At 41.7% G+C, this 144,179-nt stretch overlaps 3 protein-coding genes and 1 pseudogene across 6 annotated transcripts in view; 1 reads left to right on the plus strand and 3 right to left on the minus strand.

Annotated features, from left to right (window-relative positions):
* Window positions 1-34,081: 34,081 nt before the first annotated feature.
* On the minus strand, window positions 34,082-37,574 carry edn1 (endothelin 1). The gene is made up of 5 exons (XM_068333429.1): window positions 36,870-37,574; window positions 36,424-36,574; window positions 35,947-36,096; window positions 35,599-35,703; window positions 34,082-35,043 (listed from the first exon to the last, which is right to left on the minus strand). The coding sequence occupies exons 1-5, from the start codon at window positions 36,928-36,930 to the stop codon at window positions 34,905-34,907; spliced, it is 606 nt and encodes a 201-aa protein (XP_068189530.1). The 5' UTR covers window positions 36,931-37,574; the 3' UTR covers window positions 34,082-34,904.
* Window positions 37,575-41,343: 3,769 nt separating this feature from the next.
* On the minus strand, window positions 41,344-92,717 carry hivep1 (HIVEP zinc finger 1). 4 transcript variants are annotated; one of them, XM_068333426.1, is made up of 9 exons: window positions 92,564-92,717; window positions 90,139-90,267; window positions 53,741-53,794; window positions 45,900-51,664; window positions 45,684-45,817; window positions 45,258-45,433; window positions 44,500-44,601; window positions 43,309-43,841; window positions 41,344-43,061 (listed from the first exon to the last, which is right to left on the minus strand). In XM_068333426.1, the coding sequence occupies exons 2-9, from the start codon at window positions 90,176-90,178 to the stop codon at window positions 41,937-41,939; spliced, it is 7,929 nt and encodes a 2,642-aa protein (XP_068189527.1). In that variant the 5' UTR covers window positions 90,179-90,267; window positions 92,564-92,717; the 3' UTR covers window positions 41,344-41,936. The 4 variants fall into 4 exon arrangements, with proteins under 4 accessions (XP_068189527.1, XP_068189528.1, XP_068189529.1 ...); XM_068333427.1 differs by lacking the exon at window positions 92,564-92,717 and adding an exon at window positions 92,347-92,474; XM_068333428.1 differs by lacking the exons at window positions 90,139-90,267; window positions 92,564-92,717 and adding an exon at window positions 64,164-64,188.
* A 16,774-nt stretch (window positions 92,718-109,491) lies between these two features.
* On the plus strand, window positions 109,492-110,329 carry LOC137607774 (craniofacial development protein 2-like; annotated as a pseudogene).
* A 23,029-nt stretch (window positions 110,330-133,358) lies between these two features.
* tmem170b (transmembrane protein 170B) overlaps window positions 133,359-144,179 on the minus strand; it is a 16,007-nt gene continuing 5,186 nt past the window's right edge. Inside the window, exons 2-3 of the mRNA XM_068332928.1 lie at window positions 140,038-140,208; window positions 133,359-138,649 (exon numbers count right to left, since the gene is read on the minus strand). Coding sequence (XP_068189029.1) covers window positions 138,519-138,649; window positions 140,038-140,208 — 302 coding nt within the window. The 3' untranslated portion in view covers window positions 133,359-138,518. The remainder of the gene's footprint in view (window positions 138,650-140,037; window positions 140,209-144,179) is intronic.

The raw sequence follows: 144,179 nt of genomic DNA on the forward strand, positions 1-144,179 counted from the left end.
CATCAGAATGCCATATTATTCACCACAGCTCAGGACTGTAAAGTGAGATTGAGGTCATAGTTCATATCAGATCAAACAAAACACAAAATAAATAAATTGTGGGTTCCCACTTTTTAAAACTGCGTGTTCTGTGCTGCTGAATCAGAATCAGCTTTACCCACCAAAGGTAGGAGTGATCATTATCGTTATGGGGTGGGAAAACTTTTCCTGTAACCATAATCCAAGGTAATTACATCCTCTTTAAAATATATTTAGCAAACAGTTTGGTAGCATTTAATTGTAATTTATAGGCAAAAAGATTAGTCCACACTTTTACAGTTTTCATTTTTAAGCCAGAACTCTCAAATTCAGCTGAAATGATGCTATAATCAATGTTTACATTCCAATTTCAGCAATTTCCAGATATACCTGCTCTGTGCCGTTATCTTTTGTGCTGTGGAGGCTTTAGAGAAAGAGCCGCTATCTGTATTTAAAATGATTAATCTGACTTTGTGCTGATTACAAGGCCTTGAAAAGCAAGTTGGTGGAAACCACAAGTTTGTTTATGACAAATATATCCCATGAGGGGACAGATTCATTTTGCATCTGCTAATCGTAGAGTGTCAAGTTTACTTTCAAGCTGTAGTTCCTCGGTGTTTGCACACTCGTCACGTACCAAACTGTATTACGTGGTGAACTAAATGTAAAAAAATAAATACAAGCCTGACCTCATGTCCCCACAAAAATTACAATGACATAACACAATGTCAGTTTTTTTCCCAGACTTCTTTTGCTCGCTGATGATAAAACTCAATTAACTTTTAAGTTTTTGGAATACTGGTTAGTATTTTCAGTGGTGACATTTGGCATGACTACAAAGTCATCGTTGATTCCCCCATCAAAAACCCGACTGCCAACACTCTTTCACTTTAGCATTTAAGATGACTTCCTGTTATGTAATGTTTACAGGGCGTAGAAACAAGAAAACGATTCAAAGGGAGCAGCATTCCAAAAGTAGTCATTTAATTTTTTCCATTGCCTCAGAGCTGACTGGAGGACACAAAGAGGGAAAATAGCTGCTGGTTTGTGGGACAAATGATTCTCATTCAGCAGCCCTGACAGTGTCGTAGAAATGATTCCATGATGTGGGATGGTGGTGAAGGTCGGCGTTTTGATGTATCATGCATTGGGTTTGTCTTGAATTGTAGCATATCATTACCATTAATCATTGGTGGAACTCCTTGATGAGGCAGCTAGAACAGCCTCAGGTCCTCATTGAGCGCTGCTCTTATCTGCAGCGCTGCAGGAGCCACTCTGTGGTTCCTGTTATTGCGATCCGGTGTTGTGCACGCACTCGCTTTGGCTGCAGCCATGCTTTCGACTTTTCCACTGCCTGACAATGCAGATTGTACAAACCTCAATTGCAGAAAAAGTAAGGATTGTTTGTTATTACAATGCCAGTCTACAGTTGCTTGAGCGTGCGTTGTTTTGACTCCGAGAACAATCAACTGTTGCAATAAAAGAGTCTCCCTCCCTCCGTGCACAGCTCACCTCCTCCCCTCTAACCACCCTTCCCCTCAATATTTGTTTACTGCAAAGATTCCTCTAAAAATGTCAGCATTGGCTCCTTGTTCTTTGCTTTTACTGGAACATGGGAAACACCTCTACCTTCACAATTATTTGGAATAAAACCAAGGTTTTAGGAATTTCCTGTTGTGTTGACAGCCATTCACCAGAAGGATAAAATTCATTGGATCATGATTTGAAGGAATGTTGTGTAAGACCCGATTGAAAGCATCCCGAAGACTTTCGGCACTATTCTGTATCCCTTTGTTTTTGTAATTGATTCCACAACATTCACATTTTGTTTTCAGTCTATAAACCTCCCTTAAGAGTAATTTGATAAAACCCCACCTCCATTACCATTGTAGTTTCTCTTGTCGACCCTTGTCTTTGTGATCTGCCACAGCAAAGTCATTGGTTTCATTACCAATGACTTTGTTATTTTGTGAATTTTAACATTTTTGCTTTTTTTGATTTTCAATGTGAAAGTATTAGTTTATAACTATTTAATATATTGTAAACAAATTATTCCAAAATATCCTCCATACGCTGGAGTGGTTTACATTTTCATGTTTTGTGTTTCCGTAGTGATATCTCCACCCACCCATAAGAAAAGACGCAGGTTCTTTGTTGAAGTGTATGTCGTAAACTGTTTATTCTCTGTTAGAGGAATACTGCAGGTATATCAGTAACGATGTGTCATCTATCCTGAAAGTTTTGCTCAGCACCATTTATTTGTGAGAGCATGTATCCAGAGTGCTGATGTAGAATTGTTTTATAGCTAAAAAGAACTTTTGCATTAGAGGCAACTGAATCTTAAAAAATCTAAATATTATATTGCTATAAATAAATGTCTATGAAACTGTGTTGGGTTATTTCAGAGTAGGTTGACAGAACTTAAATATGACCAAACTGGGTTCTGGCTGTGATTTACATCGAAAAAACCTCCCAGTTTGCTGCACCTTTGAAATTGAGGTGTGCCTTTGTGGTTTCTGCCACTTGTTCTGTGGAAAGTCCAGAGTAAACAACAGGAAGCTGCGTGTTTATGGAGCAGGCAGTTTACAAATGCTTAAAGCTTCGTCAGACACAAAAGATGTAAATGAAATTACTCTGGAGAGATAAACCTCTGAAATGGAAAACTACTTCGAAGTTGAGACCGTACAAGTTCTTCAGCAGTCCTCAGTTGACTTTACATCCGTTTCTCATGAAGCTGAAAAGAGAGACTGTGTGTGTGTGTGTGTGTGTGTGTGTGTGTGAGAGTGATGGAGGGGAGGGGATGTAGGTGGATGGCAGGCACTGGAGAGGTGGGAGTCTCGCCTTTCAAAAGAGAACAAAACAGGAAGCCATCCCCTTGTTTTGGCTCATGGTCGCCACAAGTGTTTGGAATTTTGAGGAGGTGAATTCACAAGTTACGCTCATGTCTGTGCTCAGGTCAGAGCATGCATACACAAATACAAATGCATTCACACGTAGTGGAGGGAATGTGTGGCATGTCTCAATAAGCAGGGGCATGAAGACCGCCAACCCCCCGTGGATGTTATGAGGAGCAAACACCGAATAGACTAAATATTCACCCGGATGGTTCTGTGACCTTGGTGGACTGCGGATTCATGTTCTATATGGGTCAAAGTGCTGTTGACGAGTCTTGATGATTTTGGCTAACCGTTTAAAAAGCACACTGACCTTTTTCATTCACAGAAATCCTGACTTGGATCTTGAAGTTTTATTTGTCAGGGTTTCAAGGAATGAGACTTTTATTGGGAGGACGCTTCTCTGCATTCTCACAGGCATCATATTGGTTTGGCACAGTTGGCATCCTTGTGCAGATTATGTGTTAATTAGAGTTTCTATTACTGATGGTGCCTTCGATCATCCACACCCTGACAACAGAACAACGGAACACGGTGACATTTATTCTTCTCATGCCAGGGAACCTCCCCAGCGGATGCCTTCCTGTGGATGTCAGTTTCTTGACTCCTAGCCTCACGACAAACAATGTCTGAAGAGATGCTTCTCCAGATATTAAAGCTTTTTAATACTTCCCCTTATTGTGTCAAACAATTCAGCTACATCGAGGTCAAAGCTACAAAGAGAAAAAAAAAAAGAACTGGGCCTCAGCAAAACGCTGATTGTTTGAAGTCAAGTAAAAACATCAGTCATCACCTTTTTTTTTCTGTTTTGTCATGATATTTAAACTCCCAACTTTTCAACTGAAGATTGCTTGATTATTTTAAAGAGAAGTGACCATTTAATTTGTATTTTGATGTGATATCCTGACACCACATTGCATTTTGACCTTTATACTGGAGGGAACCTCACGTGATTTTGGTCTGAGGTAGAGTTTAGAAACACATTCATCCATACAAATATAAATCTCAATGTAAATAATGTGCCATCCATTAAATATTGACACTAAAAGTAGAATTACACTTTAAGTTGTCAGTAATTATGGACCTTTGTGACGTCTCCATCCACTGATGATGTCATCATGAGTGATCAGCTTGTCTGTAGGAGTTCATGCTGTAATAAATAATACATTTTTAGGTTTTTGACAAATGTGTTGTGATATTATATAAAGTTATGCTACCACTGAAAGGTACATCTTCTGTTTTTGTTCTTCATATTATATCCTCACATCTCATCATCTTCCTGTATCCTCAAGTCATCTTCTTATTTTAATGTCGTCTCACTTCCACACCTTGTTTTAATTCTGTTCTGCTATAAATATCAAGTCAATTATAGATTGACTTCATTAAAAGTTATATTTAAAATGTGATTTCCAAAAATTTTTCATAGTGAAATAAAATTTGCTATAGCAAATATGTCTAGATGACCTGAAACTTGTTTTTTCAATGTCAATAATTTATTGTAAAAACATGGAATTAATCTATTTTATAATAATTTTCCAACTTTGTATTTTATATTGTATTAGAGAAACATCAGTGTAAAGAAGTCACGAGCCAATCGCAGACAACATTTTCTTTTGTTCCTTTGAAGCCACATTTCTCTCATTACACTCTGTGTTTTTTGTTGACGTATGGATGTTGTCACTCAGGTTCAATAGCATTGACCTTTCACCCTTCAGAAGTACTTCCAGGTGGGGTTTCTCTGGTCTTGCCTCGTAACTGAGCAGAGACCTCCTGCAGCTACACACAGATATTCCAACCCTAAACAAACAGTGATCTGACCGTTCAAAAATGTTGCGTGATGTCTGTGAAGATGCCAGTAATGACATACAACAATGGACACGCCTGACGAATTATAGACCAACCAGTCAGCCAAGTTGTTGAGCAAAGGCTCCTATAAAACATGTGAACAGATCTAATTAGATTCTGGAGCAGATTTAGCAGAAATTTACTACCTAATGAGAAAAAATCGTATCGCTATTGTTCTACTAATGTTCTAAAGTTTGTCTATCTCAGAATGTCTACTGCTGATTTTACCTCATTTTCTATTTTAATAAAAGTTACAGAGAGTTTAACATACATGATACATGAGGTCATCACTACACTACTTAACCCCATAATTACTGACTTATGTATTTTAGAACTCATGAGTTTCATTGCATAAAATTTGAGCTTGATACAAGAAATCTCTAGAAGTTTTTAGTTATTAGTGGTGGCGACTCTTCATTTGATTTACTTAAAATTTGGTACTGAAGTTGCTTGGAGACCAAAATAGTGCAGTTTTCCAATTTGCTGAAATTTGTGATAGGCTCATTATGAGCACATTTAGAGCTAACGGTGCTGTGTGCAGAGGCAGGATGCAGGATGTAGTAACATCAGTAAAGTAATGACTACGTTTACTCACCAAGTTCACTGCAGCTATTCCCAAACCCCACCTTGCTGAGCTAAGGTTGAGCTAACATGAAAGCTTGACTCCAAGTCTCTTTTGACATTCTGTGTCCATTGAACAGCAGAAGCTTGGTGTTGTATAGGGAAAATGAAAAATAAACATTATCTTAATATTACAATTATCATAACTTTATTGATTAGAATATAGCTACACTACATATAAATGGCTGCAACATTCTAAGTGTGGAACTACAAACATTTTCTTGTACTCACGGTTTTTGTCTGAACCATCAGTCATCAACTAAGATTAGAAGACACCTGAATTGTTGGAAGATTCTCTTGCATCTTAACATTTGTTAAATAGAAAAGCCGCAGAGATATTTTTGTTATGAAGCAACAACACAATGCAAGACCTGCACAACTGGGCAGCTCATTTGTCCTTTCTGATACAAAGGAGCTGATCAAAGTAAGTTCTGCATTATCGAATGATTGATGTCAACAGTTTCCATCACAAACTGCTCTGGTCGTGGCTGCTAATGTTGACATTGAGTATCACCCAGCTTTTTTGTATGTAACACTTTCCTGCGAGTGCAATGTCTCACTGGCTTAAGATCAGCAGTCAGGTAATCAGTACCTAAATGTGCTCCATGTGTCAGAGGAATGTGTTCAATCCAGAGGCTGTGGTTTGTTGCACTAGAGAAACCGGAAAGAAATTATCACGTCTTCCTGCAGTGCTTTAGGACAGCTGGCGTGAGAACTGAGGGTCCTCCGTGGTGCACACATGAATGTAAAGAATTCTTCTTGAAAAATCCTTAGCAGGTGCCTGAAAGTATACTTAATAGTACATGTAATCTTCCCTGAGGGGACTGCAGCGCCTGTGATATCAGGCAAGACTCCGTGCAGCTTTGCAGTCATGTAATACATTCCCTGTTTTAAGAGCTGTCTCCTAGCATGCCTGCATGCTAACCATTAAACTCCATTTTGTTATCAAGATGAATCAAAAAATGTCTTTTGGTACCACGTGAGAAGCAGATTCCTAAAATATTGAAAAACAACTCAACTATGACATCCACCTGCTAAGGGGAAAATGTTCCAAAGCACAAATTGTTTCCAGCGCTTGACACTTAAAAGAGTTATACAAGTGATTCCATCCAGTTTTCCAGCTGATTTCACTCAACCTGAACGCAGCAGTTCATGGAAAGTTTGCCGAGCTGCAGGGAGGTCTGTCTGCTGGAACAGGGAGCAGACAAAGAAGCTCCTACAAGAGGCTGCAGCCCGAGGAAGAGGAAGCTGTTCACAGCGTGTTGGTGGGTGAATGATGCCGAGGGGCACCTGCACATGACGGACCCACGACCTGAGCTACAAAATGTTTCTGTCCTCATTTCCAGCGTTTTTGTGTTAGTTTTAACCAATTGCTGTTTTCTGACTTTTCTCCCTCTCCTTGCTGCTCTTGTGTACATTCCTCTTTTTCCAATATCTTCATTTCGGAGAAAGGAGAATATAATGATGGGAGACTTATTAAATCACATTCAAATCTTTGACTGAATGATTACAACATAGACGTTGAAATTTGTGCAGCTGTTATATTTTCTTATGCTTGAGGTTCCCCCCCCAAAAATGAGTGTGAGGCTACAGAGTCTTTGGAAAGTTAATTACGTAACTAGATAATAATAGTAATTTCTAATTAAATTAAATGATCAGGACAGATTGTCAAAAGCATGATATAAATGTGAGCTTCAGGACATCAAGCATGTCACATGTAGGACATCAAGCATGTGAGTGAAAGTATTTACATAAAAAGAGCAAAAAAGGAACAAGAGCAACATGTAAACTCTAAGAAAGATTGATGTTAATTGTTATTTAGCATCGCTATCATGCTCATGTCTGCCTTTTCTATTTAGACAAGTTCTCTGTATGTCAGGTCAATTTTATTTATGTAGCGCCAAATCAAAACAAACTTTATCTCAAGGAATTTTCTTAGAAGAGCAGGTCTAGACCAACACTTTATTCTACAGAGACCCAACAATCTTTCATGTGTAAATAGTTTGCAAAAGTGGTGGGAAAAAAGCAGTTTTTTAAAAGTAGGAAACCTCGAACAGATCCCAGACGCAAGGTGAGCTTTGACAGGTTAAGGTGACAAAAGCAAAGAGAGGGAGAGATAGCAATGGAAATGATAGATGGGAAGACAGTGACGACCAGAATGCCCAGCGCAAACTCAGACATGTTCTCAGTGGGTCTTAGGATGAAGAAAGGGATACAAAAAAAAAGGGTACAACCAAACTCCTTTTCATGGATGATTTACCCCCACTGACTGTCACTAAGGTGATTTACCCCCTGCACCATGTTTTCCAACAATGAGAATATGGTTCTCTACTGGAAAACGGGTTTGGGGTAACTCCCTGAGAGACAGTGAGTTCATACTTTTTATTTCTTGGCCCAGTTCTTGAATGGGTTCAAGAAAGTTCCAACCGAACAACTGCTTTGTCGTTTTGCAGTAGATTTGATTTGCCATTTTTTCAAGCACAGTTCATGTCTTTTGCCAGTTGACTATGCAACATTTGCAACAACAATTTGCAAGTGGCTTACAGGTCAAAACTGTTGGGTTGATTTTCAGTGCCACTGATGTATTTAACAAACTTCCATGTTTGGAAATATCTCATGCAAATTGATCCAGTTGTCAAAATCAGACATTTACATACGTTCTACAAATATACAGATATAACATACATGTGGAAAAAAATAGCAAATTACCCATGGGAGACAGTGACAATGAATCTGGAATCACAAGTAAATGAATGAATACAAGGTAAAGTAGATTTTCTTAAAGATTATCATATTAAAGATGGCTCCGCGGTACACTGGCGTTGTGCCCGGAGTGTCCCTTGCCTCACGCCCTGAGACTGCCAGGATAGGCACTGGCTACCCCGCGACCTGCGTTAGCGGATTAAGCGGGTTGGAAGATGAATGAATGAATGAATGAATGAATGAATGAATGAATGAATGAATATTAAAGATGAACATATTGACACCACTAGCGATGCTTAGTGGCATCAGTCATAAATTCATGTTCATGTTCATGCATCACAGTTTCATACATTATAAAATTTCCCCAGGAAACCTTTAAACAAAATTATCTGCAACTTGACTAAAAGTTAGTATCAGCACAGAAGAAACAACATCAGATATTTGTATTTAATAAACATTTTCAGGATAGTTGAGAAACATCTAATCCAGTGGTTCTTAACCTGGGTTCGATCGAACCCTAGGGTTTCTGTGAGTGGGTCTCAGGAGTTCGGCGGAGACAGAGGTCAAGACAAAACACCTATCACATCATGTCGGGTGTTTTTGCCGAACATACACGAATCACTGTGTACGTTTGACACATCGTGATGACACGCCCCCTTAGCCATCACTAGCTGCAGGCGATCACGCTACATCAATTAGCCTACCTGTGCTACATGGGATTTTGCGCAGTCAGTAATTGATTTATGCCTGTCATGATGGTACGTCATCTGATTGCTTTCTTAGCATTTTAATTCATAGTAACTATGTTGAGCAATAAAAGAAAGTGGTCGGACGAATATGTGCAACGTGAATTTACATGTACTGTATAACGGAGCGTGATGGGAGTCAGCGTTCTGCGTGATTTGCAATGTCAAGTTGAGCAACTGTAGTCTCGCACTGGCAAAAATAAAGGAACACTTCCTTAAGCTGCATGGAAAACAAAAGAAAAAGACTTTGCTGTGGAAATGACGTAAGAGTAGCACTTGCCAAGGTAAAGCCACGCATATCTGAACTGGTCTCTCAAACACAACAGCACACTGATTTGCAGGTAGGTCATTTCATGTGAGTTAATGCACTGTCTTGGTTTTTTTCTTTGAAAAAGGTGACATTAATGCACAATTCATTAAATACACCAGTAAAACATTTAATTATGTATTAAATTTGAAAAAGAAAAAAAAAAACATTTTTTTTTTTACTAAAGAAGGCTTTGGTGAGTGAGCATATGAAACCGGCAGGGTTCGTTACCTCCAACAAGGTTAAGAACCACTGATCTAATCATTTTGAATGGTGCTCACGCAATGAGAAAACAACTAGTCATTTGGTGCCATTGGCTAATTCCCTGACACAATAATTAGATTCTGAAGCGTGAATGAAATGTTCTAGGCGCGTCAACACCTTTTACATGCAACAGAGAAGTGATGTCTTTTGAAAAGAGCTGTGACAGCTCAAACAATTGCATATATAATGTTAAGTCTGTTTCGTCAAATTAACCTAAATACTGTAAATGAGAAAAGCATCTTGGGAACTTTGGAGGTTTTCTGGGTATGTCCAGTATGGGAGAAAGCCCAGGGTTAGACACAGCCTTTTAGAGGAATTGCAAATATCTATTGTAGCCTTGAAGTCCTTGGGATATGCCCTGTCTTTTATGATGCACTGATGCATTCTCAAAACTGCAATGAAGAACCAACATTTTCTGCAGCAAAAAGAGAAAGGTTTTGAGGAGACCATGATAATAAAAAGCATGAAAAGTTGAGACAACAGTGTACACAATGGGAGACTGAGAGGTCATGTAGCACATCAAGAGTGGTGGATGGATGGATGGATGGATGGATGGATGGATGGATGGATGGATGGATGGAAGGAGTAATGCTAGTGTATTCTGTCAGTCAACACATCACGAGGCTAATGCCCTAAATGCCTGACTGTAAAAACAATAATTAAAGCACCTGTTTGCCAGAGCTTTTAGCTCAGCTGCTGTGAATGGGATTCACCGAGAGCTCAAGGAACATTTTCATTCACAATAAAACATTTTTTATTATGTTGTCTGTTAATTTTTTTCTGTGAAGTGTCCTCATTTGTCTTATTTCAGACTGACTTGAGTCCGTCTCATTTTGATTCATATTTAACAAATATTGAAATATCAAGGTTTGTTTTCTTTGTTTTTCTCATGTGAGGAAATGGTTTATTTATGTAATCTCAGCATTTTAAATGATTATAAGTACAGTATTTTCCGCACTATAAGGCGCACTGGACTATAAGGCGCACTGTCAATAGTTTGTTTGTCTTATAATTTATTTCATATATAATGCTCACCGGATTATAAGGCGCACACAATAAAAATGAATAAAATTTATTTGATAAACTGCAGCGGCTGTAGTTGCGCAATCCGTCCACTAGATAGAGCCGCGCTGCTCAGGCAGTCATGATTGCATTCATGACTTCCTGACTACCGTTGAATGACCCCTATTGTTATGTCAATAAGCCATTCTGAGCCTCATCAAGGAAACCTGAGGCCTGTACCATAAAACTGGATTACGGTTTAGCAAGATAACTTCAGGCTTAACCCTGGCTTTTCAGTACCATAAAGGTGGCTGACTTTCTATCAGGCTACGTTGTCTCGGTAACCTATGCTGAACACCTAACCTGCTCCGGATTACGGAAAAGTTCGAAATAAGAGCTCAGCAGGTATAATAGCCCCACCTGCTGACCAATCAGAGCTCAGCGGGTATAAGAGCCCCACCTACTGACCAATCAGTTCTCTTGGAAAATGGGCTGTCCGTTTTATGAGAACCCGGTGGATCTTGGTGCACAGCTTGTGCAAAGAGCGCTCAGGCGCAAGAGAATATTTAGAGATCACTGTAATCCGTTGGAATTGCCTGAACATCACTGTACGAAAGGTAGAGGTTTTGGGGAGAGGGCTTACATTACATCTGTCAGCTGCTGGAGCCTTACATCAGTAATGTAACGCACCGCAACCACAGTCCCGCAGACAGTGTGCATTGCACTGAGGTTCTTTGCCACAGTTAATATATTTCTTAGTGATGTTCGTAATTATTGTGATGTCCTTAAATCCCTCGTTGGATGGTGCTACCAAGAAAAAAAGTTAATTTCGAGCCCTGATTGCAGCACACCCGTTGGCACCTTTGTCTAGCAGTGACTGCTCTTGAAATTTCAGAAAAGGCTGGAAGTTCAGCTTTGAGGGTCTTTCATTCACCTTTATGCCAGTTTCTCTGTGTGTTTCCACAGACTAATAGAATGGGCTGTCACTAGATTCTAGATGACAGCACAATGGCATTTTTAAGACCAATTGGGTTTAAAGTGGGTTATTTCCGACGCCTAATAGTTAGGAAATACTGAGATCAGTCAGTCAGTCAAACTTGATTAATAGAATTAATAGAAAGGTACAGGTTTTGGGGAGAGGGGTTACATTACATCTGTCAGCTGCTGGAGCCTTACATCAGTAATGTAACGCACCGCAACCACGCGCTGACACTCCCGCAGACAGTGTGCATTGCACTGAGGTTTTTTGCCACAGTTAATATATTTCTTAATGATGTTCGTAATTATTATGATGTCCTTAAATCCCTCGTTGGATGGGTTACAAGCAAGCCACAGATAAGATGCCATTAATCAATAATTTGTTTAAGTAAATCATGGATTGATTGATTGATTGATTGATTGATTCATAGGTACTTTTATGTATTCTGTTGGCTATGCCAAAAACCTCGGGAAGAACACAGTATGTAGAGCTGTTCATAAAGTCACGGGGACTACAATCACATGCCATACAAAAAATGTCGTACACACATACATTTATGGAACACACAAATGTTACTGTAGTCAGATATACTAGTGCAGTCATAGTGGGGAAGTAGAGGTAAGCTCTTATGCCCGATCCCGAGTTCGGGCCTGACCCGACACGAAATTCGGGTCGGGCTCAAAAAGTCGACAAATACTTTCGGGCCGGGCCGGGTTGGCCTTCAGTACCGACGGGCTCGGTTCAGGTCGGGCTTTAATACCATCGGGTTCGGTTCGGGTCGGGCTGGAGTTTTTAAGCCCGATCTTACCTCTATGGGGAAGTAATATTATAATGGCACTAACTTCCGCATTGACACAGTCGGCGATTTTGTGCCAGTGATCCATGTGCCGTTTGGCAGCTGCAACTGTGTTGCTTTTTGCCTGGATTATTGATTTGTATTGCTCGTATTTATTAATTATTATTGTTTGCTCCTCCATTGTGAAATACGTGGCTCATGCCGATTTGTTGCATGTTTGCGATTGGTCGCATGCAGCAAACTCCGCCCTTTTTATGTGACCACGCACAGATCTAGAGTGGACATGCCTGGATTGAATTAGTAAATTGATAGCCGGCTTTATGGTACCGAAAATCCGGAGGGCGGATGTCTCAGTAAGTGAAGCCAGATAAGTAAGAGGAAGCTAGGTTAATCCAGCTTTATGGTACCGGCCTCTGATCACGTGATCACTTTGCCATCTTAGAAAGAAGTCAACACGCATAATAAAAAACCTGACATTAAAAACTGGTTAATTCATTACTAGTGCAGTCAGTGTGAACAGAGCGGATTATTTCCTGATCTGAAATTCGAAGCAGATATTTAAGCACGACTTTCGTCTTCGTTTATTAATTAAATATTATTTCGATTGATTGGTAGTCCAGTCAGAGGTGAGGTGCAGCTATTTGCTGCTGTGTGTCCTAAACAATTTTTTAACTTTTTTAATGTCAGGCTGCTAATTTACTGGCAAATAAGACGCTGTTTTACTCCTAGAACTGACTTTAACGTCGGTGTCTCACCGCCGTGAATCTCACAGCACGTCGCTGCAGACAGAATACACAAGCCTGAATGCGCCCCTCCGCCGCCCGCCCAGAGCTATCAACTACATTTGTAAATCAATTGCAGCACACCCGTTGGCACCTTTCTCTAGCAGTGACTCTGCTCTTGAAATTTCAGAAAAGGCTGGAAGTTTAGCTTTGAGGGTCTTTCATTCACCTTTATGCCAGTTTCTCCGTGTGTTTCCACAGACTAATAGAATGGACCGTCACTAGATTCCAGGTGACAGCACAATGGCATTTTCAAGACCAATTAAGTTTAAAGTGGGTTATTTCCGACACCAAATAGTTAGAAAATACTGAGATCAGTCAGTCAGTCAAACTTTATTAATAGATTGTTGAAAGTTCCTTATGTTTTGCTACGTAATCACCGGTGCTCCTACAGTCTGCTCTACTGTCTGAGATCAGCTCAGTCAGAGCCAGGTGATGCCCCTTGACTACCGTTGTTAGGGGGCGTGGGCACGAGTGCCTTATGAGGGGGCTTCCCTGGTGGCGGAGTGCGGCATGACTGGCGGCCAGACTGCCGGCTTTTTTTCAGCGATCATGTTTTTAACCAATATTAATGTGAATATTAATCCATATACAAGAAGCACCGGATTATAAGGCGCACTACGGGTTTATGAGAGAATTTTAGGCTTTTAGGTGCGCCTTGTAGTGCGGGAAATACGGTGATATTAAAGGCATATCGTGCAAGAGTTAAACATGTTATAGGCTTAGTGGCATCAGTCACCGTGGTGCCTTGAGCTCCTCTCACTTCTGTACACACCTCTGGAATAATCTCAGAGCCCCTGAGCTGCAGGATTAGTCCTGTAAGAAGCTGTCTGTCGATGCCTCCGGCCTCTGGCAGGGAAGTAATGAGGCAGTTAAGAGCGCTTCATGGCGTGTATCTGTCAGACAGCGCTGCAGGCTCATGGCTCTGGGATTAGCTTGACATAGGACAAGAGGCCTGCTTCATTATGTTTGAACTGAGTGGGTGACATCAGTGTCAGAGTATGAACATAACATTAACTCTTCCAATAGCAACACAAGAAAAGATTTCATGGTGTTGCCGAAGACCAACAAACTCTAAAGTGTGTTGCGTGTGTTTGTTGGGGCGTTGTTTCTGTATTTCACGGCTGTAAACACCAACAGCGTGAACTCTGTGACCTCTGGGTTCATGTTTGATCCATGGCGTTGTTGCTCAGTACTACTAAGGGGTAGATCAAGAATTACTGTGACACTCAGGCGGTATCACCAGTGCTCTTACAGGATGATTTGTGCTTAGCTATCCTTGATGGTGATTATTTTAGTAAAGTGAAGAACTAGGAAGACGATGCCAGCATCTTCCCAAGGAATGTGGACGGTAACATGTGATATGATCTGCCTGCATGGAAACTAAAAACAACAAATAACTGCCAAGTTAAAATTCCTAAAAAAAAATTTTATGCACCTGCATATATTACTGTTTACTGTTGTTATATCAGAAAATATGCGTTAACACATGCATCATGCTTGCTTTGAGACAGTAAACAAATGATCGCCTTCATTCAGACAGTGTCCATCACACTGTTTTCACCTACGGATAAAGTTGATCAGATTTTCTGATTACTTCTAATATGTCGTTATACTCATGTGTTTTCCAGTATCTCTAAGACTGTTTTTAACATCTTAGAAATATATCAAAAGTTAGATCTTGGTTGTGACAGTCTGAGTCTGAAAAACTGGTTCACACATTCATTTCTAGTCAACTGTAATGGTTGCTGCACTGGCAAAGTAAACTCTTAATAAACTCCAGTTAAATCGGAATGCTACAGCGAGAATTTTAACCAGAATCAGAAGGCGTGAATATTCCCGTTTTCATTTTTCTTCATTGGCTACGAGTAAAGCAAAAAAAAAAAAATCAACTTTGCTTATTATTGTTTTTAAAGCTATGAATGACCTAGGTCTCCTCCTCATACTGAGATTAAACACTACATGAGCTCATGGTGCCTTCATCAAGTCTGTCTTCCTTTAAAAGCAGACTAAAAACATCTTTTTTGCAAGCCTTTAGTTAAGTTAATGAGTAAAACCTCCCTTTTATAAACAATATTAATGTTATTACTTTTAACAATTTTTCTTACTTGTTTCATGTATGAAATGTTAATCTAATATATTTGTTATGCATGACCTTTACTTGTCATTGAACACATTTTGTTTATGCTTGTAATATGAAATGTGTTATATAAATAATTTTGATTTGAGTTATTGTATACACTCGAAAAAACACACACACACACACACACACACACATTGATTTTTGCTTTGATAATTTTGATTTGAGTTATTGTATACAGTACACTCGAAAGAACACACACACTTAATTCCAGCAAGGATGGGTTAAGCAGAAATCTAGTAACTGTACCATGGCCTCAGTCGCTCCCTGTACTTGTTAATGATGTTATTGACTATCAGGTCCAGCAGTGGTGGTTGAAACTATCAGGTTCCTCTAGTGATAACTAAATGATCTATGTTCGTTGCTGCTGCACCAGCAGTGGAAAGTTATCTATTGTTTCCAATGCACATAAAATGTTCAGGCGCTTTAAGGTTAGACATCGTTCAGCTGTTTGATTGTTCCCTGTTCCACAAAGGAGCACCAGAATAAGAGCTTGGATGTGAATCATAGTTTTGACAGAGGAGATGGGAAGTTTTCCTCTTTGCATTTCATTTGAGCATTCAGTGAAGTGTTTTTGTTTGGACGAAGGCAAAATTCTGCATTGCTTCATTGGATTCTGTCTTGATTTTTTCTTTTGGTCTTAGCTGGGAGGTCAAATTGGTTCAATATAAGAAAATGATAACATCAACATGTTGAAATGTGCTGAACCAATAATGTAATACAGATCTCATCACAGCAGGGGAGAAAATAATGTAGTCAAAGAGAAATGTCAGCTGTTACATCACACAAAAGTTACTCGTTACTGGAAGTATGTAATACCACATGGAGAGGAAATGTGCTGAGACAGCCTCACTGCAGCCAATGTTTGAGAGCACTTTACTCCAAGCTGGCGTTGTGCACTCTAACCTTCTTGGACACCTTTTCCTCTTCATCATTCATCTCTTTTCTTTTTCAGGCATATGTCCCAGGCTCTTGTCTTCGCTGTCCTTTCAGGAGACTGTTCTTGTTTCAGGTTCAGTGGCTAACAAGGATTTCACACAATAGCTAGTGTCTGACAAATTGGGTTCAACCTTGTACCTGTGACGAACAATCCAGTTCTGTCCAGTTTGTAAATAACAGGAAAGGGAAATACTTCAATCATTGGCCGAACGCTATTAAAACACATCAATGAAACACATCTTTGTACTGACTAACAGCCCTACTATGGAATAGTGATTCAACCCTTCATATATTATCCTGTAGAGTTAGGGGATACTATCGTATATTTCCAATAGTAATAGAAATGTGACTGCAGATTTCTAAGGAGTGACCTCTACAGTTTCAGATCTAGCCTCCTCATAAATTAGCAAGCCTTTGGCAGCAAGACGACTGTTGTTGAGTGACAGGGTGATGTGATCAGGACAGATGGGAATGGAGGACACACCTTTCAACCAACTGCATTAGAAGAAAGTAGCAAGAAATCATGGAGGAGAGCAAGTTGTAAAGAAAGAGCAGGAATTGTCCCCTATTGATTTTTAACAAATGCGTCCATGTGGACAAAATAACCATTTATTATAGGATGGAGACCCAAATCTTTGATTGGTCAAGTACAGACAGTAAACTTAAGTAAGCATATTACATCGAGAAAAAATAAATATGCTAAACCGAAATCAACACAGCGACAGAAACTTTGTCGACTGGATACCAATTGTTTGGCACAAAACACTGCATAGAGAGTAAAAACAAATCCTCTCCTGCATCAAGAAGTATGAAGAAATAAATCTCTCGAAAGGCAATCACACCGGTGCCAAAAGCAATAGTCATAACTCCATTGGGGCAGCAAATTAAGTGTTTTCCCTCAGGGTCTTGTTAAAGAAAGTGAAAATGTAATCATAGATCCTCTCCAGCATTTAATGCTTCCTTAAGTGGCGCACGACCCACTGCATCAGTTTTGAGTCAACATGTCTGGCGATGTTCAAACACAGAAAAATCTTGAATCCACCCCAAACGTCTGTGGGTCCTTTCCTTCAACACACAGTGTGTGTTGGACTAAAACGCTGTTTGGTTCCGTATAAAGTGGGACATCTGGTCGTCTCACTGGGCAGCAGCACCAGACAGACAGATAAAAGAAGCTACAATGACATTTAGCTCTTCCACTTAACCACTGGTTCTGCTCTATGCCTCAGCCGTCACCCCATCAGTCTTTCACTTCCTGGCTCTCCAAAAACAACACAAAGATAAAGCAAACATTGGCATGCAGTATCGTTTTCCCCAGAATGCCTTTTTGAAAAAGCATTTGATTATGGTGTTGAAATTGGTCCTATCTACAAAAGACATTTGATGTTTTTTAAACTCTTAGTTCCTTAATGCCTCATTTAGAATAACAAACGCACTGCCAAGCTAAATCACACCCTGTTTTTCAATCCCAATTCTAAAGCCGAGCATTTCATCATCATCATAGTGCCGTTCCTGAAGCAGATAAAGGGTGAAGAACTAATATGGTGTAGAAAGTGGTCTGTCTGTCAACCTTATTCACACAGCGTCCGACTGCCTGTGACTTTTGGAAAGTGAGTGTGAAAGGGAAAGAAAAATCAAGATTTGTCTGGATGTCTGCATTGCAGCAGCCAGAGCATTGATATGAGGGCTTTTACCGAGGAGATAAACGAGCTGGACGAGGCAACAGGGTATATTCACAAACAGAGGTCTGTGACGAAAACCAAGAAATTTATGAGTGAGGCTTACGTTCATGTAGGTGTATACTACAAGATCAACACCTCCATACTTTTACCTCAAACAAGTACAAACTTTTGTATTAATTTGTGGTATTTTCAACTGGGTGTGGACTCATCTTCAGTAATTTGCACCAGCAAAAGCAAACCACAAATGAGTCATCTCACATCAAAAATGGGTTTTCCAGTGATTCTAGATGAGTTACAGCTAATCCCACTTTGCATGTTGTTTAGTAACATAGAGCAACAGTATGTCTCTGTTGCAATATGCTAGAAAATCAAATCATCTGAGCCATACTTATGTATTGAAACATCGGGTTGCTATGTACTAGTATTAATCATAACATGGAGGTGCTCTAAGAATTGAAAGGTTTGTCTTTTGGCTGCCTAGATGATAAACTGCTTTCAGAGACGTGTGCAGTTGCTTTGTCTTCTTTCCATCCAGATGAAGGTTAGATTTTCAGTATTTCTTCTTTTAGTTATAAGTTAATTGCTCATGGGTGCCCAGGCAGTGCTCCGGAGGTGAGCTGACACCTCCCACTGTCAGCTCACACTCTGGGTGTTTTTGGGCGGGAGCGGGAATTGAACTGCCAATCTTGAATCATAGGACAACCTGCTCTACCACTGAGCCAATGCCACCCCTATTATTTGACGAGTGGTATCAAAACTGGAGTGAGTTTTCCCAGATAAAGACCATCAACTGGTCAACACTGTGACCTCTGGTGTAGTTTCTAGACCAAGACACCAATAATCAATTTTGCTGTGCTTTTTATCATAAATATCTGCTTCTGTTCAGCCTTCGCTTGGTTCTCCCTGCCTCACTAATGGTCTGATCCTACTGCTGTTGTCCCTTGTGGTCTGAAACGGGAATGTCATGTCAAGAATCATGAAATATGAAAAGTCTGTGAAGCTCAGAAACCCAAAAGAGCCCCGACTGAAGCCTGCTGAAGCTGTGATACATGGCAGTTTTTAATCATTACACTTTATGAGAATATTTATCAGGCCTGTTAAATGACTTTTATTGGCACACAGATAGATGATGTATGTCAGCGAAAAGCGGTTAAGCAAGTCTGTTTGCTTCTATTTATGAGAAGCATGTGAGCATTGGGTCTGAATTATTTGAGACAGAGTGATGCAACAGCATCTTCCTCCTACGCTAATTAAATTAATTGTCTCTTATACTTTGTGTTTACATGCATTTTCATATACAAGTTAATGGTAAACAATGTAGTGTCTACTTTGATTGTGGCACTTGTTTCCAGCCAGCAAATCTATTTTTATGTTTGTGTGTGAAGAGGTTGGTATTTTTGCCTCAGCAGTCAGTTCAATACAACGCTTTGATTCAGAGCCTGATATTGACATAGATAGAAATCAGCCTGCCTCAAAACTCCTTGTACTCTTACAAACCAATGGCCATAGACCAGAGGTCACCAAATGGCGGACCTGATGGTTCTGTCCGGACCCGTGACCACTCCATGATAAATTCACGAGGGTGGGTTTTCTTGGAGAATTTTTACTGATGGTCGTGGCTACAGAGGGCGGGCGCTGCTACTACAGTTAATACGGTAATAGCGCCACTCAGTTCAGCCAATCAGATCGTTTGTTTACCTGTCCTGTCAGCGCATCTGGAAGTGAGACAGCTCGCTACCGCTGTGAGTTTACCGCTATAGGAGCACAGAGGAAGGGAGACTGTGAGGACAGCATAGCTCCAAACGAAGGGAGGTTAATGAGGAAAACCGCTGGTTAACAATGAGTGGATGGAGAAATTTATGTTTATTGCTCCGTCAGGCAGTCCAAAACCATTTTACCTCATATAGTCTGAACACGTAGTACTAATTAATTAATTAATTAATTAATAACGTGAAGCATCACTACGAAACAAAGCACAGAGCTTTTGAGCAAAATTCCCTGAAGTCCGAGCTGAGGGGGAAAAAAATCCAGCAAAATGTAAACGAATGTTCACTAAAGGCATGGTGGATTTTGGGGCAACATAAAAAATCTTTTAGTGATGGGATAGTTATGAAAAGGTGCTTAAAAACTCTTGTTGAGAATTATTTGAGGGAAAACAAAGATGATATGTGTGGAAAAACTCCCGATGTCAGCTTCAACAGCAACCAAAAAATCATACAGACTGTATCTGTGGCCATTGATGAGTCTACAGATGTTACTGGTAATATCCAGCTTTTGTATGTGTCAGGTTCCTGCACAAAGACAAGGAGCTCTTTACTGCATGTAACACCACTATCACACACTAGAGGAGGGGACATATATGCAGCAATAAGATGCTGACAAAGAGGGGCATAGATCTGAAGCGGGTGTCCTCTGTCACCACAGATGACAGAGACCACCACCCTCTCTGTTTCCACCACCTTGTCATGGTGAGAGAAGAGAGGGGGGCTGTGCCAAACAGTGGGAGCTTTCCAAAACAGTCAAGGTGTGCTCAGTACACACCTTTCTGAACATGTTAATGTTTTTTTACTTGAAGTGTAGGCCTTCAGGTCTTTAGGCTGGGATGTCTTTAATTGATGAGAAAAAAGGATTATTCAGCTCTTTTTGCACTTTATTTTTAATTCTGAGGTTTGTGTGTTCTTCAATCTTACAAGAGGTTTGAAATTTATTTGCCTGGGTCTACTTTTATTTATGGTGAGGTAAAAGAGCTAGCTGTGCACTAAGTTAAACATATCCTGCATTGAAAATTGATAATAAATGATAATGTGTGCATAGGGACCGGCTATAAGATACAAACTCGACTTGGGTTTGGACCTTTTACTAAGACTAAATTTTTAGAACTGGTCCTCCGTGACTTTTAATTGAATACCCCTGCCCTAGACCATGATTATGCTGGAGCCCATCCCAGCTGGCTACGTGTGAGAGGTGAGGTAGACCCTGGACGAGTCGAACAGCTCATCCCAGGAGGAGTCAGCTCAAATATCAGAAATGTATCAAATGTAGAGTATTGAAAGCTTGATAGTAGTCTGTATGAGGCAAGAGATTCCTAAGTTGAACTATGAATTTATCTTTTGAATGATTTCTTGTGTTCTGTAAATTCAACAATCTGCTAAAAGTGCACATAAATAAAAATGGATTGTTATTAAACGCCCTGGTCTTCACTACGAATCACAGCTAACACATCCGCCTCAACTTTCCTCCTTTAGACTCTGATTTGCATGATTTTGACACATTCATAAGGAAGCAGAAGATGTTCCATAATATGGAACGAGCTGCTCAGTGTTTACAAGCTGATAAAGTGGTGAGTTTTAATTCAAAAAGAGCACTGTTTTGGTACAATGTGTGATGTCAGGTGATCACTAAATAGAAGTGTACCTCTTCAGTATTTAAGTTTACAGCAGCACCCAAACAAGGGTGACGTACGTCTTCCTTTTGCTCCAGACCAAAACATAAACCTCCAGTGATTAGCTTATCTACAGTCAGCTTTGTGTCACATATAATATGGCGTTTGGGGTCACACCTGCAAAGCATTACTGTAACACCTGCATCTGCAGCTGGTACAGTAAAACTTTCTAATAGTAGTTGTTTCAGCTGTCAGAACAGATTTTAAGCAAGATTCTATGCAAAGATAAACCATGTTTGGCAATGTTGGAAGTTTTCTAATTCATACAAATACTTGATATGTGGTGTCACACTCTATTCAGTTGTTTTAAAGAGCTAAAGCGGAACAGTTGTGTCCAATTGGGTCATTTCAGAACAGAACAGAAGGATAGATCTTTCTGGCCATGCTTCCCACTCCCTCTCCCTCTTCCCTCTCTGCACGATGGTCAAAACAACCTGAATGGTTTCCCTAATAACCCTCAAAGAGGTATGGTAGGTGCAACACCACTGTTGATATCGGACAACGCATCGGGGTCCAACACATCAGAATCCAGCACAGCCTGGACTGGATGGAAAGAAAATCTAAAGTTTGATTGGACCGTCTGAAATTGTGGGGAACATGAAGCTATGCCAAAGCCGTTTTTGAATGCAAGACAACATTCACTTTCATAAATGTTTAGACAGATTGAAAGCTATTTTTAGTTTTGATTTATCTTTTTATTTTCCTTACGTTCATGCATCTAGAAAATACCATATTTTATCTATAACAATTTACCATAGACAATATTGATGACTTTAAAAAAGGAAGTATTCAAATGTAATACTTTAGCTTGACAAATAATTTTGTCAAAATTATATTTGACTACTTTTTCTAACAAAGCTTTTCCTTCATTTCCATACCTTAGAAGGTGTTCTTTTAGTAAACCGAAAGCAAAAAGTCTGCAGTGTTATATTCCCTAAATAATGATTAGGTGTCAAATAAAACAGCAACACAACCTTTAACACAACACACAATGCAACAAACCAGTTATTCCATCGGAAAAGATGATGTTTTGACTCGGGAACAGAACCAATACATCAATATTTAAGTATTCTTCTGAAAGCCTGTTGCAGACACAATTTCTTCTACTACTGTGTTTCACTCTTATGCAATATTCCTCCCTACTATTATTGTAAATGTTGATTTTTCTGTTATGTACATCAGTTTTGGTGGAGGGTCGTTCCGGGTAGAGATAATCTTCTTTGTTATTTGGGTTAGCGATGTCTGTGGATGTGTTTGGCTGACAACTGGCTCACTCGATGTTGATAGAGATTGGATCTTGTTTGGGAACTGCTGCCTCAACATGCTGCAGGTGCACACAATGTTATTTAGTTTGAGGGAGATAGCGCCACAGGAGTATATTGGTCAAATAAGGGGCAAAGTGACATTTTCAGAGCTGCTGGTAGACTGTAGTTGCTGAGAGTCAGGGATAATGACGTGACAGCCGAAAGTGTAAACATCGTCCTTTTGTGTTTGTTGCTCAGTTTGTGTGTGTGTTTTTCTGGAAGCCTATGGCTGCTGGTTTTGAAGACAGGGAGGAGTGTAAGCCCTTGTGTTTTGAACTTTTACAGTGAAAATAACAGGCGATGTGTTGAACTGTCAGCTGAAGGCAGAGCGTCACATAATCACATTAGCTGACCATAAGTGGGCTGTTTATATAAAGTTGGGCTTTCTATGGTGTGTAACAGAAGACCTGCAGCGCCTACAACCACAAACCTGCAAAAGGTGTACAGTTTTGCACAATAGCAAAACTGTAGTATTTATGTTTTGTCCCATGGCAGCGTCGTCTAGCATCTGGCATTGGTGGAATCAGCAGTATAAAGGCTGAGCAATATCACGAACGAAAAAACTTTAGCATCTAAATTGCTTCTAACCTGAAAATGTAAATAATTGCAAACTAAAATAAAGTTGGTGAAAAAAATGATCAAGACATTCTAGCCTGTATGTGTATTAATAATTGAGAAGCATATCTGCTTTAAGCTATCTTGTACAGTGAAAGGAAACCTTTTTATATTTTTTGTTAGATTGATAACTAAATGCAGCGAACACATGCAAACAAAAAAATTATTACTATAAAGGAGTGCAAACACAGTTAGCATGAGTGCTACGTAGCAGTGGTGGGAGTGCCACAGTTGTGCAGAGCAAGTCTTAACCAGACGATGAGGGGGGTATCTGTGAGGACTCAGAGGTTATAAAAGTGAGAGTAAAACAGAAGAAGCGGTCAGAAGTGTCATGGAGAATTTCAGAAGTCTAATTTATAGTTCAGGACCAAGATGCAATGGACAATGGATGCTGGATTTTGATTTTGACAGCAGAGATCATCACCAGAGCTAAATAAATTGAGTACGACAGGAGTCTCAGGTGAAATGATCAGCTCACAGGCCCTTGGGCCCCTCCATCTCCTCCTTCCCAAACACAAACAGACTGAGAGTTGAAAGTGAAACCCAGTGACACCAAAAACATACTGACCATGTGAAAAAGCTTGATTGAAATAAATACAGGCAGGAAGTTAATATCATGCGGTTGTCATTGGAAAACCAATTTGAATACAAAACACTTTCAAGGAAAACAAAATTGATTTTAGTGTCTGAGTTCTGTTTTTCTGTGGAGACTATTTGGCTTCCAAATATTTGTTTCAGTGTTAACAAAAATATTTTAAAAACAAATCTTTCAGTAACAATGCTTCTAATTTCACTTCAACTTTTGGACCCACAAGAGTCCGGCCCTGCAAAAGTATTACAAAGCCATGATGTTTCTGTGGGTTGATTTGAAAAGCAGGTTTGAACTTTCTTTGTTGTATTTTGTATTTTGCAAATTGCAGTTCTGCCTACAGGGTGGCCAAACAAGTAAATAGCTGTTGTTTTCCTGTCACTATGAAGTGAACATGTTGGAAGGGGGTTTTCTACTCAACATAGAGCTGCTGCCAGTTACTTCATTGGGATGTTGGTGCCCAACTTACTGCCTGTGACTCACCTGCCAGCTGACTGCGGCTCTCCTTGCACAATGATTCTCAGAATTTAAAGCTGATTGATGCACATAAATAACTGTCTTTTGAATGACTGCCACCACACACCTGTTTATTTCGATCGCAATAAAAACTGCCTCTTGTTGTGCTAGTCTAACACAATGAAGTATCGACGAGTATCAGCAGCAACAGTAGAGTAGAGAGTAGAGTAGAACTTTTTTGATCCCTTAAGGAGGTTCCGTCAGGGAAATTAACTTCTCCGTCGCTCTACACACAGCGCAGTGAGCACACAAAAACACACAGAAAAAGCTGCATGAGAGCTCTGATACAGCCGTTCAGAGCACCAGGAGTAGACACTGATAAATGCCAGTGATGCTATCTTACACTACATCACATGCCTGATCCCAAAGGAATTTATTTATGTTCTATAAATTCTATAAATTCTTTAAATTCTGTGCAGCCCAAAGCAGCCCAGTAGATTTTTCCACTTTGTGCACACATCCCTGTGTGATCAGTGCAGCTGCTGTCTCTGCTGATGCTGTGAGTGTGGTATTCAGTGATGAGTGGGAACATGTGGGCCTTGGTGCAGACTGACAGGCACTTTGAGAAACCAGACAAAGTCCTGCAGAAAATATGTTGGGAATGTGTTACGAAAAGAAGGAAAACTTTCGTAACTAAATCTAATGCAGGTCAACAAGGTAATCATCCACCTTCTCAATGATGTTTCACCTTTTGGCCTTCTAGATAAATGTCAAGAGTAGCCTGTGGATATCATTCACACACCGTATGTGCAGTCATTTAGTTTAGTAACTTACAGTAGCTCACCGGGTTCAAGGTTAAGGACTGAGAAGGAAATTAATGAATTTGATCAACCTGTTAGTAAGAGTGACTTGATGAATCAGATTAAGGTTCCGGAATTTTGATTGGATGTGAAATTCAAAGCTAATGAGTGTTTCCTTATCAGTCAATAGTTCATTCATTTACAAACTGGAGTAGCTCATTTCAGTAATGTGGTTTTACATTACAGGGGTAGAGCTAGTGTTACATAAAGAGGGGCTATTCAAATGAAGAGGATTAGGTCATGTCTGTTGGTGTTTATGCCAAGTCGCCACCACCCCGGGATTCATGTAGTAAATAAACACACGCTATTTTTTCAAACTATAGCTTGGTAGCTTAACATAGCTTTTAAACATGACTTATTCTGCAACATGATTCATTATGAAACAGAGAAATGTGGCTGGTTAATAGAGGATGGCTAAACAAAGTCCTTATGGTTGAGATGATTTTGTTCAGTATCATTTCGTTGTAATGTAATTTGTACATGGATGGATGAAGGAAATTGGTGGCATATAGTCTTGTCTGCACATGTAACTACATCCATCTATGTTGTCATATTGACTGTATAAGATTCAAATAACAATATGCATATGGTAGGATCTGGAAATGTGACAACAAAACATCTGTGGTTGAGCAGCTGAAGCTGCTACATCGTCGGGTTCACCCATCTGTCGGATCACTACCGATGCTGGTGTGTGTGCTGTTTTTCTTGCTATTGTCGACTCCTCAGGCCTGAGGAGACTTTCAAAAATAATTTCTCCATGGGGATAAATAAATAATACTTTCTCTTCTTCTTTTTTGTCTTCTTCGTCTTGGGACTGCCGTCACTGGGTCCCACAGATCGTCATCTTCATGCCCAAGGAGGAAGGAGGGCAGGGACTCGTCCATCTCATCAGCAGAGGGGCTGCATTCCGTATAAACTGATGGTAAAGATTTTAAACAATGATAAACTTAAAGATCGACAGACCATGGAGGGGTCACCTTAGTTTGTCGGTGGATGTGAGCCCTTCATGGGAGTCCTTCTACAAGCCGCCGTTAACAAAAAAGGATGGGAATCTCTGATGGAGGATTTTACACGGCGCTGTGGCCGTCAACAGTTTTATTGCAAATTTGAATCCAAATATGTCAGAAAACTGTCCATTCTGCTCTCACAAAGAAACTGTTTTTCACTGCTGCTAGACTGTCAGAGATTGTTTTTAGGGAGAATATTTCTATCATTCGGTTTTGGTTTTGACAAACAGGTATACATTACTGGTTTGAAATGTAGGAAGAATTAAAAAAAAGGATTGGCAGATTCTAAATTTTCTTCTGGGCCAAGCAAAGATGGTAATTTATCTAAGCAGGAAGAAAACGGTTGAGGGCTCGTCTGACTGCAGTGCAGAAGCCATTTTAAGAAGAATGTGTCAAGCAAGAATCAGAATCGATTTTAACTATTTTAGAGCTATGATTGATTTAGACCAGTGGTTCTTAACCTTGTTGGAGGTACCGAACCCTGCCGGTTTCATATGCTCACTCACCGAACACTTCTTTAGTAAAAAAAAAGAAAAGAAAAGAAAAATCCTTTTTCAAAGAACAAAACCAAGACAGTGCATGAACTCACATGAAATGACCTACCTGCAAATCAGTGTGACTTCTGCTGTTGTTATTGAGAGACCAGTTCAGATATGCGTGCCTTCACCTTGACAAGTGTTACTCTGATGTCATTTTCAAAGCAAAGTCTGTTTCTGTTGTTTTCCATGCAGTTTAAGGAAGTACAGTAGATGTAAAATCACGTTGCACATATTCGTCTGACCACTTTCTTTTTTTGCTCAACATAGTTACTATGAATTAAATTATTAAGAAAGCAATCAGATGACGCACCATCATGAGAGGTATTAATCGACTACTGAGTGCGCAAAATCCCATGTAGCACAGGTAGGCTAATCGATGTACCGTGATCACCTGCAGCCAGTGGTGGCTAAGGGGGGTCGTGTCATCACAAATTGACACGATGTGTCAAACGTACACAGTGACTCGTGTATGTTCGGGAAAAACACCCGACACATATTGTCAGTGTCTTATGTTCTGTGGGAGGACCTTGTGTTTAGTCAGCGGTTGGTTTACTTCATGTATACGTATTTTGCTTATTTTGCCTGTTTTTGAAGTGTGAGTTCCTGTTTCCGTGAATCTCTTTTGGATTTTGTGTCAACTATCTTGTATTTCAACTTTTATGAATAAATGTGATCTTAAAAATCTTCTTGTTGTTATTATTATTATTATTATTATTATTATTATTATTATTATTATTATTATTATTATTATTATTATTATTATTATTATTATTATTATTATCATTGTGTGTTGTGACGGCAGATAGCAGGACCATTGTTGGTTGACAATGATAACATATGACCTTCTTTTAGGAACACTCTCCAAACAGGTTGAGTCAGCAGCGGCCCACTGTCACACAATCTCAGCCTACCCACTGTGGTTCTGCCACTGTCAAATCCATGTTTGCTGAATCAACATTGACTTATTATTCAGTTTTGATGTAGACTAATCTCCAACCTGATATGAGACGAGCCTTAAGTCTGACATTTACATCAAAATGTAAGAGTAAAGGTCACTTCAGCTTTTAAACTGCTCTACCTTGAATTGTTTTTAAAATATTTTAATATAAATTCAATTTTAGAGTATTGCCTGTGTCCCCTTTAATTTATTATCATCTTTTAAACTTTATCTTGTGTCTCTCATGCTGTTTGCTTATATTTTTAAATCGTGAAATGTTCACCGTGACTTCACTTATGGTACGTAAAGCACACTGTTTTGCCTTTACGTGCGGAATGTCCGTTATCAATAAAGTTGTCTTGCCTTGATAAGATGCAGTGAGCACACAGTAGCATCAAGAGGCTGCATTGTGTTTTTCGTCTAATGTTGACACCAATGTGTTTTTCTATAGGTATGACTGCATTGCATCACATGAATCAGGGGGTCTTCAGTTTAACCGTATGAATGTATTTTGCACTGACCCTTTGACCTCTCCTCCTCTTCCCACGTTCAGTGCACACGTCTCAACAGTCTTCTGGTCCCTGTGAGCTCCCGTATTTGTGGAACATTTTTAGCAGCTCCTCCCGTATTGTTGTTTCTCGACTCGGGGTGGGATCAGATCTCTGAACTTCCACTGAACTACATCAGTTCATCTCACCTAAGAAATGATATGTGTTGGAGGCTGCAACAAACAGCTAATTTGTTTTTCTAATTCTACGTAAATATCAGTGTGATGATATAGTACAGGATCGTAATGATGTCGTACTCTGTTTGAACAGAAGCTTGGAGGAAATCAAAACTCCATAAATCAGTATGTCAGCAGGTTATTTCATGTAATTGGCCCATGATTATTGGTGTTACAGGATGGTGACTAATTTTAAAGTGTCTTCATGAGACTGTGAGACTGCAGCTCAGTTTACGAGGTTATAAATTGTCTCCAGAGATGTGCAGAGCTAAATGTTAGTTGGCAGCTTAATCTCTTATTGTTTGGTTCTGATACTGCTGTCTGATCCAGCCACATATTTTTGACAATGGACGGCCAAATTCCAGAACCCACAATGAACAATCATCCTGGCATGATTGTACACAATGAACAAAAGAGGATGATGATGTATAAGAAAAGCTTGACACAATGACGTTTATCAGTTGGCAGCTGTCTTTTTGGACTACTGGTGTTGGATGCTGGATGCTGGTCTGCTATGAACAGACCGGGTCTGAGTGTCGGACAGGGTCAGTGTAAACCGGGGCAGGTTAAAAAATGTAGTTCAATACTGAAGGGGAGCTTTAACTACATCTGAAGGCTTGTATTCTTGTACTGTTACACATCAGTATTGAGATGCTTCCATTGATGGTTGTAAAAACTGCAGTTTGAACATGAAGTGTTCCACAACCATCATCACCACATCTTTTTACAGCATTTGACCGGTTCTGCCACGAACAGAGATTAATTTAACACTTTTGACATCACCGACTGTTTATCACAGTGCCTAACATTTCAAGGTGCATCAAAATTAACAAATAATTACTCTCAATTATATGTGTTATAACTATCAGATAGGATTTCATGATCGTGACAGTCATAAGAATATACAAATTAACGTTGTGTGATCAAACGTTTTGTTTTGCGTCTCATCCAAGAGGCTTCTTCAGCTCTGAACTGACGAAGCCTTCATACATGCCAGGCCGGTCTGTCAACATTCAGCTTCAGCATCCGTCAGAGGGGATTGTCATCATGTGTTGAGAGAAAGATAGAGGATGGAAAAAGATTCACTCCACCCGCTGGAGAAAGGAAAACAAACAGGAACACGAACGCTTTAAGGACATGTTGGTTCTTCATGTTTTATCTCAACAAACACAAAGCAGATTGACATTCTATTTCCAATGCTAAGTCAGCACTTTTCTCAGGCTGACATATTTATTCAAGGTCCGATATATCAGCCGCACTTAATTGTTGACAATTAAAACAATAAGAAAAAATATGGGTCAATATCATCTGTCTGCCAACGAGACATTCATATCTCTAGCATGTTATTATTGGAACCTGATAACATGCTAACAGCACCAGGGCTGTGAGATGAATGCAGATGTTAGCATATTCACAGTTATAATGCGAATGTGAAGACGTGTGATACGAGTAGCATCTTAGTATCAAAGTGCAGCTGAGATGAGCCAGTAAAAGGCAGGGGATCGTAGTTATTCATGTGAGGGGCCCGTGAGCACATCCATCAAATGTCATGACAACCCACCTGATAGCAGCTGTCAAGGGTGTTTTGAATAATGACATGGGGTTGAAGTGAGCTGCTTTGCTTTTACAGCACATTGTTTATTGAGCATTGACAATATAATACAAAACATCATGTGAATTAAACACCCGGTGTAATAATTAGGGCAGACTTTTTGCAGAAAATCCAGCTTCAGTACTAAAAATAGCATATTTTTTCCCTGCAGAATTATATAATTATTTAAGGATTTTTTTTTTGTTTCTACTAGGGTTTGGTTTTACCAGCGTGGTTTCATTCATTAAATCAGATGCTCCCCCTAAACCCAGTTTTTTAGAATTTAAGATACCAAATTACAACCCAAAAATGTTTACCTGCTTGCTTTTGTGGGAATAATCATTAGGGTACATCCTCTGGGAATAATGAATGATAGCTCAGACTTTTGTGCAAATTCATTAAGTTATTATTGACACGTTTTACTAAATCTGGTGGACAGATAACAACATTAATCCATTAAAGCCCATCCATTAGATGTTGATGTGTTCCACTTAAAATGTATTAAAATTCATTGAACCCCTCCTCTTGGGACCATGAGCGTCCACACGAACACAAGTTTTAATCCATCTAGTGGCTGTTGATATCTAAGGTAGTAGACCGTCTGTCTGACTGGAGCGGTTAACTTCTGTGGTTTTCACACCTCCAGTGAGGATGAAGAGAACTTCCACAAACATTCCCTCAGGGTTTGACAATTATTAATGATCAACAGTGGAAATTATCTGGAATGCTCTTAAGACTAACACCTGTTTCTCACTTTGGCAAAAAAATGTAAATAATTACTTTAAGTGATGAATGAACGTTTGTTTTACCATGCATTTATTATCTGTTTACATGAAGCAAACATCTGTTATGTAACGTGTATATAGTAAAAATGTAGGGGAAATGTGCTTCTCATCATCCCTGACTCACTGAGCTAATTTTGGTTGCCATAAGTCTGACTGTTGCTGAAATTTAGTGCTTAGATCTTTGTGTTCTGAACATTCTTTACATTCTGTACATTTGTGTATATGAGCAGTAAGTGACAACCCCCCCCCCCCCAACACACACACACACACACACACACACACTTTTTGATTTCCAAACTGCTGTGAGTTTGAAGGAGGAGTGGAGCAAACACAACTCATGTCTGTCAGCTCAGTATTTTGTACTCTTACAACTCTTTTCAGGGTCTTTTCTCCTGGCTAGGAGGCGTTCACTGGCCCCGGGACAGACTGAGAGTGGGATTACAGGCTGACTACTTGTTGAGAGGTCCCTGAACAGATCATTACAATATGCTTTCTGAGAAGTGTGTTCATCCTATTCGCTCTGATGTGATGGCAAATCAAATTCAGTGACAGAATCTGATATCAGTCACTCTCTGTAATCTCACTGACAGGTTTCCTGTGGTACTCAGTCTCCCCAGTATTTGATTCTTGGTGAATCTCAGCTAAACCCAAGGTTTGACCACGGTAATTAAGAGTAAGAGTTGCCTTGGCACAGCACATGCTGGGTGGACAACAGGGCGTTGGGAGGCAGAGTCGGGCGTTGGTTGGACGTCAGAAGTCTAGGCCAGTCCGCCCGGCCCAGACGGTCCTCGCTCAGAGACCTATTGTTTGGCTCCTGCGCTCGAGAATTCCTGTCGAGTCGAGGAGATTCCTCGCTGTGTAATGGGTTATTATGTTTGTCGCTCTATTCAATAGGCTAATGAGTTATGCCAAAAGCCAATGTCTCAGGGGAATGTGTTGCATAGAGCTGCAGGGTTTAGAGGGTAAGAGCCATTGTGTTGAGTCCCGAGCTTGTCCGTGTGATGTTAACCTCTTCAGAGAACAGGTACATGAATGCATCTACTTTTAGCAACGCGACCGCAGAACTCACCGTTTAGGATGTACAGAGAAATGTAGATTTAGAAGAGAAAAGGAGCCACGTCATAGAAACAAGCATGCAGCGCTCATTTAGATAAAGACAGATAACAACGGAGGAATTGGTGTGTTAACGAGGCGGCATCGTGTTTTCATCTAATGCCACTTCATGTTTCTGATTTATTTATGATTTTAATCCACTAGATCTACATAACACTTTTAGTTATTTTTTAGGATCCAAGGTAATATACAAAAAGCATTTCATCACTACTGATTTAACTACCAAACAGTTTGTGAAAGAGTTTACATTTGCCCAACTTTTAACCCTACAGAACCCACACCCATTTATCCTGACAGGAAAATTATGTGGGTTATACCACAGACCAAGTGGACCAAGAACACATTTCTGAAGTTTTTTTTTCCAGTTTTATTGTTATAGGTTTTATTATTATTTTATTACTATTTTGGAGAGCTCACTTTCTTTCACAAACACATGACTGTCACATGGTCATGGTACCAGGATGTTGAGTATACAAGTTAAAATCAGACATAAAGCTTTATAACAAAGCTACAAGGAAATTCAAAGCATGTGACACCGGTGTCACCGTAAATCCTATGGGATTAAGTTAAAGGTTTGGTGAAAGCAAAAAAATAGTTTTTCTCCTCTACTCCAGATAGCTGCATGAATTCAAATTGTTTTAAAAGCATACATACATACATACATACATACAAATACAGCATGTATCCGTGTTTGGATGTAATGCTTGCATGGAAAGTAAGAAGATGTAGCGCTCCTTGCCTCCGGTTTAGAATGAGGTATCTCACACTGTGTGACCTCTGCCAAGATTTCCTTAGTTATTCTCATTTTCAGGATTTTATTCTACATTACTTTGGGGACGTTTGTATGTTTCAGCAGCTCTGGGTTGGATCTCATTGCCATGTTGCCTGCAACTTTGAATGATGGTTAACAAACAACAACTGACAGATCATGCACAGCACGCCTTTAACATTTGTGGAATGTATGTTGTTGTGTATCCAGCTGTCCATTAGAAAGCATCAGTGCTGGACAAACAGCCGCTGTGTTGAGCATTATGCTGCTTTATTGTTCACTTGATAACACTTCCTTTACAGTCCCAAGAGAGCACGTTATCAGATGAACTCTCATTAACCGCCGTTGGCCTGGCTGCAAGGATTAGCCTGCGCTGAACCTGTGTGGTGGGATTGAACGTATTATTTGTTGGTCTTCTAAATGTTTGTTTCCATTGTCTTCAGACTGAATTTGCTTTTTCCTCCAGTTGACAAGTCTTAGAAATGTTTTTGCAAAAAAAAAAAAAAAAGGGTCTGCCTTTTGGAAAATGTAGCTACAGAAGAGACTTTTCAAACCATTTTGTCTCGAGCAGCGATGTGATCAGTGACTTTCAGAACCAGCTTTTTTGATCGCACATGTATCACTCAGGTATAAAGGTGACAAATCTGACTCATTGTTGGGGCTTATTTTCATTATTATTTCTGAAACCAAAACCAGGAATGGTGATATTTTAAAGGACTTCACCCTTCATTCTTTATCCCAACGGTAGTTTAGAGCTCTGCTTTTAAAAGACACATTTTAACATGAGGCTTTTGCTCTCCAGTGAACACAGTGATGTACATTTTTTAATTCAACCGTTTCTAAAATGATGTTGAGAAAGTTCTCCATCATGGGCTCTAATTTATTTTCATCTTCTGGGAAGTTTGCAATTTTTGTGATTCAGAGTGTAGCAGCAATGAAACTATCAGTAATTTAGTGATTGAAGTGAATTGGAGTTGAATGAGTCAATATCATGTTAAACTCTCTGCCAGTAGAATAAAACTACAGTAGTTTCAGTGTGGGTAGAACAGATGCTGGCAGGGACAGCTGTACATAATAGTCCTCATCCGCAGTAGTCATTAGAGGTGAGCGGAGAGGCCTCGACAGGCACTTCAGACACGAACATACGGGTGAGTCAGGCTTTGTTGGATTTTAGCTGAGTCACTTGTCAGTAAAACTTGTCAGTAAAAGACTGGTTATAACAGGAGATCATTACAGAGCTGAAAGGAAACAGTGCGATGGTTTCTTTGAAACACAAGACGCTGACAGAAACCTCACATCTCCTTTCAGACAATTGAAAGGGCGCTCTAGTTCGGCAGAGATGAAGGGCAGCGTTGGTTTTTGTTCTTTCACTTGTTTTCTTCCATATCAACTTGTTCTTATCATCTCACCTGACTCATATTTTTAGTCACTCATCAACAATCTTCTGAACTCAGACGTCATCTGATAAGTCTCTAATTCATAAAACCCAGTGCTCAGAAAAGGTTTAAAGTGTTTAACTCAAGGTGATTTTCTCAGGACTATGAGTCGTTACAGCTTCATACATCAAACTGATCAAACATTCAATACAACACAGGACACAAAACAATGAGGATGGAGGATCTGTGTTTAAATAAATGTAAAAATTTATTTACATTTGGCCAAAATCTGGTGTTAGGTAACAAAACATTTCACAGAAATGACAATTCAAATGAGTGACGGACCAATATGGCCATCAAATGACATCATGTATAAAGAATAAATAGAATACAAACATGTTGAATGAAAAGTTAACTTATAATAAATGCTACCTACTCTGTGATAGCATCCAAGTAAAAAGCAGCTACTGTACTGCATAGCTACAGTGACCTGTGTCCTGACATAGAGGAGATGACCTGTTATGTAAAATGCAGTAAATAGTAAGAGGTGTCTTGTGTAAAGCTCACAAGGCACCTGATAATCCCATTAATGTTTTGTAACTGTGTGAGGAAAATATCGGCATTTTGAAATATTTTAAGCAGGACTGCCTTCATCCGTATGCGGCAGTGGTTTGTCTGAGATGTAAGTTAAATCCTTCCAGTAAGATTTGAAATGCTAAGTGGTCTCCTGTCATCCAGTGGAGTATCAGGGACCAGGTCTACAGTGTCCTTGGTTTTGCAGACTGGGGGGGCCAAGTCCTCTGTTCAGCTTATCTACTTTCACCTGACCTCCTGTATCGTCTTTGACCTCCTTCATGTGTCTGATGAAGTGCGACCAGGTCGGGTTGTAAATGCTCTCTGCTCTGCTGCAGACATGTCATGACGCTGCCGCAATGAAGCCAACATGGAGTACATCTTCTGGCCTTGTTCGTCCTCTCTGTGGCCTTCTCCAGGACCCCTCCCCCCCAGTAGAAGGCTTTAGAAAGGGCTTATGAGATGCCTTCCCCTTCTGTACGACAAGGTGCGGGGGTTATGGTTCTTCTTTAGGAGGCTGCGTTCTTGCTCTCCCATGCCCTCGCCCTGTGGCGTTGTCTTATCCTCCACTTCTCCAGCAGCAGGCGGGTTTTCAAGGCAGACCTGATGGCTACAGGCGACACCCGTTTCTTGTCCCCATTAGTCATCCTGTAGACAAAGACAGAAGACAGAAAGGAATCAGACATCCGAACTGCTGATCTCAAATTATGTAAGAGGTAAACTTATAGCAGGGTGGATTTGAGCTGTCAGTCACTCACGTCAGAAACGCAAAGTGGGCCAAGAGGCTTTTGCAGATCGCTCTTTGAAGGGATTTGAACAAATGGAAGTGTACGGTTCGAAATATAATGTGTGTGAAACATGATGATAGATGGATCCGATTGGGGGACGCAAGAGTACTCTCATTGCTACACGACAGAAGGGAGCGTGTCTTCCACACGAATTTTTATGAAATTCACGAGGGAACTATGTCATCATATCATGCAGGAAATTCCAGTTCTGAGGGTTAATCTTGAAAATCCTGCCTTATTTAACTGTTTTTTCCTCCTCTCAGGCTCTGATTTTGAGCATGTAAACATTTTGCACTCTGAGATACACTGCTTTATAAAAGGCCTTGTGTTTTTTGTGAGGTTCTAATTACCATGTCCGCATATTTTGCAAATACAGTGAGTGGTTTTCAGTTTCTTTCTGTGTGGGTTATCTTACCTCTTAATCCTGCCCGTGTCGGCTGCCAGTTTGTGTTTGCACTGCGCCTCAATACAACCATCGCCCTCGGCAGAGTGGATCACCTTGTCTGGCAGCGTCTCATATCTGTGGGCGAAAGTGTACACAAAAACACTCGATTAGCTGAGGCTCACGTTACAATCATTCATCCAACAGTTTCGAGACATTTAGGGACATTAAAGAGACCAAACTTGTTCTCACATGTGATGGAAACAAGCCCAAAAGCGGTAGAGTACAGTAACTGACTGACAATTCATTTTTTGATGATTGATGGTTTATTGCTTGTTCACGAGATGTTTTCATGATCTTATAAAAATGTAAATTACACACCTGAGGGATTTTTCCAACCAACAGAAGTTTCTGCATGTGCTGTCATTTTCCCGAAAACACTGGCACCGGGGTCCTCCGCCGGTTGCCATGGTATCTGCGGCGGCGCGCTTCGCCCTGGGAGCGTTCCCCAGTCCGTAGGAGACAACGCGCCTGAACGGAAGAGGCGCAGCTGGATGAGTGGACGCGTTAAAACACAGTGAAGTTCAACCGCAGTGTGGCTGGAGATGCGCGCAAGTTATGAAAACACAAGTAACACGTAAGACTCATGAGGTCGGTGAGCTCCATGGTACCTCACACACAACACAAAGCGACTAATTTCTCCAAATTGTTCGCTTCATGTTGCGCACTTTTCTTTTTCAGGCTCATTCGTCACGGGCTGTGATTTAATTTAATTTTTCCAAAAATAAATGAATGGCCTTCTGCACTGCAGATACAGAAGCGAGGCTGCTGGTGGTTAAGGGGACGGCGGCTACTTACTCAGGAGTGTTGACCCAGATGATGTCCAGGTGGCAGAAGTAGACGCACTCCTTGTCCAGGAAAGTGGCGCAGGAGCAGCGTTTGGTCCGCACATGGCGCCCCTGGGTGGCAGTGGAGGCAGTGGGTGTCTCTTTAACAGGTACAGCACGGACTGCAATTTAAAGTGTAATTATTATTATTATTATTATTATTATTATTATTATTATTATTATTACATATTCAACTATGTTACACATATAACATTATTCTACTTGTAAAATGCATAAAGCGAGCTTGTTGTAAGAAGAACTGCAGCGAGATCCCGCTTTGCAAAGATTGAATTCAGTCTTTAAATCATTTTAGTACCTTAAACGTGATATACTGTATCTGACACGACTTTTGTCTTTTAAAACACAGTCAAGCGGTAAAATTGCTCGTTTTGACTGTTGAAAGTGGGTCAAAGTTACCTGTGGACAAAATCCCGCAGTACATCACTGATAACACGGAAAACAAAAAGTATATATCCATTTTAGACGCTCTTCTAGGGCAAAATATCACTCAAGAAAAGTAATAATCCTCCAAAAGTGATGTAAAACCAGTCATCCAGTTTATCACTCCTCTGCAAAAGTGTGTCGGTGATCGTCCTGAGGGTTCGACGCAGTCTGTGTCAATCTGGCTCCACATGTGCAGCGCGTTACTTTATAGGAGCCACCCGCTTTCCCGCCTCCTGCCGCAGCGCCGCGCAGTTGTATCCTTTGGTTTGTCCCCAGACAATGATGTTTGTTAGTGTTGGCCACTGGTAAGAGTGCAGAGGCGAAGAGGAGGACTTTGAGATGCTTTGGTTCCAAAATAGTGGATGAGGGGAGACGGTGGGTGATTGATCGCGTCCCTCTGTCAGAGTCGTGATCTGTGGATGAGCTGCCGGTTCATCTCTCGTCCAGCAGGTGGCAGTAAAGCAGCGAGATTGAGCGGCGCACACAGGAACACAGCGCACAAGGGTGGAAAGGTTAAACGTCAAGGTGACGGTAAAACGAGGTTTAATTTGAAAAAAATAAGCTATAAGTAAACAATAAATAAGAGACTGATTGAGAGATGCAAAAACCAGTGTGTTTGTGACTCATTTCTGATAACAAATTATACCCTGTGTGCCCTGAAGTAGAGTGAATGCAAATAAAGAATAAAGAACAATTACACGGTAGGGAAGTGGCAAACATACAAAGAAAAGAGCCATCTATACAGGACTACTGACACGTGCATAATGCACATAATCGGCTATTATCACATGTGTGTCATTGACATATATTGATATACAGTTGGTAAACATACCACAGTAACGACAAACAGACATAGTTAAAGAAAATAAAGGTGTAGATGTTGAATACTGAGCTATGAGAGTACCCACTAATAAACTGTTTAGTATTTATGCCTATAAAAGTTATAAAAAGGTCAGTCTGACAGTGATTATTATTGTTATAATACAAAATACCCTGGCCAGACGTTTCTCCCAGTCAGATTCTTCTGCGATAAAACAGTGTTCAAAGCAAACAAAGATGGCTTTATCTGCTATTCTTATACCCTTCTTGCAATTCTCGTGAAGAAATGCAAAAATGTGTACATGAAAGGATAAGGACTTTAAATCTCAGCTAAAACAAGGGCTCTGTGATGAGCTGTGTCAGCTCCTTTTGAAACATTAGTTGGTGTCCTTGAAGTTTGAGCCTGGAGAGCCAGCGGTCTGTGCTGCAGACAAAGAGTTTTCCTGGCAGAAAGGGATTTTGTCCTTATTATCTAGACTAGAGAAGGGAGTAGGAATAAAGAAACACTAACACTTTGAGCCTATCGTTTCCCTCACTGTGCAGTTGTCCAAACCAGAGAGTGTTTGTATGTCATTCCATCACATATTCTGACATTTTACTGTGAACAATGGTGGAAAATTAACCTTTCCTGTGTGTGTGTGTGTGTGTGTGTGTGTGTGTGTGTGTGTGTGTGTGTGTGTGTGTGTATGTGTGTGTGTGTGTGTGTGTGTGTGTGTGTGTGTGTGTGTGTGTGTGTTGCACAAGCGCCATCATGCATGCTTTAAATGGAAAAGTCTTAGCATCGTGACATAGTGTAGCACTAAGGCCCCTAATCTCATGCTCTTGTTAAAAATTTCCACTGGCAGGGGAACAGTGGAACAAAGTTAATGGAGGGAGGTCAGGACAGACACAACCCAGCAGAGTAGCATAAGAGGCAGCTTTGTAATGTTTTGGTTCAGATGTGGACATTCTGGTTTAGCTGTTTGAAGCCTGCAGCTGCTGGGATGTCATGAGAAATGTGATGTGACCGTGCTCTGAGTGATAGGTTCAGTTCCTTGCCTCCTCAGACAGCTTTGTGTTTTCTCAGCACTAACAGACAACGTCCTCTAGGGGTCTGTGTTTGCTTGACTATAGCTTTCCTTCCAGGTTCCTCTCATTCAGAGGGAGGAGGGGGTATAGTGCTGGGGTCTGCACTGTGGATGGATGAGTCATCCTCTGAATGGTTTGGAATAAGGAGGTTATCAGTGTAAAGCCTCTGGAGAGGTGAGAGATTCCCTCATTGAGGCCAAGTGGTTGTTTGGTCCCGGTCCTCTCAGGACTCTGTCCAATGACTGTTCTTGTACAATAAGTGCAAAATAAGACTAATTGAATCACTCAGTAATCAAGTGCTTCTACTTTGATAGAATTTGAATTAAGTGAAATGACTGTGATAATTAGAGACTCATGTGGTGTTCTCCAAAGCTAAATGTCTGAGCAAAAATATTGAGGTTGGTTTTTCTTCATAATCAGTTCTTTCCCTTTTTTTAGTTTCATTAACGGTTATAAAGCAGAGCAGCACTGCTGAAGCAAAAGAGACAAAATAAAAAATAAAAGAACAACAACCAAAGACCATTATTTTCATTATTACTAATCATTTTATATGTAAACTGACAGAAAACAGTAAAAATGTTATCATAGTAGTAAAGTTAGTGACAGAGCCAAGGTCTTCCCACTTGAGACAGAAACATAACCGTCTGTTTATTTTACGAGTCAGAACTACTTTGGCTCTACAGAGCTGTGTGCTGGCGATATTGTAATACAGAGTATAATTATATCTGATTAGCTGGAGTCAAAAAATTATACAAATGTCAATTATGCCAAATTTCTCTGCATTGAGCTCTGCTTGGAAATTTTAGCCATTAATAGCTTCACACATTTTATTTTACTTTTTTACTGACAGCTAGTTGAAATACAGTTTGGAGTGGAACCCTTTGTCAACTTTTAATATATTATGTTGCGTCCCCAAAGGAGGTTAGATATTCAGCAGGATAATACATAAGCTGCTAGACACATTTCCATGAAATTTATTAGAAGGATGGGGCATGGGCCAGGAAAGAACCGGCTAACGTTTGTATGGATACAAACAAAGGAATGAATGTAGGTATTATTTTCCAGCTTCTTTAGCGTTGCTTGATTGAAGGTTTTCCACTTTTTATATTATTAATCTGTGGAGCAGTGGGATGAAGTCCAGGACAGCCTAAAACATGTGTTGGATTGCTTGGCCTAAGCGGTTATGTAGCCTGTGATGAGAGTCCTTCCTCGACTTTAATTCCATTTAGAACTACAACTAACAAGTATATTAATATATTTGCTGATCTGCAGTTTCTATTTGATTATTAACAGAATTACTCAGACGGGTACAGATGGATCCAGAAGAAAAAATCAGAAAAGGTTGGGTGTGGTCTGAGAAACAGTCAATTTGATTTTGGATGGATCCAGAAACTTTTAACATATTCGTGACATTTTTGGGATTCATTTAATACTTTTGGATGATCATTTTAGGATTAATTATCTATTTTTTTTCCAGATCTGGTATTGCATAATGTTAACTGTATGTAATGTTAAAAAAGCAAAAGAGGGTTTCAAATACAGCTAGTCCTCAAAATGTAAGACTCACTGGAAACAACTACAGGGCGTAAAACACTCAATAAAATAAAATACAGGTATAGGTCGTTTCGAGTTAAGTCGTTATACATCAGTTAAAAAAAACATGGAAAATAATGTTTGTGTCATTTCACTTGACTTAACGTTAGCCCGCCACAAATACTGGACTCTTATAATAACTGTAAACCATTAAAACCATTAAAACAGAATAAAAAATGATATCTATTATCAAGCGTCACTCGTGATTCACGCACCTTTTTTGAATTCGGATTAGTTTGTGGTTAGACATGGCTCCTTATAATTTTATCCTTGAGAAATAGCAAAGTCTTCAAGAAACTCCACAGTTTTTTAAACGCATTCAACAACAAAAACCAGTCACCTGTTGATGTTGACAATCCACTGCATGGTACTGTACCAGTAGCATGTAGGGAGGAGCAAGAGGGAATTATTGTGTGAGACAGAGTTGTTATCAGACAGATGGTCACCATTATCACGATCTTCACTAGCCTTTGCTTTATCATTCATGATAGATAGTAAAGTGGTCAAGGTATGAAGCCTTATGTTCTGAGATGCTCAGAGACAATAAATGAGAACAAGAGAAAGGCAAATGCGGTGGTGCTGCACAGCATGGATTGTGGTAGAAAGGGGAACTGTAGTTGGATATGTAGAATAGTCGGATATGGCAGGATGCATTTGTTGGTATCTCAGTGTTTGTAGGTCGAATGTTTGTAAGTTGGGGACTACTGGTATCTTGTTTTGTCCTGCTGACACCAAACACATTCCATTCATTAATTCTGGACATTTCTGAATGAATAAAATTGGTGAACTGAATTTTCAACATTTGTTTTCTGCTGTTGGATTAATTGTTGAGGATCAAATCAAGTCAATTTGGATTGATCTGAATTGTTTCAGCTTAATAATGTTAATGAATGAATGAATCTGTGATAAGAGTCCATATTTGCAGTGTGGATATGTGTGTTTAGCTCACAAAATAAAGTGACATCACTTTAATGTTTGTTAACAAATTTTTACTCATACAGTTCAGAATATTGATACAGCCATGTAAAGCTACCATAACGCACATACCTATGGATGTGTGAATCATAATGGCCACTAGATGGATCATAATAAATAGTTGAACACAACATCTGTACACAGAAACATTGCCCCATATTCCATAGAAATGTACATATACCAGTACAACATATATAGTTCCATAAACGTACGAATGACAAATCCTCCAAAATAAAATTGATATCCTCCATTGTTGTTTCTTTACTTCTCATTTTTTGAAATAAACACAAACAATTACTGACGTTATAAGGAATTATGTACAGGTTCCTAAGCAAGAAACTCCATAAAGGCACAATTGTCTATACAACATTTACAAAAAAAAAATTGTCTGGAGCTGACAAAAAAGATAAAAATAAAATGATTGGTCATCATTATAATTATATGATTGCACATACAATGTGAATGTCAGCATCTGTGCTTTGAGAGGTGATTTGCAAAGAAACAAACCCCCAAAAAGTGTTTTCAGTATTACAAAGTGACACAAATTCCAAAATGTGAACAACAATAGTGTTCCACTTGGGTTATTTAGGTGGCAATGACTAGTCTGTCTTCATCATCACTGGATACATCATTATAGTCATCAGTTCCCTTCTGCCAGCTGGTCACTGGCGGTGCTCTTGGAGGAACAGGATCACAAACTCTCTCAACTGGTGAGTCCTTAGCAGTCTCTGTTCGTCTGTCGGGAGCTGGTGAACGATGCTGCTGTGGAGATTTATCTCTTCCTTCTCGCTCCACAGTCTGCGCAACATCTACTCCACTGCTGTCTGTAGGGTTAGCCCTACTGTCTGTGGGCACGTCCAAAGAGCTGCCGAGCGTCAAAGGGGTGGACGGTGAAGCGGACATGCAGGTCTGTGAACAACCAAACCTATATTCACTTTGAGATGGTTGTGCTCCTGAAGCCTCGGGGCTGCCTTGCCTTTCTGAGGACCCAGGGAGAGGACTGAGCGAGGATAGAGGGCTGAGAGAAGGAATGATGGCAGGCAGGGCGATGTTGACGATCTGTAGGCCTGGGACATTTGTTTGAGGGCCGGTGCTGGTTTGTGAGGTGGGGCTGGCAGCCAACACCTGCAGCCCCAGGGTGGCATTGAGAGTGAGTCCTTGCTGGTTCAATAACTGGGTGGGTGCCAGGCCGGTGTTAGTTAACCCCATGAGGTTAAGTGTTTCCAGACCTACTGGCTGAATTGTTTGAGTCTGCAGGCCAGTGACCTGCCCTAAAGGAAAGCAGGGCACAACACTACTAATTGGTTCCTGGACCACAAGTGACTGTGCTTGCCGGCCCTCTGGTTGGGATGGAGTGTAGGGAGCTGGTAACGGACTTGTATTTCTGTGAATGACACTCACTGCTGGTATGGTGAGCTGGACAGGGCCAGCCTGGATTGGTACAAAAGTGGAGTAAGCTGCCAGGCCAGCAGGCACTAGCTGGATCCCACCAACTGGAATCATGCTGTAAGAGGAGCGAGAAGGCTGCTGGGAGTGCAGGGGCAGGTGACTGAACAGATGGGTGTGGGTCTCTGTTCCAAATGTTTGGGATAGCCCCTGTGGGGGAAAGTGCATAGGACCTTGAGACGCATAGGACGATGTCTGAGTGCTCTGGTCCACTGGTACGCCCATTTCACTGGCTGGATTAACAGGAAATGAAGAGGAAGGGTCCTGTGAAAACAGAAATTAATATTCAGCTGTAATTCCTACACGATCACCCAAGCTTAGTTTGAAAAGTGGTTCAATCATTTAGGCCTAACCAGAGAAAATAAACATCATTCATCTTTTTCAGAGCATTCACAGGACGATTTGTGGATGTGCCCTGCATGCAGGATTTGAAGTATGGGTATGGAGAGGAAAGAAAGGAGGCAGGGAGGGTGTGATAGATTGACACAATATGAGAATACATGGGTCTCACCTGGCCTAGCTTGGAACCTTTGCCTGGCACTGGGGGACTAGGGGGCACGTCAAAGTCAGGGTAGTCGATGGACATCTGTCTGCAAGGTGAAACTGGGCTCATCATGTGTACTGACTCTGAGTCTGAGTTGTAGAGGTCTGTTGTGGTGACAACATTTGGAGGGCAGTAAGGTAGGGGCATCGGGCTGCAGCCAGAACCAGACAGGGACATCTGCTTGCTCAGGGACACAGGGCTCATCATGGGGACGGATTCAAAATTAGATGTGTGGGGTTCTGGAGCTGAAGGCTGGGAAGGTGGTAGGGAGACAGAGCTGATGGACATCTGGGCAAGGAGGGCACTAGGAGGGACATCAGCCTCTTTGGAAGGGATGTGCTGTGGGCTGGCAGATACAGACGGGTTGGTTGAGAGGCCAGACTCTGCCTGGCTGTCTTCCTCTTCCTCCTCATTGTCATCATTCTCCTCATCATCAGGACCATCAGAGTCATCACCATCTGAATCTTGTCGGTCAGCACTGCTCACATGACTGCGGTCTCCTGCAGGTAAGAGAATATATGGAAGTCTATTCTTGGTGTTCTGCAGAAAATATGATTAGTCGGAGCTTGTGGTAAAATAAAGGCCTTTTGGCAGCAGCAACAACTTTCATTCATTAAAGATAAAATCCACAGCTAAGGCTGCGGTTCAGTGATGTTATGTGTTTCTACATTGTTTCACACGCGAGACCACCGTACACCCCTAAGGTTCATCAGAAGCAGGGGAGGAAAAACAAATAGACTGTTACCATAGAAAATGCTCTGAGGCAGCTCCTCTCTCTCTTTCTAAAATTAGGTTCAGCAATTTCCTCTTTCTAAACACTGTGCATGCCGCCCACATGCACTTTGAGTTAACAGAGGAAAAAGCTGCATTTAGAATTTCTAATTAGACCATAGCAAAGCTATCGATCGACATAGCAACAGAGCTCAAGCAGAGGCAATCTGTGTTTTCCATCTCTAGTGATTATCAGACTAGTATTTAAAGTAGGGCAGGCCTGTTTTTTGAAACAAAACAAAAATGAGGGAAACAAGATGCATTTATATTAAGTTGTGTGTGTACATAGAGCATGATGCAATATTAATACTAATAAACCCCCAAATGTTTTTGGAGCACTAATAAACCTTCTGTATTTCACTTCAAGCCATTGCTGTGTAAAACTACCTGAGTCCTCTGTATCCTGATCTTCAATGAGGATCTCTGGAACCCCCATCTCCATGCATTTCTTACTGTGGGCCTTGGATTTCATGTGCTTGGTCAGATTTCCTGCAAGATAAGAAGCATCAAAGTCATGGGTGGGTAGAGTTTGAACAAAAGCACAGATGAAGTTTATATAAGAGAATGTGGTCTTTAGGCAAGCACTATGTAAAGAGTGACTAACTGATGAAGACATTTTTAAATGAACGTGGGTTGCTCTGACACCAAGTACTGTTCTACAGTGTAGCGTGGGTAGGCAAGTTCGATAGAGGATGGTGAATCATATTGTCCTGCCTTATGAGATGGTGAAACATCCTTAATTCCAGAGCTCCTACAGACTAATTGAACTGAACTCAATCATGGCTGTATTAAAAATATAACGTCTCAAATGCAAGTTGTGGTAAAGAGGTATTATTAATTTGTACTATTACAATTTTTGGTGCTTTCTTCATCATAGTGTAAAACGTCATTTTCACACTTCCCATTTGGTTGACTTCATGTGCTGTCTTTATTTGTCTTTAATTTATGTATAATTTTTATGAGACACAGACAACTCTTAATTACATTAAGGGAAGTTAATAAGTAAATTAATCCTGCCCTGTCTTTTGGGGAAAACATATAGATAGCATATGGTAAGACAACTTGATCATATCTTGGCCTCTTGTTTACGAAAGTACTTCAGTCATGGATGTGGTTTAGACAGTGATCATTTGCTGACATCTAACCTTTTGTCTTAAAGGAGAAGTTGCAGTGAACACAGTGGTATGGCCGGACATCAGAGTGGGTGCGGATGTGTTTGCGTAGCATGCTGGGCTTCTTGCAACGGATCCCACATTCCTCACAGATGTATTTACCCCGTCCACGACCACGTACGTAAACATACTCTTCATTAGATTTGTATCTGTGGGGTTACAATGGAATCATGAGAGACACACACTTATTTGGAAAGACAAAAATGTAAAATGTTGTGCATGTACATATCCCAAAATTTTTAGAGAGGAGGGGAAAGAGTCAGGTCATTGATACACAAAAATGTTATGCTTTCAGTTTTATTTGATGGTATTTATAATAACTGATAATGACTGGCTATTGTTTTGGTTTAAAATATATACTGTATATATCAGGGATCTTAATCAATTTTTTAATCTTACCCTCCATCAAATATTTTGATCCGTCTTGGTTCTGTTTTAGATGCCATATCCTTGTCTGACTCATTGCTGGCCTGAGATTCTGGTTGCATTTTACTTCTTATTTCAACAGACGTAGCCTTCTGTGTTATTGGTCCCTGGTGAGAGAGGATGTAATCGTTTCAAAAAAGCAATGTATTAATATAAGACATTGACATTTTTCAAATTTCAAGTTCTTACCATTGGCATTACTTCTTTCAGCTTTCCCGTGTAAGACAAGATATCTACATTCTTGCCAGTTCTAATGGCTGATGTGTAGTGAATTTTCTTGGAACATTGCTTTGAGTTGAACAGAGACATGACGACCTTGGTAGGCAACCCAAGTGGATTATGGTTTTTGGGACTGACTGCCCAGGCAGCATATGCTGAAGTCTTCAAATCAGTCTGTGGAACATGGAGAGGCTTCCTCTTCATCAGGAAACACCATGTGAAAGTGGTGGCCGTCTTCAGGCTGGGGAAAGACAAGCGATGACTATCCTTTGTGTTGACGACAGACACAGATGTGGTCAGTTTGATCTGACCACCATGGAAACTTGAGGGCCGAATAGGAGATTTCGCAGGAATCCATCTGTGTTCTTCAGCTTTCTCTTGAACCTTCAGAGTAGTATTAGCTTGTATAGAAGTGATTTTGCTTTCAGGTGTAATGTGCAAGACCGACTCCGCCTCCTCATGAATAACAATGCTTGTGTCCTTTTCCAGCCCTGCACTGTCAGGTGACATGGGCTTAACATCATCATTTACTTCCAAATCTTTCTCCCCCTCTGGTTTGTCCTGTAGCAGAGGTGGGGCCTCAGTTTCAATGGGACTGTCCACTGGTTCAGTTGTGCAAACCTGTCTAACAAGTGTTAGCTTCCGCTGTCGGGTAACCTCTGAGATCTTGGAATTTAAGTAATTGACTGACCTGCCATCTGTTAAACAGGCCACACCATGCTCATCTTTAGCACGTTTTTGATGCTTTTCCATATAGATGTCTAAACTGTTGGCAGGTGACAGCATTCGTTTACTTGAGGCAGTGGGCTCCTGTTGTGGACACAGAGTTACTGATGCAAGTTTCTGTGTATAAGGTAAAGACCCAAGATGAGTTGCTTGTTCTCCAGCATTGGTGTGAATGCTAACTGTTTGAGTCCTTTCTTTCTTTGTTGTTACCACATCCTTGTCCACACTGTGAGTGGATGAAAGGCCATTTTTATTGGACACAGAGGGAACAGGGTGGATCTGCTCATGAGTTATGAGGATCTGTGGCAATGGTATAGCACCTGCTTGAATCTGATCAAAATGATCTTTTTGGTGTTCACCTGGCAGAACAATAGTCTGTGTTTTGATATCCGAGGCCTGTTGATTTGTTTGAGCAATGTAAGCATTTTGGAGTACATCCGACGATTTTGAGAGGCTCAAAACTGGACTGGCAATCGGTATGGTTAAAACTGGCAAGGCTATCTGAGTCCTCTGTGCACTGGAGAAGGAAAATGTTTGGCTTGCTCTGAGAGCAGGACACTGCAGTTGGTACTTGGGCACAAAACATTTCTTTTCTTCAGAGTCAAGTGAATGGTTTTGGGAATTTTCACGACAAACTAAGATCTGACTTAGTGGTTGTTGCATCTTTTGGCATATTTGAACCCTTGACGTTTGATGCCAAGGGTGTGGAAGGCCATGAACCTGAGGCTGCAAAGTTGGGCTACCCAAATTAATGCTTTGCACAATTTGTTCATTTTTTTGCAAAGGTAATTCCCCAGTTTGCAAGACAAAAGGCTGAGCCATTGAGCGCCTATTGGCAATGTGAATCTGCTGAGATCTGTTCTGAGTTAAAGCGCTCACATTTTTAATTGGAGGTTTTTCAAGGGGTACAATTTTCCGAACGGGCTGCTGACTCTCAGGGCCTATCTTTAAAGACATTTGGCGAACTAGTGGCCCCCGCCTCCTTTCGATAAGTGGCACCTGTGAGGTTTGTCCACTTTTTGGCTGTCCAATGGGTGACAGAGATCTGCTTGGAGATACATTGCCACAGTCAAATGACTTGCTACGGTAGTCACATGAAATCTCAACAGAGGGTTGAGTACAAGTGATCTGTTCAGATGCAGCACGCCTCATAATTGCAGGCACACCAAGGGTGTTGAACGCTGTGGGCACACCTTTAGGCCCAGGAATTTTGCTGACACACTCCACTCTAGAGGGACTTTCTGATCGCAATTGCTCTTCTTTGTCAAAAGAAGCAGAGACACTGGAACAACGAGAAAGACTGCTGTCCCTACTGAGGCTTCGTGACAGGTTGGAATCAAAACTGGATTCACCTGACGAGTGGTCCATTTGAGCAAGACGAATTCGTTTCTTTTTTGGTGGAAGTTTTTCTGTTGGCAACTTTGACAAACTTTCACTTCTTTGAGGCCAGTTGAACTGATCTGTAGGTTTATCTGCTAGCTCAGCAGTCAGTGTTTCATGTTCTCTGTCAGGCTCCTCTGTAACGAGAATCTCAGGAACTTGAATGTTGTTTTGTCGAACCAGACGTGACTGATGGACAGGAGTAGAGTTTTCACCAACTGCTGCTACTATGCTATCAGAGCATTGTTCCTTCCTTTGTTTTCCATAGTCATCGCTTTTAGATTTGGATATTTTTTCTTGGAAGCTGTCAGCTGAGACTATTGGTATTGGATCTGCTTTATGCCTGTTCAGATGATCCTTCTCCGTACTATCGATTGGAGAGGCCCTGTCAATAGGTTCTGTGTCAAATGAATTGGGTCTGCTGAGAGAGTTTGTGTGTCTAATGACTGATGTACCACTACCCTGCCTTGGCAGATCTATTTTAGTTGAAGTGCTGACTTGCGTCTCACGTATTGGTGACAGCCTGGAATCTGTACTATTAATACATCTTGATACAAGCTGAATCTGAGGTAGCTTTGGCTGGTTGTTTTTGGGTTGTACGTCTACCATTGTATTATGCTGACAAAAAGACTGATTTGCAAGAGCTGTTGGTAGCTCAAAACTAACTGAAATAGGTGGAATGGTGTCAGTAGGCGATTGATCATCCTCATCACCGACACTTTTCATTTTCCTACGTTTCCTAATTGAAGTCTGCTGATCAATTATGCCTGAGCCAACAGTTGATCTGGAGGCTATGGGCTGCATTATGTTAACTGGAAAAACCTCTTGATCAGTTTCTTTAACAATGGTTGGCTTGTTTTTTGGACCATGAAGTTCAGAACAATAGAATTTCTTGTGAGTTTCAAAATTTTCCAACTTTCTGTACCGGTTACGACAGGTTTCACACTCGTACATTGTGCCTTTGGTCTGCTGAGGTTTTCGGGTTCTATCCTGATGGTGCTCAAAAGATCTGCTTCTTTGCATCAATTCTGATGAACTGCTCTGAACATGATACCCATCATCCATGGAACGAACCGTGGGGAGGCCGTGCCCCTCACTGGTGGAAAAGTCCTCCACTGCTGCTTGTCTGACTAATGTTCGAGAATGTATTGCTGGATTTGGGGTTGATGGGGCAGATGAAAATACATCATCATTCAGTGAACTAATCTTCTCATCAAATGACTGACAAATGCGCAAAGGATGGGGAAAAGGGGCTACATTAAGGGGAAGAGCAGAGTGCCCTGGTGTTGATGGCATAGAGTTACTCCTTGTTATTGGCAAACATTCCATTGGCGGGTATTGAGAAGGTACAGAGAGTAGAAATACTGGCTTTGACTTATCCGTGGGTGTAAATGGGGATTTTGGGATGTCTGAACTGGAACTTGACCTTCTTCCCATTGGTTTAAGGTCAAACTGAAAAGAGTCTTTAAATATGTAGGATTTGGGAGAATCAATGCTACCCCTCCTTGAGAGAGAGGTCCTCCTCGGTTTTACACTATCCAGCTGTTTGTTGTCAACTACTGCCTCATTATCAGATATCAGTTTTGAAATTCGCTCTTCAAGGGAAAGAGCTTTTGTTTCTAAAGGTGGACGCATCTGTCCCTCTGTGGCCCGTGGCTTATGCTCAGCTGTTGCATGCATGACTGTAGCAACCATGGGAGAGGCATTTGGAAGAAAACTCTTTGCAATGTCAATATCCACTGGTGGAGTTATCTTAACAAATGGGCTGGGTGGACTCATAGCTTGGTCAGCACTTTCAGAACGAGAGAAGTAGCCAGAATCTGTACTTCCTAAACTGCGTGGACTAAGTAAGCACTTAACTGGCTGCTGTTGAGAAAAGTCTGTTGCTTGTTGCCTCTGAAGCTGACCATGTCCACTTAATAAAGGTGACTTGCACTGTTGATCTTCATCTTCACTCACAGTATCTAGTGAGGGATTTACACCATCCACCTCTTTAAGGGATGATAGGACTGTAATGCTTGACCTCAGATTGGCAGATTGGAACTCTCGTTGCCGTTGTGCAGCAGCTTGCTCGGGTGCTGTACCTGTAACTCTCGGGCTGTCTGCCCTCAGTGGGGAGACATTAACTGGATAAACAACAACCTTTGGGAGTGCGGCGGTTACTTTGGGCTCATGAGCCCTCTGACCCAGGGCTGGCTTCATTGACTCAAACATAGCTGATGAGTCAGGGTCCCCGTGACTTGCTTGGGTTGTACCTGTGCTCTGTAAACTATTTTCAGACAAAGCTGCCAGACTGCTCTGTGATGAGTCAGGGTCCAAATCTGCATTGCTACCATCCTCATCACTGTCTCCACTGTCCTCTGCCTCTGAATGTGCACTAAGTGCTTTGTCAGATTCTTGAGACAGTGAGCCACCTCCAGATTCCGAACGTGCAATGAGACCCAGTTTTATAGCATGAGCATGTGATTTCTTGTGCTTGTACAGGTTGCTCTTTGTTTTGAATGAGAAGCCACAGGTAACACAGGGGTATGGTCTCTCTCCTGTGTGAGACCTGATGTGTTTGAGCAGCACACTCGGTTTTGCACAAGCCCGGCTGCAGTATTCACAAACATACTTTCCTGGCTTCTTCGGCTTTTGGTCTTTGTAAACCTGTTCTGCACCAAAGTTCACCATGGTAGTCATCTGAACTTGGTTGCTTCCGGGTGTAACTGGGACTTGAATGGTACTGGGGACACTTGCTGAGAGGGACTGGCACGTGTGCACAACTGGTGGCTGGCTTTGTGGCAAAGTGTCACAACCTGACGGAACAGGTGCATGGGTTATAGACGATGGGCCAGCATTGAAGCTCATGTGCAAGTTAGGTTTTTCTGCATTTGAAGTAACAGGCATAAGATTTGGTGAAGTAAGTGGAGAGGACTGCATGGGAGTAACCCGTGTTGATGACTGGCCATTTCCGTGTAGATGAGCTGCAACGCCAATAAAGTTGCCCTGTTTGTCAATATAATAAGTCTGCATATGAGAATGTTGGTTTTGGAGTCCAACATTAACTGCTGATATTGTGGTTAATTCACTAGATTGAACATCACGGGCAGAGGTGTGTTTTCCAATGACTTGCAATGAGTTTTTCCTCTCGGCCAGCGTGCTAAAGTCAGGCTCCATGGCCTTAAGAAGAACATCAAGTGGAGCACTGTTGTAGGGGTCTCCCTCAAAGCTGGGTTCTTGACTTTCGCAGTCTTTGGATTGAGACACTTGAGTAATCAAAGAACCCTCCTCTTCAATAGCGCACTCAGGTGATGGTGATGTGGAAGATGTTTCTTTCTGCTTCAGCCTTTCATGGTCAGTGAAGTGTGACCCCTTGTCAGGGGATGCTGCACCTAGCTGGGCATTTTGTGGGTCTCTTGTACCACTGGATGCTGAAGGATTGCTGGGAGGACTGTCGGAGGAAGAGCAGCAAGGTGTTATATTTCCCTTAGACGGTTCTCTCTGGATTGGTGCTTGAGATGTTTTGAACTGTATGGGCTTCTTTACTGGAGATTTTGGAATTTTCTCTTGTCGATTTTCTGCAACAATCTTTTTTCTCTTCAGGCCTTTAATGTTTTCTGCATTTCTTCGGCCACTTTCAGATATCCCTGGGGAAAAAGACATAGAAAATCAGATTTACTGCAGCAACAATGTTTTCCCAACACTATATGCACACAAGACTCTCAAGTCCCTTTGTCTGATGAAATTGACCTTCCATTTTCCCTTGTATACTTTTCTGGGATTTGGGGGACAATAGTGAATGGACACTAGTGCAACTGACATTGGGTGAGAGACAAGGTACACCTTTGAGTTTGCTGGTCCTTGCAATGAAATCAATACCACCAAAATTTAAAAAGTCTATAAAAAAAGTGATTTTACAATCCCTACAATCCCTACATTCCTATATATAAAAAAAATAAAATAAAAAAGTATCCATGGCTTTTAAATGTAATTTAAATAGTAATTTTGCCCTTTTAGTTTTGACACATTCAGGCTGCAGTGAGCAGAAAATAATTAGGAGTCAAACAGAGCAGGGAGAAACTACATTCCAATAATAAAGTAATGATGTTTTTAAAAGGGCGCACCCATACTATGGTGTCCTATAATTTGTCTTCTTGTCCCTGCAGAAGTGAATTAGGCAAGTGTTTTAAAGCCATGTTGCATAATATTAGCTGAGCCCTGTCATAGTTTCCTGGCTTGTCGAGGTATTTCCCAGGATGTGGTAAGGTTTTCTTCAAAGACTCAAGTATTATTAGCTTGAGGAACGCCTTGTCTTTACACAAGTTAATCCATTCTCCATAAAAACATACAACCAATGAGCATTTGAAGTGGCACAAAACCAGTGTAGCAGTCCCTGAAAATTAACCCTGGTATATTCAATGATTCTATCTGAAGGACACCTTACAAAGAAGCACACTGGTTTCAACTACAGCTGAAAGAACATGGATTAATAACGCCTTAGCACTAACTGGACAAGAGCTCCCACTTTCACAGCAGCTTTCTTATTGTGAAAAAAGCACATCATTAACAAATAACACTTGTAATTGTCAGTCTCTGACTATGAGCTCATCATTAAATAAAAATAATTATCCAGGCATTCTTTATAACGGAAATGAATTGTAGTATTATTTTCCTCTCATATAAATGTGGACATGTTTTCTATCCACAAAATATTTTGTTATGGTATGAAGTATGGGTGTTTTAATGTAAAGCCTTATTGATCCAATGAGACAGAGCGAGTGGAGGAATGAACTTCTAGGCTGGTTAGAGACATGAATACCTGCTATACTAAGAGGAGAACTGAGATAATTTTATTTGAACTCTTTATATTTAGCTGGTCCATGGATGATCTATGCTGCTGTGATGATGTAAGCTCACTTTAAATGGTGCACAAAAGCTGCTTTGGCTCAGCTCTCCTGGTTTTCCTATTTAAATGTATTTACATAACAACTGACTTAGGAAAAAAACATTTTTCATATGTGCAAGTCTGAATTAGAATTGATACGGGTCGCTGCTAAAACACAAAAGAATATTCACAAGAGTACAAAAAACAAAAAGGTTTTTTGCCAAAATCTCATAAGTCATTCTCTCGGGAATGTAGAAGCCAAACAGGACCGAATAAATATACTGAAAACAGAAACATTAAATTTGATGGCTGTCATTCTAGTACTAGTGGATTCACTATTGTAACAACAAAGAAAAAAATACTCTTGAAGTTATACTTGAATTCAATGAAATTACAAATGAAAAAAATACATTTCAAATAAAGCAGCCACTAATAAAAAAAAATCTTTAGACCACCAAATTATTATTAGTTTTACATTTAATACACTGTTATAATCCCCGAAGGGAAATTAAGAATGCACATTCTAGTTTTTGTTAGTCAATCACAAGCATGCATATTAAAGTAGTGTGTACAGGCCCATGTCATACACACAACCACACACAGGGGGGCCTCTAAGCATGCAATGGGAGGTAGAGAGGCAGGCAGTCTCTTTGTGGAGCGCCCAAATGAGCGTTTGTGTTTTTAAGAAAAAAAACAAACATTTCAACGCAAATTATTTATTTAAATCATGTTACGCTAACATTTGAATTAGAAAACTAAAATTCTACAAGTTTACTCTACTTTAAAGAGTAAACAAAAATTCATTTTTCATTCACGATCCTGTGAAAACATCCCTCACCTTTCTGTGAGCCTTTAGGGTCTTTAAGCTCTTTCTGTGCTTCTTCGATTTTATCTGAAAGACAAGAACAGAAACCATTTTTAGCATGGAGGAAAGTGTTGCACAGACTCGCTGCACAGTGACGGCAGTGCAGAATGTTACTAATGATACTGGGATGCTTCCCACTCGGCTGTAGAATGTTGAAGGTCTTTCAAATGAAAAACAGATATTCTTCCATAGCTGACAGAGAGCGCTATTCCATAATGGAAACTACTGTAATCACAGGAGGAGGCGAGCCTGTGTGCACACAATAACACAACCATCAGCGCACACCCACTTAGAGAAGTAACAGCACAGTGACACACAGATTTAAGTCTTCAAATAATGCAGTGTGGTGGGTTCATTCTCTTTATCATGAACTGATAAATCTGCCTATCAAAATAGTTGTTTATGCCCCTTGGGGAAGACCAATTCCTTCCGCTAAGGTCTTTCATACATCGCAATCATCGCCCACGATGTGGAAGGTGAGTAACCCGTTTTCTTCATGATCCGTATGGATGTGTGGGAGGGGACAGAATATTCACTACGATCAATATTAATTATAAACGCAGATCAACATGGCATGACTGATGTCTACAGAGAGGAATAGAGCAAGTCCCAGATCTGTTCCTTCCCATGTAGAATCACTAACCCCAGACTTGTAAGGAGGAGTGAATGTTATGAATATTTTCAAACATGTTTTTCAAATCAATTTTTTTTTTTTTAGATTATTTCAAGTGTTATTGTGAAGAGGAAAAGACAGGCACTGATTCCATTCCATACATTCACCAAGGATGCCATTCTTGTTATCTGCTTTGGTTGGAAAATGAAAGTAAAACATTTTTTAATGTTAATGAAGTTTGGGAAAAACATTTCATAGAAATCAATCCCGTTGTGTGGTTGACAAACAAAATAGTATGGAAAGAGTAATCTCTAATCTACCAAGTTTTTTTTCCACAACAAATGAAAGGAGTCTAGTTCACCATCCACAGCTTTTTACCACCACCATTCATTGTTACTCACTTAATAATAGCAGCAATTTTCTATTACAATAAAACGAGGTGTTGTTTTTCTTTTGGTAGCAGGAGATAGAACAACTTCTGGCTGTGCACAAAAAATAAAATTTAAATAATTTAAAACAGAAGCAAACAGCATTCTGCATATGCAGGGCACATTGTGTAACACATTCCCGTTAGCCACAGAGGAAAATGGGTGAGCCCTCTTTCTGCCTTGCATCATTTTGTCTCCTATGGCTATGGAAACTAAAAGGAAAAATAAACCCTCTGTGGCTTCTGTGCCCTGCACATGACATTTTTAGTGCAAGAGGAGTCCTCAAGGACCAGTGGTAACAATTTGGTCCTAAATTGCAGTAGTGTTAATGGAGGGTGGAAGAGGATGCTTTGTGCTTCCCAAAATCACAGTGCAATGCTGGGAAAACTTGGAGGAGGAGTGGACACGAGTGGGCCAGGGAAGAGGTCAGTGGATTATGTCATCTGTGTACTGTAGTCACACCCTTCTCCATCTCTCTCTTAGCTCCTCGGTATATCCCAGGCACACGCCACAGATTACATAATCCGTCCCCACCCCTGTGCTGCTGTGGAGCAAAACAAAGGCACCCTGCCAGCAGAAACACAGCAACCAAGGCTCATGAGGAGGGGGCAGTGTTTGTGAGCCTGTCTTTGACTGAAAGGTAAACAGTGAGGAGAGAGGTGTGTAGACGGCCTAGACAACAGGAATCAGGTAGGTTGTGTTTTTTAGCCAATGACAATGACATGTTTGACCAAATATACAGGATGTTAAAGCATCCTTCAGTCACCACAGCCTCACTACTCACTGATCTGAGGTAACAAATGATTTTTAAAGGAAGTCAGGAGATTGAGCAATTTGAAACATCTGGAAAAAAAAAAAAACTCCCTTGATGTACTGTATATATATATATATAAACACACACACATATTCCTTTTTACATACACATATATACTGTATGTGTATATACATATATATGTATATATACATATATACACACACAATATATATATATATATATATAATTTTTTGTATTTATAAGTATTTGTTTTGTATTAATATGTATTTATTAGGGCTGTCACTAACGCGTTGATTAGATTAATTAATTACACTGCAAATTAACGCGCTATAAAAAATGTTTTAATCGCCTGACAGCACTAGTATTTATATAAATACATATGCATACATACTTAAATATACACACACACACCACAAACAAGCCCCATCACGCTGAGTGACACCCATGAATTCAAGCTCCAAACGAACAGGAAACAGTGGGAAGGGACCAGGCAGTGTAAAAAAAATATTCCATCCACGGTGCCCGAGTTAAAACAGCAGGGAATGATTATAGGGTCGTTCATATTTCCCTCATTATGGCTGTTGGGGATGTGAGTTGGTCTGGGAAATGGCTACATATTTCATGTGAAACCTGTGCAACTGTACTGCAACCAGTGGAAACACTGCAAACAATAAGAGGAATGTACACAAATATGTTGAATGTTGCCCGTGATGAAAACCAGAGCGTATGATGGAACATGACCATAAAATTTTTGTGCAAAGAGAGAAAACAAAGGTTGAGGGTACCGACCACAATGAGGCCCCACTTGTAAACTGCTTACAAGTGCGGTCTTTGGAAAAATTATCTATAATTCTTTATATGCCAAAACTCTTTATACACAGAACATATAGTAGTTGAGTTACTGGAGTTAAAATTACCAACAAGTAAATGACCAAAAAAATTACAGCCAATCTCCAAAAAGCGTTGAACCACTGGTCTGAGGGGCTCGGTATGTTTAAGCAGCTGAAGCATTGGTCTTCAATAATTTAGTGGAACATCAGTCAATGCATTCTAATGGTGTAACTTAAAAGTGTGGTTAGGATTTTACATGTTACCCGAACACCACGAAAGAGAAATCTACATCAGTCCGACACTGTCCAAATAAGATGCACTGCTTGTCTTCTCCTCTCCTCTGTCCATCCCTAATGGACATGAAACCCACACAATCCTCCTCATATGGCTCTACAACAGTCCTACAACTGTTATGAACTCAGACAAAGCCATGCAATGGCAGCCAAACGCCTCGAGGTGATCGACTCGTGATCGATGACTCACACCACATGATATCTAAGGAAATGCAAGGATCGAGCTTGGAAGGATAAGAGTGGGTGTTTGCATGTCAATTAGGCAGGAGTTTGCGGGCGAGGGAGTCAGTGTCCTCACTGGTTGCTGTCATGACAACCACAAGCCTTTAATGCACCCCCCCCCCACGAACCTTCCAGCCCACTCTTCTGTCGAGGATGAGTGGGGAATGTGATTATTTGGGGCCAGAGAGCCACGTTGACATCCCACATGAGAAACATGCACACTTTTGAATCCCAATGCCCACCCGGTGTGAAATTTCAAGCTGTCAGTTGTTGCCAGTCAGTCGGAAGCGAAGTCCTTCTCGCGTCCATTAAGGCGTCTGACAGGCAATTATGGAGACATGGCTACAGACACAAACACATGCTAATGAGTTAGCATGCCAATTCACCTCTGAAAGTGGACTGTGGAAGGCAAACTTGTGTGTGGGTCTAGACCCCTGTCTATCTGATGAATAGCAATCATGGTGGCAACCCCTCCCCACCCCCCCTTATTCAAACCACATGGAACAGCAGTACCGCTGCCGGGCACCAGATCCTACCCAAGAGGCCCCCTTTGCGTGTTGGCTGACAAATAACTGCCAGGGTCCAAACACCCTCCTGCCCTGGCTGCCAGCTTGTAACACATTCATATTTTGCCCGACAGCCTGCCCTGCTGGGATTCAATGTGCCAAATGGCGGCCATTGGTGGCTTAGTGGCAGCTTTTGCTAGCGTCCATATGCACAGTGTTGGTGTGTTTCAGATGGTCACAGTAGGGTGGTTGCAGCATCAGTATGCATGACACCGCACCAGCAACAAGCCAAAACAATGCCAGCGGAACAACCAGCAGCAAATCAGCTTACAGCGAGTCCCCTCACACACGTCACACCACATTTCATGCTTCATGTCAGCTGGCAATTTTTAAGTGTTAAAAGGTAGTCAGCGGATCGGTAAACGTGGCACGAGCCGAACGAGGGGCTGCGGCGTGTAGCGCGCCAAACCCACGCAAAAGAGACGACGTGAGGGGAGGTGCGTCAGCAGGCGGAGGATGACAAGATGGGAGTCGGCAGCTTCCCCCTACATCACTGTCACCGAGCAGGAAGGAGAAGTTATGTAACACGAGCACCTCCAGCAGCATGCAGGACACGCCCGGCTGCGTACAACCCCCCCCCCCCACACACACACACACACAGGCTGACCTATTCTTAGGACAGTCACTGTCAAGGAGATCTGTCAAAACACGCAAATACGCATCAAGTAGATTAACGCACAGTTGAAAATAACTCGATTAATCAAACCACACTAATCAGCCAGCAATTCATCTGCTGTCATTTTTCCAACTATAACAGAATAAAACAACTAAATCTCTGAGTTACAAGTTATTTTTATCTTGTGTGATGGTGGACTGATGGTGGAATCAGCATCAACCCCCCTTGGTGCTGATTCCTGACCCTTTTCATGGCCAACATACATGTTACCAGATTATTCCATATTATATAATATACTATATACTAGCAGGAACCCGTGGAAATTCCACGATACAACAATAATATCAGACGTCATACCAAACATACAAAAACAAATGTATTGGTATTATAAACCAAGCGCACCCAACATAGTCAAAATCAACGTGGTGACGTAAAGACTTTGGGTTGGCAGATCATGGATTGCGCTTGGCGGGCATTGTGAGGCCGTAGACGAATGTTAGCAGGATAAATGGATAAAGAAAGCGAACTAATGGTGAGATTGGGAAAGGAGCTAACGTTAAAGGAAAAGGCAGCTGTCCAAAGAGCAAGTGAAAAAGAATTGTTAGAGAAGTGATAGTTCTGTCAGCTGACTACATGAACAGAACTGTATGTAGTTATTTAAAGAACGTTTTTGTCAGATGCCCGAGGAACATATTGTATACTACATCTATTGTCCCATTCCAAACGGAAACCATAGCTTGACAGACTGTTCGTGCTAGCCTGCTAGTTTCACTAAGAAATCGTTGCCATTTTCTGTCGTTCCTGCTGTTTGGACTTTCTGCACAAAAACAGGAAAATTGTTGGAAATGTTATGACACTCTAAAATTATGTTATCTGGGAAGTCCATGTATAGTTATTTCTTCTCCTAATATAGCAGATGCCTTACGCGTTATTGTTCACGTGATTCCTTCTGACAGATGTGCTGTCAGCCGCTGTGATTGGATGGGTGCTTGATTGACAGGTAGTGGGTGGAGTTACTGACAGCATGAGACTTTCAAGTGAGTTTATTCAAATATATAGGTGGGGGTGTATATATATAATTGTATATATATTCAGGTTATTGTAGTCTTATTGAGCTGAAAGATTTACATTAGAACAAGTCTGGCAAACAGGTCTGGTTTCACCATTAAATGTTATAAAGCTGAAATGTAATCATCATCTGACTGCTACTATGGCTCAGGCATAACAAACAGGAATATTATAATAATAAGATTATTACAGATTCTTGTGTCTACATTCTGAAGAAGGCATGGTGTTTCTAATGACTCTGGCCCATTTTTGGTCATAATACTTTCAATACATCAATACTTTCAAAGCTAAACAATCAATTCATTTGTATTAAGATACAGTAATTTTTAATTGGGTTACAATCTTTTTATACAACATATAAAAACAATATTATCTTTGAACGTGAAACCACTTCAGCTGTAGTTTCAGTGAAAGAAATTGGGCCTCATATGACGCTGACTCTATTGTAAAACAGGGCCACACCTCTGATCGGTCACCAGCGGGGCGATGCATGAGTGATGCACAACCCTCTGTCACCTCTACGGGAAGTTGAGCTTATCTCTTTTTTCTTCCTGTTGTCTGTGGAGGAGAAGCAACATTTCTGCAGTCCTCAGCAGCTGACCCACGCAATAAGTGGTCATGTTGACTCCTGTCTGCATCTGAGACAGTCTTGAACTTCACAGACACAATCATGGAAAAAAAGCCTCGGGGGGTGGGGGTGGGGGCGGGGGGACCGGTCTGAGAGCAGAGCCGGAACCGAAAGACACAAAGGGGGCAAGTGCTACTATAGGAAGAATGCTGTTGCATCCCATAGTGATCATAAATGGACGATGATGCAAACCAAGGAATCCCCCCAACACATCCAGACAGTCCCATTACCCTCCAGTCTATCATCATCAGCTAGCTAAGAGGGGAGCACAAAGCAACTTCCTCCTCCCTCCTCTTCCTCACATCAGCCAGACCGGGAGCCGGAGTGGTTCACTCTATCAAATCTAATCACTACACAAGGACAGGAAATGACAGGATGATGACGAATGGAGAGGGAGCAGAGGTGTAGATAGAGTGGTCTTAGAATCGACTATAATGTATTCCGTCACAAAAAAAATGAAGGAATTGAGGGCATTTTTCAGCTATTTGTATTTCTGAGATGTTGAGGTATTTTCTGGCAGCAGTACATCTCCTATTTGATGAAAAGACCTGAAGAAGGTTTTCTGGTCCTTTCTTCAGTATGTAAAGCTAATTGAAGCCGTTTGGATGGAGTGAACACGATGAGAGTAGACAGAGTTTCCTGCTCCCTTCTTTCGACTGATAAAACATGAGTCTTTTCTCAAAGGAAAAAATAATTTGCCATTTCCAGTTTTCTCAAAAGAGGTTTTTGTGCTTTGTCTTTCTTGATTTGGACAGACACTAAAAACAACTACAAATATGTCATCTTGGCTACTGAAGATCCAGCTAAGAATTTACCACACTACATGTTTTAAAAAATGTTCTAAATATATGAACAGAAGTTTGTCACATTTTTCACAATTTGTAGGTAACATTCTTTTGTCTGACCTTCATTTTATATTTTACCAGCTGAATATTGCAAAGGTAGAAGCAGCAGATCCTCACATCTGAGAAAACTGAACCACAGCATTTTTGGCACATTTGACTGATAGATTAACAAATCATCAAGTATAAAAATAATCATAGCTTCATTTAAATATCCTGATTCAGCTTTTAGTCTACTGCACTGATGGCAAAAACTGCAGAATCAATGAACGTCTTGTCAGACTTATGTTTATTCAAATCAGCCCAAAAAATTGGACCTTTTGTAGCTGCTTGCATGCAGCATTGGATTTTTTTTTATCAATTAACATAATGAAACATTAACAGTATTGAAAAACAAATGGTGTCTGAACAAGAACATTTTAGAATGATGAATCGGTACAAGAATTGTTCTCCCTGCAGCGAAGAGATCAGGTGCTGAGTGCTAAGCACCAATGTGGAAGGAGAGTGGGAAAAATTTCTTGGGGGTGGGGGGGGGGGGATGATGGTTGAGCTGTCTACCCTCCACTGTGGGGGATTGTTTATGTGCAGAATGGAACTGCGTGTAGAATATAAATGATGGCATCAGGGCAGGTAGGAGTTAAATAAAAACACAGTGTTAACTGGAGCTTTAGGCAGGCCCCTCAGTAATGTATCTTTCTAAAAGAGGAGATTCACATCTTGTACACAGAGCAGCAAACACAAAATGAACAATGCAATCACCACGATTCACTTGGCCAAGTTGCCTTTTCCTGTTTTCTGTGATCATAATAATAATTAGAGGATGTGAAGTCCCTACTCTCTCCTGGTGATGAAGCTGCAAACATCCAGAGAACAGATGAAATATTGATCACTCTCCCTCCCTCCTGCACACACACACAGACAAAGACAGTGGCTCGGTGCCATATCTGAACAGTGCTGCTGCCCCCACAGGAAAGTGTAGGTGGAAGAAGCAGCAGACTAGAGTCCACTGATTATTGGGACTGCGTGGGCATCCTTGTGAAAAAATTGATATCACGAGAAACCTACTGGGGGGGGGGGGGTTACACGTGTGTGTAGAAGGTTTAATGGTGCAGCAGTTTAGCATGAATGTAGAAACTAACTGCTTACATTTCTCAGACCACACACACACACACACACACAAGTAAAAAGTACTGCCAAGCATCTGCTTGCAGATAAATTATAGAAATCATGGGCAAAATAGACAAGATTCAGGCTACAGAAATGAGATGTACTAAATAACCTTTTTTTTGGAGTCACAAACCATAAAGGGTGTGAAGTCTGGCTTGGGACACTTAAAAAAAAAAAAACAACTCAGAAAAATAACACTAGGATTGACAAAATTAGTATCCTTCCATCCATTTTCTTCCTTATCTGCCTTGCGGTTCCCTGATCTGCTAGAACATATCCCAGCTGGCTACGGGAGACAGGAGGGGTACACTCCGGACGAGACACCAGCTCATCACAGGTGACCTTGTTGTGAGATGACAGTGTTATCCACTGCACCACTGTGCCACCTCATTGGAAGTATGATGTAAACAAAATGTAATGTAATCTAAAAAACTAAAAGGGGGGGAAGCAGTATATTACTATTATTACTGTGAGTTAATGTGTAGCATTCAACTGTATGATTCACCTTCATAGTTTCAATAAAGATTAAAGTGCACATTGTTTACATGAGCAGTCCTCAAAAACGAATGTTCAGAACACAAACTTATTCCATTACAGTACTATGACTTAAAGCATCCTCTCCAATGTGATTCTGTGCAAATGATTTATGTTGCCGAAATCAAAAAATGAATTAAAATTCCACCACTGATAATAACACAACTCATGAAAAGGTAGAGGTCACCACACTCAAACTTTGTCTCCCCAACAATCTGGATGTCATCGTATGGGTAAGGTACGACTACGATCATAGCTTAACACAACTTTGGCTCACTCTTGATTCATTACAAGTGTTAAACGCGAAGACAAACTGGTGTCTGAAATAATTCTGAATCTGAGCTCCATCTTCATCACCTGATGGAAGCTCAGTAGCGGCCAGAAAGACGACGGGTACTGGTTGTATGGATTCATCTGTGTTTGTTGTAACAGCAGAACACTTCCTATAGCATGAGTATCGAAAGGAAAAGACAGGCAGCACTTTGTGATGAGTCTCTGAAATATTTAATGATTAATCAGATATTTGAAGAGTTTCCAGGAAGATTTTCTTTTTAAAGCTTGTCATTTTTCTAGGATGTAAAAGACTGTCGAGGTCAGAAACTGGGCGCTATCAGGTAAATGCAGTGAATTTAAAGCTACACTGTTTTTACGTGTATCTCACGTCACTTTGGGGACTTTGGCCTTTTTGTTTGACAAATGATTTTCTGCATGTGAGCCCAACTGGTTCAGATAAGACGCTTGTTGAAATTCAACAGGAAGCCCATGACTACACAAACACACGAACACCCACTTTATTTTCGGAGGTCAAAAAAGTTGAACTAAAACAAGCTGCATGTCAGACTTCATCCAGTCAATGTCCCGAATTCCACCCCAGGTAGTGAAAGCTGTGCAACAGAACTAAGAGACTGTTTCAACATTACTACTTCAGCTATTAGACAGTTAAAAGCATATATTTGGTTTGAATCTACAAGTTCAATCAAAAACGACAATCAACCAATCTCCAGTGCCAGAAGGACCTTGATGTGAAATAGTTTAGTCACTTCATGGAAAAAAACAATCTTTCTCATTTAAAGTGGGAAACATGCCTCTTCTTTCTCACATTAGACTTCTGCTTCTGCGATAACCTGCTGGTCTTGGATCACGACAAAGAGGCCACAACCCTATGTCCTGTACTATATTAAAGTTTTTGATCACATTATTCAAACCCACCACCTTCAGTGCACAATCTGATAACTTTAAACAGAACAGTGGTATTTGCATTAAAAAAAAACAAAGTACAGATTCCTCTTGAGGAAAACAAGTGAAGCCACATTGTTTTTGAGAATACAATGAAATGTAACATTTATTTTCAAACAGTGTGCACTGAAGTTAAGCAGTCCATATATATGACATTGATTTCAGGGAAGCGTAGCTACAAATCTAAACATCATGAATGAGTTGCTGGACTTACAGTTCAATCTGTTCTCACAGCAGCCTGGTGAAAGCAGCGCTGACATTACTAACGAAACAAAACGTTTAAAGAAACTTTCACACAGCCGACCTCTCAGGTCTCCGCTGGTGACATGACTGCACATCGACCACTTCCTGTCTGTGTTCGCTTTAAAAGCAGAAGAGCTGTTTGACTAGCATGGAGTCATAGCAGCGAATGGGTTTCCTATAGAAAACACGCAGCTGCACACACATCCGACCCAAACACCGACACACTGAACTCCCAGTCAGCGCAGGGCAAACACTTCACTTTATAACACCAAATAATGGAGCACATCTGTGTGCAACTTGTCCCACAACAGTCCACAAGACAAAATGTTCTTACCAGTTGACATGGAACAAACAATCAGAAGCTCCTGAACAAAAAGGCAACTGCAACAGGAACAACAAGTGCATGTGTTCGAACTGTGTCAACACAAGCAGTCACACGTCTGCGTTTCCGCCCTATCAGCTGTGGCGCTGGGGTGGGGCGTTGCCAGCATTTTCCTCACAATAATGTGACGAGGAGGGGAATTCCTGTAAGTCCCAGGAAGAGGGAGGCAGGGAGGGAGGGGGGGTGGCCTGTCTAAACAGAGTATGCTGGTTGACGTCACTTAAACCGGCTTTGGCACCCTCCAGAGGATCCGTCTCCTGCCCTCCCTCCCTGTGTTTGTATCCGAGGGGGAGGAATTCTTTGCGGCCTGCCAACTGCTGGTTGCCCAACTGCTCGCTCACGGGTGAGGAAAACTCACACAGGCTTTGTTTTTTTCTCTTCCTTTTCAATAATGAGGTTGTATCTTAAGACTAAGCTCCTGTTTGCTCTCAGTCAATCTGTCAAGTTTCCTCAGTCAACCTCAGGAATGTTTCGCAACACTGCTTGGCATAAGATATCTGATCAAAATTTGTTTATTTGTCGTTTGATCATGTGGTCACAGACTGAATTAAAATCATTTGAGCATATTTTGAAAAACATTTTAAAAAAAGAAATACTGAAAGTCAAGTTCTTACCGTCACATCTCCTCATCCTCCCTTGGAAAAAACAGAAGATTTATGCAGCGGTGGCCGATGGCAAACGTTTTTGGGGAGCGCAAAAGTTCCAAAAACAACAGCAAACAAAACAACACACTGTTGCCTAAACACTGATGTTAATTTTCCATAAGCGCAGATAGAAGACTCAGAAAATCAGGAAACAAGATGTATTTATTCAACTGGGCTCCGAGAGAGAGGAGGTTTCACAATGATGATTCACTGTCTGTCTAATTAGAGAAACAGTCGCAGCTCGTGTATCCTACCAGACGAACAGGTAAGTGCGTCAAACATCTGTCCAACCCTATTTTAACCCTTGTTTCTATTAATGATATGACAGCAGACAATCAAGCCAATCACATTACACCAAAAAAATAATAACAAAATGAAAACTTGCTGTCAATAAAAGTGGGAAGCTCCATAGAAAAATCGGAGGCAACCAATCAGAGCGCAGCTTCAGATTGACTGTTTTCCTAATGATGCTCGGCCATGCATTCAGGTACAATGTACAAGTAATCACTTTATTTCTTTTATGTTGTTTCACATTGTCTCATGATTCAATGTTTATCGTTTTCTCTTCTTGATGTTGGGCTAACAGGCGGCGCTGCATATAGAAAAACCAGGTGCAAGTATGAATATATAAATAGCTTTCATTTCAAAAGCGCACTCATCACAGATAAGGTCACATTTAGCGTCTGGGCACTGGAGGAGATACCTTTCTACTATTTTTAAATCCAATTAAGTCATTGCTCATTCCACCGCTTCACATGTGACAATAACATGCTTTTCTTTGTGGCTTTGGAAAATCAGGACTATTTGCAATTTTCTGATGTTTTCTCACCACAACTGATAAGAGATTGCTGCAAGAAAAAATACTGAACAGACTCTGTATGTGACAATAATTTGCCTCCAAACTAAGTGTTATGTCACAAAACCGTTCTTGTCTTCTCTTTCCTGAAAAAAAAAAAAAAGCATTTGCTTCTTCTGGTGCTTAAGTTTAATTTGATTTCATTGAATGGTAAATTGGTGTGTCCCAGATGAACAGAATTTCCCGTGTAAAGCCAAGCTGTTCTTTTTTTCTGAGGAAATCCATGGAAAATGGAGACACCCTGAAAATTATTTTTCTAACTGCAGAGAAGAAGACATTCAAGCCTTTGTGTGGGCGACACTAAGAGCCTGGAAGTGGCCGTGAAAACTGCAAGATCTTGTGATGATTTTTTTTTTTTTAACCCAACGTGAAACTGTGCCAGAGACAAAGCTCTTACAAAAAATAAAAAAATTAATAAAGTAGCAGATCCATCTGGTAAACGGTGACCGACATGTTGACACTGACATGTTGCGATAAAGCTGCAGGGATTCAATCTGATGGCCTGCAGGTCAACAGGGGGCGGGGTTTACTGTGACCCCCGGGGAGAGGGGGGGCGGGGGGTGGAGTTACCTCACTCACAGGATGACGACTATGCTGGGTTACATAAACGCATCTCACCATACATTTGACAGCAAATAAAGCGTCTCCCGGAGTGGAACTCGCCTCTCAATGAGATGTGGTCCAGTTTTGGATTAGTCCTTATAGGGAATTCTGAGGGTTTTACTCTTAGGCCACAAAAGTGGCCCAGAAAATAAGATAAATATTTACTCAGGCCAGGGACAACAAACACTTTGACCGAGCACTTTTTGCAGAATCATTGCTGGTGTTCAGACAATAAATAATTCACAGGCAGAAACTGTAATTAAGGCCGACCAAAGCAGCGACATCAAGTTTGTGTTCGCGGAAATAAACACAGACTCATAGAAGAATCTCAACTTTTCTGAAAAAGACAAGACGGATCAGTCACCACACGCCGCCCTGAGTGTGACCAATAGGAAGTGTGTTGTTTGGGGGGGGGGTCACCTCATGGGAATGTCTGAGTGAATGACAGCTGAGAAGGTGATAATGCAACAGACACTGAATGAAGTAATCCAGCTAGAAAGCTCTAATACCCTGCAGTTAGTGTGTGTGTGCGTGTGCTGGGTGTTCATTAGGTTAAAGACACACACATGATCACACTTCCTCACACTCTGAACTGAACTGAACAGACTGCGTTGCCAAAAAGTGTTCTATCCTCCCCTGCATATGAACAGACGCCCACGATGACCCCTTCATGTGCTGAAAAGACCCAAACTGAAACCATTCCAAACCCACGTGGGGAGGCTTCGATGAAAAACACGGCTCAGTCGCAGGGTGGACACTTGTTTTTCTCTGCTTTCGCTCCATGTCCACGATTTAACGCATGCGGTCCCGATCAGAGCCGTGTTCAGTCATAACTGTACAGACCGCAGAGATTAGAGCGTATATTCAAAAAGGCATCAGAAATAATCACTAAGTAGATTTACTCAAGCAGCATTTGAGGTATTAACTTTGAGTATTTGTGCTTCTACATTTCAGAGGAAAATCCTGTACTTTTTTGCTGCATTACATTTATCTGACAGCTGCAGCAAAATCCAGTTCTTATTTTTGAAATGAAGACTTTAAAAAGAATTTAAGAAAACATAACAGCTTATAAATGCAAAGTGTTCTTTATCCTGTGGCCCCTCATCATGATTCAGAAGTTTATCAGTTTGACTGTATGTCAGCAAATTATGGTTGCATCATGGATTGAGAAGGAGTAATGTCAAATACGAAAAATCAGGACAGGTTTCAATGCAAAACGGTTTCCCTGATGGTGCTAAAATAAACTGCATGGCTACTTGTACATTATGTTCACAATAAAGTATTAGTACTTTTAGTTCAGTAAAAGTTCAGTTGCATCATGCTAACATTCAGCCATCAAGGGCCACCTTTGTTGAAACACTCACAAATTCCACAGAAATCAGTCGCTTAGCATCAGAAACAGATTTGTGACTCAGAGACATTGACGCAACTGCGATCCAATCAGTGGAATCTAACACAATTCTGGCCAATAAGTCTCATCCGGTTGACAGATGTTGCTCTCATATCTCTGAATCTAATCGCAGTGCCATCCTCGCTGTGTGAGGAAGGGACCATTACAGCCACCGAGCCTTCTAGGAAAAGCTGCAACTTTTAATTAGATCTGGAGCTTATGAGGCTGAGAACAGCGAGGAGGCTGCGAGCGCAACAAAAGGCAGCTTACGCAGGAAGTAAGGATCTAAAGCTACGCAAGGTCATTGATCGCGTTACAAAACAGCAGTGGGATCGTGCCTCTGCTTTCTCACCTATTCTCTCCCTCCTCCTTTCTACTGTTGCAAAACAAGCCTCATCTCTCCTCCATCCGCTTCCTCCCACAGCTCACCCCTCGGGGGGGGCTGAGATGTTAATGAGGGCTGTTGTGATCAGTGTTGCACATGGAAAAAAGCCCCATCAGTGGCATGAAATCTATTTGGATTTAAGTTCAGGTAAAATATTTTTTATTTTTGTAATTTATTACTTTAGGCTTCATCCAGTTTAGTGAGCTGACTGGTCCAGCAGCAGCGTTTCGGTATATTGTTACAGTCGGTCAGGTCATCCACACACCGGTGGCCGTCTCTGTGGGCTCCCACAGGGTCTCGCTGCAGCTGCTGCGAGCGTCTCTCTGGTTTCCCTTTCTGTGGATGCCTCCAGACAACCATCTGCTTTTATACCTCATTTAGCACATACAGGCTCTGACATATACACGACTGGTGCTGCGTGTAAACACAAGAGGGGCATGTCTCAACAGCGGCCACAACAGTCAGCCATGTGTAGGTAAAAACAGTGAGGTCTTGGCACCGGTGTGACAAATTACTCATTGAAGTTATTTGATGTGTGAAAAGCAAAGCAATCCTGTAAGTGACAGAAATACCTCGGTTAACCTCACTTTTAATAATATTTATCACCTTTTTCCGTGAGAAAAAGGTCTCAATGGCAAAACAAATGGTCGACGTGCAGGATCGTATCTGTAAAAACAACCTGCAACCAGACAAACTAAACTAGGGCTAAATAAACTACAGTGATACCTCTACTTACGAAATTTTTTACTTAAGAAATTTCTCAGCAGGAAAATATTACCTCTACTTACGAAAAAAATGTCGACTTGCGTAATGTAACACAGTATCAGCTGATACTCGAATCTCCCACAGGTTCCTGAACGCAACATTCTCATAGCTGCTCTGCCATTGGCTATTACCTATTACGTATCTTCCTGGCATCCCATTGGCTAAGAGGGATGTCACTCCAGCTCTGTGTGGAGCTAGAACGGTGCTTATGGAGTGTCTCGGCATTCGACCCGTGAGGTGGTCTGATAATTTTGCGCAAATATAATAACTTTTTGAGTACGTATTCACTATGGACCCCAAGAAAGTGACGGAGAAAAGAGGAAAAGACGAAGAAAACTATTTTTTTGTCTGTACAAAGAGATAATAGAAAAAGCATGAGAAAGGGATGCGTTTGGCTGATCTCTCCAGATGTGGCCAAAAATCTACAATCGACACGTTATTAAAACAAAAGGAAGTTTAAGGAGTTTAAGACATTGCGTGGGTGGTTGGAGAAGTTCAAAAGGAGGACTTGAATTCACTCTGAGGGCAAAAATCAATGGGGACAGCTGTTAAAGGTAAATGACCATCATTACTATTGTTTACTCTATTATTTTTTTACGTTATGCACAACTCTCATTTATTGTGTAATAATCTAGTCGTAACATGTATTTGTTACATGTTTGGATGCATTTTTATGCTTTATAAAACATTTATGTCGGGATTTTTGTGGGCTTGGAACGGATTAGGGCATTTGCATGGAAAACGCATCTCTAATTATGTAATTTTCTACTTACGTAATTTCTTCCAGAACCAATTAATTTCGTAAGTAGAGGTACCTCTGTATTACCCACTGATTAATCCGCTGGATGCTACAATCCTTAGAATTAATAACCTGAAATTTGATGAGGTGCAGCAGATTTTGTCCTGAACCTGAAGATATTTCATTTATGTGAATGCAAAATGAGCCAAAAACTGTAAACTCTCAAATTTACCACCACACTTTATGAACCGTGTTTCAAATGGCCCCTCTGCGGGATGAGGAGTGGGACGACGCTCCTCATGGAGCAGGAAAAGCAGCGTTTGACCTTTCAGTTGCCGATGATGGATACAGTGGATGCTTCATCCTCTGTGATGCTGTTGCCACCCCCACGCTGTTCCCTCCGCCGTCAGCGGCAGGCAGGAGGTAAACCACACCGAGCACGAGCAACGCGACATTCCCTCAACGTTGCCACCTTTGTCCTCCTGTCCTTTCCCTCCTTCTGCCTCTTTCCATCCTCCTCCTCACCACCACCACCATCCCCTTTACCCACCATTTTCCATTTTCACCCTCCCTGCCTCCCCGCTGCTGCCGCTGCCCACTCCTCTCTCCTGTTTCAGTTACATCACAGTTTAAAAACAGTCCACAGACGTGGACCCTGATGATTTGCCTGTTGCAAAAAAGAAGGAAGCCAGAGGTAATTATTCCAAATGCATCTCTTGTGTAAATATTGTGATTTGGTTCCTATTTCTTTTTTTTTCTGGAGCTTCACTAATTATATATCCAGCGAATGGAAAACACCAGAGTAAATGAAGCAAACAGGAAATCCAGGGAACACCAAAAGGATTACCTGCGGCTGCTGCCGGTGAGGTGGATGTTTCCAGGAGCGCTAAGAAGATGATGCATTTAAATAAGCATAATGAAATTACGAGAAGGGAAAAGCCATTAGCAAAGGAGGATGTTCGCAAATACAGTCAGGAGTGCATGAAACGGTGATCCAAACTGACCTCACAGTGTTTCCTACACTAATAATATCATTATTAATAAGCACATCTATTTTTACTTGGAAGAGTGGATGAGGGAGGGAGGGGGGGAGCTAAATGCGTGAGATGATCTCACAGTGCGTGGAAGAAGAAGTAGTCACACGGGTTGTAAGTTCTGCTCTATCTCTGGACCAAACTGTTGCATAACAGCGTCAGCTCAGGCTTATCTCGTCCTGCTTCTCCTGCTGCACGTCAGCCTGCCGCCGCCGACCAGCACCGGAGCGTCAGCGGCGGCCGCGAGAGGTCATGAGGCGCAGTAGACATTGAACCCCCACTCTACCCCAGACTGACTCTGGTGTGTGGACGGGGGGAAGTAAAGACACCATGCAGATGGAAAGAGGAAGTATATTTGGAATCGAATGCTTGTGTGTCAACAGAGACGTTCAGCTCAGTTTGGTTGAATTCACACTAAAATAAGAAGCAGATTTTGAAAATGATTAAATGATTAACAGATAATCTGCTATTCCGATTACCATTTTCTCAAGCAAAACATTTCACGGTTCCAGCTTTTTCAAATGGAACCGTTTCCTTGGGTTTTGGGGTTGTTGTTTTTTGCTCATCTTGGAATTCATGGAGGTGTGTGTGTGTGTGTGTGTGTGTGTGTGTGTGTGTGTGTGTGTGTGTGTGTGTGTGTGTGTGTGTGTGTGTGTGCGTAAAAAACAAGCACAATGTGTTTTTCTCAACTGGTTGAAGACAAAGCAATCTGAGCATGTCACCTTGAGCAGTAGGAGTCCCTATGTTATTGTCAGACTTGGCAGACTGTATTTACCGCTAATCAAAAAGTAAAAGTTATGATCAACTTAAGTGGCTTGTTCCCATCGCAACAGGACAGCGGTTGTAAAAGCAGCACAAAACACAGCTGAGGCCAGAAAAATTTATGGGAAATGAAAGAATGACATCAGAGAAGGAAAATGAGCTAAAGATAAAGAGAGAAACAAAAGGCTGTGGTGAGGGGTAGAAGTGAAGCTCCGTACCTGTTCGCAGGGAGAGGCTGCTGGTTCCCACCTGGAGTCAGACGCTCAGGACACCTGACATTCCTGACTCACACACACTTTCCCGACCAATAACCACTGGAATTCCCTCGCCTCCCTCGGTCCCCCCCCCAAAAAAAAACAAACAGAAGGAGCAAACTGAAATGCTTCAGCTGAGAGAGAGAAGGGGAAGCCGAGCGTTTGTCCGCCGTCTGTCAGTCTGTCCTCACACACCGACACACAGCTGTGTGTGTGTGTGTGTGTGTTGAGCTTTTCACTTCTCACTTCTGCCTGGCTTCTCCAGCGTCTCTCAGTGTATCAACCACACTTCTTCCTCCTCCCTCCTCCTGCCTTTGTGCTCTCTCTCTCTCTCTCTCTCTCTCTCTCTCTCTCTCTCTCTCTCTCTCTCTCTCTCTCTCTCTCTCTCTCTCTCTCTCTCTCTCTCTCTCTCTCTCTCTCTCTCTCTCTCTCTCTCTCTCTCTCTCTCTCTCTCTCTCTCTCTCTCTCTCTCTCTCTCTCTCTCTCTCTCTTTTTTTTTTTTTCTTTTTTAAATCCCTTCTCGGACTCAGGGAAAGCCCTCCCTGTCTTGCCTGAGCGCTGGTCTCCCTGAGCAGAAATGCTCTCTTTAAAAAAACAAAACCAAAAACCAGGATGGAGGCTCTCAGACCAGCACAGGTCTTCTAATTCATCTGTGAGTCGCTCAGAAACGCACTGTCAACAACAGATTAGCAGCTAACCTACTTGTGGCGCACAACCTCACACACCCTCACAGGGGCTATAAATACTCGTCTCTCCGTTCTGCGCATTGATCCCGTCTGTCGGGCGAGAGCGCGGCTGGGATGCGAACAGAACACCATCCGGATCAGTGCGACATGCCTGATTTAAGATTCTTCTCAGGATTATTCGACTCCAATTTGTTGCATTTTAATGATTAAAAACCTGAAACAAAAAACAGTTCACAACACAGAAGAGACAAGTCTGTAGAAATCTGACCGACAGTAAACACACAGATGTGACTGGGAGCGGCTGTGGGACAGATGTCTGGACCTGGTCTGACTGATGACTTTTAATCACCGTTTCCTTGATGGTATCAAACCACTGCTTTGAGCCCAGATTACACAGATGATTCATGTAAAAATTAAATCACAACTAGAGAAAGGCTTCAAGTAATCACTGCTAAGAGGCTGAGGGAAGTCTGACCGGCGGTTTGAATTACCAAAGGAAGCGCTTAAAATTTTTGGGAAATGTGCTTATTTGCTGAGGAGATCGATATCACGGTGGGAGCTCATGTGTCAAATGCGGAGCTGGAGTCAGGATGTGGTTCGACCCCGAAAAGAGGAAAATAACACAGCTACTCCCTCTGAAAACTATTGACTTTCTCCGCTCCCCGTTGACTGAAGGGATCAGGACTCCCGAGGTCCCCGCCGACGTGGACGTGTCGGTTCCATCGAGGAGGTGTCCCACTAATCCAGGCTGGAACGACTGAAGATCCGACACTCAAGACTTTTAATTCACCGATGGTTCAACATTTGGGGAGATGACACAGGTTCAGGTCTGGTCTGACTGTCGCAGGTCTTCCTGTACTGATACCAGAGCTACAGGTGAGGACATGTACCGTCACCTGCTGGACTGAGGACAACACTCGCGCTATGACTCGTGAAAACACCTGCACACGCACACACACACACAGCTGAGACTCCGTGAGTCATGCCAGGAAACATAGAAAATAAAGCCTGGCTTATAAACAACGACTGGGGTTTCATTTTACGGGCACACCTGAGCTGACTCACATCCTGCCGGTCCTCACAGACAGTCCCACACGGCAGAGGTCTGGTCATTTTTTTTATTTGAAGCTGGCTTCACGGCGACGATCGCCCCTTTCTCCCCAGCGATGACTGTTGGGGGTTTGGAGGGGGGGGGGTGTTGAGGATTGTCGCAGCTCAAAATTCCTCAGAGTCTCCCACCCAACCCGAGAGAGCCACGGGGAGCTCCAACCCCCCACCGCCGTGGCAACAGCAACTAAAGGAAAAGATGGGCCGTGTTACGCAAGAGGATGAAGCCATGCCAGCAGGAGGGCACCCCTTCCTCCTCCTCCTCAGTCTCATTTTCACAGCCTCCCAATTAACCCTCTTTTGGACTAATCCCTCTCCTAACCTGACATCCTTCTCTTTCTCCCTCTTTCTCACCCTTTACCCTGGCGCCCTTCCATCTTCTCCTTCACCATCCCCAACCACTGCTTTGCCCGCTTTTCATTTTCTGTTCCGCACACTCCTCTACTCTTTTTCCGACGCATTTATCTTTGTCTTCTGCTCGCACAAACACCGTGTCTGCTGCTGCAGCGGAACGGCTGAACAGCTTTTTCCATTTAGAAAAAAAAAAATGCTATTATTGAGGTCAAACAAAATGATAGCCGGTGTGACGTGACCGCCTGATAGGGGGCTCAATGAAAGATCCCGACCCCGCAGAGTTTCCCCCATCATACAGGTTTTAGATGATGGGGATTTTTTGCAGGCTTCACCAACTTACATCCAAGACCTTTGAACCTTTTTAAACGGCTGATGGATTCAAAGAATTCAGTAATTCTTCAAAAGAAGAATCTGTAGGAACAATGTGGCATAGAATCACTTCACTGTGTCACATCTTCAGCCAGATAAAACAATCACATCAGTGGGTCTGGACCCTGGGTCTGGACAAGCTGCAGAAAATGAGTGGATTACCAGTTTCAGATGGAGAATTCAGGTTAAAGTGAGGTTTATGCTACAACTGATTCTAGAGCAGCTACAGATCAAACTAAAATCCTGCAGCAAAACCAAACGCTCCCTGGTTTAGGCTGAGTTTAACTACAGTCCGTAGATTTAAAGTGGTCAAAAGTTGTTGTTGTTTTTTTTCTATTTTTTTGTCATTTACATTTTTGTTTCCACCAAGGAGATTACGTTTTAACCTGTGTTCATTTGTCTTTTTGGTGTGTCAGTAGGATTATGCAGAAATTACAACAGATGAACTTGAATAGACTCCGTTAAAATTTAGATAAAGATCATTTTCTAAACATTCATTAAAGATTTGTGACTTTTTATTTGATGCTCAGGACTCAGGAGGAAAACAATTGGGCGGATTTGGGGAGCTGGTGTGGTGTGTGATGAGTGAGTGCATATCCACCAGATATAAATGTTCAGTTGCTACAAATCCTTAAATCATGGTTCCAGGTCTGTGAGTGTTGCTTCGGATGAGGCTCGATTGAATTAAAGGGATGTTTATCTCTGCGTTTGTCCAGACAGTCAAACATTTTTCAATAACTGAGTCATGACCGCGACTCTAGTCCCTGACTTTACTAGGAATCCTGCAATCACCGCTGGATATCTGTATTGCATCATTATTTTTGCATTGTGTGCAGAAAAAATAAGTAACATCACATCCGTGAATGTTATGCAAAAATGAAATTTACTTCTGCTGGGTTTGTTTGAACTGGTGTTGATTGGACAAGAAGCAGCTTCCACACCTATCTGTCGTCTGTCACTGCCGTCTCCAGTCCTGAAACAGCCTCTTGACTTCAGTCTAAAAAAAGTGTGTGTTTATTTACAGTATCGGCCCTCAGCTGTGTGTATGTCTTTAAAATATTGACATGACCTCTCAACCTCCCAGATGACTCACACTAATTTGGGAGCTTTCAATCTTTCACCATTGACCTGTTGAGTCCAACAAGTCTGGGCAGCGAAGGACAACCTACCCCCCCTCTCAATCCCCCCCACCACCCCCCACACTAGTAGGACACAACACACACTACCGCCCACTCCTCTGTATTTTCTCTCTGGCAATACCAAGGAAAGGCTCAAACCACACAGATGAAGTGACATGTTTCCTCCTGACGGCGGGCAGCGAGGAGGAACTCAAAACACAAAGCCAGTTTATGAATGAATGTTCGACATGAACTGAGGCGGTGGTCCCACAAGAGGAACCTGCTGGATGACATGGGAAGGATCTGACTCTTCCTGTGAAAAGCCCAGAGTCCAGAGTTATTTCTCTTTCAGCTTCATTAAGCGTCCTGCTTTCCTCCAAAGCCAGCGTCGTCTCTGCGAACGTTACCAGGACATGTAAGTCAGGCCAGACCAGACGCAACTCATGAGCATCCTCCATGCAAAGTCACATTCATCCTGTGTATTGATTATTAAATTAGATGATTCATTAACTCCTTTGAAAGGGGACAAACTTACTGAACGCCACCACTGCTTTTCCCAATGCCATTTGACAAATTTAGGCTCTTTTGGTAAATAAAACCGGCGCTGTTTATTTGTCTCTGTTTGCATTACTAAAGTAGTTTAATCAATTAGTCATAATTTATCAGATGTTGTTCAGATGATGGTGTATTGATTTCAATATCCAGATTATTAAATGTGAGAATTTTCTGATTGTCAGGTTTTTCTTTGTTATCTATTTGAGCTGTTTATTTTCTTTTTCTTTTACTTTAGGAGGTAAAACAACTACAGTGTTTTCCGTACTAAAAGGCGCACTGGACTATAAGGCGCACCTTCAATGAATGACTTATTTTAAACCTTTTTCATATATAAGACACACTGGATTATAAGGTACACCTGATTATAAGGTGCAATTTCAATGAAAGGCCTATTTCAAAACTTTTTTCACAAATAAGACCCACTGGACTATAAGGCGCACTGTCGGTTTTTGAGAAAATTAAAGACTTGTAGGTGCGCCTTATGGTGCGGAAAATACTGTAATACAAATCAACATAGTTTTCACACAGACAAACTGCACCTTAACCCTTTGCTGACCCACAGGATAGAAAACATGGAGGCTCTCTAACATTAGCATCAAGTTGTCTCGTGAAATATTTGAAGCAACACTTGAAAATTGTTGGTTGAATACTGATCTGCGTTCATATTGGGGATAGCTTAGCTGAGAATAAAGGGTAGACATAGGGGGAAAGAGCTAGTTTTGTTTAGCTAGTTTTGAAAAACCCACCAACACCCACTCTCACAAATACTGTTGTAAAAAGCAGACAAAATGTTTCAGAGACTATTTCCTGCATCCATGAAGACCCCTCACAGCTGACGAACGGCTAAATGCTTGTTGAGCTGCTTAAACACACAAACTAAAAATGTCTCCTCATAGCTCCCTTCATTCTGCACACATCATCAGGTGTTTTGGGGGGGTATGGAGTCAGAGATGGAAGAGCATCAAGGCTTGGTGATGCCACCATTCTAAACACAGCACAGTCGTTTGTTCAAAGGTCACCTTCTGACGTGGGGAAAGGGGGGTCAGTTTAGTTTGTCACTTGTGAGCAAAAACACCAGCCTGAATTCCCATGTTGCCTCATCACAATCAGATGTTCCCTGAGAGCCTCGCTCTGATTGGCCAGAAAGCTGCAGCGACAATGGCAAACGACTCACGCAGTGCAACAACGTCACTGTTGATAAAGACAACTCAACGACCCGATGACCTTACCACACAGCTAACCTCTGCAGATGACCCCCCCCCCCCTCCCCTTTTCCGATTCACAGACCCGGTCCCCAGAAGGCTGACTAGACTGATAGCACGAGACGTTAATGTAATTCATGACTTTAAAGTTAGCATAATGTGTTTAATCAGTGAGGAAAAAACAGGGGGTTGATGTCCCTGAGCAGAATGCAGATGCCAATATTGAATTAATTATGAAGCACAATGCTGCTGCAGCAATGCGTGCCCATGAGCATTAATAGCAGCGTTCATAAACATACATACAGCTGGTCAGAGTCAGATGAATCAATGCGTGATGCGACTGGACAGGACTGGAAAAAGGATGACGAGCAGATCGGGGGGGGATTCACAACGGAGCGCAGGAATGTTCCCCTGGGCTCCTCGTGCAAAGACGGAGATCCCCCTCCCCACCCCCCAAATGTTTACTGACCTCCACCCGCTTCTCCAACAAAGCTCATTGGCCAGATCTGGGCTGAGTTTCAGACATGAAGTCGTAACAGCGACGGCCTCATTGAGCTGCTGATGCCATTTAGACATGCACGTCACAGACGCTAATGTTCTTATGCAGCTTCATTAAGTTCCTGTCTGATTTATATGTGGCTCATCCGTCTACTGAAGCATCAGATGAACATATCAGATCTGTGTGGTGTATGCCCCCCCTTCCCGCCACCAACCCATGTCTCATGCACCTTAAACCTGGGTTTACCTCATCTCCATTCATGCCGGTGTAGTTATGACAACATCATCCCAACTTTCCTAGTCCCTCCTAGTTCACTGTGCACCTCTATCAGCTCTTATTTGACCAGTTCTCTCTGAGCCTCTCCTCCCACAATTCTTTTCTGTCTCCATCCTTACCCCCCCCCCCCCTTTGGTCCCCTCCTTCCACATTCATAGGAGGTTCCAGCAGTCGGACACAAGGAACAGCACCTGCAAGCTGAGACTCATGCTGCCCTGTTTCCCTGGCAACCGCTACATTGGGCTTTGCGTGTGCAAACCATTAAGCAATGCCAGCACCGTGCACAGACACAGACACACACATACACTCATAACACACACACACACACAAGCGCCCCCACACAACAACCTTTTTAAGGGGTTCCGGCTGGCAGCTCTAGCTTTTCTTTTCTTTTTTTTTAAATTTCAACAGTTTATCCAAAGCTTTTTTTGTTTTTATTTAATTTTTTTTTCGTCCAAGTGGAGCAGCTTAACTCACGTCACATTTTCCCTGCAATCATAAAAAGGACCCTATGGGAATGAGCAGCCAACGTCTAACAGGAGCAGGTTTGTTGGGGTTTTTCTCTGCAGATGACATATATCCTCACTGCACATAGGAGCTCTACGCCTCCTCCATGTGTCATGAGCACATCTCCAAATAATGTGACATCCAGCCCCGGCATCGGTCCTGCGTCTCCACCGCAGGGAGAATTTCTTCCACTATTCTAGGTCTCGGTGCTGACGCAAGCACAGACGAATCCTGCCGGCCCCAACCCTGTTTTTTCCCCCTCAACGTTCCCGTTCAGACGTTCACCTTTCCGAGTTGCCAACATCAATGCTGCTCAACCAAGTTTCGAGGAAGTGGCTCCACAGGCAGCAAAAGCTCACCTGTGGAGGGAAAAATGTACGTGTGTGTGTGTGTGTGTGAGAGAGAGTGAACATACACCTAACGAGTAGAAGGTCACCGTTCGTTAGTTCCAATTTAGCTTGAGTCGCCTGAGGCTTTCACTAATGCTTCAGTTTGAAAAGTTAAAGCACAAAAATTTCACTGATTGGGTGTTGTTGCAGACACAAGATGAAGACACACACACACACACACACACACACACACACACACACACACACACACACACACACACACACACCAGAAAGTGACTTTCGCAGCTCAGATGAGAAGTGGTTTTAGATGTGGTGACAGGAAGATAAGCTAAACTGAGGCTATAACATACTCAGAATTCAACTTCTAGTCATGTGTGTAGTTTGGAGAACATTAATGGATCTGGAGCGAAATAAAAAAAAATATTTTCAGACACAGCTCTGATAAGAACTGCATATGGTAACTTTATCATCCTACTAGAAGACAGAAAAATAATATCAGAGGACTACAAATAGGAAAATTTGCATCTTTGGGTACAAAAGGCACTCAAATCTAAATACAAAGATGTCCTTAATTTAACTCTAGAAGTTATTGGACAATATACAAGAGTTCTACAAGATTCAACAACTCTACTAGTAACTGTGTAGAAAGAAGGATTTGATAAGCTACAGAGGGAGAGGGCCAATCTGATTAGAAAGAGAACACTTAGTTCAGCCACGAAGAGGAAGACCTGTACGGAAGATAGTTCTGCTGGGGAAGACATTTTTAGATGGCAGATGTGCACCGAGTGGAGGCAAAAATACAACCAGTCAGCTTCAAACTAAGGTAGAAGTTCAGCTGGAGGTTTGATCTTAAATTCCAGCCAAAAGTTCAATACCATATTAACTCCTATCCAGAGGGCTGTCACTGCCGTGCTCAGGGGGTAACGCTCTAGTTCTGTGCTACGGAGAAGATGAGCTTCCATCAAAGTCGCCTTAGAATCGTCTTCCCATAAGACCTGAAGACCTGTAAATCAAAATATTAAAAAGGCATAACCACAGATCAGGATTGATGTGCAGTATGTGTAGTTTGGTTGAACTCCACAGAGGGCTCTGCCATTCTCAGGACAGGTTCCTTGGTTGCTCAGTAACAGAATGAGCCTCAGTGACACAAACATATTTAAAGAGCCACCCAGGCATGAAGCAAACTTTAGAGACCGTCTGAACATGAGACTCCGCCCTTCACTGACAGACCAGCATGAAGTCTCTGGAGACCATAGGGTTTGAAAGATGAGTCAGTCTGCAATTTTGCATGTCTGCAATGACAAATAGTTAAATACCAATCATTCTTCTGTGGAATGTGGCCCATCATGTGACTCTAGCCATTTAGTCATGTGACTACTTCCTCATACAGGAAACAGCCCAAGGTGACCATGCTGTACTTGCCTTAATGAGGGCCTTCATGACCTGAAGCACGTAGGAATGTTTTTACAGAAATATTTCGACATGAGATGCTCCAAGATATTGAATTAACTTCCCTCTGTAGTGTCTAAGACTTAGGGTTAGGATTAGAAAACTTGAAGGATTGCCAAACCAGAGGGGCACCATGTTCACACCTGAAAACAACCCTTCATGCTATATTTGTCCACAAATTTTACTTTAACTCGATGTACCATTGTTTATTATATAATAATCCTTGCATACATTGTATTAAATGCTGGGAAACATAACTACTTCAGTGCCTGATGATAATTTATTGTTACATGGGCATGAGGATTATATGATTCCTTTCTGACTGAGTGATTGACTGCTGAGGTGTGAACGGCTAATTAGTAATAATAAGAATTGTATATGTTGCAGCAAAATAATTCAGTGTATTAGAATGCTTTATGTATGCTGATGGTTGCAGTCACAAAGCTTTATAAATGCATTATAATTCACTAGGAATACACCCTTACAGGAATGTTTGATGTAGTCTCCATAGAAAGTGTACCCAGAATTACAATTTAAATGCAGGCCCTTTTAGACAGAGCACATTCTAAATGTTTGGCTGTTCAGCAACCGACTTTAACCAGAATGTAAAACAAATTAAAGTAAATTATTCTGTGAACTATCTGCCATCTCGGCTCACAAATTGGTTTCCTCACATCCAGATGTTCTGAGGTGTTCCTCTCTTCCCACCACAGTGTTTCCCTGAGGGATGATGTGTCACAGAGCGACTGCCCTCCACTTAGCAGAACGCCCAATCAAAAATATGTTTGTGGCGTACACCTCACAATTAAGAGTTCAAACAAAATAGCAAAAATACATATCCACAAATGCCAAATAAAAAAAATAAATAAATTTGCACAAAGTGTGAGTCAGCGAGCCTACCATAAAAAACTAGCACACAGTGAAAGGGGACTAGAGCATATGCTTTTATTCCACCATTACAAAAAGGAATAAACATTAACCCAGATTTCAGGACAGCAAAATGAGCAGTTGACATATTCAGTTTCATTCACACAAAAGATGGTCAGAAAGCCTCGTCCCTCCCTATTGCAGCTCTGCCTCTGTCGGAGTGAAAGCGGCTCTGAGGTTAGCACCAAGTTAAACAGACATCCCTGAACTAGTTTCAGCCTGTCTTGTTGTAGTTACTGTTGCTAAAAACCAAGTTTATTCCCTCCTCTGGGAGAGAAGTTCCCTTTGTGTCAATCTCTCAGCATTGCACACTGTAATTTGAATGGACCGTAAGGAAACACTGGTTTGGCTGCCTGTGCATGACACAACACGTAAAAATCCATTCGCTCAGGCCTGCACCTTAACCCTTTCTCTGCACCTCGGTGCGTTTTACATAAGCAAACTACTTAACAGTCTAAACAGCACAGCACGCTGTGACTGTAATCTTACAAACATTTAAAAGGCAAATAGAATGTTCCTTTTCATGCAGAAATCTGAACTACAATGAGACACTGGCAACTATCATGTTTAAGACAATTCAAACAGCAGTTTAACGCTGGTTTTTTTCGGTGTCAAAAGCTGATGTGTTTTTGGAGCTAGCACGCTAGGCTAACTATCGTGAAATCAAAGCACAAAAAGTCAGTGATGGAAAAAGGTAAGTGGTACCATACTAGAGTCAAAAACACAAAGGTAGTTTCAAATGTTAAGTAAAAATACTAAAATATAAGAGTTTAACCATCAGCAGTCATTGTGCATTGAGGTTCTTTATTATCATTATTCTATTATTGGACTATGGTTGATCATAGTCTGATGGATTAATGTGCAAGTATTACTATAATGTCGTGGCTAAAAGTTATGACGTTACATTTAATTTATGTAACAGCATATTTTACACACAACTCTTCAAATTTAACGTTATATATTGTTGCTTATATCTTTTATCATTAATAAAAAATCTACACAGCAGCCAAGTTATTAAACAAACTAAATGGTGTAAAAAATACTAAATTGTATTGACTGTAATGGATTTAAAGTATAAAAACCGATCCACTCCAGTACTACAAGTACAGCGAGAGACAATAATCTCTGATTCTCAACTTGTTCATCTTTCTGTGTTTCTGAAGTCCCAGCAGACGCGTCCAAACTCAGGATAAAAATGGGCCTGGAATGTATTTGTGTCCTTTTCTCCTGGTCCAGTGTATTTCAGCATTCACCCATTCACACACGGGTGGCAGAGGCCACCATGCAAGGTGCCGTCTGCACATCAATGACATTTCCACCTGTAGACTGAACGCGACCTCGTGACTGACTGACCACCTCTCTGCCCCCAAGAACCACAGCCACCCTTTTTTGAAGTCCTTAGATTTGTTTGAAACCAGGACGGACTGACGTACAGACACGCCGAGTCACACGGCAACACAGGGAGGTTTTCTTCAATTCTTATAATTACAGATCAGACGGGCTCATGATTTACAGTCTGTTTTCTACTTCAAGTTAATGGATGCTGAAGCCGTGGTGTGGTATGCAGGAGACACTGACCCCGGGCTGACAGTCAGAATAAAAGGTTTATGAAGGGCTTGATGGAGGAGGCATTATGTACCTCTCCGACCTTTAGTGGAAGATATTTCAGAAGGTTAAACGATGCCAGCTTCTCAAAATAGGGGCAGCCGAGGACAGAACACACAGCTCACGCTACAGCTAAACCAACAAACATCCCAGTTGTGGGTCATCTCTGGGTTAGCGTGTGACTCTGATTAGTGCCGGTATTTAACCACGGTCAGATGCACTGTGGCAGAGAAGTATGTTAGAGCAGTGCAGGACATGTATGAGGACTGTAAGACAGTGGTGAGGTGTGTGGTAGGTGTGACAGAGGAGTTCAAGGTGGTGGTGGGACTGCATCAGGGATCAGCGCTGAGCCATTTTTTGTTCGCTATGGTGATGGACAGGCTGACATATGAGGTTAGACAGGAATCTCCATGGACTATGATGTTTGCAGATGGCATTGTGATCTGTAGTAAGAGCAGGGAACAAGTGGAGGAGAAGCTGGAGAGGTGGAGGTTTGTCCTGGAAAGGAGAGGAATGAAGGTTAGCCGCAGTAAGACAGAGTACATGTGTGTGAATGAGAGGAACCCAAGTGGAAGAGTGAGGTTACAGGGAGAAGAGATCAAGAAGGTGGAGGATTTTAAGCACTTAGGGTCAACAGTCCAGAGCAATGGAGAGTGTGGAAAAGAGGTGAAGAAGTGTGTACAGGCTGGATGGAACGGGTGGAGGAAAGTGTCAGGTGTGATGTGTGATAGAAGAGTTTCAGCTAAAATGAAAGGAAAGGTGTACAAAACTGATTTGAGACCAGCGACGTTGTTTGGTCTAGAGACTGTCACTGAGGAAAAGACAGGAGGCAGAGGTGGAGATAGCAGAGATGAAGATGCTGAGGTTCTCTTTGGGAGTGACCAGGAAGGATAGGATCAGGAATGAGTACATCAGAGGGACAGAACATGTTAGAGGTTTTGGAGATAAAGTCAGAGAGGCCAGACTGAGATGGTTTGGACATGTTCAGAGGAGAAATAGTGAATACTGTATATTGGTAGAAGGATACTGAGTTTTGGACTGCCAGGCAGGAGGCCTGGAAGAAGACCAATGAAGAGGTTTATAGATGTAGTGAAAGAGGACATGAAGGTAGTTGGTGTGAGAGAGGAGGATGCAGAAGACAGGGTTAGATGGAGGCAACTGATTCGCTGTGGTGACCCCTGAAGGGAAAAACTGAAAGGAGAACAAGATGCATAGTTGATCATTAACGGGAAATTTCTGCTGTTGGTTTGTTGAATATTAGTGACGAGAAACAACATGAGGTGACGAAGAAATCTGTCTCCATCCCTTCAACTGGACTGCTGAGTAAGTTTGCACCTGCTTTAAACTAAATTCATCCCCCACCCTAAGACTTTACTCTTCTTAAGCTTAATAGGCACCAGATAAATAAAGCACAGAAGACCTTTTTCCTGCACATAAACATCCTCAGCAGCACAGTGACGGATGCTGAAGTCCATCTACATCTCCCTGGTTTGACTTTACTGGGTAAACACTTTCCACCTTGTTAAATGAACCTCCTTTTCACTGCAGTTGTTCACCATTTATCACACAGCATGTTCTCAACTAAGGCAGGAGACCAAACCAGTCAGGCTCTTGAGTGAGGGACCTTTTATAAGACAAAAGGAATGCGGAGTCAGTTCTATAAACACAGAGGTTGCTGACAAGTCTGGGCATTTTCAGGGGCACATCTAGGGGCAAGAGAAAAACCAAAACGCCGCACAGCCATCCTGCAGCCACTGACGGCCGTCTGGATGAAAACACTAAAGCTACGCCTACAGAGAGAGAGCGAACGCAGCTCAGTGCACATTGAAAGAAAGGTTAATGAATGGCAACCATTTCTCAATCAGTGGGATTTAACTTTGGGTCACATATTTCCATCGCATTTAGCCACACATCCTACAGCAGGGTGCGCAACAGTGACATCATTGGAATTTAAAGGGGAGATGATTTTGTTCATTTACTACATCTTTTATAACTGCTGTGCCGAAGCAACACATTAGCACCAATCTTTCAACACCAACTAATTTTCCACCCAAACACAAGCCAACTTTATGAAAGATATTACTAATATGCTGCCTATAGCAGAGCATCTGGTTAACAGACATGACCATTAATGCTAATGTCTGGTGGTTTCTGACATGTGAATGTGAGGTACTTGAATAGTTAGAGATGACAACGATCCTCTTGAAGGATTTGTTAGTAAGATGGAGGTGGCATTTTCCTGAGTAGATATCTTCCAGAAAGTCACATGTTCCATTTCAGAATAGATTCATTACGTCTAATTCCATTTCTTGAACAATTTATGTTGAGATCCGTAAGACTACTTTTAGATCTGGTGTTCCTACACAAAAAATGAAAAAAATAAGACAAATTGAGTCCATATATGGGTTGGCTACACACCGCTGGAGCAACAGTTAGTAAGATTTCACTAATTCTAAGGCCAATTGTCTTAATACATTCATTGATGTCGCCAACAGAGTGGATTAAGTTTTTCATGCTTTACTTTTGCTCAGATATCATTTATCCCACCTACAATCATTTTGCGAACGTGGACGTCTCTCAAAGATATCCTCAAACTCTAGGTAACCAAATGTAAGAAAATTAATATATCTCTCATTAATGGCCATAAAGCAGCATAGCGGCCCGGGACCAATAAGGCTGCCAGATAACGGACAGGTCTTTAGCCAGAACAGACCCAGTAACTGCTGGTGTGAATGTTGACAAAAGGGTGGATCAGGGATTTGCAGATTTCTTTGCTTAACACTACAAGATGGAGTTTTTTTCACCAGTGCTGGGAGTTTCATTTTTGATATGGTTTGATTAAAGGGAAGTGATGGGTCTTGGCAGATGTGTTTCACTGAGCACAATTCAAGATTTTACACATTTGTGTATATGCAGTTTGATGAGATGCAGCATATTTTTAGCCAATTTGCACTCAATACTCCAATAAAGTTCAATTATAGGCAGGTCCTACAGTACAGGTTACCACATGGAAACACTCACCAGCATGTGCTGGCTGATCTCCGGGGAACCCGAGCCGTTCCCAGGCCAGATAAGATTCGTAATCCCTCCAGTGAGTTCTGGATTCTCCACCCAGTTGTACTTACATGGGAAGACCTCCTATGAATGGCGCCTAGAAGGAATCCTAGTCAGGTGCCAGAACCACCTCAAGTGTGCCGTTTAAATATTGAGGCCTTGTGGCTGTATTCTCGGTTCTCTTAGGATGTCCTCACCCTCACTCCCAGGATGAGTATAGCCATCGAGTCAGAGGATCATTTCGGAACTGTGATTCTTTCAGTCACAACCCAGAGTTCATGACCATCAGCGAGGGTTGGCCCATAAACTCTGGTGAGTAAGGAGCTTTGCGCTCCCTCAACACCACAGTGGTCTGAATCCATGCCCACACTGTTGCTGATTTTGCACCAAACTTCACATCAAGAGTGAACCAGATTCTCAAACTCCTTGGACTGAGGCACCGAGTGGAGCAGCAAACCCGTTTCTGAGCGAGAACCACAGCCTCAGATTTGAAAATGCTGGCTCCGATGCCAACAGCTTCACACCCCACTGCAAACTGGTCCAGCGCCTGCTGAAGATCACGGGCCTGAGAAATCGACAGAACCACATCACCTGTAACCAGCAGAGACAGAGCCCCCCCCACCCCCAACCCCGACCAGAGGCTCTCCAAAATTTGTGCTTTACATGTGAAAAAAAATCTTAACATCTCATGACTTCACTGTTTTCCTGGCAGCAGTGAGTAGTATGTATATTTCTGCTGATGTCCACAGAGAGAGGGTCTGTCTGAAGGAGAAGCCGCTGCAGATCCCGCCAGAGCTGCTAAGAGACCAGCTGTTTGAGAAAAGTAAACAAAGACAGAAACTAGTGCGTGTGTGTCTCTGTCTGTGTGTGTGTGTGTATGGGGGGAGGGGGGGCGGTCCTAACTTCCTTCACCGTTGCCCACAAACTGCGTCATAGGTTCATTCCTGTCGGTACAAACACACACAGGAGAAGCCATTGACAGAGTCAGAATCAGATCTGCTGCAAAAATGCTAACAAAAAATAATTAAAGTTGGTGGATTCAGAAAGCAAAGAACTTATTTTTGTTTCCATGTATAGCAAAGAAATTCAGAAAACAACAGAGCGCAGCTTAAAACAGCGGATGTTTCTTCTTTTTGTTCTGTTTACTGCATGTGTGGGTTTACTATCAGTCACAGAAAAACAGTCAGTTCGAAGTAACTCCATTTTGTTCTGTGCAACGTTATGAGTTGTGTTAAATAAACCAATATTCGGACTACTCAGCTTTCATCTGATTTTTTGGAACCCTCATATTATTTAAAGGAGAAAAGCTCTTTAGTTCAAGCTTTTTTTCAAATGTCACATTTGCTGCTTTATTTAGATCTGTGCCCTTGGGCTCTGGAAGGTTCTAAAAAAGGCTGTGTGTTTGTCTGACATTTTACAGATACAATAATTAGCTGTTGATAAAATTGATTATTTGATTCCAACTAAAACCCATGATATTACTTTGTTTAATACTTATGTAATCCCACAGCTATATAGCAGTAAGTGATTCTCAGATGTCAAATTAGTGTTCTTGTCTCCATTTATTGCTTTGTGTGTTTACCAGGTTTGTTTTGTTATTTGCCCATAGCCTATGGAATAACATAAATTCATCTCAAAAAACAATTGAACAGAAACCAACTGCTCACAAACCTGAAGCCTTCAAATTAAGAGAAAGGAAACATGATAAGAATCAATTTACAGTAGTTTATGTAATGCAGCCAGAACATCACCATTAAACTGGGAAAGGTGTCCAGTAGTTTCTGCATATCCCAACAAACAAATCGACCACCTTCTACTGGCGGTATGCTAACCCTCCTACAGGCCTTAGAATCCACCTGACACATGTCAGTGAAGCAGCTGGTTGGGGATCGAGTCACAACAATTCCTGCTTTGTGTCTCCTGACAGGGCAAAGTGTGTGAAGTCGGATTTGAGATTAACTCTGGCAAAAGGGTTTGTGTGGTTTCTGTTGGACCAGATTCAGACCGCCACCAAAGCTCTGAGACAGAGAAGAGTTGAAGCTTCTCATTATGCAACCCAAACTCCACTGAAGTAAATACCACATAGCCTCTGACCTAAAGTTATTAATAAATTACTAAGAAAAGAAATTTTTGGATTGTTTTTAATCTAGTCTTGGGACACTGATTATTATGTGATTAATCGAGGCGAATGTGAGACATTCCCAGGAAGACATTCTCCACACCAGAGTGTAAGCATGTGATAGCATGCCCTGTAATTATCATTTCCTGTTTGATGAAGGGAAACCTTACAGACCCAGGAAGGGACATGATGAACTAGGTCAGGAGGCAAAATAAGAATCCAAACAAATGTCTCAACACGTTGTCAGACGATGATGAAGTAAACTGGGTACTCCCCACAACATATCGCCAGGAGGGAAGGGAGCGAGTTGCTTCTCATAAATGAATGCCTCAGTGATAGTGTAAAAAAAAAAAGGAAAAAGCCATGAGGCTCTAGCAGCAGCACTAAGCTTAAGGCGATTTCTTTAGCAAATTAGAACCACTCAAATCAGTCGTTACACTAAAAAAAAACATTTTTTAAATGTGAGTCATAACGCATATTTATTCATTGTACAAATGCCCCATTGCCAAGGTCTTTAAACCTGCCCTTAAATTAAGATCTTTCCGTTTCGATTAAATTACTATCAAATATTCTGTTTTCGCATCCAGAGCTTTAACCCTCAGTAAAAGACAAACAAAAAAACAACAACGCTGCAGCAGCTGCTGCTTCTGTGTCTGCACCGAGAGAAACAAGGGAACAGTCACCATTAAAAATAGAATCAAGTATCGTTTGGCTGCCGTTTCTACCGTCCTCTGTTGGCCGGTGTAGCGCAGCATTCGAAAACTAAATAATTTATGTTGTTTGGCAAAAATAAGCTCAATGAAATAAAAAAAAAAGAGCACAATTAGTGTTTATATGATAAATAAACAGAGGGACTCTGGCTGACTGCTCACAGACATGAGGAAATCTGCTGAGAGGATCGACTGCTGAGGAATGGCAGTGATGCACATTTTCACACCCAGCATGTAACGCTGCAAATTCATAGATCTGTGAACTGCAAACGTCTGTTGACACGTAAATCTGTCAGTTCTCGACATAACACGAAATCCTTCAAGCCAATTGGTGTTCCGAATTAACAGAGAGGGATGCTGCAGCCTCAGTCTGCTGTCAGCCCTATTATCTTCCACATGCAATGTTTGTGTCATTTTTCTGCTGATGTTTTCCGCCGCATCAGGAGGACTCGTGTCACAAAAGCCTTCTTTCTCATTCATTCCCCACAATGGGATGCAGCCACAGACTCCTGCTGCATGATGGGCTTCATGTGATTAACACCTCACGATGGATCAATTTGGTGGCTGAACGATTTGTTTTATGCTGTGATTAAAACCATGACTGGGAGAAACGCCGCAGCAGACACTGAAGTTGTTTACTGCAGTGACACCAAGTAGCCGGATTAGAGCCTAAAAGTCAGTCGACTAACACTTACACAACATCCGACGGGCTGATGACAGCCATACCTGCATGGAACCTTCTGTCTGTTCTGTGACAAGCAGAGTCACTTCTCTACATGTTTCTGAAGACTCTTCTTTCAACTGCAACGTGGTGAATATCAGAACTCGGCTGGCTGACATACTGGCTGTGATATAACGTTACAGTACGTAACGTCGCCTGAGAGATATTGTTGCCCTTCTACCATAAAAATGTGCACATGTGGAATTCTGAAAAAAAAAAAGAAGCAAGCCATAAAATCCAAGTGTAGTTCAATTAAAGAAAGCTTGTTTCACAACGGACAGTCTCCACAAAGTCTGGATTTAAAAGTAATGACTTCTAATTTGTGGTCCAAGAAACAGCCCACATTTTTATGTATTAAAAGAAACATGAGGGATTAAACAAACTGGCAACACAATCAACTTAAGTGATGGGGAAATAGTTTGGTAATAACGTAGAAAGATCATAGTAAAACAAAGGTGGAGGACCGAAGCAACCAAGTGAAGAAATTGGATTAATAAATCACATTTCTGTCTTGTTAAAACAGCTCTGATCGTCTTCTAGAGGTTTACCTTTAAGAAACTGGAGGTTTCTCCTGACGTGAGAACTTTCCTGTCCTGAAATACAGCTTAGAAAGACTTACAGTAGATCAGAAACCTCTGCTGTAACTGAACAATCCTTCACATTCAGGCAAAAATCACCCACCACTGTGAGAAACGCAGGAGAGCGAGCGCCTGATTGTGTTTCAGGATGAGTAGGAGGGAAATAATCAAACTATTTTAGGCCACACAACACATCTGCTGCCAACCATGTGTCATGATTCATTTCATCCATGTTTAGACTTGCATCTAATTCAACCATTTTACCAGCTGACAATGAATGCATCACGTGGAAGTTTAACGCACACTCACCTTTTAAATTCTTCGGGTTGTTCTGTTTGGTCCGCGGCATCTTTTCCCACCTCAGCTCACAGGTGCATCTTGGGAGAAGTGGATTCTAGCTTTGGAAAAGTTGACTCCTGAGCCACAGTCTGGGTACATCTGCTGACATCACACACACACACACACACACACACACACACACACACATACACACACACACACACACGTCCAGTCAGAATGAGGACGAAATGAAGTCACACCAGATAAATAAGGTCGTCGGCTGCCCTGTGGCGTGGATTCCTCTCCTCTCTCTTGGCAGCTGTCTGCAGGTCCTGGACAGACACCGACTGAGTTCATTCCTCAAAGAGATGCCGCCGCTGGACTTTTCATTACAGCCTGCTCCTCTCTGAACTCCTCTGAATTAAAAAGCAATGCAGCAACTGACTTCTGTCAGGCAGAGGTGGGAATGAGTTGCCCCCCATATCAATATAACCTCTGCAGCAGCCGCTACCTGCAGCTCTGACCTCAAATGAGAAAGAGAGGTGGAGGATGTTCTCCTGCTCACAGGAAACATCTGGACGACATGTCAGAGGCTGGCAGACACCACATGTTCGTCACTCTGATGAATGTCAACGCAGATGATGAGTGATGCCAAACCCCAAAACTGTGATGACCACCCAGCCGCTCAGGGCGGCTGGGTGGTCATCACACATTAAGAGAAATCCTCTGAAGTTCAGTCACTGCAGAACTCAGATCATTGATGAGCCTGAATCATCTTCTGATGGCTTTTGCTGCCCTTTCACACCATGATGAATCGGAGGTTTGCTACAGGTTTCATGCAAAATGTGGTTTGCAACAGCAAAACGAGACTATAATGTGGGTGTTGGAAGTTAAAATGTTAGCAAGATGTCAGACCCACAGAGCTGCAACAGCTTTGTGCCATGCATGAAAAAAAAAACACAAAGAGGACACACTCACCTCTGCATTGACAGAAAAATCACAAAATCATAGATTCCCATCTGATCAAAATCATCTCTAATTTTGCTTCCCCTTGCATCATCTCCACCGTGCCCCCCCCGACACTTCCATCCTGTCACAGTAATGCATGTTGCAGAGAGCAGCACTGCTTTGCCCCCCCCCCCCCCCCCACCAATATTACATAACACTTACTACAACTGGATGATGATTTCTGTCTCCATACAGTTGATGCATGTGGCGCTAGAGCAATGACATCATCTCAAGGTGGATGTCGGTACAGACACTGTGTGCTCCCGATCGCAAAACACACACACACACACATCCAGGTGACACGGGAGAAACACGACGCGCAGCAGCTCACATCGATCCGTCAGGGGAGGATGCGCGGCGTGGATTCGGTGCAGGTTCGACGTCGATGGGTGATGAGGAGAGAGTCATCTTCCTCTATTGGTGGCTGTCAGCCCGAGTACGTGCCTCTCTGTGCGTGTGCGTGTGCGTGCACACAACTATGAGGAAACACCCCGATACTGCCACGATCAAAACATTCCACATGTCAGTGACTGAGGGAGGGGACGTACTGTCTGCGTCCCGACCGCGTCGGGGTCGGAATGGAAACGTGCAGGTGGACAAGGTGATGGATGCGCTCACCTGAGGCTCAGATAGCCCCACGGAGAATGAGGACAGCAGTGCGGAGACGCACACGTAGCCACGTATTGACGGTGTCTAAACGCGTGTCATATAATTAATAAGGTTATCAGAGAATAATATAATAGGGATAAGATGCATTTTTTAAATCCACATTAGAGGACAATAAAGGTCCCTGGCTATTTTGGCGCAATCGTTATAAGGAACGATGGACGGGCGGAAATGAGTGGGATTTAAATGCGTGGACTCAAGTACGCAAACACAACGCACGGGAATAGCGCGTTTTGCGCCTGTAGCAACACGTGAACACCCCTGGATGTGAGGGAGGAGCCAGGGAAAACCCCTCACCGTCTCCGCAACGGCGCTCGGGATGGGACACTTCCTCCTTGTCCAACAAATCCCGACCTGCCTCCACACATGCCCGCTTTCCCACAACACCAGCACAGCCGGGAAACACGCTCCGGGTGTCAGGAACAGCCTCAAGCTCACCCACGGTGCACACAAAAAAGAGTAGCAACGAGCGCGGCGCGCAGAATTACCACATATCTCACGTTGCCTCCTCGGAGAGCGGTTAGGTGACGGGGGGGGGGAAACACTAAAGCCACAAAAGCTCACCTGTCCCCACGACATCAAAGTCAGAAGAACCGTCAAAGTTCAGTGCTGGCTAAAACCGGACGAGACACACAGAAAACAGCATGTCCGACTCTCCGGCTGCGCTACCGACAGCGACCTATAGCAGAGTGACAGAACCCCGCTGTATGTCTGGCTGTATGTACAAAAACACGCAGAGAAGCAAATCAAGCACACCCACAGTTAATTTATTGATACTCACAGGTGCAGCGTTGTAACACCTAATTGTGTAAAGAGGAGGGGTACGGCTCTGTTTCTCGCTTCACCTTCTCTCTCACTTTCTATTGCAGGAAACCGACAGGCCCACTGACGTCAACGGGGGTCCCGTCTCCGCCTCTCAGACATGGAGTGTCCTCTCCAAGCAGCGGGGGTATCCCGACGAACGCAGCGTCGCCGACCGTTCATTCTGACACCGAAGCCAGCGCTTCACCCTCGCGTGAACACGTATTCACTGGGCCACGCCTCCTCCACCTCTGACGGTCGCGTTTTGTGACGACTCCTTCCTAGTGGAGCAGCGAGGAGTCGCTGGTCGTGAACTCCCTCGAAGGAGCCCCACCCACCCTCTCCGCCGCACATAGTTTAGGACTGACGGTTTTCCCGGAGGTTCCTTGTTGTCAGGTCACGTTGTACCCCTCCGCCACTACCGACCGGGCTTTCCCTTTCTCAGTCCCGCTGCAGGGACTCGCCAGCGGGCTTCTTTAGACCGGTACCCGCGGGGGGAGATTTAAACACAAAAAACCCCCAAATAGATTAACACCAGTAGACGTGTTCATATACTCGTCTCAAGAAAAAAAAATTACAACCACTATTAGAAATGTTCCGTTTTTATTTGTTGTTGGTTTTATGTTGTTGGTTTTTTTGTGTTGAGAAAAACTCCACGTTTTAAATGTTGAAAATTACAAAAATACTAGAGTGAAAGCACAACAAAAAGGTAACATAAATCCCATTTATTCCCAATTTTTTTCAGACATAAAAATATCCAAATCATGTGTCATTAGTAACCCTTTGAAATAATCAATCATGCTTTTTTGAAATTTTCATGGAAAAGTAGGTGAAAAGGTGTGTTTTATTATTGGTCACAATTGTGACCGGTGGGATAATGTGTTGTACAACCATTCAAAGTATGCATAATAAATTAGTCATCCTACAGCAGGGCTAATTAAACTAAATTGTTCAAGGAGCCATTTTGTCAAAAACCCAAAGGGAAACCCTGGCTTTCATACTGAACATGTTTTTCATTTACAGTATACCTTTATCTCAAATCACTTTCAAATTATAACCTTTTGAAATCATGATATTGAAATTTTATATTTTCTTGAAAAAACTCCAGCGCTTAAAGGGTTAAAGAGTGTATACAGTAGTAAATAAAGTCACCCTACAGAAACCTAAACGGCTGCCCACACTCCCCCCACCCCACCCCTAAACCAAAACAGCAAAAGCACCAAAAGACAAAATAAGAAAACACTCATCCAGATATTTCAACACTTTAGTGCAACTTTTAACATCAATTAGTGCAACATCAATTTAGCGCAACATTAACACCAACAAAAGACAACAAAATATTTTCAAGCTTTCAACTTTCAAGCAGGGGTTATATTGACTTAAAAAAGGGGGGGGGTAGCCATTAATAACATGTTTTCAAGAATAGCGCCTTTTCACTCTGCAGTCCATGATACATCTTGAACCACTCAATGTGTAGTGGTGCCTTGCATTTCTCACAAGCATAGGTAGTGCGCTTGTCACAACGGCGACATCTCTGGAAACGCTGCATGGTGTTTATTGGCCAGTGCGAAGCATTATCATATCTTGCCTGATCTTCAACAGAAGCAGCCATTAGAGATCTCCTTCCGTGGCTCAGTGGTTTCGTGCCAAAGCTTTGCATAAGGGAGACTGTGCGACGAAGCGTTGGAAGGTTAGCAGGTCGACGGTCCCTCCCATGATGTCTAGGTAAAAGAGGTGGCTGTTCACAAGAGCACTGTTGAGTGCCCATGCAAAGATGGGCCACCACCACTTCTTCGACCTGATTGAAATGCTGTATCTTGAAACCTGTTGGTCATGAAGGTCAACACCACCCATGTGCTTATTGTATCTGCTGATACAGGTTGGTTGTTTGACTTTCTCAATGGCATGCCGCTGCCTGTTCCCTCCTCATCGAGGAGAGAAAGTGTGGTGAACAGGTTGTCATGGAAGAACTTGCAACCTTGAGGCCCCTGAGCTTGCTCTGCCAGTCCGAGGACAACACTGGGTTCCTGACCAAGCCCTGTGTCAGGGAGGAGAGTGTGCAATCCATCATATGGCTCCATGTGGTACATGTATCCACTGGATGAGGCAAGGCTCCATAGCTTGTAGCCAAAATGAATTGGTTTACCCCTGATGAATTGTTTACATCCATGTTGGCTATAGTATGGGATCATGCTCTCATCCACTGACAGACATTCCTGAAATTGCATGACTTTGTATGACTGATTGAGCTCAGAGAAGATTGGTCTAACCTCTGCTTGGACTGCCTCTGCTGGCAGCTGGTGGCTGCTGAGTTCTCTGACTGTCCCCTACGGCAGGTAGAGACCCTTGAGTCTTCGGACTGGCTCCCCTGGCAGCTAGTGGCTGCTGAGTCTTCTGGCTGGCTGTCATTGTTATGTTGTGGTGTTGGAGGGCCGGTATTGTGGATGGGAGAAAGGGGTGTGGTGATGAAGTCACCGTGTTCGTCATCTTCATATCATCGTCATATTATTACTATTATTAGTGTTAATATTTTTTCTGTAAATATTATCATTATTATCTTTCCCTGTCTTATTTTTCCTCAATGCACATTTTCTGTATATTTTGTGTAATAATTCTGCTGTCTGTCTGTCTGTCTGTCTGTCTGTCTGTCTGTCTGTCTGTCTGTCTGTCTGTCTGTCTGTCTGTCTGTCTGTCTGTCTGTCTGTCTGTCTGTCTATCTATCTACTTGCAGAAGTTCAGCATTTGCGTTCAGTAGCCTGGCTGGCAAATGGCCTCTTTGCCCCTCATAGCCCATGTCTGACCCATCGCTATCACAATCAGTTAGGACAGCCTCTTTCTCACTTTGAGGTATCAGTGCAATGTTGCATGTCTTTCCTGGGGGCTCATCTTCATCCAACATATCTGGTATTTGAGCCAAAGTAAAACTGAGAGATAACAGGAGAGAAAGAGAAAAATGTGAAAAAATGTGTGTGAGCATTACCCCCCCCCTCCCACCCACCCCCTCCCATTGGGGGGGCAATTGGTCTTGGACTAATCAGTTAGTGCTGTATGTAAGTCAATTCAGATAAATTTCCATTTTAACATACCTAATTAGTATTTCTATAGCCATATGCAATGTATTATCCCACCGGTCATTATTGTTGGCGTTGACATATTTGTTAGTTTTATGATAACACTGAACACATTTGAATAATTGCAATGACTTACACCAACACTAGACACCTTAAACAAGATGTGTACTAAAAATCCTTGTCTTATCTTTATGTTAAGATACTTTACTAACCCCGCGGTGCACTGGCGTTGTGCCCGGAGTGTCCTCCGCCTCACGCCCTATGCCACCGAGATAGGCTCCGGCTCCCCATGACCCACTGCGGCGGATATAGCGGTGGTAATCTGAAGTTGACTGACTGACTTTACTAACCTTTTCTTTTGGGCTCTTGAATCTGCCATCCTTGTTATAATGTACTAATTTTTATATTGTATTTCCTTATGTTTATTGGTGTTTAGTGTTTTTGAATGTTTAGTGTTTTTGAAGTTTCATCTAATGTAAAATTGTAAAATGTTTGAATGTGTTTTTGCAAGAATAAAAAAAAAATCTCCTCTTGGTGCATACAGGAAGTAAACAGCTCTGGTCATGTGACAATTTTAAGTGAACATGTGACACTGCACAAGTGTCTTTGGGACCCTTTAAGCTTTTCAATAATTGCTGGAAATGCATGAATGGATCATCTGGTAATATTTTATAGTCTCATAAATGAAACAAATGGTGGGATTAAGTATGCAGAACGATTCTTTGTAGAACACTGGTTATTGATTACACGTTGTGATGTGGTACTGTGCTTTAATGATGCTGTTAGACAGCTTGTGAGATCTCCCACTAGGAGTTTATTTGATTTCATATTAATGGAATGTGAATTTTAATTATGTTTTGTATCATTAATTTCAATCAACTAAGTAACTGAAGATATTCATTAAATTTATTAGAGTTAAAACATGAATTCTGGCCTCTGAACTGCAGTGGTGTAGTATGAGGAAGAAGAAAATAGAGTTACCTCCATCTTGGACTGGAGTAAATATGTTTTTGAGTAAACACAACTGTTTCCACTTTTTCTCCTGGAGTCCTGTTAAATTTTAGTTAGTCTGTGAAGAGTTAACAAAGGAGATTTACTTGAATGCAATACTTGGGTAAAATGTTAATTGGGGAAAATATTAAACAAGAAAAATACTTTCTTGTTTAATGGACATATATGATTAAATAGCGGTACAAAATGTATTGAATGACAGAAAAATGATGGCTCCTTACACTTGGAAGTATTATTTGTGGTAGCTGAGAGTAGTATGCGTATGAAAATCATCTGATCTAGCATTCCTTTTCCACCCACATGTTGAACTTATTTGCTAAAAGCCACATTTCAGTTTTAGCTTGGATGAAACTGTAGCTATGGGCATTCTGTGTGTGAAGAAGGCTAAATGTCAAGCGTAAACATACCAGTCAAACTAGCTGCAAATTCTAACAAAGAAGACCAGTGAGCTTCAATTTGTAGAGAGTAGAGTAGAGTAGAGTATAACTTTATTGATCCCTTAAGGGGGTTCCGTCAGGGAAATTAACATCCCCGTCACACACAGCACAGTGAGTACACAAAAACACAGGAAAAAGCACACAGAAAGCACCAGCACATAGAAAGTAGTACCAACATCAAATAGAAAGAGTAATAAATAACCCATCACGAATATACAAATAGAAAATCATAAATGGGCATAAAATAAATAAATAAATAAAAAAGGCCTACTTAGGCATGGGTAGATTGAAATGTCTATAGTGTTTGCTATTTGTAGAGGAGTTTCTATACGCTATCTTTTCTATACGCTATCTTTAGTTTTATAAAAGCACAGGTACAAAATATTCCTGTAATTTAGCCTGTCAAATGAGCTAACAGCTAACGTTCTACTGAGAGTGGTACTGGGTTTTCTTTTTGTTTTTGGTTTTTTTTGGTCAAGCTAGCTTTGAGCCAGAGTAGCTTAGTTGCACACTGACCAACTTAAAATGTTTCTGCAGGAAACTAAGATTAGTCATTTTAGGTGGTGAAAAGTGCAAATGTCCTCCGCTGTGACCGCTTGCACAGAAAAGTTATCCTTGACCCGCTTACAGTTAGCAATACTGAGTCACTGCTGACATCAGGAAGCTAAACGTCCAAAGACATTTTGACATACTTCTCTTAATAATGCCAACCTACAATTAGAATTACACATATATAATTTTCGTAGGAAAAATTTTAAGGGCTGCTAATGTGATGTAAGCTAATGTTTGCTAATTAGGCTAATGGTGATTGTATGGATTGTGCATTTGTCTTTGTACACCTGTTACAGTTGATAATAGTCTTGGTAACGAGAGTAACACTCACTTTTGCATTAAAATACTAGGTCTTTTTTTAGTTTTCTGGGTACCGTGCAGCCTTGGAGGAGGTGGTCTCAAAGTTCCCCTCTAGTTTTGTATTTTGTTTAATTAGCTGAGAATAATACAAAAGGTGAATACACATATAGAGTCAAATCTTCAAAGACCTTTGTGAATTCACACTGAATGTTCCGTTCCCCTTCATTAACTCATATTTTCCACAGTAGATGTACTGTAGCTTATAGCACGTCGTTTAGACGCCTACAACTCGTGAAAAAAACAAACCAGCAAGGAGAGAAATTTTATGAGTTTCTCAGTTTCACCTTTCTTCCAATAAAAACATGACAATACCATGAAACACAACCCTCCATAAAACATGCTCTGACAGCCTGATCTGTCCAAGATCTGTGAAGAAAAATGGATTGCTTTAAAACTGTGAAAATATCTTCATTATAATTTCATGATTTTATTCTCTGTGACCATTTATTTAGTTGTTGATACATCCGTCTGCAGCAGAAACAGGTTGCCAGGGTGAACTGGTGCGAATAGTACCAGGACACCATGTTACTATTTTTATCCAACATTGGTCAAGCTGTGATACATCACTGTATAAAAAAGGTTGTGCTATATCAGAAATAGTTCTCAAATAAATGCAAAAATAAAATAAACACAAGTTATTAATTATTTAGCTCCTTGAAAAACAAAATATTAGCAACAGTATATGATTAAAATATCCATGTCTCTGAGGATGCATCACAATATAATTATCACATGCTAGACTAGAATTTATTTCAATTAACCACAGGCACATTTGTTTTAATCTTTACTGTGAAAACAGATTACCCAGATTATGCAGCCAAATTGTAACCTGAGCATTTTTTAATTGTTCATGTCAAGTAGCCCAAGTTTCTGCAACACCTATCTTAGTGTAACTCTGTCACCAAAAGAAAGTTTGCTGCAGTGAGGCAGATCTACCCATTAATAAAACATTGTGTGACATCCGCCCACCACCTATATCACAGGCTTCTTATAAGCTGCAGAGGGGGGCTCTTGGCTCAGGGAGCATTATGACTCACCTGTTTCAACTGCATCAATTTAAAAAGGAACATTTGAATAGTGGAACATTTCCCTGCAACAGCAGAGTGAGACGTTGTCTTTTCACAACTAGCGAATTGAACACTGATGCAACGATTGATGTCCCTGTTAGATTTACTTTGTGTGAATGAATGAGGGGCATTGATGACTTTGTGCATGTGAAAGATGTTCACTTTTTGACTGATTGATAGAAATAAATGCTGTTGTCTCAGATGCTGCTCTGTGCAGGATAAAAAGGACAATGTTTGTGTGTTTTTGTTGCAAAGCCAAGAGTAGGACAGTTGTTCATTAATTGAACCCTCACTTCCAGTTCTGTTCAACTAAAGTTGATATGGGCAGTGATCAAAGATGTTCTTCTGGTTGAAGTTGGGCTCAGTGTGTCCACATGTGTCTTAAAGGCGCAACAGAAGTGAAGAAGTCCCCTTGAGTTTGCAGTGCTAGAATAATGAGGTCTGCAATGACAGGGGAGCTGGTGTGGCCTCAGGAAAAAATCCTCTCTCCTAATAATTCACCACATGGACAAATTATCAGACCTTCCACTCTCACGTGTCACATATGCACTTTACAATGGCAAGAGTGACACAGATAAAGACAAATTAAAAAACAAAGAAATATTTTTTGTATTTCTGATCTAATCTACAGACATAGTGTGCCCATAATTAGACAGTATTCAAAAATATTAAACGGTCTTTGTTTATTTTTATTAAAATCTGACTATGTATTCTTAAATGAAGCAAAATATGCAGTGCTCACGTGTAATCCTGAGCCAATAACATCAATCGATCTTGTCATTTTAGAAGGACAACGTTAACATTAACGTCACAGGGGCGGCAGTGGCTCAGCGGTAGAGCAGATGCCTCATATACAGATCGCCCCAGCCATCGGCGGATCGAGTCCAGCTCCCGCCATGATGCCACCAGGAGTGTGAGCTGACAGTGGGAGGTGTCAGCTCACCTCCTAGCCACTGCCGAGGCGCCCTTGAGCAAGACAGATTGTCCCACCTCAGCTGTGTATGTCTGCAGGTCATCCAGCGTGATCATGGGCCTCTTGGTTTCTTCTCTGCTTAGTTTCCTCCTTGTTTGGGCTGAAAGTTTAGAGGGACAGCCAGGTCTTGGTACTTTTTCAGTGGTTTTATGCTCTCTCCATTTTGATATTTTTGCTCGCACAGTGCTCCGGGAGACGTTTAAATATTGTGAAATCTTCTTGTATCCCATTCCTGCTTTGAACATTTTCACAACTCTATCTCGGACCTGCCTGGTGTGTTCTTTGGTTTTCATGATGCTGTTTGTTCTCCAGTGTTCCTTTCATAGACCTCTGAGACCATCACAGAGCAGGTGCATTTAAACTGAGACCAAATGAGACATAGGTGCACTCTGTTTGTCACTGTTAGTCATTTAGGTCAATGTGGATCATTCAGAAGTCATCATGGAACTTCTGGAGTTCTGGAGAACAGGGGGCCAATACTTGTACACGTCCTACTTTTCAGTTTTTTATCTGTAAACACAATATAAAATGTTGAATAAATTTGGTTCCACTTCACGACTGTGTCTCACATGTTGTTGATACTTGAAAAATATTTTCAGTTTGTTATCTTTAAGTTCCAAGCCTGAAATGTAGCAAAATGTCAAAAAGTTCTTGGGGGGGCCAATACTTTCTCAAGGCACTCTATGTCACCAATGACGTATGACCCCAATGTGACCACTGGATGCGGAAGCTGCTGCAGCGCAGATTTTAAGGTTTTTTGACAAAAGGAATGATGGTAGACATCTAAAATGTTTTTCTTCTTCTATTTTTCATATTGATGAACAACATATACAGTATGTCACTTAAAAATTATTTTAGTGTCCCTTTAATTTGGTCTCTGGGCAGAAGGATTGACTCTCGACAGTGTTAGAGGCAGTTTTCAAAATACATGTGCCCTGTTTTTTTTAATTTTTCAAACTTTATCTCAGATTGCCCTCACACGTTGAATTGTTGTTCCCTTTGCAGAAGACAAATGAAACTACACAGACAGTTGGCCTTTTCTCATTAGTTTTCTTCTCATCGACTCATACCTCATTCAGATTTTTCCATTTCCAACACGCTGGTTTGTCTCTGATGTCCTTCAGTTGATCTGACTGATTTACAGTTTCCCAAATGAGCATAGGATACTGTTTCCTAATGACCATATCTCCTCCGGGAGCTGCCACCTTTTCGTGGTGGGAGAGTTTGAGTGCCCGAATTATCCCAGGAGCTATGTTGTCAGGGGCTTTATTCTCCTCTTAGGGTCTCCCTTGGCAAACAGGTCCTAGGTGAAGGGCCAGACAAAGAGCAGTACAAAAACCCCTGTGATGAAAAAAAAAATGAAGGACCATGATATCGCCATGTATGGCACAACAGGGGCCCCACCCTGGAGCAAGGCCCAGGGTTGGGGCTCTGCCCACGGGGCCCGGCCGGGCTCAGCCCAAAAGGACGACGTGGGCACAACTTCCGGTGGAGTCACCATCCGCGAAGGAAACCATAAGGGACGGGTGCAGTGTGGTTTGGGTGGCAGTTGTCAGTAGGGGTTTCGACGACCCAAACCCCAGACAAAGAGTCTAGGGACATGGAATGTCACCTCGCTGTTGGGAAAGGAGCCAAAGCTTGTGAGGGAGGTTGAGAGGTAACGACTAGATATACTGTAGTCGGGCTAACCTCCACCCACAGCTTGGGCTCTGGAACCCAAACCTTTGAGAGGGGCTGGACTCTCCACTTTCCTGGTGTTGCCCAAGGTGAGAGGCAGCAGGCTGGTGTGGGCTTGCTTGTAGCCCCACAGCTCAGCCGTCATATGTTGGAGTTCACCCTGGGGAACAAGGGGGTCATGTCCCTGCGCCTTTGGGTTGGTGACAAGTGTCTCACTGTTGTTTCGGCATAAGGGGCCTAATGGCAGTGTGGAATACCCGGACTTCTTTGAGTCCCTAGGAGTGGTTCTGGATAGTGCTCCAACTGGGGACTCCATTGTTCTCCTTGGGGACTTCAACGCTCACGTGGGCAATGACAGTGAGACCTGGAAAGGAGTGATTGGGATGAACGGCCTCCCCGATTAGAACACGAGTAGTGTTCTGTTATTGGACTTCTGTGCTAGTCACAGTTTGTCCATAACAAACACCTTTTTCAACTACAGGGATGTCCATAAGTGCACATGGCAGTGACGCAGTCACTGTATAGGTCTGTCGTGGTGGAGAAGGAGCTGAGTCTCAAGACAAAGCTCACGATTTACGGGTCAATCAATGTTCCCACTCTTACCTATGGTCATGAGCTTTGGGTCATGACCGAAAGGACAAAATCCCGGATACAAGCAGCTGAAATGAGTTTCCTCCGTAGAGTGGCTGGGCATACCCTTAGAGATAGGGTGAGGAGCTCAGTCACTAGGGAGGAGCTTGGAGTAGAGCCGCTGCTCCTCCGCCTCAAGCGGAGCCAGCTGAGGTTGCTTGGGCATCTGTTCCGGAAGCCTCCTGGATGCCTCCCTGTGGAGGTGTTCTGGGCATGTCCTACCGGGAGGAGACCTCAGGGAAGACCTAGGACACGCTAGAAGGACTATGTCTCTCGGCTGGCCTGGGAACGCTCCGGGCTCCCCCCGGGAGGAGGTGTCTGGGCAGAGGGAAGTATGGGCATCCCTGCTGAGACTGTTGCCCCCCGGATAAGCGGTTGAAGATGGATGAATGGATAATGAGCATAGCTGGGCCTTTACTGTTACTACCAGCCTCCCAGATCATGTTTCCATGACAATGATTTTGCCAAAAATTGAAGTTTTTATTTTATGCTTAGTTAGCAGTGTAACTTTTCAAAATCAATCACAAAATAAGAATTTAGTAATGGTAGAACAAATCTACATTGCAATCTACTCAACATAATCTGCAGGACAAAAAAAACTGTGCATGCAAATTAGACTAGAACTGTAAAAGATATGAAAAGATGGGTTCTGCCATCATCTTTTTCTGACGAGCTACATTTTACTCCTTTTCACTGTGACTTTAAAAATGCTGTTTTTTAAAAGAAGACACAAAAAAAGTGTTTTCAAAAGTTTGGCTTATCAGGACCACAAATTGGCTGAAATACAAAAAAAAGGTTGATTGTGTCGGTGCGAAACGGTTGCCTTGTTTAACCGGACAAAATCAGGAACAGGAGTGGATGAGTGTCCCGACTTACGTTTGACTTCTTTCTGCAGATGAGAAGGCTACCACTACCTATGTAAGCACTCCAGCTTAAGTTACATCATGTGTCAGTCTGTTGTTGCATGCTATATGTCTTCTGTGCTTCAGTTAGCTAGCTGGACAGATAGCTTCGTTATTTTTTACATTGGAATAACGAAGGAAAATCATTTGTTTGGTATGGGATTTATCAATCAGTTAGTGAAGGCTGCTTGGTTTTAGAGGAAAGGAGAGACAGACTTGTCATTTCTACCCAACTACCATTTATTCTATTATCAACAGCCCTAAAGCGCATAAAGACAGCATATAAATAAAGGAGCAGTGTTGCTGGTGTATTACAGCGGAGAGCTAGTGAACCCACACATTATACTGTATATTAAAAACCATTTCAAATATTATTCCTTGTAACATTAGCCCTTTGCATGCCTGCAATAGAAAAACATTGGCTTTGGATGAGCCTGACAGAGGTTAGGTTCATGCAGTTTGAACATAATGTTTGTATGTTCAAACTGGGATTTATTTTCATGAGAGTAACAGATCTCAGGATGAGGAAGAAACTGAGAGATTGTAACTTTATCTTATGTCAATTTTGCTGGAGCTGCTGTGGAGTGTAAATATACATAAAACAAATGAAGACCAGTGGTTAGCCTCTCAAGTTACACCAGCGTCTTGCCTGCCACGGGATGGCTGCATCAGTCCTGAGCCAGTAATGTAATGTAACCAGGTCTGTTGGAGCCTATCTCAGCAAGCTACGGCCGAGAGGTGGGGTACACCCCGGATAAGATGCCAGCTCATCTCTGGGCCACAATAAATACAAGACAGACAAACAACTATGCAAAAACACACAATTTGGTGTAACCAATTCATCTAAGCTGCATGTTTTTAGAGGTAGGTGGGAAACGGGGAAATTCTTTTTTAGACCTTTTTTCGATTCATTCATCCATCTAGATCACACAAAGAAGTTTACGATGCTGTTCTGAAATGAAACTTTTATGGTCTATAGTGATCTGTAGGACAAAGAATGAAGCTGTTGCTGAAAAAAAACACCTTGTTATGGGGAAGTACGGAGGAAACTTGCAGCAGAAGGTGAGATGGATTCCATTAAGTATCAGGAAATCCAAGGACAAAACATTTAACTACCTGTGAGGTAGTTCAATGCTCCGGCGTCATTTGACATTCCAAAAGGACAGTGATTCCAAGCAGAAGTCATGGATCATACTTAAGGCCATCATTCACCTGACCTGAATCCTAGGGAAACTCTGGTGGGATTTGAAGAAGGTGGTGGCAACATATAAATCCAAGAATATTGCAGAACTGGAGGACTTTGTTAATCAGAAATGGGATAAGATTCCTCACCTACACTGCCAGAAACAGATGAATGGCTATGCATCTTACTTGTAGCTGAATAACAACCGAATCATTTAATGACTGTATTTGGGGTGGCAGTGGCTCAGCAGTAGAGCAGATGCCTTGTAGACAGATCACCCCAGCCATCGGTGAATCAAATCCCGCTCCCGCCAGGATATCACCGGAGGGTGAGCTGACGGTGGGAGGTGTCAGCTCACCTCCAAGCCACTGCCGAGGCACCCTTGAGCAAGGCGCCGTCCCCCCTACAAGCTGCTCAATTGGGGCACGTTCCAGAAGTCGCTGCCTGTCACTCTGCCGCCCGATGTGTGTAGTTTTATGTGTGTACTAACTGCATGCTTACAGACCCTCTTGCGTGCTGTGTTCAGGGGGCCTGTGTATACACTGACTGTTAAAAACCAACACAAACATGTATATACCTGAGTGACTATGTAATTTCCCTGCGGGGATTAATAAAGTATACTTCCTCTTCTATTTTGTTTTTGTTGGATTCAACTCTTACAAACAGCTAATAAATAATACATATTGTCAATGTGCGTTGAATAACTTTGTTTACAACTGTAGTCTGTAGTGATATTGACATTCCCAAATTTGGCCATGCCAGTTAGATCTTAATCAGAGAAGCGATAAAATCGCATTTGGTACTATTTAAAAGAGGGACTTCCTTTCCAGCCCCCACAGCAGTGTTTAGTGAATGGTGGCGGGGCTATTAATATCGTGGAGTGGTAACTGAAAGTAAGCACAGCTGCCTGGCAGAACTGTCCTCCCAAACAATAGCCTCTTCTGTGGAGGAAACACACTGCTGTTGGCTGTGATAACATGGGAGCGCTTCTACTGTTTTTATCTTTGTTTCCCTTCATATGAAACATATTCACTGAACACGACCTTCCAGAGAAAGACAGTATTCATTATGGCATTCCAGCGTTCGAATTCTCTTGGCACCCCGTGATGTTTTTGGATAGAGGCTGATGTTGCAGAGGTATTTATAGGGTGGTGTCCTTTTATCCTTTTTTTTTTTCTCAGTGCACTTCCTATTGCAGGAGATGCATGGTACCGGCAATAAAGTCTCTACATAAATACAGCACAATGGTGTTGGCATCCAAGCTGTCCTGTGTAGATAAGCTGTACCTGAAACACATTTCACTCTGGAGGGGTTTCTATTTGGACACATGACTGAATCCACACGGACAGAGCAAACAGCAGCTTGCCTACCTAACAATCCATATTTCAGGATTTTCAATTAGAGGTATCACGCATGGTTGTAAAAGGTAAATTATGAGGCTAAAATGTCAACAGCTCACGGTGTCATTTGTATCCATAAATGATTGGGAGAAGCAGGCTGTGTTTACATCGAACTACGGCGCTGTTTCTGTACATCAACAGTTTCGGTTGTATACACTCTCTGGAAGCTGTTTGCTCACACTGCACTAAATATTATGTAACTGAAGCTGTTGTCTTGGCAACACCAGGACACCACCCTCCCCCACCCAACAGCCCTTAAATACACATATTAATAAACATACAGACACACAAACGCCCTGCTGAGGAAACAGGATGTCCACTGGCCACATGACCGGACTGCTTGATATAACGTGCACTGATGTTATTTACGAGGTGCAAGGAAATGTTGCTCCTCCGAGGTATTTTACTTTCACCAGGAGGAGAAACATCTCTGCTGTGATGGCCCACCCTGGCCTTGTTTGATAAACAAATTAAACATTCACCACATTTTATTGTCTTCTGTGAACAATCCTGTTATTTATGGCTGTTCGTCAAGACCAGAGCATTCAAAACTGCCATGTCAGGGCTCACCCTGGGTTGCGCAGCACAATATTTGTGTCGTCAGTGGCTAAATGGCATCAGTGTGAGTGAGTTTTCATTACTTCGTGTGAGCAATCAACTCCACTAGTTGAATTCAAGGTCAGGGAGATTCACCTGCTTTCATAAGCTGTGCAATAATAACAGCAGGCATCTCCTTACAAGTGCTGTCTGTTTGCGTTGAAGGGTACAGGGCTGAGTATGCTCTCAGCTCTCAACGCCATCTCAAAGCACCATTCATACGCCATCTGACAGCCCATTGAACTGGCCTCTGGTCCATCAGGCATTAACAGAAGCCCCGGCCTTGATGCTGCTGTATTTGTTCGCAAAGCAATGAATTAAAACACATTGTTTCTCTCGAGACAGGATACCCATCTCCAGTATCCTGTGAAGATGTCCAGCAGAATTAAAGCTGACATCATGAGTGTTTCACTGCATCCTTCACCTCATTGTTGCAGCTTATATAAGGATAATTCTGAGGAAGGTAGAATTACAAATGTGTGGAATGTGGAATCACAGTCCAACACTTCAGTCTGACTGAAATATCTCCACCACTATTGCAGTGATTGTTGCTCCCCAAAGCTGGAGTCAATTAAGTGACGCCAGTCCCATCGCTATATTTTGTTTTATGTTAATAATCCATTGGTAGCATGCTGTCATGCTAAATAAAGAGGATAATCATGGATAAGTCTATCCATCCCAAACATCAGCATGTTAGCAATATCTTCTAGTACACCCCGCTTGCCTGCAGACTCTGTCTTTTCTTGATTACTCCTTTGGGTGTTTGAATTAATTTAAATTAATTGACTGAATTAGGTCAGATCAAGGCTGCAGACCTGTCCTGTATGTGTGATGTGTTCATGCATAGTTTGTATGTTTCAATGCAGAGACGGCATTTTCACAAGGACATCTTGCTCTCTGGGTTCTCCGGCTTCCTCCCACCTCCAAAAACATACACTTCTGGTTAATTGGCCAAATTTCCCATAGGAGTGTGTGTGTGTGTGTGTGTGTGTGTGTGTGTGTGTGTGTGTGTGTGTGTGTGTGTGTGTGTGTGTGTGTGTGTGTGTGTGTGTGTGTATGTGTGTGTGTGTATGTCTCTGTGTAGCTCCGCCGTGCACTGGCTTCAAGTCTGGAGTTTACCCCACCTCACACCCTATACCAGCTGGGATAGGCTCCAGCTCCCCGTGACCCACGCAAGCGGATGAAGCGGGTAGGAAAATGAATGAATGAATGAATCTTGACATTTTGTTGACGTCTTCCAGCATGTACGGATGATGAAGTGTCCTGCTGCTTGCAGTTGTGCACAGATCCACCCTTATCAATGAGAAAACAGTGTCTATGGTGTGTTTATACGTGTGTGAGGAGACGTGATTGATGGCCCTCTGTGGGAGAACATTTGACGGTGGTCCTGCATCATCCATCACTGCTGTGTAGAACTGAACAGCAAGTACATGATGGTGTCAGGGATCCTCAACTATCTTTGTTAAAAATGAAGACATGCATGAAGTACTGAGAAAGATTATGCAAACCATGTGTAAATATATGTACATAGTGCATGTTAAAAGACTTCTGAGGCTGATTTTAAGCATCGTACATTATGTGGATTTGGCGTTTAATCAGTGGAGCTGAAGTGGAAAGATGTTGTTAAGTAAAAGATTTTATGCCTGACTCTAATCCCTGAAGATGAAAATCACTTTGCCCCATGCCAGCTTTACGTGCAGGGTTTCTTGGAAAAGTACAGCTGAGGTAAACCCCGTGTCTGTACCCAGTTCAACCCCAGTGGCTTCTTCCAACTCTCAGTGCCCAGCAAGAAGGAAAAATAAATTCCCCTTTTTTCACTCCTCCAATGGGACCAACATGCTGTCCAGAGGAAAAAAAGATTTTTATAAGCCACTCTTTAAAGCACGGCCAACATCTTTCCTCTCGTCCTGCGTTAAGTCACCGGCACCGACCTGCTGCCAGTGAATTTACTACAGAATTTCCATTTAGCTGCAGACACAAACCTGCAGATCAGGATGCAACACTGACTTCCAGCCCTGACAGCATTGCTGAGTCGGATGTGGTTTGAGGGAGGCTGGACTGAAAGCTTGGATCCAGAGGAGTGTTTTTCGGGGAGAAGCCTGGTGTTGCGTCAGCATTTCCAGTGACGTTACCACAAGGGGAAAAATCCCTGCTGTTGGGAAGGACAGGCTGTGCTAATAAGGGAAAAAGCTCTGACGATCTGCTTATACGACAGTAAATGAATTTTGAATGGAGAATAAGAACCAGAAATTCAATAATCTCATTCCTAGGTGAAGTAGAAGAGAAATATCAAACTGAGTAGCAGCATTTTGTTGGACTGGAACTTTCCTAACAATTCATTATGAATGAAGCTGTGGCAATCATTTCATACATGGAAAAGAAATCCTGTATATGAGTTGGAAATATCTATAAATGCTAACCTCAATATTACCATTAGGAAATTTTCATTTCCTAAAAATAGTCAATCAGTTTTTATACCAAAACTAACCTTAGTGCAGATCAAGTGACTGTAAAATTAAGTTACATGGTAAGTGATTCCACAGAACATTAATTCAGTTAGAATACTCTCATAATGCAGTATGTGAATCAACATCCAAAATGTAGTTAAAGGTGGTGTGTCCTTTGTAAACCATCCATTGAGATGACCCAGCAGCTGTTCTTGTCATCTTTAAAGGGTTGTGAGGAGTCATAGATTGTCTTCCTGCTTCTCCGGAGCAGTGGGTGGTGGAATACTTCTCTTGATAAAATGTAAATTAAAGAACAGTGTAGGTTACTTTGTGACAAAACACTTTGAAATATGCTGTAAAAGGTTTATATAGAATAATAATTCTATTGGTATCATTTATCACATGTTTTTGAGTCTTTTTAATCAATAAGACATGTGTTTTATAAGTTATATAAAGGATTAATAATTCCTGGTCCTCCAGGTTGTGGGTTGAGCATGGGGGTAACTTCCCCATCCTGTAAAAAAGAGGTAGTTCCAGAAACGACGACAAACAAAACCAAATCACACACCTGGTAGAAGAAGGTGCCCCAGCAGAGGGGACAATGACGCATCTCAGCCAAACCCGCAAGGGTGCTGGGAAGCCAACACACTTTCTGACGCCAAGAAAGTCCAACCCTATGGGTACATGGAACATCACAACCATGTTCCAGGTTGGCAAGGCTGCAACAGTCGCAAAAGAAATGGAGCACTACAAGCTCTCTGTCTTTGGCCTGGCAGAAACAAGATGGACACAGTCGGGGGAGGTCAAATTGGCCAGTGGGCAGTCTGTTATCTATCCTGGACATGAAGAAGAGGGAGTGACCATCATGATGACGAAGGATGCTAGAAAGGCTCTAACTGAGTGGAAATCCATCAATCACCTCTGCAACCTTCGACACCAGCAACAGGAGGGTTAAAGCCCACATAATTCAGTGTTATGCACCAACCAACAATGCAGATGATGAGGTCAAGGCCATTTTTTTTGACAGCTTAAACCACCTACTCAGTGGTATAAGAGCCAGAGACCTTGTTATCTTGATGGGGGACTTTAATGCCAAGATTGGAGGCCAAAACAATGGATATGAGGCTGTGATGGGAAAGCATGGAGTGGGGATATAAAATGAGAATGGCGAGATGTTTGCAGAGACCTGTGTAAACAAGAACTTAGTGATTGGGGGCAGAGTACTCCTACACAAAACAATTCACAAAACAACTTGGGTGTCACCAGATCATGTCACAGAAAATCAAATCAACCATATCTGTATCAGCAAAATGTTCAGGAGAGCTATGGAAGATGTCAGGACTAGAAGAGGGGCAGATGCAGCCTCACATCACCATCTCCTTGTAGAGATACCACCAGGCCAAAAGTCGAAGAAAAAAATACAACAGAGAATATCTTAGCAATGGTCGTGTGACAAAGCAGTTCCAGGATATCCTCTCATAGAAAAATGCAGAACTTCAGCTCGGAAAAACGCTAGGTTAGACAATAAATGAGGAATGGGAGCACTTAATAGCTGCTTGGAATACAACATGTGACGAGGCCTTGGGAAGAAGATCCCCAAAACGCAAGGAGTAGATTACACTAGAAACCCTCAACAGAATCCAGCAGCGGGGAAAGTTGAAAGAAAAGTTGAACAACTCAAGAACAACAGAAGCAAAGGCTTCAGCACAAAGCGAGTCTCACAGGTGCCACAAAGAAGTGCAACAGAACATCAGGAGGGACAAGAGAGCACAGGTAGGAGGAAAAACTTGAAGCAGGTCAAGGGAACACAAAAGAATTATATAACATTACAGGGAAGCTATCTGGGATGTATCAACACAACAACAAATCAATCATAGACAAGAATGGCCAGTTACTTTCAAACCCGGAAAAACAGCTCAAAAGGTGGGTAAAGCATTTCAGAAGTATTCTAAACAGGCCACCACCAGCAGAAGAGACATATATTTCAAAAGCCAGGATACCACTAAAAATCAAATGTGACAGGACAACAAAAACTGAAATAAAACTGCAATTAAGGAACAGAAAACTGGCAAGGGCACTGGCCCTGACAATACCCGCCTGAGGCCCTTAAAGTGGACATAAATACATCCACAGATGTGCTCTATAGCCTTTTTGGGAGAATTTGGGATGAAGAAAGACCCACAGATTGGACAGAGGGGCACATTGTGAAACTGCCAAAGAAAGGTGACATGAGGAAATGTAACAATTACAGAGGGATCACCTTACTCTTGGTGCCCAGTAGGATTTTCAATCGAGTCATTCTCAATCATCTCCAAGAAGCTGTGGACAAGAGGCTGCGGGACCAGCAAGCAGGTTTTAGGAAGGATAGCTCATGCACAGATCACATAGCAACACTGGGCATCATCATTGAACAGTCATTGAATGGATCCTTGTACGTCAACTTCATCAACCTTGAGAGAGCTTTTGATAGCTTAGACAGGTTAACACTTTGGCAACTAATAGGCTATTATGGAATCCCCACAAAGTTCATAAACCTAATCAGGAAGTCATTTGATGGAACCTCATGCAAAGTCATACATGCAGGTAAGCTCTCTCAGAGCTTCGATGTCAACATGGGCGTCAAGCAGGGATGCCTACTTTCACCATCAGACTGATGGGATAGTTAGTAACATTGAGACTGTCTCCCTCCCTCGGATTTGTAATAGAAGGACCCAGGTCCTTAAAAATGTACATTACGCATGAAAATCTCATTTCTGTCCCCATCACCATGAAGCACCTGACCAGGTTATACAAAACCCTAGACCTGAAATTATCCAAGCTATTTTATCACATCATCGTGTTTATAGGCCAGTACTTCCCAGATTTCCAGTACAGGCAAATCTCAGTTTCCGACCACAGTTTGTTCCGGAAGGCTGTTCGAATAGCGATTTTTTCAAATTCCAAATACATTTCACATTTTTCCCATTACAAATAATGTAAGTAGTCTTAATCTGTTCCAAGATGCTAGAAAAGTACCTTTTTTCAACATAATATGTCATTTCATAATGTCATTTATATATCAAATTTTATAGTAATGAAACATATGAAATAAATGTAGAAGAAAGAAGCAAACATGACAAAGAAAGAAAGAAAAAAAACCATCAATGTAATCAGGTTAGTCTAAGGTACGAGTTACCGTTGTGTTTTGGACAGAAGTTTACTGTACCGTAACTCGTACAATAGGCAATGGAACGCAAATTACAGTAAGTGAAAATTATTGAATACAGTAAACTACAATAAAAAGCACATTACCGTCATGTTTTCTCTTCACTTTTCTCACCTTATCGCACTTGGTGGTGAGAAAAGGGTGTTTGTTTTGCATTCGACTTCCAAATTTTGTTCGACTTCTAAGACCAAAAAATTCAGAATTTTTTGGTTGAATTCCGATTTGTTCGATGTCTAAAGCATACTTCCCAGGATGTATTAATCTTATTTAGATCAATACAGCTGTTAAACCGTTTGCTTGTTGACGATTTAATCCTTCAGTATGGCCTGGATATGATTGCTTTATGTGAAATATGGCTAAAACCAAATGTTTGCTTACCGTTAAATGAAGCTTCACAACTGATTTTACATATGCTCATGCCGCAAAAGGCTGATAAACAGGGTGGAGGTGTTGCTTTAGTTTATAAATCTATTCTTAACTTGAGGTGCTCTGTCTACCGCTAAAGCTGCCTATTTCTCTAGACTAATACGTAAAAATAAACACAATCCTTGATTTCTGTTTGACACCGTAGCCAAACTAACCCAAAAACAGCAAGCAGCGTGTTATTTACAGCTTTATGATTTCCTAGATTTCTTCTGCAATAAAACTGGTAACATTATACATAAGATTAGTTCTTCATCTACACCCAAATCAAAGCTTAATGTGGTTCCTTCTCTGGGTGTTAAAAACAAATTACATTAGTCTCTTTAACACATTTTGAGACTGTCTCTCTTGAAGGATTATCAAAGTTGGTTTCAACCTCTTAACCTACTAAATGCCTCTTACACCCTTTCCCAGCTTGTGAAAGAATTACGGTCATTGCTGGGCCCTACTATTTTTTTTATTTTTTTAAGAACAATGACTTAGCCGTTTATTTGGTCTGTCCACAGATTGGTGGATCTTCTGTAATTGATGACCTCTGTCTGTTTCATCGGCTGGTGGTGACTCACTCTACTGGATGGATCAGCATGCTTTTGTCATACATTTATTATTGTTATTCTTACTGTTATTGTTATTATTATTGTTTTGTTGTTAATCTGTACATGTGATATATATTGTTTCATCTGTCCGCTCCTGGAAGAGGGGTCGCTCCTCTGTAGTGTTCCATCCATTTTTTCCCCTGTTAAAAGGGTTTCCCGATGTGATGGTCGTACTGCTCGCAGTACACAAAGGTCAGAGGGATATCGTCCATGTGTAGATTGCAAAGCCCTTTGAGACATTTTCTGTGAATCTGAGCTATATAAGAATAAATAAACTTGAAACTTGAAACCAATGTGGACCTGTGGAAAAGAACAAACCAGGATCCCATTACATAAAAATCCGGAAGAAAAAGTGGAGTTGGATCGGCCATACCCTCAGAAAACCCGCAACAAACATTTCCCAACAAGCCTTGAAATGGAACCCCCAAGGGTGAAGGAAATGAGGGCGCCCCAGGAACAGTTAGAGAAGTGGCATTGAAGTAGAAATGGTAGAGTGGGCTCAACTGGGGAGACCTCGAAAGAACAGCTACAAACCGAGTGAAATGGAGAGGGTTTGTCAACAGCCTATGCACCATAGAAGAGCAAAGGGGTTAAGACAAGAAGAAGAAAGGATTAATAAGCAGGGATCACGAGACCCAAAACATCACTAACTAGACCATACATGCATTAGTTTGAAATTATGGGATGGCACTACTACCTCCTGTTCTGCATTTTCATACACAAATAGGACTTTATGGATTTTAAAATGGATTTAACTGCTTGTCAGCCTCGTTGCCTTCGTGTTTATCTGGTTTTAGGAACACAAAGAAATAGTAGTTAGAAGTACATTTTAGAACAGAAAATGAAAATACTTGGTTGCAAGTCATTTAGGTGAGATGACGTAACAATGGACTGACTAAATTATTCCAAAATGATTGAATATTGTGTTTTGTAATCATAAAGAGGAACTGAAAAAGGTTTCAATTTCTATTTAAAATGAAACAAAGAACAAATGATGTTATTTCTTGCAGGGTTTTGGGAAACACTCCCTTTATAATTTCCAGTGTGACGCATCAATGTTTAAGTATTCTATCCTGTCCTTTACCTTAGTCTTCTTGGTATGTCTGCACTTTCCACTTGTTTGTGCTCTGGATAGCTGGAAAACATTTGTGGGAAGGAGGGGAAAGAAAGCAGAGGGAAAAATCATGTCAGCTGTATTGTTGCTACTTTTAGCCCCTGTACTGGAAAAGAAAGAGGGCAGGAAACAAATCAACATTGGGTTTGCTCGGAAAAATGTTGCATTAGTTGGAGAGGAGGAGCCTGATGCATCTCCCCATGCTTTATACATCAGCTGATTTATGGCCTACGTGCAGCATTTAATAACCCTAGGACTGTCCCTGTGAGCACTGGCTCTGGGGAGCATCAAAGTAGTGCAGTGCTTTAATCACAGGCATCAGTGTGACGGAGGACCCTCCACCATCCAATTTATTGATCCAGTAATTACCCTGTGGGTGCTGGAAAGTGAAGGCTTCCTGCTCGACTACCTGCTTTCCTTCTACCTGCATTAGTGTCAATTAAAGTTCTGGGGAATCACAATTGGATTATCATTCTCATCTCAAACATTTAACAGTAAACAAGTCAAGTCTCAACTGCTTTAGCTAGAAGCAGAACTCCATAACATTCCAGTACATTTTATAATTAACTGTGAGCACACTTACAAGCACTGACCAGGAGTTATACTGACACCACTCATGTCTTTTTATTAAGTGTCTACATGTGAAATCAGTTAGCTTGTGTGTTGCGTGACTTTTAGGAAGGAGTTAAGACAGGCTCTGGGTGGTCAGGAGGTGCTGCCAGATGACTGGAAAACTACAGCTAATGTGATCAGGGAGACAGGTAGGAGAGTACTTGGTATGTCATCTGGAAGGAAAGCAGATAAGGAGACTTGATGGTGGAATGAGGAGGTACAGGAGTGTATACAGAGAAAGAGGTTAGCTAAGAAGAAGTGGGACACTGAGAGGACTGAGGAGAGTACACAGGAGTACAGGGAGATGCAGAGTAAGGTGAAGGTAGAGGTAGCAAAAGCCAAACAAGAAGCTTATGATGACTTGTATGCTAGGTTGGACAGTAAGGAGGGAGAGACTGATCTATACAGGTTAGCAAGACAGAGAGATAGAGATGGGAAGGATGTGCAGCAGGTTAGGGTGATTAACGATGGGGACGGAAGCCTATTGACAGGTGCCAGCAGTGTGATGGGAAGATGGAAAGAGTACTTTGATGAGTTGATGAACAAGGAAAATGAGAGAGGTGACTGTTGTGGACCAGGATGCAGCAAAGATTAGTCAGGATGAAGTGAGGAGGGCATTGTAGAGGATGAAGAGTGGAAAGGCAGTTGGTCCTGATGACATACCTGTAGAGGTTTGGAAGTGTCTAGGAGAGGTGGCAGTAGAGTTTCTGACTGGGTTGTTCAACAGGATCTTAGATAGTGAGAAGATGCTTGAGGAAGGGAGGAGAAGTGTGCTGGTGCCCATGTTTAAGAACAAGGGAGATGTGCAGAGTTGTGGCAACTACAGAGGAATAAAGCTGATGAGCCATACAATGAAGTTATGGGAAAGAGTAGTTGAAGCTAGACTAAGGGCAGAAGTGAACATTTGAGAGCAGCAGTATGGTTTCATGCCAAGAAAGAGTACTACAGATGCAGGGTGCCCAGAGAGGAACTGTGGTATTGTATGAGGAAGTCTGGAGTGACAGAGAAGTATGTTAGAACGGTTAAGGACATGTATGAGAACTGTAAGACAGTGGTGAGGTGTGCTGTAGGTGTGGAGTTCAAGGTGGAGGTGGGACTGCATCAGGGATCAGCTCTGAGCCCCTTCTTGTTCGCTACGGTGATGGACAGGCTGACAGACGAGGTTAGACAGGAATCTCCATGGACTATGATGTTTTCAGATGACATTGTGATCTGCAGTGAGAGCAGGGAACAGGTGGAGGAGAAGCTAGAGAAATGGAGGTTTGTCCTGGAAAGGAGAGGAATGAAGGTTAGCCGCAGTAAGACAGAGTACATGTGTGTGAATGAGAGGGACCCAAGTGGAAGAGTGAGGTTACAGGGAGAAGAAATAAAGAAGGTGGAGGATTTTAAGTACTTAGGGTCAACGGTCCAGAGCAATGGAGAGTGTGGAAAAGAGGTGACGCAGCGTGTACAGGCAGGATGGAACGGGTGGAGAAAAGTGTCAGGTGTGATGTGTGATAGAAGAGTTTCAGCTAAAATGAAAGGAAAGGTGTACAAAACTGTGGTGAGACCAGCGATGCTGTTTGGTCTAGAGACAGTGTCATTGAGAAAAATACAAGAGGCAGAGCTGGAGGTAGCAGAGATGAAGATGCTGAGGTTCTCTCTGGGAGTGACCAAGAAGGATAGGATCAGGAATGAGTACATCAGAGGGACAGCGCATGTTAGAGGTTTTGGAAAGAAAGTCAGAGAGGCCAGACTGAGATGGTTTGGACATGTCCAGATTAGAGATAGTGAATATATTGGTAAAAGGATGCTGAGTTTTGGACTGCCAGGCAGGAGGCCTAGAAGAAGACCAAAGAGGAGGTTTATGGATGTAATGAGGGAGGACATGAAGGTAGTTGGTGTGAGAGAAGAGGATGCAAAGGACAGGGTTAGATGGAGACAATTGATTCGATGTGGCGACCCCTGAAGGGAAAAGCCGAAAGGAAAAGAAGAAGAAGATGAGAAGTCAGTTAGCTAAGCATAGCTTAACAACTGTACACTGTATAGTTGGCCTGTTTGTATCTAAAGAGAGCAAAATCTGTTCCTAGCACTAACATATGCTATACTTTATCTGTCTAATCTGTATACAAACTCTGGTGCTAAAACTACTTTAAGTCCTGTTATTTTTTTTTGGATGGGATCAGGAACTTCCTTGAGGCTCACCATTGTCATGAGAGGAACACAAGAAAAATATTGCTTTGCAGGTGCTGATTGCATTTTCTTTTCCTTTAAGTCAGAAAACTAAAACTTCAAAGGAATTTAAATATTAGTATGTCTCTTTGTTGTAGCTGCTTGTTTTGTGTATTGGTTTCACTCATGCATGACTCTTTTCTGAATTTGGGCCATGGTTTACTCTGGAGCCTATCCTAGCTGACATTAGGCAAGAGGCAGGGTACAACCTGGGCAAGTCTCCAGCTCAGCACACTCACACTCACGCTCATACCTACATACAATTTAGAGAGACCAATTCACCTAAGATGCATATTTTTGGAGATGGGAGGAAGTCGGAGAATGTGCAGAGAACCCACACAGGCATGGGGAGAATATACAAACTCTGTTCAGAAGGGACAGAACCTTCTCATAGTGAGGCCACAGCTCGACTTACTGTGACACCTTACACCAAACTGACATCTGACAATGAGGAAATGAAAATTGGTTACTATTGTTGACATATGACACAGGGTAACTCCCCAAAGAAGCATCCTCATGTGTAAGTAGGTTACTTCTTGTCAGGTTTAAAGTGGATGCTAAAACTTTATTACATAAATCATCTTCAGTAAATTATATTATTTGATATTATCATCAGCCTTTTATGTTCGGACTATATCAAGCCAAACATCCTTTCAAGGCTTTTCCTAAATGAAAAATTCTTCTTGCACTTCTTTTACAATCTTCACTGAGAATAATCCCTTTAATCTGACCACTGGACTGAAAACATGGAGTTTAAGTATCTTAAACATATTAGCTGCAATCAGAATCTCCAAATCAAATGTGGGTTTTCCCCAGAGTTACTCTCTCGTATGTCTCTGCACTCTTGATTCTGACAGTAGCTCTGCCTCTCATGTGTTTTAATTCCTTTCTGACAGACGTGCCAGCTAAAAAAAACCAAACCCAAATAGTAACAAACACAAAAAAAAAAAACATGCTATATCTTTTCCTTTGGAATGGTTTTGATGATTCATCACACATACTGCATGATGGATCTGGTTTGGTTTACTATTAAACTGCAATGGAGTGTCATGGCCTGCACTTGACCTTGAGTTTTTCAGCTCTCTTGCGCCCCCTGTGGATCAAACAGAAACACACTAAGGAGCTTTTAATTGGATTGATTTCCGTACTTGGACACGTGTAAAACTAATAATCATCTTTCCTGTATGGAGTTTGAATGTTCTCCCTTTGTGTGGGTTCTCTCCAGGTTTTCTATCTTCTTCCCACCTCCAACAGCATTCAGTTTAAGTGAAATAACTCCAAATTGTCCATAGATGTGAGTGTGAGAGTAAATGGTTGTTTGTCTTTCGAGTGGCCCGGCAATGAATTCAGGGTGTCCCCCACCTCTCACCCGTAGCAACCCCTGTGACCCGTAAAGTGGAAAGTGGCTGTAGACGAGTTGATTACAAAGCAGTAATGAAAAATGAAATGTTTTTGGTAACTTTAAGAGAAAAGAGACAGATAAAACGAAAATGTAGACCAGCATACCACAGCAACAGGGAAACCACGTGAAATGCGAGCATCAAGTAAAGCCAGTGTAAACGTAACCCTCCTGCTATGTTGATTGCTCACAAACGACATTGATGTTGTAGGTCAGTTTGACCCAGTGCATGTTTATTTATTCAAAAGTTGTCCAAAACAAACAAAAAATCCTATAAGTATTGTTTATTTGTCATTACTAACTCCATTACTAACCATTCTATCAATATTTGGTGCCATGTTTATCTCTCACAGGTAAAGGTTCAATTAGGATAGTTAACTCGTTTTTCATAAAAACATACAACTATTCTTATTGTATCACCATATTACCATATTACTTTTGAAAAACACAGAAAACACAAGTTTTACATTGAACTCTTAACATTGAAACATAACTGTGTATTAACCAGAGATGAAAAAAACTAACAAAGTATGTTTGCGTGTGTGTCTGTGTGTACCTCTGTCTGTCTGAGTGTCTTTCTGTTCATCTACACAGGCCATGAGTGAGATGTCACCGCACTGTGCTTTGTGTAAATAAATTTGGCACATTTCACACAGGTCATGCTTGTCCTCACATCATCAGATTGTTTGCAGACCTGGCACCTCTTCCTCTTCCCTTTTCCCCCAGAAGTCACCGAGAAAAAGGGCGACCATGATTTTTTTATTGTGGTGTCTTTTTGCTGATCGAGAGAGAGAGAGGCACACAGAGAGATTTGATTTGAATTTTAAAATCACGTTTATTCATAAAAGCCAAATTACAAGATAATCACGTTGACACAAAATCCAAAAGAGATTGAAGTAAAGAGGATTTTCAATAGTACTGTGCGTTTCCTGAACAAAGAAATAAATCTAACCTTTTAACATTAATCAAACTAAAGAAAATAGTTGTTGTTGTTTTTTAAAAAACAACAACCTATAAACCTCTTTGTCTGTAAAAACTGGTTGGTCACTTTTATCTTGATCCTTTAAATAAAAGCTGACGCTAACTAGAAACATGTTGAGGTCAGGAAAGAATTTTTGTACTTTGGCCCTCGAACCTTGGGTGTCCTGCAGAATTTTTTAAAAATCTTTTGAGAATCATATTTTTCTGTTACAGTGTCTTTCAGACTTTTGTCATTTTTGTTCTCAGAACTACTGGTGTCAGTAGGTGTCTGAAGTGTTTCTTTAGCAATTTCCTTTGCTTTATTCATATTTGTGTTAGTGTGTTTTCTTTTAAGAGCTATCTTTAATAATTCTTCGCCTATCACAATATTATCATCATTCTCCTCTTTCTCCAGCTGAGACTCTACCATCCTGTCTCTCTGGCCCCCTCAGCTTTCACCACATCACTCTGTCCATCCTTTTTGCTGTTATCCGTGTCCTGCGTGTTATTCTGTGGCTCCGGGTTGGTGGCCGGTGACTGTTTAATCATCCTGGCGGCTGTCTCTTTAGCACCCTAAGCCTTCATCAAATAACTCTGACCATCCTCTGTGCTGATATCTGTGTCCTGCGTGGTATTCTGTGGCTCCAGGTCGATGAAATATGTCTCACAGTTCCAAAGAAAGAATTTCTGCTGATTGCTGGGTCACATTGACCCATACAGTAACTTTGTTTTGTAAATATGAACGGGGTCGTTACAAATACTGTATGTGAGATGATCTATTTTCATAACATATGTTGATTACAATAATGAAGCCAAGCAGAAGAAATTTCATACTGAAAAAAAAATATTTCCTCTATCTTCAATTTGACCCGGAACATAACAGGAGGGTTAAAAAATAAAACAGGGAGTAACTGCGCTTCAACCCCAAACCATGACACAAAGAAAGTTAGTTAAATCAGCCATAATGTTAAACCACGGATTTGAAACAAAGGACTTCTTGTAAACTGAAGGTCGTTGCTTGTTATGACTTTTAAAACCAAGCTCCCTTTCCCAGGTTTCCCTCAGCTCGAAGCATTTTAGCATCTGTCTGCTCATTCCTTTGGTTTTCCACTCTGTAACCTCACTGACACTCACTGGCTTCTTTCAAAGTAAAACACACTAAAATCAGTTGACAGATACTGTTAGCAACCATGCTGTAAATAAATTAATGAGACCAAAGACGGATGTAATATAGAGTGAATGTTAGCTTTTCATTGATCAGGTGACCAGAAACATTAGTCCTAATAAAGGATAATGTTGCTCTGTAGTAAAAAAAAAAAAACAACAACAAAAAAAGCATTTCCCTAAATCCTCAACAGTGTTTAAAAAACAGTAGGTTTTTTAAAATGAATTGAAAGTGGCTCCAGGGGCTCTGAAGTGAAGTAACACTATCCTCTCTGACTGGAACACTTTCAGCACATTCTCGTGTTCCCACTTTGTTCCAACGCTGTGACAGTCTGCTCCATCTCCTCACTTTCTGTCATATTTGATAAGTGCTCTGCACTGCGGTGTGGAGCCTGTGGGCCTTCTGTCAGTCCACACTTACTGCTGCAGCCCACCGATTTAACACTCAAGTCTGATTCACTGCTTCATATAGAATCGAGCATCAAATCGAACCCAAAATATTGGAAGAATGTTTGGGGGCTCACTTGAAGAGCTACCCCTCAGTTGAGTCCCTGCATTGATGAATTATACATGCCTAGCATCACACCACCCACGCACCCGCTTATGTAATGTCAGCCACGCGTGGAGAATCGTATGTGTGTACGAGCATTTATGTGGATGTATTTATATTTAGACAGTGATTGAGGGAACGGTGACTCATTCCCTTTCCTCTTTATTTTTACCCCTCATTCTGCTCACCAACCCATCACATTTTTCTAAGAATAAGAATAATAAAGGAAATATTAGTTTAGGCATTTCCCAACTGTACACGGTGATATGGGGAATAAAAAATCATTTATAACAAGCCTGTAAGATCATTTTCTCCTATATAAAGGCAGCAAATTGAAGGATATAGACACATAATTTCCAGGAAATGTCTTTTGAGTCTTTGCTCTTCTCCAGAAACATGAAGAGTCAATCAAAGTATTAATTATCTCAATGTTATAAGACACAACTCACGCTAAATCCTTGGTTGAATATTTGTCAAGAAAGCCTGTAAGTCAAGATGAGGAAACAAATGACCTGAACTCTACCCTGACATCTTTACCTGCTTCACCTCATATTATCTCTGATTGGAAAATTCCTCAACAGAATTAAATATAAAGGATAAAGAGACAAAACAATTAAATACTTAATTTATTACATGACATAATAACACACAAGATGCATCTACTTCCTTGCAGAAATTCATCACAATCACATAAATAATTGCTTGGACTCAAATAAATCAACCATGTCCTTAAACTTGCAGTGAAAGATTTACATGTAAAGTTGGAAAGTCTATCACTGCCTGATAAATAGAATATTGCGGTGTTTAATCTTTAAATGTGTCTACTGGAAATGCCACATTTTGTCAATCAGCGAGTGTTGGTTGAGCTGGCAGGGAGAGCGATCACTAGTGTAACACCCAAGCTAAACCAAATGATGTTTGAGCATGAGTTCAGTCAAGAAGATTATACCTCGTGTTATTCTGTAACTAAAATCTTTCATACGTACCCAGTTTCATGTTAGTGCTTCCACAGCTTGGGCTCATTAATAATCTCATCAGCTGGTCTCAACTGCCCAATAGGATAGCGGCACACCTTCATTGTAGCCAATAATCTTGTTTTGTTTTTTGTTTTTTAATTATGGCTCTATTGGTGTAATTGTTTCATGCTACTATTTTGCGTATCAGTCACCTCCTCATCACTGCCCAATCATCTTCACTTAATTATTCATTCTTTGTCAGGATCATAAGCCGCCGCCACCATCTTTATTTGAACACCATGGGGATGACATTTTGCTGCTGTTCATAAATTCAGTCTCAATCTCTAAGAGTGTAGGAGGCAAAATCTGCCTGACACCACAGACCTTCATAAATACTTGTTTTCATTTATCATTTAATTAGTTTGTGAAATCACTCTCACTGCTAGAGGAAGCAGAAGTTTTCTATTTAAATGTTTAAAGTTGTCAGAAGAAGCAGTACCCCATCAAAGCCATAAAAGGTTCGTCTCCTGAAGAAAATTGTATAATAAAAAAATAAAATCTATGGACCGTAAGATTGCTTTCCTTGATTTGCATGATCCTAATCCGAACAATTTAATGTCCCACTATACATGAGAGATTTTATAAAACACACAACAACACTATGATGCTATCACGTTACATGCTAGGATTGTCTGTGATGATAAATCACAGGTTTGATCAGGTTTGATCACGGGCGTCAAAAGCACTGTTTAGATAAATAAAGAACAGCAAAAATAATTCATTTCTCTTCTTGTACTTCCCATAATGCAACTTGATAACTTACACACACACACGCACGCACGCACACACGCACGTGCGCGCGCGCGCACACACACACACACAAATGCAAGTTAAAATTCAGAAAACTCTTCTTTTCCTTTCGGCTTTTCCCTTCAGGGTTCATGGCGAATCAGTTGCCTCCATCTTACCCTGTCTTCTGCATCCTCTTCTCTCCGTCAACTACCTCCATGTCCTCTTTCACTACATCCATAAACCTCTTTGGTCTTCCTCTAGGCCTGATGCATGGCAGTCCAAAACTCAGCATCCTTCAGCCAATATATTCACTTTCTCTCTTCTGGACATGTCCAAACCATCTCAGTCTGGCCTCTCTGACTTTATCTCCAAAGCCTCTAACACGTGCTGTCCCTCTGATGTACTCATTCCTGATCCTATCTATTCTGGTCACTCCCAGAGAGAACCTCAACATCTTCATCTCTGCTACCTCCAGCTCTGTCTCCTGTCTTTTCCTCAGTGACACTGTCTCTAGACCAAACAACATCGCTGGTCTCACCACAGTTTTGTACACCTTTCCTTTCATTTTAGCTGAAACTCTTCTATCACACATCACACCTGACACTTTACTCTACCCGTACCATCCTGCCTGTACACGCTGCTTCACCTCTTTTCCACACTCTCCATTGCTCTGGACTGTTGACCCTAAGTGCTTAAAATCCTCCACCTTCTTGATCTCTTCTCCCTGTAACCTCACTCTTCCACTTGGGTCCCTCTCATTCACACACATGTACTCTGTCTTTCTGCGGCTAACCTTCATTCCTCTCCTTTCCAGGACAAACCTCCATTTCTCTAGCTTCTCCTCCACCTGTTCCCTGCTCTCACTGCAGATCACAATGTCATCTGCAAACATTATAATCCATGGAGATTCCTGTCTAACCTCGTCTGTCAGCCTGTCCATCACCATAGTGAACAAGAAGGGGTTCAGAGCTGATCCCTGATGCAGTCCCACCTCCACCTTGAACTCCTCTGTCACACCTACAGCACACCTTACCATAGTCTTACAGTTCTCATACATGTCCTTCACTGCTCTAACATACTTCTCTGCCACTCCAGACTTCCTCATACAATACCACAGTTCCTCTCCTGGCACCCTGTCATAAGCTTTCTCTAGATCTACAAAAACACAATGCAGCTCCCTCTGGTCTTCTCTGTACTTCTCTATCAACATCCTCAAAGCAAATACTGCGTCTGTAGTACTCTTTGTTTGGCATGAAACCATACTGCTGCTCACAAATGCTCACTTCTGCCCTTAGTCTAGCTTCACCTACTCTTTCCCATAACTTTATTGTATGGCTCATCAGCTTTATTCCTCTGTAGTTGCCACAACTCTGCACATCTCCCTTGTTCTTAAAAATGGGCACTAGAATACTTCTCCTCAATTCCTCAGGCATCTTCTCACTATCTAAGATCCTGTTGAACAACCCAGTCAGAAACTCTACTGCCACCTCTCCTAGACACTTACATACCTCCACAGGTATATCATCAGGACCAAGTGCCTTTCTACTTTTCATCCTCTTTAGTGCCCTCCTCATTTCATCCTGACTAATCTTCCTGGTCCACAACAGCCACCTCTTCTAGCCTTTGTTCACTCTCATTTTCCTTGTTCATCAACTCTTCAAAGTACTCTTTCCATCTTCCTGTCACACTACTGGCACCTGTCAATACACTTCCATCCATATCCTTAATCACCCTAACCTGCTGCACATCCTTCTCATCTCTGTCTTTCTGTCTTGCCAACCTGTATAGATCAGTCTCTCCCTCCTTACTGTTCAACCTAGCATACAAGTCATCATAAGCCCCTTGTTTGGCCTTTGCTACCTCTACTTTCAGCTTACGCTGCATCTCCCTGTACTCCTGTCTATTCTCCTCAGTCCTCTCAGTGTCCCACTTCTTCTTAGCTAACCTCTTTCTCTGTATACACTCCTGTACCTCCTCATTCCACCACCAAGTCTCCTTATCTACTTTCCTTCCAGATGACACACCAAGTACTCTCTTACCTGTCTCCCTGATCACATTAGCTGTAGTTTTCCAGTCATCTGGAAGCACCTCCTGGCCACCCAGAGCCTGTCTTAACTCCTTCCTAAAAGTCATGCAACACTCTTCCTTTTTCAGCTTCCACTATTTCTTCCTCTTCTCTGCCTTTTCCCTCTTCATCTTCCTCACCACCAGAGTCATCCTACACACCACCATCCTATGCTGTTTGCTTCCACTCTCGCCTACCACTACTTTGCAGTCACTGATCTTCAGATTACACCATCTACACAAGATGTAGTCCACCTGTGTGCTCCTACCTCCACTCTTATAGGTCACCCTATATTTCTGCCTCCTCTGGAAGAAAGCATTCACTAGAGCCATTTCCAACCTTTTTTGCAAAGTCAACCACCATCTCTCCTTCTGCATTCCTCTCCTGAATACCAAACCTGCCCATCACTTCCTCATCACCTTTTTCCTGCACCAACATGTCCATTGAAGTCTGCACCAATGACAACTCTCTCACTTCTAGGTATGCTCAGCATCACTTCATCAACGTCCGGCCAGAATTTCTCCTTCTCCTCCAGCTCACATCCTACCTGTGGAGCATACCCACTAACAACATTGAACATAACACCTTCGATTTCTAGCTTCAGACTCATCACTCTATCTGACACTCTTTTTACCTCCAGGACATTCCTAACAAACTCCTCCTTCAAGATAAATCCTACCCCATTTCTCTTCCTATCTACACCATGATAGAACAACTTAAACCCTGCTACTAAACTTCCAACCTTGCTAACTTTCCACCTGATCTCCTGGACACATAGTATGTCTGTCTTTCTCCTCTGCATCAGTGTCAACCAACTCTTAACCCTTTCCTGTCATAGTTCCAACATTCAACTTCCCTGCTCTCAGTGCTATACTCTTGGTGTTCCTCTTCTCTCTCTTCCTACGAACACACTTTCCTCCTCTCCTTCTTCAACCAACAGTAGTCCAATTTCCACCGGCACCTGTAGATGAACAGCACCGATGGCAGTCGTTGTTAACCCAGGCCTGGATTGATCCGGTATGGAAGTCATAGATTTGATTTGCATGTTTGATTTGGTAAAAAGTTTTACATTGGATGCCCTTCCTGACACAACCCTCTGATTTCAGGCAAATTCTTACACATCCAGTCATTTGAAATGGCCCATTATAATGCGTAAATTTGTTTGTCAAGCATCTAAAATACTATTTTTTGACAAAAATGTTGCAAATAAGGATAAAATATCTTGATCACATGGTTAGAGTAGGTGAGAAAGAGAGGAACATCTTACTCATGCAGCAAACACACACCTCCGCTTCCCTCTGACAAGACACAATCACAGTTGGTGCAGAGTCACTATTTTAAGAGACTGCAGTCAGCACAAATCCAGCATTATGTTTTATTACATAACACTACACCTGCCTCTAACTCTCTCATCCGGTGCTCAGCAAGCTGCAGGCTGCCTTCACACCTGCCAGCACATCACTGTCACATTCCTGCTCAGAACAACCGCACCAATCAGCCTTAACTTCCAAATCAGCACCTTTGGAAAGGTCAACGTCCGAGCCAGCAGACTGAGAGTAATGGTTGCGATGAAAATTCCCCTCTTGCTGAGTGAAAGTCGCAGACTGGCAGACAAAGCCCAAATCAGCAGCGACATCTCAGCGGTGACTTGTTACCGCCAATGACCCGGCCTGCTCCATCAAAATGTCAGGGCGCAGACCAGGCAGGAAAGCTGAGTTCCAGGCAGGCAGGTCTGGATGGGGCCTGATATGGGTCCACCATTGTTTCCTATGTCTCGAAAAATGCCATCCTTTATGTTTGTGGTATTTTTTGTCTTCAGCCATGTACTGCACAGAGTCAAGACGACAGGCCGGCCATGGTTGGGAGGGGCAACCCTGGAATCTCCACTCCATAGTCAGACAGTGATGTATAGTTGGTTTGTTAGTAACAGGTACAAAACACAAAGTGACCACAGAATGGTAAAATGACAACAAAGAAACTAAATGACTGAAAAGATGCAAAGTGTCTCGTTCTTCTGCCTCCTGCTTCTATGCCGAGGGATCTGGGTGACTTCTGCATGGCTTTGTCTCATCATCCATCCATGGCATTTCTGTTAGGAATTGCATATATTTCATATATATTTCATGTGAGAATACAGCCCAGAAATTGGGGTGCAGAAGCCGGTGCACCCTTGGTGCTGCTCCGAAGGCCAGATGAAGGAGGATGGCTGGTTCTGCGTATATATCACAAAATTTGTGGCAGTGCTAATGAGCCAGAGGATGTAGAAGAAGAAAAATCATACTTTATTAGTCCCAAAATGGAAAATTCTCTTTTCACTCACTAATACAGGATTAAACATGCACATACTGTATATATGTTGTCTACAGGCCCCTGAACAAAGACACAATGGCATGTAGGTAGTATATATAGGTGGAGGCAGAGTGAAGGGTCACGTGAGGGATCGCGCACTAAATGAGCAGCTTGTGGGGGGGGACGGCGCCTTGTTCAAGGGTGTCTCGGCAGTGGCTGGGAGGTGAGCTGACATCTCCCACCATCAGCTCCCACTCCGGTGATATCCTGGCGGGAGTGGGATTCGATTCACCGATGGCTGGGGTGATCTGTCTACAAGGCATCTGCTCTACTGCTAAGCCACTGCCACCCCAAATACAGCTCATACTCTGGAGGATGTCTTGGCGGGAGCGGGAATCGAATCGCCGATGGTTGGGTGATGTCTGGTCTTCAAGACCTTCGCTCTACTACTGAGCCACTGTCACCCCATGGCAGTAGAGAGGAGAAATCTCCTGATGGGGATCAAACAAATGAAGATGATTTCATGCTAAATTGGACTGTTTTCCCTTCATTTCTCATGTTGCCTCAACAAACTGAGGGCAAAACCAGCACTGCTCACACACAACACATTGCCCCTCTTCATAACTGCGCCTCAGTCTTCTTGCCCTCCTCCTTCCTGTTTCTAAACCCAGCCCTGGTGTTACATAACTGTTCTGGTAGGGTCTTGAGGTTCTGACGAGCGGGGGTGACAAATGGTTTTACAGTGGGAATCCATTATTGATGAGAATGAATCTTGTTTATAGCACAACTCATTGGATCAAGAAACTATAACACAGTCTTAACTGATGCATACAGATTACATAACGGAGGAGTGGAGAGGATGAAGAACGAAGAAGACTTCTTCAGCTTCTTGTTGAAAAAGCATCTGAAAAACTTACGCCTGTCTCACCGTGTCTTATTATCACACTGTAGAACACGTCTTCCTCAAACATATCACGTCTGACATTCTTGTCATGACCACAAATCACTTCCATCTAGAATGAAAACAAATATAAAATGCCCAGAAAGGTAATAAAGGAAGACTCTTTGAGGCAGATTCTGAGGATGAATCATATTTCTGCAGATGTGAAATGTGTTAGAGCAAGGGTTACAGAAGCTGACAGACCAGATTGTAGAAAACAGTTCCTCCAGAGAAGTGTGAGATGTTTCAAGTGGGAGTAAGCCATCATTTCCATTCTGCCACAGCTTAATACACTTCAAACTTCTTAATGTACAGGGGGCCACTGCTAGGATTGGACAAATGAGTGTTGGGTCCCTGACCTGAGTCCCAGAGGCTCAGAAGATGAATCACTGCAGGGATCCCACAGGAGAATGTAATCCAGGACCAAAGCACAGGGTATGATGCTGCCCTCCAGTGGACAAAAATGGAGAATAACAGTTCATAATTCATAATTCAGTTCACATTCATGTGTCTGTTAGTGTAGTGTATGTCTTGTGGTATGTCCTGTGATGTCAGTGTTTCTTTTTCTCCTGGTGTTTATCCAGTATTATTCGTTATGTAATGCCTGAGCAGTGGATATATACAATTTCCTCCGGGATTAAGAAAGTATCTATCTATCTATCTATCTATCTATCTATCTATCTATCTATCTATCTATCTATCTATCTATCTATCTATCTATCTATCTATCTATCTATCTATCTATCTGCTCTTATAGTCCATACATTCATCTTCTAAGGTGAATAAACAGGAATAAAAAAAACCCAAAAAACCAAAAAAAAACCCCAACTAATTACGGTTATTAGCAAGGCTATATCAACTTGAACAGTGTACATCTTTGTTTTGTTTTCTTTCTGGAGTTAAATGCCACCAGAAGTTAAGGCCAACCTGGAAGAGACCTGCATAGGCTCTGACCTTTGTTATCTTGGTTGGTTCTGTTCTGATGTTACAGATAATTTTGGTTAGAATATTTAAATTCAACAGTCATATTTGGTCTGTGGTTTGTGAGTCTCATTCTCATAATTACCTGAATATATATATATATATATATATATATATATATATATATATATATATATATATATATATATATATATATATATATTCATATTTATATATATATTCTTTTTTTTTTTAGTTTGTCTGTTTATGACTAAATTTCACATGTAGGATCAATATGTTAGTATAAGCAATAGATGCACTGAGTAGTATGGCTGTGTCTAATGTGTGTCCATCATTTTGACAGTATTTGTCACACTGCAACTGGAATAAAAGCAAAATAAATCTGAACATTTTAAAGTAGATGATATTGTGAAATAAAAGGACCCAGAGACCCAGAGGGCCCATTAGACTTGTACTGAACAATTGTGAAAGTCCAGACCTACTTTCCCAGGTTTCAAGGCTCCAACCGTATTTTAGAATTTAGATTTTTCCAGGATTATATTACGCATACATGGAGTCTTTCCTGTCTGGTGTTGGTGACAGTGGAGGAACCCAGGAGTGTTTAACGGTATTCTTCACACCGTCGCTCACATGCCCACTGTTGGCCCAGACAATACCTTATCAGAAAGTCATCATTGACTAAGGTGGAACCCAACACATTGTTTGTGCTGAGGAGCAGACGTCTGCAGAACAATGCAGGCTGCTCTCATGAAAAGATGGAATTTTTTCTCATTTATCATATGTACCAGTATATTAGCCTCAGGCATTCCTATATATTCATAAATATATTTACATATCCTATATATTCACTCTGTTGGCATATGAGTTTTTCAAAGGTTAAAGGTAGATACTCGTGTTAATACTTTTGAACAAAAATAGACCAGTAAAAAAAAAATCTTCACATTTCCTGATTTAAACAAAACACAATTTCTGCTCGCAGTACTTCCACTTCTTCTCTAACTCTTCATTTGCTATCTTCCTCCATCTTTGTTTATACAGTTTAAGTGGAGCTCATTTCTTTAAGGACGTCCACTTCACCTCAAACCTGCAGCTCAGTTTATCACCTGACTGACATTTCAGCTCAACTTGTTCATACTCTCCCTTAAGTATGTGGAATCAGATTTCCACTTTGACTACATACTCAGCTATTGAAACAATTCAAATTGATTTCAAAATTTATTTGTCAGACTTAATGCTTTACAATATTGTAAGAGTTTTATATAAAATAACACGTGTCATGTATCTGGTTTCTTTGTCCGTGATCAGACTTTTCTCCTTAGAAACATCTTAACATAAGAACACTTACCGACGTCCCTGTGGTAATGCAGATGGTGTGTTTTTTGTCACATATGGATACAGTATTGTAGTAGAAGATACTAACCAGTGGTGTCATGTCATTATTTGTAGTGATGTAACACTCTAATGGGATCTGTCTCCACACAGTGACACAATGAAGGAAACATGAAACAACCATGCAGACATGAACAGTTGGGCTGCTTTGAGGGGGATATGTAATGTCTTATCATTCTGAAACAGTTCAGTCTTGCATAACTTTTTTAACATGTTTATTATTCAAACATATCAAAAGCATTTAATCTTTAACATTAATCTGTAATTGATCTCTCTTGAATCACATCAACAGCCCAAACTTTGAATGATAGGAAAGCCCCAAAGACATTAAGGGCATTTTTGTCATGCTTTTGCTGATGAACACGCTCCAGGCCTATTCAGAGGAGAATATGTTACATATTTAGGATACAGAGTCCAGGAGGTTGGGGCAGAGGAAGCCCAGACAGAGATCACAGCTTCATCCAGACAGAAGGCGCTGCTCTGACCGTGGGCAGGGCCTCTGATGGAGACTTGCTTCATGAACTGTTTGTCTGTTGTCTGTGCTTTATATACTGTACATTATGAGCAGCTGGAGTCAAGTCAGCAAGCACAAAGGCAAGGTCAATATTGTGAAGTGATCTGCTGGGTAAAAAGGCTTGGCCTTGTTCCAGTCATTGTTGAACGGTGCTTTTTTTTTTTTAAGCAGGCATGCCATCCCCTTGACTGCACTCACTCTCAGCTTTTGAGTATTTCCTGTGAAGAAGTCAATAGGACAATGGCAGTGACTGGCTCGCGGTCAGCATGAAGGGACAGGTCAGAGAAGTCGAGGCTCTTTGCTGCAAGAGTGAACATTTCTGATATGCAAAGAATCACAGCAAACAATGTGGCTTCCAGAAAACCAAGGCTGGAGGCTGTGATCAAATGCAAAGGCTTTCCACTTATGTCGGTGTGCTGAAAACACAATGACACAATAACACATGTAACCCTGAGCTGCTCAGTGTGGTAAATTAAACCTCCAGTACCCGTGGAGATTTGTTAACAGATGTTTCTAGAACTAACCGATTAATATTTCAGGATAGGCATTATCAAGAAAAGTAGAACATTTTATTTTGAAAATACAAATAAAACAGCAAAAATCTGATTAAGAACCATTAACCATTCAGTTGAAGGTGTCCCTGAGGTTGGATCGAACAATAGTCAGCAATGTTAAAAAATGAAATGAAAAAACATGCTTCACTAAAGTTCTTCACTAATTTCTTGGTTCTGAAGACATGACGGTTGCTGCCCTTAATGCAGGTAGAGCAGTTATCTAATCCAGGAGCATAACTTCTTTTACTTTTCTGTGGTCTGTTAAATGGTCTGGGAAGTGTACTGGAAAGCTTCAGGAGGCTCATTGTAGTTTAGAATCTAATAGAGGAGGCACGTTTCCCAAAAGGATGGCTAAGCCAAGCCTAAGCAACAGCACTACAAAATAAATTAAAAAAAAAAAAGATGGTTACAAAAACTAAGAAATTTGTTCCTGGGAAAATAAAGTTCAAGAGTAATGCAGAGGTACAGGATTTAAGGTCAATAACAGACGAGCATTGTCTTTACTCCTCTGTAATGCATTATTCACCATTTACCAAACAAATAAAGTCACATTGTCTGGCCTTTAACACTGCCTGGCCTCAAAAGAGCCATGGACCTCTTATCAGCCATTCTCTCTCATTGGATGTAAAACCAGCGTCCACATATCTGCTGATGACTGGAAACCAGTAGTACAGTAGCAGGATCTGTTCTCCCCCACTAAAGAATGAAATAATAACAAGGTGATAGCAACTTAAGGCCTTTGTCCTTTTAAAACCGCAAGGATGCTGATAAAATTCCATCACAATTACTCATCAGCACTCCTATTAGAAGTGTAAAATAAATTACATTCTAGCTAGACAGCTAGCTTGGGTTGGGATATGTTATTTATAAAAAACCTTGAAAAATAGCCAGAGGTCAAATCCTTTCAAACCAGGGAGGCATATCACTCAGCTGGAATGGCGATGAAATGTCAAATCAGATACGGGAATTGTGCCTGAGATTGAATTGTGTCCTGCTTAGTCACGGCATCTTTGGAACAATTCAAATGTTTGAGGAGGTCCTGCCCCTGTCATTAAGTTGAGACACCATTTACTGAAAGTTTTTTTTGGGTATCTTAAATAAAACAGATGCCTTCCTCCTGACTGAGCTAGACAAAATAAGATTCAGCTTCTCTAAAAATGGTTGATGGATCAGGATGCTGCATTCCTGGACCAGATATTCCTTCACTAGTCTAACCCCACCGCAGGTTCAATTCATTTTGTTCAAGCAATTTTTTGGGTTTTTTTGCTATAACAAAGATTAATTATTATTATTGTTGAATGAAGTATTTTCTTTTATAAATTAAAGCAGTAGTAGAGAGTTAAAGGTAAATAATCATGTACCTTGCTGGGAAGACAAATGATACCCACGAAGCCCTTGAGCAGCTTATAAAGTCACCATGACAGTTTTTCTCATTACACTGCAGATTTTTCATCCTTGTAAGAGCTAATTTGCAGAAGCACCATCCAAAAGATATCTGAGAGGATTCCTCTGTTCACTCCTTCACCTTGAAGGACCTGAGAGATGAGGGAGGTAAGCGGACAAAACCTGAAAGGAGAAAATAGGCAGCCAGCGACTGGGGGGGTACGGTGATGATAGATGACAAGTAAACACAATAGGGAAGAGGAAGAAGAGGGAGGAAGGTCCTTTAATCTTCTCACCAGGTATCCTGATGCAGAAGTTGGACAACAGCTACTGCTGCTGCTTCTGCAGGGCTGTAAATCTGTGAAGGCCGTAAAGAAAGGAAACAGCACTCCTGGGAGTTTATACTGCAAAAGGTTGTTTATTTCAACTGACTGCTGGGTATATACAGGAGCACAATTTGTACATAAATAGGCAATAGTTATAAATATCAGGCGTTTGGCTGGTACAAAATTAAAAAATAACATATGATACATAATCTACAAGTGCCACTTTGGTTTATGTACAACATTGTCTCTTGTTGGATTGTCCATGTAGTCTAGTCACACCTTATCTGAGCCGCACTGCACATGAAACTGGAGTGAGTCCACGGTATGTGTCGGGTGGGGGGTATGTGGAATTTGGGCGACAGCAGACCGCGGGGGCAGCTTTAGTTAGAAGCCTATGAAAGAGACAGGATTATCGAGCCGGACATCTTGCTGCAGTGCAATTGCATTTCTAAACTCTAGGGAGGGCTTATTAGTCGTCGGCTGATTCCTTAGATATCACACTACACAGTGGTCACATGACCATTAGAGAAGCCGGAGCATAAGAAACAATATTCAAAAGATCATTGCACTGGGTGTTAAAATCAAAATGCTGTCCAGTGGTTGCTTTGTTCACATCAGCTGTTGGTTATACTGGTACACTATGGCTATATACAGCTCAGGATGAGCATTAAGTGTACTGATCTGACAACTTCAGTCCTGTCTTCCAGTGCTTACAGTTTCTGAGCAGCAAAGTCTTTTCTAATATCTTAAATAAAAAAGTTTCCAACACATGGTATAAGACAGGGGTGTCAAACTCATTCTCACAGAGGGCCACATCAGCATAACGGCTGTCCTCAAAGAGCCAGATTTAACTTATAAATGTAACTGAATGTAACTCAATGTACTCCAAGTCACAAACATTACAGTTACACAGAAAAAATATATTTATATTTATTTTTAGACACTCTTACATTTTATCCAAAGTTCATTCATTTTCATGTACCACCGCTGTGTCCGCCGTAGCGGGTCACGGGGAGCTGGAGCCTATCCCAGCTGGCATAGGGCATGAGGCGGGGGACACTCCGGACACGACACCAGTGCACCGCGGAGCCACATACAAAGACATACAACCATGCACACACACACTCACTCCTACAGGCAATTTGGGAGTGGCCAATCAACCTGAAGCGCATGCTTTTGGAGGTGGGAGGAAACCGGAGAACCCGGAGAGAACCTACGTTTATCCAAAGTTGTTTATATCAATTCAATTTCTTGAAGACGTTTCGCCTCTCATCCAGGAGGCTTCCTCATTTCTGGTGGTGGCTGATCTTGTACCAGTTTATTAATACTGTAGGGTGTGGCTGGGTGATGTCTCATGTTAATGACCTTGATTACTAGACAAAGGCTTGGTGAAACTCCCATTTCAACCACCCCCCTTTGACATTCCCTGGCACCCCCATCAACCATTATTGAGGAGCCAGACAGGTTTCAATTATGGTCACTGGGATATGAATAGCACTGACCACACTCCACAGGGTTAATAAGCTGGGACAAGACCAGCCACCACAAGAACTGAAGAACCTTCTTGGATGAGATGCGAAATGTCTTCAAGAAACTTTCTTAAAGTCTGGTGGATTGATTTAAACAGCTTTGGATAACCATGACCTGGATAACTGAAAAACTACACAGGCATCTGTCATTTTATGCTCTCGCCACACAAAATGATGTGGAGGGCAACATTTGGCCCGCGGGCCTGGAGTTTTATACATGTGGTGTAAGACATCACTCAGAACTGCTCATCTGAACTCAGTGCTACCAGTGGTTAGGTCCTCTGCCTTCCTGAAGTTCAGAATAAGAGCAAAACCCCATGAGGATGAATGAACATCCCATGTATACTAATCACATGCACACAGATCGACACTGAATACAGCAACAGCACTCCTATAAACCACACACACGAACATGCAGAGACTGCCCCCACCGACAGCTTCACAGAAATATAACGCTGTGACAGCAGGGGAGTCATCAGCGGCAGCTCATGTTTGGTCCCTGAAATTGAGCTACAACATTCGAACAGGTTTTAGGGACAATGTGCAGAATGGATTAATGGGAGGATTCAGGCGACGTCCCTCTAAATTTACACTTTCATTTGGGGGAAATTAGGGTAGAAAATACCTTTTGTCATTTCTCTGTATCAAAAACTCTTGCTTGTTCATCAGTCTAAACTCCTCAATCATCTTCCAGGCATTCAATATCCTGCTGCCACTTCAGATAGGTGCGATACCGCCCCCTTGTGCACTGAGCTGGTACTGAAGGTGAGTCGAGTCAATTACAGTGGTACCTCTACTTACGAAATTAATTGGTTCCGGAAGAAATTACATAAGTAGAAAATTAAGTAAGTAGAGAAGCGTTTTCCATGCAAATGCCCTACTCCATTCCAAGCCCCGAAAAATTCCAACATAAATGTTTCATAAAGCATAAAAATGCATCAAAACATGTAACAAATAAGTTACAATTAGTTGATTACACAATAAATGAGAGTTGTGCATAATTTAAAAAACAAAGAATAGAGTAAAAAATAAATGATGGTCATTTACCTTTTGACTGCTGTCCTCATTGTTTTTTGCCCTCTTTGGTTCATGCGCTCTTGCCTCACAATGCTGAACAACAGAGTGAAATCCAGTCCTCTTTTTGAACTTCTCCAACCAACCACGCAATGCCTTAAACTTCCTTTTTTTTTTAATAACGTGGCAATTGCATATTCTTTGGCGAGATCAACCAAACGCATCCCTTTCTCATGCTTTTCCATTATCTCTTGCTTTGTTTGTATGGACAAAAAAACTATTTTCTTCGTCTTTTCTTTTCCTCTTTTATCCGTCACTTTCTTGGGGTCCATAGCGAATACGTACTCAAAAAGATATTATATTTGCGCAAAACTATCAGACTACCTCACAGGTAGTGTGCCGAATGCGGATGGCACTGCATAACCACCAGTCCATTTCCACACAGAGGTGGAGTGGCATCCCTCTTAGCCAATGGGATGCCAGGAAGATGCGTAAATAGGTAATAACCAATGGCAGAGCAGCTATGAGAATGTTGCGTTCAGGAACCTGTGAGAGATTTGAGTATCAGCCGATAAAGTACTGTGTTTTTACATTACGTAAGTAGAAATTTTTTTTCGTAAGTTGAGGCAATATTTTCCTGCTGAGAAATTTCGTAAGTACAAAGTTTCGTAAGCAGAGACATTCGTAAGTAGAGGTATCACTGTATATAACTCCTATTAATACATGGCATTTACTTTTAGAGCTACACAACCACACAGCACACACACTTAACGACACAAACTATTATTTTGTCAAACTCTTTTTCAGTTGTGGTTGTATTAAGTCGCACCACACCTCTGATACCAGAACCAATGTGCGAATGTGTCTAAAACGGACTACAACTAATGTGAGACTATGATATCAGTTCAATGAGACAAACAGTGTAAATAAAGCTAGAATGAGAAACACTTTGGTTTTAAAACTCCTCTCGTCCCAAGTTCAGGTACAAGACATCTGTTTGATTGAGGGAGAACTGATGGGCGACGTAATTACTATTAATTAAAAATAAATTCAGCGTTTGTTTCCAGTCTTTCACATCGTCAGTGGCTCCTTCGAATTGGTGCATCAACACCATAATTCAGTTTCAGTACATACAGTAGCTTCAAGCTCATTTCCACATAGATGACCCTTTACAGTTTGCTTCAACCTGATATTCAGTCTGTCATCGGTGATATCTGCGTAAAATTAGTGACTACTAGTCACACCGGAGTAATTTCATAGGATGAGCTAAAACAAGGCAGATTAATTTCAGTGCAATATGCAATGTTAAACTTAAGGAACACGGGTTAATAAAAATGAACAAACAAGAGAGTGAGCCATAAATAAATGGCTGTTGCAGCAGCGACGTCTCCTTGGAGGAATGGCTTTCCGTGGGACTTCATGGTATCACGGTGCAGACAGTGTTAGCAATGCTGCCGTAAGGAAGGGCTGGGGAACGCTGGAATTCAATATTAATACGATCTGCTCCAAGACTCAACGACATAGATGTACTGAAAATTTCCAAGTTGACATTTGTTACCATTCAGTCTTTCTGGAAACCTGAATAATTGAACTCAACTCTGATCATATGCTAAGCTAAGCTAAATCAAACGGAACCATCCTGCCCTTCTGAAGACTTGGTCTTGACAGAAGTAACAAAGACGTCAACTCTCTTGTCTGTGCAGTAAATACAAAGCCAAAAGACAGTTAGCCTAGCTTGGCACAACGACTGGTAATAGGAGATAGCTTGTCTTTGAATAAAATCTGAGTCATTTCATATTCTACCTGTTTAAATGATTCCAGTTTTATGCTAAGTTAAGCTAACTTTTCCTGGGTATAGCTACATATTTCCTGGACAGACATAGGAAGAGGTGGGATCTTCTCATCTCCTTGGAATTAAAGACAACTCTTCCCAAATCCACATTCCTTTAACTGCAATCAGTTTCAGTGGTCACTCACTGATTCAATAATTTATCTATACGAACCCAATGAAGCAATGATGCTGGTTTTCTTCTTCACTCCTACTGAATTTCACACCTCTTAGGTAATGAGCAACTCCAAAGTGCTAAATTAAAAGCTGCACCTAGCTCATTTGTGGGTTGGCGCAGCTTTTAAGCCTTCTACGAAAAGGAATGATCATAAAAGTCTGTACTTGAACATCATATGGACCGTTTAACACTGAAGAAAAAGGTGTTTTTATGACCTAAAACTCCACTCCTTGCTAAACTTTTGTTCTCACATAGATCACCAAATGGGATCATCATTACAGCTGATTACTCAGCGGTTTATAAAAAAAATTCTTTCTTCCCAACAAGTGCAACAGAAAGCCTTCAAGAGTCAGTGGCCACAAAGGCATATGGATGTCCCAGAGAAGGCTGTTGGCACAAAGAGGAGATGCAACTCTGTAAACACCCGAAACGTGGCTTTCAGGTCCAGTAGTTGAGGATGACTCCACATGGTGCTGCTCTCCAGAACGAAAACACCCCGCCTGAATTGACTTCAATCTGAATTGCAGTGTAATTATGGCAGTAACAGGGCAGGGACACTGAAGGACACACTCTCTTGCATTTAGTCTCAAAGGTCCAGGGCATTTCTGCTTCTTCGTCCGTGACGATCGCCCAAAAGTCTCAGCTGGACTGATCTGGTCCGAGTGTCTGCCCGTCAACACGTCGGGGGCTTGACGTCACAGAGTGGCCAGGATGCGTGAGAAGGAGATGATGACGGAGAGGGTGGTCTGACCCACGCCAAACACCAGAGCCTCCAGTGGTGCCATGTCCTTCCCGGCCACGCGGTAAACCCCTGCCACTGCAGCGCCTAAAGGACACGCAAACACACACAACCGGAATTAATTTACACAACAGGAAGAAAACCCACAAACACAGCTCTGTTTGGAAAGATCACGGTTCAGCAGAGAGGGTGCTACAGATTTTCGAAGATTGTTATATTACAAGCAAAGTGATAAAATGCGTCATAGGCCTATGTGTTTTTGTGTTTGCATAAGTAATAAATTCTTACTTATGATCTTTATCAACGTGACTTTGGAGTGAAACAGTCAAATGGCCGAACACCGCCATCTAGAGGTCAGAGTCGAGCTGGTGGTATGCATAATTCTCCTTTCTTCAGCTGCATAAATTGCCTTGTGGGTCACGGTTCTGCCAGGGCTCATTCAAGCTGGCTAAGGGCAAGGGGCGGGGTACACCCCGGATGAGATGCCAGCTCACCATGAGGTCACACAAAAGACAAACACTTCTCATCTGTTTTTGCAAAGTCATCAGCCTCCATCACCACCTTGTCTGGAATCGACGGGGGAGTTTTTCTTGCTGATCGAACAAGAGCTACCATAGATCTCTAAAAATGTTAATGAATGCATTCAAAATCAAAATTATACATTAATTATGAGTTTCTTTAGTAAGGAACACCTGATCAAAATTAAGATCATGATTCAATAGATCAGCTGCAATTTTACCTGTTCAAATTTTACAATGTGTTTTAGCTCTTGTTTGTTCCGTGACATTTATGATTTAAAGAATTCAGGGACTTAAAGTGTGATATTTTTTTCTTTTTAACACCACATGCCATTCTGGATACTTCTGCTTAGCTGAGATTCTGTCCTGAGCTGAAGCTAGGCTGCTGTTTACATGGAGGGTGAGACAACGGAGAACACGCTCTCAGTCAATAGTCTGCTCTCACTGATTGCTTCACATTAATAATGAACTTTCTTTCTATTTTGGGGATCAGCTTGCATCCGTGATGGACAGTGACTCACTTAGTCAGCCCTGAAAGCCTTCTGCCCCACGCTCAGACAGAGAGAGATCAAGAAGGCAATGAAAGGAAAAGCAAGACTTAAAAGGCTGCGAAATGCATTCAGATACACAAATAAACACAACAACCTAACCAAAGACAAAGAAACAGACAGCAGTAACGACAGATGTTCACAGCAAATGAAGGAAAAGATAAACTAAGTTCTTGCACACACCTAAACCTGCTAATGCTTCTTTGAGGCATCTTTATATAGAATTGGATTACCGCTATGTTTTAAACACTGTGTGTATTATTTGCTGTTTCATAAACATCAACGGTCATCCTAAAAAACCGTCATATCTTACAAAATTGAGTGGAAATCAGTAAAAACATGACTGACTTACACCCCATCACCTTTCTTTTTCCTCTCAACAACGAACAACAAAAGGAACTGGACTTACTGGTGATGACGCTCCCGGAGAGGGAGGCCAGGAAGCCGACGCTGACCAGCACCAAGGTGATGAGGCGGCCCCTCTTGTGGCGCTGCAGCATCACCAACATGAGTAGCCCCACCGCCCCGTGGACAAAGAGTGAGGAGAAAAGACACCACAGGAACACCCAGTACCACATCTCTGCCATTGGTGACAAAACACAGGATTGATCAGATTCAACCTGAAACCATGCAAAAAATGACTCAAAAATGTAACAGGCCGAACCAATGGAAGCTGAGATTAAAACACGGTCCTGATTCAGGGACACAAATGACTGAGTCTGATACCTTTCTTGCCCTTTAAGTCTAACAAAATCAAGAAATTTGCTTTTAAGACTATTGTTCAAATAAATCAATACATTTCACCACATTATCTTTTACACTCAGATAATGAGATCTTTCACTTTCATGGATGACTAATCGATAAAGAAAAGGTTTATTTTGCGGAATTATCTGATGTGCATTGTTGGAGAAATCTACATCTAGTTAAATTATGGGAAAAGGAGGAAATAGTTTGAACTCTAAAAAAGACAGAATCAGAATATCTGCTGCTTTTGTGCAGCTGGGTCATCCTTTAAAGATACAGAGTCAGAAAGTGTCTAACGGAACTCTGTAACTGTGACTACACATAATGTCCATAAACTTTTCATCAACAGTCACTGGTAATAGTCATAATTTAACAATGGAACACCGGTACAGATTTGGATGAAGGGTTATTATGGGAGTGTTAGGGTTTTAGAACTTCTATAAACACTGCAAAATCTGACATTTTACAACATTGCACCCGTTTCTGTGAAACAATACTAGAAATTGGTTGCCCAGGCAAACTAGACATCTAGATTTTTCATCACATTAAAACAAAAAACCGTGTTCCCAGAGTTCATTTTAATCTTCAGAAAGTAGTGCATGCCTGGGATGTGTTCAAGAAAAATTTGTGCATCCAACATGACGTTTATGCATCCCAAAAGTAATAACAGAAGATACGGTATAAGCGTACGCAAGGATTGAGTGCTAATAGTACAATATAAAAACTAAACAAACTGTTATTTTTAATGATTTTATTAATATCATAACTGTTTAAGTGAAAAGAAAAAAAACAGTAAAATTATATATTAGTTTTATCAAAATGTTAAAGCCTTGAAGTCATTTAAAAAAAACAGTTTTATAAAGATGTAATACAGTTTTTTTTCCACTTTTGCATTTCACTAACATAGTTTTCTTTGCATTTAATTCATATATTCTCCTGTAGACTCTGCACTAAGCTGACAGCCTTCTCCACACACATTTCAGTAATAAGTCGGCCAATTAACAATGAACCGTATGTTTTTCGAGGTGGGAGAAAGGCGGAGAACCCGGATAGAACCCATGCAGACACAGGGAGAACATACAAACGCCATACAGTGCGGGACTCGAACCTGGAACCGCCTTGTGGTGTGGCGACAGCGCTACTGTTTTAATAAGGCAAAATCCCAGAGGTGACACTCGTAACTCAAAACTCAAAACTATCTTGCCCCTTTACTCTGGAACGATCTCCTAATCTCGGTCCGGGGGGCAGACACCCTTGGCTTATTTAAGAGTAGACTAAAAACCCTCGTCTTTGATAGAGCCCCCAATTAGAAATAACACACACCCCACTAGATATGCTGGTATAGGCCTAGGCTGCTGAGGGTATATTTCTCCGTCTCTTCCGTTAAAGGGAGATACTCTGGAGCTTCTCTTCTCTTTATCTTTCTATGCTTCTAGAATTTATTACTACTGTTAAATCACACTCTTTGACTGCACGATACTGCCGCTGTCTTTGTGCTTCTGTTCAACAGGTGGGGAACACGCATGGAAGACAAGAAATCCAAAGGCCTGGAAATCCTGCCCCCAATTCAGAAACAGCTCACTATGGACTTTAACTCAATCTGGCCTATCTTCCACTCTCTCTCTCTCTCTGTCTCCTTTACTTGACCTATCTCTGTCTCCAGTGTATTTCTTTTTCCCAACAAACAGGTCAAGGTGGATGACTGCCCTCCAGAGCCTGGGTCCTGCCCGGAGTTTCTTCCCCGATGAGGGAGTTTTTCCCCTCCACCGTCACTTAGCTTGCTTTGGAGGGCACTTGGCTTTCTATCTGTTAAGCGCTTTGAAATATCTTCAGATATGATTAAGAGCTATATAAATATAAGTTGATTGATTGATTGATTGAAAACATAATAGCGATTTCCAGGTTTGAATTTAAGTGGAAAAGTTGTGAATATTTTTGTTGAATGGAAGTGCATTTAAAATGTGTGTAAAGACTCAAGGACGCACGCAAACAAGAAAACTGTGTCTCATTTGTCTCTAACAAGTCCTACAACTCTTCGTCATGTGCGATACTAAAACACTGTAGTGGCCTTTCAAACAAAGACAAAGTGATGGTTTTCATCACTGCAAAGGATAAGATTCATAATCCTTTCGGAATCAGTAGACCCAGCGTCCTTGTCAATCACATTAGGGGACTCAGACATCCTCTGTTGGCTACTTTGATTTCCAGATGCCTCTTAAAGATGCATAGAGATGGTGTTTTGTATGCGTAGCTACAGAATGGAACGAGCTGTGAGGGAGGATTCGATTTACATGAGGGCTCATTGAGGAGGCAGCCGACCATGATAACGGGCCTGGAGTGAGACGCCTCACAAATCTCTAAGCGAGAGTTGAAAAGAGGTGGACGTGAAGCAGTAAACGGGACTCAGCGTCTGAAGTGATAGCTCACAGGTGCTCCAGAGAAATGATTCTAACAAACTGTAATACCTTAAATGATTGATTTCACAAGAAGAAATAGGAGGAAAGATTACAGAGCAGACCAGATAAAACTATCCAACCCTCATCCTTCTCTTTATTTCTGGTTCACATACCGAGCTCCGGCTTCACCGGCAAGTGGCCCTGGCTTTGAACCGTTGGCACAGTGGGACCAAAGAGGAGCTGGCCGGTCAGATTACGTAAAAAGAAAACAGATCGACTGAATTGCAAGGCGTCCGGCAAAAATAAGAAGGACAAATCCAAAGGAATGTTTCATGTTTGGATAACAAGATAGAAACAGGAAGTGTGACATTGTTGTGTGTTGTAAACATCTGAACAGACAATTCTATTACAGAGTATTTCTCAAGCCCAGAAGAAGCACTTAAGAATATCCATCCCACATAATGGTCCCACTGACGAATGAAAGCCTGGATTGACTTATTGATTGCTCCACCGTCTTCTGTTGAGATGGGCGGAGAGAGATGTGATGAGGTGGTCACACAATGGCTCTTTGTCCCGCATGACTGGACATGTCCACTTTGTTGGTTTGGTCAATTGAATCACCGCTGTCGCCCACAACCATTAGTGACACCAGGAGGCATTGAGGCACCACGGAGGCAGGACAAGACAGAGGGTCCTTTCCATTCAGCTAATTAACATTGTACCCCCATCCTCACTGTGTGATCCAGAAGTCATTTGAGTGTGTGGGGATGGGTTCTCCATCACCAAAGATGTCCACACTCCTGGAAGGCAGAGTACAACAATCACAAGATATGAAGGATCAGGAATCTTTGATGGCAGACATATCTCTTAGAGCAGATAAACAAAATCCCATACAATTCATTCATTCATCTTCAATGTCTGCTTCTTCCACTGTTGCTCCTTTGCTGGAGCCTTTTCCAGTGGACTTGAGGCATAAGGTAGGGTACACTCTGGGTACGACTCCAATGCACCGCAGACCCACATCAAAGACACATAAAATATGCACGTTTTTAATGTCAGAAGCGTAAAAGTAGCCGCTGTGTGTCACTGCAGTTTGTTGTTCACCATTGCTATGGAGACAGAGTCCACAGACCATCAAGTGCTACCGTCACATGCTTGTAATGGACTCGGAGATACTCTGAAATACTGAACTCAACTGAAGAAGAAATATAAATATGACAATCCTCACTGTTTGGATATGTTGACTGCTCTTGGATGACTGGAAAAGACTTCCTGTCACAGCTGGTTGGTCTTTGGAACGGCTTATGCCATGTCAGTAAGGTTTGCATGAACAACAGGAAAGAAGATATTACTTTGATCTGTGGGTTTGAAAATCATTTGAAGATCAAATGTCATTAAAACATCAAAGTT

The sequence above is a fragment of the Antennarius striatus genome, chromosome 14 (assembly GCF_040054535.1).
Source record: "Antennarius striatus isolate MH-2024 chromosome 14, ASM4005453v1, whole genome shotgun sequence".
Lineage (NCBI taxonomy): Eukaryota > Metazoa > Chordata > Actinopteri > Lophiiformes > Antennariidae > Antennarius > Antennarius striatus.

Bases quoted from the DNA above. Each gene is read 5' to 3' on its own strand.
- hivep1 (XM_068333425.1), bottom strand. From the start codon at position 63,924: ATGTGCAGTCATGTCACCAGCGGAGACCTGAGAGGTCGGCTGTGTGAA. The intron at 53,795-63,800 runs GTAAGTCCAGCA...CTTGTCTTTCAG, and splicing joins CTGTGAGAACAGATTGAACT to ATAAAATCGAAGAAGCACAG. The intron at 51,665-53,740 runs GTGAGGGATGTT...CTTTTTCCCCAG, and splicing joins CCCTAAAGGCTCACAGAAAG to GGATATCTGAAAGTGGCCGA.
- edn1 (XM_068333429.1), bottom strand. From the start codon at position 36,930: ATGGATATATACTTTTTGTTTTCCGTGTTATCAGTGATGTACTGCGGG. The intron at 36,575-36,869 runs GTAACTTTGACC...TTTAAATTGCAG, and splicing joins CTGCGGGATTTTGTCCACAG to TCCGTGCTGTACCTGTTAAA. The intron at 35,704-35,946 runs GTGTGTAATTTA...TTTCGCCCACAG, and splicing joins TGGTTGGAAAAATCCCTCAG to ATATGAGACGCTGCCAGACA.